At 41.7% G+C, this 112,067-nt stretch overlaps 1 protein-coding gene and 1 non-coding gene across 3 annotated transcripts; both read right to left on the reverse strand.

Annotated features, from left to right (window-relative positions):
* Positions 1-459: 459 nt before the first annotated feature.
* LOC141981141 (U6 spliceosomal RNA) lies at positions 460-561 on the reverse strand. Its single transcript, XR_012637683.1, has one exon. It is a non-coding gene; the product is annotated as a U6 spliceosomal RNA (small nuclear RNA).
* An 8,432-nt stretch (positions 562-8,993) lies between these two features.
* Positions 8,994-111,756, reverse strand: FBLN1 (fibulin 1). Of its 2 annotated transcripts, XM_074936434.1 has the most exons (17): positions 111,272-111,756; positions 98,809-98,908; positions 87,260-87,389; positions 78,866-79,034; positions 78,175-78,234; positions 73,686-73,787; positions 72,759-72,896; positions 70,667-70,804; positions 67,826-67,969; positions 63,939-64,067; positions 63,258-63,383; positions 62,440-62,559; positions 61,373-61,504; positions 59,547-59,670; positions 41,605-41,747; positions 38,989-39,120; positions 8,994-10,097 (listed from the first exon to the last, which is right to left on the reverse strand). In XM_074936434.1, exons 1-17 carry the CDS (start codon positions 111,345-111,347, stop codon positions 9,958-9,960), a joined length of 2,103 nt encoding a protein of 700 aa, XP_074792535.1. In that variant the 5' UTR covers positions 111,348-111,756; the 3' UTR covers positions 8,994-9,957. The 2 variants fall into 2 exon arrangements, with proteins under 2 accessions (XP_074792535.1, XP_074792544.1); XM_074936443.1 differs by lacking the exons at positions 8,994-10,097; positions 38,989-39,120; positions 41,605-41,747 and adding an exon at positions 46,897-47,284.
* Between the last annotated feature and the right edge of the window lie 311 nt (positions 111,757-112,067).

A 112,067-nucleotide genomic window follows, 5' to 3' on the forward strand; every position in this document is an offset into this window, starting at 1 on the left:
TAATTAAGTTATTGGAGACAAAGACATAAAATATGGATCTAATTTTCTATATAACATAGATACTTTAACTACACTATGGAACAGAGAAAAGTCAGAGATCAGAGCCACAATCAAAGCCATCTGTGGAAAAACTAATTCCAAGCTACTGAAATGTGAAGAGGGAAATGTTCAAGTCTTCACATTGACCAGTGTTTTCAAAAGCCCAAGCTCCCTTTTTGTCAGTCCAATTTGCACCCCCATTTTTGCATAAACCAAATTTGCATGTGCATCTTTTGCACCCACAGTGAACTGTAGACACACACATTAGTATAGAAACACCTGAAGCATTTATTTACAAGCCCAATATATTCTAGGCACTTATTGGAATAAATGGCCCATATGGGCCTTTTCAAATGCACTGTCGCTTGGGCACCGTCTTCTTATGTGCTGTGACAGGGTCGGGCCAGATGGCTACAGGAGAGTGATATGGAACGCTTCACAGATTTGCCATCCTTGCGCAGGGGCCATGCTAATCTTCTCTGTATCATTCCAATTTTAGTATATATATATATTTTTTAATACGAGAGTAATTTTTTATTTGCATAACACACTTACAAAACAAAACAACAGCATATGCAATGTGTAACACAGCAACCAATCACAACTGTTTTCTCATTAGCTTCAGGGGCGGGAAGTGTTCAAGCTTGCCTGGGCCCAGAGCGGGGGGCTTCCTCGACTCTCGTGGTCTTCCACCATTCTGAGTTACCTGGTGGCCCAGAGCGAGGGGGCTTCATCGACTCTCAAGGTCTGCCACCCCCTCAAGTTAGCTGGCACCACGCCCGAGTGTCACCAACAATTCCCTCCTCTGAAAGCACCCAACAAAAGGGGCAGGCTGTGGGGTGGACAATCCAGGGGGGGGGGCACATGCACCCACGTATGAAAGGACCCCTCTAAGGTGGTGGTGTCCGCAGCAGCAATGGCTGGGGCTGGGGTCCCTTACTCTCTCCCACAATCAAAGGGTCAAAACAAAGGGAGCCGGACAGGGACACCGAGCAGAGAGCCTCGGACAGCGCCCACCGCTCTTCAAAAGCATCAAGGAAGTCGGTGGACGCCGCCCAGAGGAACTCCGCCCGGATACGTGAACAGACCGAGGATCGGAAAACGGCCCCACAGTCACAGGAAACGCCATCGGCCAACCTCCTCTCTCTGGTTTTATAGATGGCCATTTTAGCCAGGGCCAGGAGGAGGTTAACTAGGAGATCCCGCGACTTTGTGAGGCCACGGATGGGGAGTGCATAAATAAAAAGATGAGGGGAAAAATGCAACCAAAAACGTAATAAAAGATTTGTGAGGAGCCAGAACAGGGACTGCAGCCTGGCGCACTCCAAATATACGTGCGCCAGGGTTTCCCTCACACCGCAAAAGGGACAGGTATCTGGGATGGGGTTGAACCGCGCCAAGTACGTGCCCGTGCGCACAGCTCCGTGAAGGAGCCGCCAACTGATGTCCCCGATGGGCCTCGGAACCAAGGTGGAATATAGGCTGGCCCACCGGGGCTGCTCACCCTCCAAAGGTGGCAGAAGGTCTCGCCACTTTGTGTCGGGGCGGGACACTAGGGTGAGGGCGTGAAGGGTGTGGAGCACAAGCGTGTATAGATGTTTCCTTGGTGCGGTTTGGAAGCATACCGGCTGCAGTTCATGCAGCCGGCTCGCCGTAAAGGGGTGAGGGGGTCGAATGGGTCTACCGGGCAGGGGTCCAACTAAAAGGTCCGGCGGGCCTGGGGTAGAGGGTGGGCGGGGTGTGCCCTCGAGCAGGACCTGATAGAGATACGCTCGAGCAGCAGCCGGCAAAGCGGCCTTCACCTCCTGAAGTACGTGCCGGGGGGTACGAGGTCTGGAGAGCCCCATGCGCCGAGCGAGCATCAGGGGATCCAGCCAATCTCCCCGGTCGTAGTCCAGGAGGTCTCCGACTCTCATGACTTCTGCCAGGATCAAGCTCTGGCGCACCGAGCGGGACTCCGCCACCTGCACATGGAGCTGGGGGTTGTGTAGCAGGGGCTCCGCGAGGAGATCTGCCCCCTCGGTGGCCGCCACGGACCTGGTCATTAAAAACCGTTTCCAAGTTCGGAGGAGGTCCTGGTAGAAGACCGGCAGCCTGGAGAGGTCTCGCGGAAGACCTCCTGGACAGAGATAAAAGAGCTGCCGGTCATATCAGAGCCTTCGGACGTGGCGGAGGATGGCGTGCGCCAGTATGCTCCACGCCAAACTGCCTGCACTATAAAGGAGCCTCTGTAGGTCCTGGAGGCGGAAGACGCAGACCGGAGTGTGCAGACAGAGGCCCAGTGCATTCCTGACCAAAAGAACCCCAGAATCGATGTCCGGAGGTTGGTCAGGAAACCCGGGGCCGGGACCAGGGTGTTGAGCAGGTACCAGAGCTTGGACAGGACTAGTTGATTAAGCACCAGTGCTCTCCCACGAAGGGAGAGACATCGGAGTAGTCCCGTCCATTTCCGGAGCCGCTCTATCACCCCGCCCTCTAAATTTTCCCAGTTCTCTGGCGGAGAGGGATGCATGGCAGAAAGGTGAGTGCCAAGGTAGAGCAGCGGACCCGCGCTACACTGGATGGTCTGAAGCGCAGGTGGGAGGGAGCTCACCTGCCGCCAGTCTCCTACCGCCAAGCCAGAGCTCTTGACTCAGTTGACCCGGGCGGAGGAGGCTGCCGAATAGATGGCCTGGCAAGCCTCCACCCGCGCGAAGTCACCTGAGTCCTGGACCACGAGGAGCATGTCATCGGCGTACGCCAACGGGCCAGCTGCAGCTCCGGCTCCCACAGCACCAACCCTGTCAACCTCCTGCAGAGGAGGCAGAGGAAGGGCTCGATTGCCAGAGCGTACAGCTGGCCCGAGAGGGGGCACCCCTGCCATACTCCTCGCCCGAAGCTGACCGGTTCAGTCAGGGTCCAGTAGAGCTTAACCAGACACTCTGCGGAGGCGTACAGCACCTGGAGAAAACCCACAAACTGGGGTCCGAAGCCAAATGCTCGCATAGTGTTCAGGAGGTACCCGTGGTCCACCCTATCGAACGCCTTCTCCTGATCTAGGATCAGGAAGGCGAACGACAGACCATCTCTACACCCAAGTTCCAAAAGGTCCCGAACCAGAAATAGGTTATCAAAGATACTGCGGTCCGAGACAGTGTAGGTCTGGTCTGGGTGGATCACGTCTGCCAGCACAGACCCTAGCTGCAGCGAGATTGCTTTCGCTACGATTTTGTAGTCCGTGCTGAGGAGCGAGACGGGACGCCAATTTTGTAAATCGCGGAGGTCCCCCTTCTTCGGCAATAAGGCGAGCACAGCTCGCCTGCACGAAAGAGGGAGGACCCCGCTCTGCAGAGACTCGGCCCAGACGGTGACTAGGCCTGGGCCGAGGACGTCCCAAAACACGCTGTAGAACTCCACGGTCAGCCCGTCCATGCATGGAGACTTATTAGCGGGCATACGACGGAGGGCTTCCGAGAACTCGGCCAGAGTGAGAGGCAACTCTAGCCAGTCTCGGTCGCTCGTGCTGATCTTAGGGAGCTCCTCCCAGAGCACTCTGCAAGTGCCAGGGTCGGTCGGATCTGGGGAGAAAAGACTTGCATAGACGGCTCGGGCCCTCCTGCACATCTCCACCGGTTCCGTGAGGGGGGTGCCGTCTTCTGCCAGGAGGCAGGTGACGTGTTTCTTGGCCCCCCTCGTTTTCTCCAGGGCATAGAAGAAGCGGGAGCCACAATCCATCTCTCGAGGAGGCGGATGCGGGATTGAACAAAGGCGCCCCGGGCCCGATGGTCCTCGAGGGCCCGGAGCTCCTCCCGCTTCTCCCGGCACGCTCCGCAGAGGAGCGGGTCCTCAGGGCTGGCAGCCAGACGCCTCTCCAGCTCTAAGACCTCCCGTTCCAACTGCTCTATCACCACATTTCTCCGTCGGCTGGTGCCCCAGGTGTAGTTGCGGCAGAAAAGCCTGGCGCACACCTTCCCCAAGTCCCACCATCGCCGCGCCGAGGGAAGGCACACCGCTGCCCTCACCAGGCCAGCCAGAATTCCCGGAAGGATGTCACGAAGCCCTCATCCTCCAACAGGCTGTTGTTAAAATGCCAATAGGCTGGCTCCGGCCTCTCCGCACAGAGGGAGGCTGTCACGGTGGTTAGATGATGGTCAGAAAATGGGGCCAGCCGAAGTTTGGAGGAGTGGGCTCGTGAGAGATGGACGCGTGATAAATAAATGTGGTCCAACTGGGAGTGGCTCGACCAATGGGCTTCCACCCGGACAAAGGTGAATGTGGAAGTGTCATCCGGGTGGTGGTCACGCCAGATGTCCACTAGGGAGTGATGTTCGACTATCTCCCGGAGGGTGTCCACGGCGACCAGGCTCTGCTCGGTCCCCGAGTGCTCCTGTTCCTTGAGGGTGGTGTTAAAGTCCCCTCCCAGGACCAGGCACTCATGAGAATCTAAGATGCCGAGGAAGGCGGACGCCCGCTGGTAGAATTGCAGCCGCTCCGGGCCCGATGTTGGGGCATAGACGTTAACGAGGTTAACCACGAGCCCCTCCATACGGACCCGGAGATGCAGCAGGCACGGCCTCAGCGACCCCTAGCACCTCGGGCCACAGGTTGGGGGAGAACAGGGTCGCCACTCCAGCCTGTCGAACCGTGGCATGGCTAAAGTAGACCCTGTCCCCCCACTCCAGCCGTCAACTGTCTTCGGCGGTCGGGTCCATATGGGTCTCCTGCAGGAAAACCACAGAGTACCCTCCCTCCTGAAAGAAGGAGAGCACCTGGGACCTGCAGAGAGCCATCCTACAACCCCGAGTGTTCAACGTTGCGATGGTGAGAGATGTCATGGGGGGTCATGAGAGGGTCGGGGGGGTCCTCACTGGCAGGGACGCTCGCATCTCCCAGCAGGCCACGCAGCAGTCTGTGACCCATCCCGTAGGTGACTAATTGTTCACGGAAGACGCGGACCAGCCAGTAGGCCGCGGCATCCTGCTTCCCCGTCCCTTTACCTTCCCCCATGAGGACCCTTGTGGCCGGAGGATTTGAGAAAAGTCCCCCCATCGCTGGAGAGCAAGTTGTACCTTGTTGTGGGAGCCACGGACATCCTCTAAAAACTTCCGCAGTTCTCCTCGCAGCTCATGAGGGGGTGGGGTTACGGTTTCCCGGTTGTTCCCCGGCAGGGCCCTTGGTGCAGCCCTGTGGTCTACTAAAACACACAAGCAGGGTGCGGACCCCCGACGGGGTGCCTGATGGGCTGGAGCTTCTAGGCTCGCCTCAAGCTCTGGAGTGATAGGGGGCGGTGGAGGGAAAATAGCAGCTCCTAATAGGTCGGGGCAGGAGAACACAAAGGCCGCTCCCTGGGGGTCATCAATTGGGAAAGGGAAGGAGACAGGCCCGGGGGCAGTAATGACATTGCAGGAGGCAAATTGGATAGGGGCAGGGGCAGGGGCAGAGGCAAGGTTCTGGCTTTCAGGAGGCAAGTAGCTGGATGGTGGCGCCTCCCGATCAGGCTCGAGGGTTAAGGGGATGGGGAGGGAGCTCTCAGTGACACTTGGTGCGTGCTCTGTGGTGGATTTAGCGGCCACAGCATCAGGAGGTGGATTATCTTCTGTAAGGCCCCCGCCCGGGAAGGAAGTCGATTGCTCCGCACCAACTGGGGGTGCCCCTGGCGACTCGTGCCCCGGCCGCGTGGCGCCGGCTGTCACCTGAGCAGGCTCGGTGGTCGTCAGCGGGGTGCCATCAGCAGCCAGGTCGGTGGAGGAGTCCAGGGGCTCCTCGGAGGTGGGAGCGGAAGCAGCAGTTAAGGGGAGGGAGCATGGGGAAAAGAGGGGTGGAGTGAGGTCACCCAGATCGAGATTTGCTGGCAAAAGGTCGTCCTCCCCCTGGGCGACCGGGGTCAGATCTAAGGCCTTGATCTCCTCGAACATGGAGGAGAGGACACTTTCCGCCACCCTGGGGTTCTCCCTGCCGGCACCCACCACGATGGTTGCCTCGGGGTTCACGGGGGCTTCGGGTAGTGTCAGGACAGAAGGGGCTTCTTCGAGGGTCTCGGAGGGGAGGGTCTCCCGTGGAGGGGAGACACTACCCTCCGGTGCTGCCACGTCTTTCCCGGCTGACACCGGTGAATGAGACGCACTCGCGGGCAAAGGAGAAGGTTCGGCATCGGTGCCCCCCTTCCTGGTCTTCGGGGGGGCCTCTGCCTCAGGTAGATGAGGCGGAGCTCGAGCCTTCCGCTTGCCTCACTTCCCCTGGACTAGGGCCCAGCCCTCCATGGCATCATCTAGGGGCTGGTTAGCAGGGGTAAAGGCGATGGCTCAGGGACTTGGAGGGGGAACGGTGGGGCAGCATAAGAGAGGGAGGATTCTCCCTGGGGCAGGCTCTCTCCCATGCCTGGTGGTATCTTTGCCACGCCCTCCTCCATAGGCCCCTCTAGATTGTCAGCAGCAAGGGCGGGGCTCTCCCGCTCATCTGGGCATTGTAGGGGAGGTGCCCCTTGGGCCTGAGCGGGAGTAGTGGTGGTCCGAAGAGGAGGGGGGGTGGGTCCGGGTACCAGGTGGCCAGGGGTGTTGGCAATGACGGGGCCAATGTCCTGACGGGTCTCGGGGATCCCAGGTGCCCCTCCTTGCCGGGCTAAGGGGCAGTCCCTCTGGACATGCCCCGACTTTCCCCTGTGGAAAAGTACACCCGGTAATGGGCCCCCTGGTGGGGGACTAGGAAGGACCCCTCGAGCGCCTCTCCGTCACGCGCTGCCAATGGCAGTAGAAGCTGCACTTGCCGGCGGAAGGAAAAGGTGTGACTAAGGGTGGGGTCCTTGCAGCCCAACGGGAGAGGGCTGATAACAGAAACAGGTTTCCCCAGGGTGGAAAGGGCGGGTAACAGGGCAGCATTGGGGAGAAAAGGAGGGACAGAGGTCAGGACCAGGCAGATGCCCAGGTCTTCTAGCGGCTCTAGGGGGACAAACACCCCCCCCACCGCCAGGCCCCTCTTCACCGCTTCCTGGGTGGCAGCCTCCGATGCTAAGAAGAAGACAACCTTCCTGTACATTTTGGAGGCCGCCACAATGGCCGAGGGCCCCACCACCCTCGCCAACGCCCGCACGTAGGTCTCCACGTGGGGCGAGGCGAGCACCAGGAGGCATCGGACATCGTGCTTCCTTGTCATGGTGGGAAAGGGGCCCCGGCTGCTATTGATGGTGGTGGAGGCGGTGGGCAGGAGAGATGACGAGGTGGCAGGTTGGGGGGCTGCCGCCGCCCGGGCATACATCCTGGGGGCTGAGAGAGAGACATCCGCATTGCTGGTGGAGGGGGCAGCGGGGGAGGATGCCGTGGTTTGTGGCGGGGCTGCAGCAGTGGGGGTGGCCCCTGCCATGGAGAGTCCGGTGGTTTTAGCGGGGCCCTTCCCCTTCTTCTTGCCCTGGCCTTTCCCGCCGGCTGGGGGGGCTTCCCTAGAGTCTGGGGAGCCGATGGGCATGGCAGTGGAGGAGGTCACCCTGGTGCCCTCCATTGCCGATGCCCCAGAGGGGGCGGTGGCAGGTGATTAACAGGAGTTGGGGTCAGGTAGAAAGGGACAAGCTGTGGGATGGACAATTCAGGGGGGGGTACATGAACCACCGTACACTTGTCCAGAGAGTCCTGTTTGGTTCGCTGGTGTTTCTGGCCTACGCGGTGGAATCAGGGCAAGCAGCTGAGTCCAGAGGCAGATGTTGGACAGCCAGCAAAGATGGTGGAGTGTGGGGGGGTGAAGATGGTAGTGTAGGGGTTGGGAGGACACAGATGGATCGGGGGTAAGCTCCGAGCCACACCCCCTGTGTCCCTACAGACACAGTGAAGACACAGTCAAGGCCTCCCCCCACACGAGAGCACAGTTCGAAAGTTACTCAGTCTTAGGCCCCCTCCATGGCGATTTGTAGATTCCCCAGCTGGTGTTCCTCCGGTGGATGGCTTTTTCTCTGTCTGTTCCAGGTTTTATCGTTTGCCATCCTCATTTTCAGTATTTTATCCAAAAAAGTGGACTGGATAGGAGTGGAGGTAGAGGAATAAGAGTAAAGGAGGTTGTAAATGAGTTTGTTCATTACTTTGAGCCTAAAAGTTATATTTTACTGAACTAAAGTTCTTTCTGATGCAACTAACTCTACAGGAAATGAGCAGTCACAAACTACAATCTAGAAAATCAGATGGAACCAGTTTTCCTGGTTTTTAATACTGATGCTATTTATTTTCCCTGCATTGGCTAGGAGGAGAATTAGATGACTCAATGGATCTTTCTCATCTCCATTTTCTCAGACACTATTAATTCAATATAATAAAGTGGGCGTTTTTTTGTTTTGTTTTTTAAAGAACAATTTAAAATGGCTGAAGACAAGGTGTTCCTTGTGATTTGGGGTTATCCAAAAATCTCCTTCAGTTGGTTGAATGATGAAAGGCACCTGCTCTGAATCCACTTGCTACCCCAACATCTTTCTATCTAAATATGGAAACTATTTAAGGAGACACTGAGTATTGTCCAGGGAGCCTTTGAGAACACTGGACATGTTTTAGATTATCACTGTTTCATGATGGCATCCTGAAAGCCAAATTATGTACAGTAATCCAGGAAGTGTTCAGTAAGTAAGGTGTAATTTAATACAACCAATCAAATATTCTTTAGTCAAAACTTATATGTGAGAATGTTTGTTTTTGTTATAAACTCCCAGTTTGTGCCTGAGGTAGACTGGCCTCCCATCGACTTCAGTGAGGTTTGGATAAAGAACCTATATGCTAGTTAAAAGGCAAGTGTTTCTGTCTAATAATGGGTGGATGAACTGGCAGGGTTGTGTGTTTGTTTGTGTGTGTGTTTCTCAGATAAGCAGGAAAAAGAAGAAACATGGGTATTTTCCCACTAAATCTTTTTTCTTCAGGATTCTCAATTACAGACCAAAACAAACATGGAGCTGTTTATTTTCACTTTTGTAATAAAAAGATACATTATTTTCATTACTTGGATGCCCCGAACATACATTCAACATTAATTTATTTAAGAGAGTTTCATTATATTATTGCATATGTTTTGGTCTGGTGCTCAGAAAAGTCTATAGCATAACATACTAGTTTCTTTACAAAGTTTAAAAAATATATATTGTACTGTGCTTTACTTTCTGGAGGTGTTTATCTAGAATTCCAATGTACTGGTGAGTATATGTTAGTTTGGAGTATAGGCAATATGCTGTAATTCTTGCAACAGATTATTTCAAATTAGAGGTATTTGGTTAAGTTGGATCCAACACATGCTTCATTTTATAATCAAATAAGAGGTACAAAGCATGAGTGTTTTGTCTGATATGTGCAAAGACTTGTTCCTCTTGCTAGCTTTACTTCCTTTTGCAACTCCTCTTAACTGTGGTCAAACAGTTTTTTTAAATCTTTAGGCCAAGATTTTAAAAATGACAATTGATTTTGGATGCGCATCTTGAATTAATTTAAAGGGGCCTGATTTTCAGAGGGTGGATATTTTGGCATTTTTTGAATATCAGGCCTTTTCAGATATTTCAAATTGGGCACTCAAAAATTTGAGGCAAAATGACTCATTACTTTTTGGACTTTCCTCCAGTGGTACCACATATTCATTACAATGGTCTATGGCTAGTCCATTTCTTCCATGTCCTTTATAGCGCTGGCTATCAGGTAAAGGAGCAATAGTTAAGATTTGCCTGAACATTTAGAAAAAAATTTAAATTCACTAAGCAGATGAGCACTTTTATACCGTACTTATTTATAAACACAATTAGATCAGGTTCATTTATTTCGCTCCATCCTACATCTAGTCAACATAGCTTGGTACTTGTCTTAATTAAACTATATTCCAAATATTAAAAAACAAAACACTATTGGGTTTTACAAACAGGCATATAACATAATAGTTTGTGGTAAGGATTTAGTCTGCAGTGGCTTGCTTGTTTCAGATTTTAAAGCTCTACTAAAACCAATATTCAGACACAAAGATGTGCACGTTGACAATATTACGATGAGAGACAATCCCTTTAATCACATAGTTCATCTCCAGTTTCAGAATGGCATGGAAAGGTCCAACAATGGGCTTCACCTGACGAACTACACCTGTGGGGGGAAAAAACAAAAATAAGCAATGAAGTTTAATGCAGTGAAATCAAATGGTTTCTGATTAATTGTAGACTATATGGGGTTTGTGAATACTTTTGATTAACAATTACATTTACAGAATGTCAGTCTGGTTTGCAAACGTACAAAAAGGGCTACATCTGCAATGATTATTCCCCTTTCATATTTTCCCCAGCTCCTGTTTTCAGTACCATTACTAAAACACTGATAATGGAAGAAACACTGAATACTCTGCAGTTACCAATATTTTCTTCCACCTTTTGCCCAATCTATGCAAACTATTTTTCTAAAAATAGAACATAAAACATTGATTTGTTTAAGTAAAGCAAGATGCAGATTATACTAGAGAATGTACAAAGAGATGGCTACATAGATCACCAAGAATGAACTTTCCACTCTATTTCAGACAGGAGAGATTACAAGGAACACTAATTGTTAATAAGCACTTCTCATATACACATCAATCACCACCAATTTGCATATTATAGTGGGCCAAATTATTATAAACAATCCCACTGAAGGCAGTAGGATGACAGCTGGAGGGAGGTAAGTATGCAAGGTGAGTAAGGAATGTGACTATCCGAATCTGGCCCAGTGTTATTTGAAACATGTTGTTTAATTTTAAAAACTAATCTCTGTTGTTACAGCTGATCACATTTTAAATACATCACTTTCACATTGTTCATCTGCAGTGGGACATATGATGAACAAATAAAATGATAGTGGAGCAATTAGTTATACTTTTTAAGGCCTAATCTTGCAATTTCTTCTGCATGGGCAGACCTCTGCGGCCAAACAGAATAGCTGCAGGAACTGGGGGCTAAGGCCCTGATCCTGCACCATTAAAGTCAGTGGGAGCTTTGCCCTAAGTCAAAATTACACAAGGGTTGATTCCGTGAACTATGTTATTCTCCATATTAAACATATCATGCAGCTACTGTATTATTCGTACTTGGAAGTTTAAAGTTTAAATCCAAAGCTAACTGATAGACATCAGGAATTTGGTATAGAATCCCCTTTTCAAATACTTGATTCTGACAGCTGGTGTGTTCCTGTGGCATTTCACTTGGTAGGAAATACAGTTGGAGTGGATTATTTTAGTCGTATTCCTTCTAGATCTTAGGGGTTATGTTTCAAAGCATATAGCACAGCGTCTTTATGGAATTCCAAAAGAATTCTTATAGCAGTTCCCTAGGAACACATTGGCTTAAGATCTGATGGTGGAGATAAACGTTTGCTTATGTAGGCTGTCAGCACCTTTTTTCTAGTGCAGTGATGACATTACAGCTCTGTCCTGTTTAAATACTGACTAATATCTTCAGCATGTAGTAAAATAGCAAACTTTTCACCACATTCATTTTGCTTGCCATATTTAATGAATACACTTCTTTTAAAGCATCCTTTTCCCCCTACATTTTTTTTTTTTTAAGCTTTCTTGGCCAGCATCCTGCACCTTGTAAAATTGACTTGTGGTGGCAAGCACTGTGTAGGGGGGAAAAAAAAATATCTCTGGAATTCCCCTTCCTGTATGGTAGGAAGTGTTTTAATAATATTACATGACGTTATTGTGGAAATCATCTTCCACCTCAATGATGTGAATTTGCACTATGGAATCCAATCAATAGCATCTAATATTTAATCCACTTAATTTCTTTCTTGTTCTTTAGTAATGTTCAGATGGTAAGGGCTAGTGTTCCTATTGAGTAATCCTTTAATATTTTTAGTCTCACCTCTCATTAATCTATTCACTCAAAGTCAGATTGCACACCACAATTTATGTAGTCATGCAATTGTGTCTAAGATGGTTGATGCTACAGTACAGAACTTCTGAGCATTATGGCTAGTGTCTGGCTATGCTGAAAGAAGGACAGGAGACATTAGATATGGGTTTAATCAGGCCACAACTTTATTATTGGATGTCTGGGATTAACCCAGCGGATAAAATGTGCAGTGCAGGTGAAAACCCCCACAATTCACTTGGGGTGGTGGTGGTGAGGGCTTTTTTTCAGCCCCTTCTCCCCCCCCCTTTCCGTTCATGTCCCTCCAGCAGATCCACTGCCAGGCACCTCTAATTCCAGCCAATGCCAAGGGAGGGGGCTTCCACCAGCTCCCCCCCTTTTCATCTAGGTCCCTCCAGCAATTCCCTTGCCAGGACCTTACCAACCACCCTCTCCCTCTCGTAGGAGGGCTTAAGGTGGACTATAATGATGGGGGGTTGGCTCCCTTCTGTACCAATCAGAGGAGTCCCCAACTGTCCCCGCTTGCTCAATTACCAAGCACGTCTCCTTAATTCCTTTTCCAAACCATTTATCCATTCTTTTTGCCTTAATATATGGAGTAGCTGCACTGAACATCCATTATACACTTAAATAAAGAGTTCCGATATATGGCCTACCACCCGTCATGCTATGCCTGAACAGAGCCCACCTGAACCTGCTGCGAGGAAGGCAAAAAACTCCCCACTGCACCTGGCCAATATGGTGGTAAGGGAAAAATTCCTTCCCAGCCCCCCATAGCGGGGCAGCTAGCGTAATGCCCACAGCAGATATAGCTAATCACCCGGCTTATTTGTGACCTTAATAGGGAGGAAGGGTGGGTGCTGCCCAGCCTGTTCCAAGTGAATGAGGGGAGGGGCCAGACCCAGGCCCCTCATTCCTAAGTGGTGAGTCATCCACCACACTGACTGCTTTTCCATCCCCCGCCTCCTCCTCCAAGCCAGAAAGCATTGCCCTCTTCTCCCAGCCAGCCAGCCAATCCCCTCCCAACCCTGCAACCCACTTAAAGTGCAGGGCGGTGATTGTAGCCAAATGCCATTACATTTCACCTTTATTGTCTCTTCTGATTCATTCAAATAAGTGCTTAGTAAAAGACAGGTGAAATTTAAGTTTGCTTTCAGAAGCAGCTGATAGAGGGAAAGAACAAAGGCACAGTGTACAATTTGACAGTTCCTGTATAGTTACTTTGCTGCTGCTTTAAAATCAAGACTAATCATGGGCCCGGGAGTAAATACTGCTCAAATGAAAGTTTTGTACAGAAAATTGAAGTGTGATGTTTTTGTTAAGACTCGCTGTGGTAAAAATATGTGGAATGTGGTGTATCTTATATTCTTTCAATACTTCTTTGTTTTAAAAAAGATATTTTTTATCTATTTAGATTTGTATACAAAATAAAAAGGGAGTGCCCCTGCAATAAATTGCAAAACAGAAATAAAATTAAAAAGCCAGTGGAACACAAAACTCCTCCTCCATCAAATATGTAGGACCTGCTTGGCCAGGCTTCCTTACAGGTGGTATAGATGAAGCTGAACCCTCTCTAAGTCTGATTTCTGGAGAAGCTTCCCTGCTGTGCCACATTAGGGTTTTATGATATGTGAAAGAAATTAACTGTAAAATGATCTGGTGGACAAACACATGCAGTAGGACCACCCAGTGTACAATAATCAGTAACATTTGCTCATCAAGAGTTTCCGTTTCTTCCTTTTGATAACAAGTGATACATGGAACAATTGATCCTTTTCCTCTTACAAGCACAGAAGAAAACCATACACCAGAACTGCTGAAAAGCTTGTAATGTGGCCGTATAGGACAAAGGCTATTCAGTTATCCAGATTCCGGTAAATCTGCTACAGTTGTCCTGGAAGCTGTTTTGAGACATTATTGTAGATCATGTGCCATAATTTGTCATCAGTTTTTAAGAAGGGTCTGATCCTCCAAGGCCTTGCATTTTCTTCAGTCATTTATGTGCACAAAGTGCTACCCCATCAGAATTCTCTCCTTGCCTTCACAATGACTGTGGTGCTTTACACCCACTTTGCACAGGGGCAGGTGACTACACAAGGGGCAAAGCGCTTGAGAATCAGGCCCAGTATATTTAATACACACATTTGGTTATTAGTATCAATCACTGTTTCAAAAGCTTTCATCTAAAATGCCACATGTAGTACTTATGACTGCTTTTACATGAAGCAGATTTATCAGTCACGGCAGCATTTGCACAAACATGTTGTTTCACGATGCATTTTGGCAGACCAAAGGTAGGGTTCAGCTTTGTGGTCTGGCTCCTTCCAGCATTTTTAGTTGAATATTAATATTAAGTATAAAAACATACTTTACAGTAACAGGAAGGTTACAATTTTGAACATACACAAGAGTCAAGAATTGCAGGAATAAAGCAGCCAGTTTCTTATCTCACTTACACCAGTAATAGAGTAGCTCTGGTGATTGCAATGGATGATCTACAGCCCCCTCCCCCGTCCCTGAAATACAGAAGCATGCCATGTAAATCAGAGTTAAACAGCTAGCTCAATACAACCTTAGGTTGTATTAACTCGAGTGCAAGTCAATTTACATAGCTCTGAGTATTACCTTTCTCACCCTTGTAAGGTTGAACCCCACGGGTTGCCATCCAGGATTGTCCTGGAGTTGCCAGGAATTATCAATCAATTTTTAATTAAAGATTGTCATTTGATGAAGCCTCCAATAATATGTCCAACCAAACTTGGCCATCCTAGCACCCCCATGTGGAATTGGGGCACACACATTCAAATATTACAGTCACCGTTTATTACATTCAAATATTACAGTCACTGCTGATTTTCCTTGGTTGTATACTGCTAATCTGACCTGGGGAAAAACCCCAAATATGGCAATCAATTAGACCCTGAGCATGTGGGCAAAACTCACATACACCTGGGAAAGAATTCTCTGAAGTAACTCAGAGCCCTCCCCACCAAGTGTCCCATTTCTGGCTATTGGAGATATTTGCTACTAGCAGCTGCAGATGTACTCAAATGTTGCACGTACAATATGACAGTGCCTACATCAGAAATCAAAGCAATACTAAAAGGTGGGTCATAAACAGGCTCCAGGTTGCACACCTATTGTGTCTTTTGCTTTTTAAACAAAGACAGTATGCGTATTTGGGTCCCAAATAACCATGTGTACTAAATGTAGGCAAGGGTTTCTCACCACTTTTGGTGTCTTCTCAAACTATGAACCTGATGCAGGAATTACTAGGTGAAATATTATGCTGGCCTGTCTTATGGAGTAGGTCAGAGTAGATGACCATAATGATTCTTTCTTGCCTTAGAGTCTATAAAAATCTATTAATCTTTATTAGGGCTTTCAATTAAAAGCAATTAACTCACGCGATTAACTAAAAAAAAATGAATCGCGATTAAAAAAAATAATTGAGATTAATCATAGTTTTAATCGCACTGTTAAACAATAGAATACCAGTTGAAATTTTTTGGATGTTTTCCTACATTTTCAAATATAATGATTTCAATTACAATACAGTATACAAAGCAGACAATGCTCACTTTATATTGTTATTTTTTATTACAAATATTTGCACTGTAAAAACAGCAAACAAAAGAAATAGTATTTTTCAGTTCACCTCATACAAGTACTGTTGTGAAATCTCTTTATCGTGAAAGTGCAACTTACACATGTAGATTTTTTTTGTTACCTAACTACACTCAAAAACAAAACAATGTACAACTTTAGAGCCTAGAAGTCCACTCAGTCCTACTTCTTGTTCAGCCAATCGATAATACAAACCAGTTTGTTTACATTTACAGTAGATAATGGTGCCCACTTCTTGTTCTCACTTTCTGGTGACATTGTGAACAGGCATTCGCATGGCACTTTTGTAGCCGGCATTGCAAGGTCTTTACGTGCCAGATATGCTAACCATTCATATGCCCCTTCATGCTTTGGCCATCATTCCAGAGGACATGCTTCCATGCTGATGATGCTCGTTAAAAAAAGTAATTAATTAAATTTGTGACTAAACTCCTTGGGGGGAGAACTGTACGTGTACTACTCTGTTTACCCACATTCTGCCATATATTTCATGTTATAGCAGTCTCGGATAATGACCCAGCACCTGTTGTTCGTTTTAAGAACACTTTCTCTGCAAATTTGACAAAACACAAAGAAGGTACCAATGTGAGATTTCTAAAGATTGCTACAGCACTCGACCCAAGGTTTAAGAATCTGAAGTGCCTTCCAAAACCTGAGAGGGACGAGGTGTAGTGTATGCTTTCAGAAGTTTTAAGAGTAACACTCCGAAGCGGAAACTACAGAACCCAAACCACCAAAAAAGAAAATCAACCTTCTGCTGGTGGCATCTGGCTGACTCAGATGATTAAAATGAACATGCGTCGGTCCGCACTGTTTTAGATAGTTATCAAGTAGAACCCATTATCAGCAAGGACGCATGTGGTTGAAGCATGAAGGGACACATGAATCTTTAGTGCATCTGGCATATAAATATCTTGCAACACCAGCTACAACAGTGTCATGTGAATGCCTGTTCTCACTTTCTGGTGATATTATAAACAAGAAGCAGGCAGCATTATCTCCTATAAATGTAAACAAACTTGTTTGTTTGAGCGATTTGCTGAACCAGAAGTAGGACTGAGTGGACTTAGTTTTATTTTTGAATGAAGTTTTTTTTGTACATAATTCTACATTTGCAAGTTCAACTTTCATGATAAAGAGACTGCACTACAGTACTTGTATTAGGTGAATTGAAAAATACTATTTCTTTAGTTTTTTACAGTGCAAATATTTGTAATCAAAAATAAATATAAATGAGCACTGTACACTTTGTATTCTGTGGTGTAAGTGAAATAAATATATTTGAAAATGTAGAAGACATCCAAAACTATTTAAATAAATGGCATCCTATTATTGTTTAACTGTGCAATTAATCGTGTGATTGATCACAATTAATTTTTTTTAATAGCGTGATTAATCGTGATTAATTTTTTTTAATCACTTGACAGCCCTAATCTTTATCTCTCATCTTCTCTGTTTTGAACACCCTGAGCGGTCTCTTTGATTCAAAACCCTCCCCATCTCCCCAACTGCATAGTTTCCTTATCCTTTGCCATCTTGTATCATTGCCTACCTCTTCTCTGGAACCTTTCCCCCACCTTCAAGGATGTAGATTAATAACAAGCATAATAGTGGTGTTGTCTCACCTGTCCTAAAGAAACTTTCTCTATACCACTTCAGACCTTAATCACAAAGCTCCCTGAGTTTGCTATTTGCTGGTATTCAGTTTGGAGTCATTTCTCTCTGTCCACTTTCCCTCCCAACTGGATTCCCACCAAATCTTGTCACTTCTTCTTTATCACCTGCAAAATCCACCTCTTCCTACCTGACCCCACTGTTAAAAGTCTGGTCCATGATCTCATTGTCTCTAACCTCAGTAACTTTTCTTCAACCTCCTGGCCTTTCATCTCTCCCCACTCCAGTTCACATAGATGCTGGAACTAGGGGTGCTCCTGCACCCCCTGGCTTGAAGTGGTTTCCATTATATACAGGGTTTACAGTTTGGTTCAGTGGCTCTCAGCACCCGCACTACACAAATTGTTCCAGCACCCCTGCCAGTTCATTCAATACACCGCAAAGTTATCTTCCTTTGTTCCTCCACACAAACACACACACACACACCCCTGCCTTCCTGATTCTTCCATGATCAAATTCATAGCCTCATCTCACTTTCAAGGCTTGGCACACTGATACCCATGCCTGCATCTTGGATCCTTGCTCCTGCTCTCCTAATACACCCTCATTCAGTCATTCCACTCTACAACCTGACTCTGCCTGTTGGAACTCTTAATCTCTTTCTGGCAACTCCATGTTACTCTTCATGCCATTTCCTATGTCTGGAACAGTCTCCTTCTTACATTATGCCAAGCAACCTTGCACTCTTCCATCAAGTCCCTTCTAAATTCTCACTTTTCATCTGGCCTTCCACCACTAACAATCCATTCTGCGCACCTATCTCATAGCTCAATCCTTTAGTTGAGAGCTTAGCTCATGTCAAAACTAAAACACACACATACACCTCCCTCCCATATGGAATTAACAAGATTTTTAATTGCTCAAGGACTTTGCTTTCATGTGTCTCTCTTCTCCTCCCCCTTTTTTTGAAACCTTGATTCAGTCTAGATTATAAACTCTTTGGGGGAAGGGAATTTGTCTTGTAAAGCAGCATGCACACAAAGGACATCTTAAAGAATAATATGTAATTTTCATTTTCAAGTGAGTTCTATTATTATTATAATAATAATTAATAAAAATAGCAAATTCATAAAAATCCTTAGAGAAATGAGTACTGATTTTTAAATCTAAATGACTGAGGTGTTACTTAAGAGAGAAGATTAGATAAATAAGACAGTAGTGTTAAACTTAATATTGTTAATCCTTTCATCAATATTTCTATTACTATAATCAGATGCTGCAGGTATTTCTTGGCTTGTCTATATCTCTAAGATATAATTACATTTTTCCCCTTTGAAATATGTAGGACCCTCAGGCAGTTCACCTCCATGTCTGGTTTCTGCTTGTATTTTTGTATTATGCAGTCGATTTGCTAATAAGCCTGAATCTTGAACTTGGGAGAACCACTTTACTACCACATTAACCCATTAGGGAGTACAATGCAGAGCGCCTGATCCTATTTTGCATTAGGATTTGGCTTCAGGAAATCCAGACTCTATCAGACAAGGGTTATTAAATGTAAGGCAACAAGATTATAAATGTAAACTAAAGAACTGCAATCAATTTTGATTAGCTCAACTCTTCAACAAATGTTTCAGTCATTCCCAACATACAGCACCTATTTATTACAGACATGTCACAATTATATCTGGGATAGTTTGGATATCACAATCCCTATCACCCCAACCTTCAGTAACTTGTGTCTCTGCGTAGGGAAGCTGTTTTTAATTAAACTTTCCCCATTAATTTTTAAGTATTAGTATTCCAGTGCAGCCCAGAAGCCCCAACCAAGATAAGGTTGTGCTAGACTCCACACAAACACAGAGTGAGAGACAGCCCCTACCCCGAAGATCTTAAATAAAAATATAGACAAAGGGTGGAAGATAGTATTTATTATCCCCATTTTACAGATGGAGAATTGAAGCACAAAGAGATGAAGTGACTTACCCAAAGGCACGTAGGAAGCCTGTTGTAGTGTCAGGAATTGAACCCAGATCTCCTGAGCTCAGGGCCTTAACTACAAGACTATCCTCATTCTCTTTAGCACCCTCACTTAACCCATGGAAAATTTGCGTCACAGAGATACCCATTTATCTGAACAAGCAAATGTTAGTAATGACCATTGTGTATGTGTATATCAAAGCTCCTATTGATTTTAATGGTGCAGAGTCAGAAGTGATAAACACCCATTTTTTCATGGTCTGTGTGTATAAAACATCCTTACTGCATTTTCCACTTTATGCATCCGATGAAGTGAGCTGTAGCTCACGAAAGCTTATGCTCAAATAAATTGGTTAGTCTCTAAGGTGCCACAAGTACTCCTTTTCTTTTTGCGAATACAGACTAACACGGCTGCTACTCTGAAACAATTACCATTGTTGCTCTTCTAAAAGTCATTTGCTGTGTCCTTATAGCACCAAAACATAAGAACAAAACTAATAAACAATTTTGTTTGTTTTCTTTTCCCGGTCTCCTCCTTGTGATTTCTCTTAGCTGGCAGCTTAACAGATAGAAGCACTTTTTGTCCTCAGCTAAATCCAATGACATGACTATTTTGAATAAAGTAAAATCTCACACTTGATTTTACATGGAAGTACTAAATGCAGTCTATCTTTGGTGAGGATAAAGGACTTGTCTTGAAAAAGATGCCAATAGATTGTATTAAATGGTTTAACTGTAAGATTCCTGGGTGCTCAGAAATCAACTTGGGATAAATAGTCATGGAATTATGGGAAGAGTAAAGGGTACATGGTACCTGTTATTGAGTCTAAATGAGGAATGAACCACATTCAGGAGTCTTAATCTGCAGTGTACATATTAATTCAGCTCTACTGAGAATAACGCACACTTTTTTGTCTGTTTTTTTGTTTGTTTATGTGATGTACTTTTAAAGACACACCCTGGAAAGGGTATTTGAAAAGGGAAAAAATTGGCTGCATATTTGAAATACCAAATGTAGCCAAACAAGTGTCAGCATATCTAGCTGTTCACTTTTCTTTAAAAATAAACAGGTAGAACTATTAAATAGTTGCTTATTTTTGGCTTGATCTGGCATCACTGAGGTCTGTGGGAATTTTTTTCATAGACTTTATTGGGAGTGGGACCCTCAGTGCAATTTAGAATATATGAAAATAATCAGCTAGAGTGCACCATAAAAATAGCATGTGGAATGTCACATTGAATATTGTACGACATACAGCTCCTTCAGTACATTTGTTAGTGTCATTTTCATTGTGAAATATAGTCACAGACTGCAAAGAGAGGGGGAAGATTGCAGTAGCTTTGCCTGTCAGTCAACTTCTAACAGCCATGCTATGGTGACAGCTACTCTCTGCAGAACCTGCTGTGGTTTGCCAGAGGAGGAGACTTCAGCTGCCAGTTCTGATCAGGCCTGTAGGAGCCTGGGGCAATGGGGAGCTGTTTAAGAAATAATGAGGGGAAATTGGCTGGCTTGGGATCTATGCCCCTGTTGCTTCTGCCACTGAAGCTGATGGCAACAGTTCTATTTACTTCAACAGGAGCAGGACTGGACACTAAACATGGCTGCCAAGTGTCATGCGTTTCATTTGACAGCTCTGTCATGCCTTCGTGCATTTCAGAGGTTGGGTCACACATTCAGTTGGTCCGTTCCTCCAGGCTGGCCCTACTGCCTAGCCAGCCTGCCTACCGATGGCCAGAAGCTGCCTGGAGACGTCAGGCTAGGTAGCCAAAGAGGCAAGCTGTGCAGCAGGTTCAGAGAAAGATCCATTTGTTTTCCTCAGTGTAAATAAAACGATGAGGAAGAAAAAGGGAAGTAGGGTTTTCCCTGTTTAATGCTGAAATTGCCCCAGGGTAGCTTATCTGACAGATTAATGATAATACCCGCGTATGAAGTTTGGAAACTGTGGTAGTTTAGCTGCAGGGAGCAGAAAAAAGTGAGACATTGAGGGACAACTTTGAAAACAGACTGATTTTAATGATTTTCTCTGGAAAAGTTAGTAACTACTTTATCCAAAAAAAGTAATTGAAAATTGGATCATCATCTGACCAATAACTGGGTTAAATTTAGAGACTAAATTCAATTCCTGGTATGTGAAATAGAGGGATGTGAGTCCTGCTTTAAGTGAAAAACTTAACTGTGGACCTGTGATTGACCCCTAAGAGGGGAGTTTTTCAAAGATATAACACATATCCTATTTTTTCCCTCTTGCCATTTCTCCATGAACCTTTACGTGGACACACTCAGCACAAATTGACTAATTTGAAAAAAATCAAGCATCTACTGGAACCCAGTTACTGAAGAGAGTTCCTTCCCTGTCCTCAACAGAGCTGCAGAGCCTGACCTAGTTGAAATGTAGCCACAAAAGCTAGCTGGAAACTAGAATTCCTGTTCTGTAGGAAATCTCAAAGTGTAACCTCCCTCTCCCCTTCCCACCCCCTCAAAAAAACATAAAAAGACCCTATCAAAAACACTGCTCTGAAATAGAACAAAAAATGAAATTACAAAATTTGCCCTGGAATAGGAATTCCAAAATTTTGTTTAGGAAAAAAAAAAAATCAAGACACTTCCTTTTGACCTTTTCAAAATGTTTCTGAGGCTCTCTGAGATGCCTAGAGCCCTTGCAGCCTGCCAGGTGGAAAACTGGACCGCTCGGGTTTCCTATTGGTTGGTGCTCCCAGGCCTTCTGGGATCCTGAGGAGCCAGGAACCCTGGAACTGTGTATTTCAAGGCAGACTGCCTGGTGGGCTACTCCAGAGTCAAGGACCCTAGGGGAATAAGTCTCAGAGCCCAGGTCATCAGACACAGGCTTGCGCTGCAGGGCTATAAAATTGAAGTATGGATGTTTTGGCCCCTCCCTGCTCATGGGGTCTCAGAACCCGGACTCCAGCCCAAGCCTGAAGGTCTACACTGCAATTTTATAGTCCCAGATTCCAAGCCCTATGAGCCTGGGTTAGCTGACCAGGGCCAGCCATTGCTGTGTCGCAAGTATTTTGTCACAGTGTAGACATACTCTGCGAGACCTGAATCTGAGGTATCCCATCCGGCAGGCTGCCCCAAAGCACGGGAGGCTAGGGATATATCTACACTGCAGCTGAGAGCCAGCCTCCCAACCCGGGTAGACTGGCTTGCACCAGCAGGGCTCAAGATAGCAGTGTGGAACTTGTGGCCTGGACTTTCAAGTGCACCGGGGCCGCTAGGCTTGAGATTCTGAGCTCCCGCCCGAGCCACAATGTCCAGCTGCCTAGCTCCCAGGGTACGTCTACGCTGAAGTGGGGAGCTTAGCACCTACCTGACACCGTAATTATCACCTTGAAAAGCATCGAGCTTTAAAAGCGTAGAGCTTTTAAAAGTAATGATTGGATTTTTTTAACAATTTCAAAACTATTTCTTTTCTCCTAAATGCAATATAAGAAACAGCTGACTTGTGCTGAAACTTTACCAAAAATTTAAAATTCATCCTAAAACAGAAACAAGCATGGGAAATTTCAGCCTGAATGTTTAAGTTTGGCAAAGTCATAAGCAACTGAAAACAGGGGTTTATAATGGTAAGTGTTGGGCAACTTTAACTATAGGCACCACTGGCAGCTCTGTCCATAATTCTATATTTTTGACCACGTTTATTTTTAAGTTTATTTACTTATGTACTCTCCCTTTCTCCTCCACATCTATTTCTGTATACTTTTATATACACATTGGCCAAAATTTTCAAAACTAGAGGTAACATATTCAGAGGGGCCTATGTGATTTAAGAGTTTAAGTTTCATAGATTCTCAATTAGATTTAAGCTACTAAGTGCCTAAGTCACTTTTGAAATTGGGACTTAGGCACTTTTGAAAATTATATCCTACATGCCTTAGGTTGGCTCCTAAATCCTTATTTATGCTTCTAAATAAGTTACCTGATTTGGGTGCTCCACACTTTTGAAAATTAGGGCACTTTTTAATGCACCAAAATAAGGATTTTAGAGTCTAACTTTAGGCACCCAGTTTTGAAAATCTTGGCCAGTACTTCAAAAGTGTACCTAACAATTACAGATATTTATGGCCCAGTTATATTCCTGTGAACAAATCCTACATTAGCATGGAATCCACGTTAATATATCCACCTATGTACCTAATCCTCTAAACCTGTTACACTCAGTGAAATATTCAAAATATACCATCAAACAAGAATGAAGGCCTAATTCACAATGCTGTAAGGGTATTATACTGCAAAGTAAATGGGAATCTATTTCAGTGTTTTGAATTTTGAGTCATGTAACCATATTTATGTTTGTCATGTGTGGCAGCTCAAGGATTAATGCTATCTTTGGAGATATTTTTGTGTGCATGGTTTGATGCCTGCAGTGGTGGTTACCAAGAAATAATTTGTTTTCTAAAGAAAAGTAATTTATTAATAAACCAGATTCTATCAGAAATTCCAGAAAAAACACACGACAGGAGCCTTTATCATTATTGTCACAAATAATTCAAGAGCAATGTAGATAAATTCCATTAAAATGGTGAGGAAAAATGAAAAGGATCATTTAACCTTTGAATGATGGAAAAACCTTAAGTAATGTGGTAGCTCTTTGGAGACAGCGGGCAGTATACGTATCTGGGAATTGCCTATAGTCTGACAGCTAGATTGTGCCTGTAGGCACAGTTGTGAGCAAGGAGTAGACTTGGGAAACAGAGACTTCCTTCTGAGGCACAATTCCCTCCCTGATTTCTACTTACTCTGGGGCACTAGCTGCCTCAAGGAAACCTTTCTGGGTGTGGTATGGATGGGGCCATAATACCACACCCTCTTCATGACAGGGTTACTATGTACGTAGGACCTCTGCATCTTTCTGTTAACCAAATACACTGAGATGTGCCATCCCACAGCATCTCTGGAAGCATTATAATACTTCCAGAAATTGTTAAGTAGTTAATGCACCCTCATTCCCATCCCAGCCTGGTTCAGGTCCCTAAGCACCATTAATGAACCCTAAGTAATTATGGTGACAAACAATTAAAGCACTCACAGTCATTACAGTGACATAATGAAACTTTACACACATACGTGCGCGCTCACGCGCACACACACACACACACACACACTAACTTACTTACTCACTCACTTACTGACCTTTGGGCAGAAACAATGTGGAAAAATTTAGCCAAGAATGTGCATTGTGTGCATATGTGAATGTTGTATACTTCCTGAAATACTGAATCAGATAAGAGAGAACTTTTTATTATATTACCTCAACATGGTCTCTTTCAGTCAAACTATACATATCTGAATGGACAGCTCACTCTTCATTATAAGCAATTAGGCAGCAACTAGTTTCAGCCCATAACTAGAAATATGTATGTAGGTTTTGTGGTGTGAGAGAGCCCAGCAATCAAGGGTAAGCTGCAGTTCATCATCGTTAGCTTGATCCAGAGAAGCTTCTATTTGGGGCTGTTCTTTCTCCTCAAACTCCCACTTACTGGAGTGATCCCATCAATTCTCTGCTTTTCTGATATAACCACCATTGCAGTTTATTTCCCTGGTCCTAAACATCTTGATCTGATATTTGTATAGTTTGATTAAAGTTCTGTTTGTAAAGAGTTTATAAATGATTAATCAATTGTAATAGATTGCTAAGGAGCCAAACTGGACAACAGGTTGCTTCTAACCATCTATAACGCCTTCCACTGATGTCTCTATGTATAACACACACTACTCCTGTAACATGCTTATGACTGTTAATAATTTATTAACCCTTTATAAATCATTTATAAATGAAACTTTATGTAAAGTCTGACCAAATAAACAATTATGTCTAAGCTCTTCAGATTGCAATGAAACAAGTCTATGAAGTTTTCAAAATGGGTTATAAATTCTTATAAATTTAGGATTAATGAGTCTCAGTTACAAGGAATTCACTTTCTTGATTCATAAGGAAACTACATTAGAAATGCCATGCTCAGGGATATTTTCATTTAAAAATGAATCTTACTTTACTAAATGACTATGTTCGATGGTTCAAAAATTTGGGATGCAACTTATTGTAAATGCAATACTTCAATTGTTCATCAAAAATTAATTTTATGAACACTTGTGAGCTTTAGAAAGTTTTTCATTGAATAGAAGGACCTGTAGTTCTTAACTATTAACAGGCTTCATGGAATTTATAAGCTTTTGGCCAGAAACGAATGATAAATATTTTCAAAGCTATTATCTGTCATGTTAAATCATATAGCTTAAGTATTGTGAAAGAGTTAAAAGTAACCTTGGCTTCTAGTGAGGTTTGGCTTGTTTATGAATACTGCGATCTTTATTAAGGGTACCCAATAAATTCAGAAAGATGTGCTCTTATCTTGGTTTTGGCAAACTCAAAGTGCTTTTAGATCTTGGGTTTGCCTTGGGGCCAAAACCTTGCAAAGGGTTTCCAAGCTGACAACACAGTGAGATTATGCATGCACTGACTGTACTTGCACTATCCGCAGAGAAACAAACTATTTTCCACCATTTTCATTTTTCATTTTTTCTGTCCTAAGCTTTTGAAAATTTTATCTGGGTTCAGTAGTTTTAGTTTTTCAGCTGTCACAAAAAGATGGGGAAAACATCAAGGCTGAATGTTAAAATAAGCAAACCTAAATGATATACACCAGATATGCCTGTGTGTAGGCAAAACAATCTCTTGTTTAACTCACAATGTCTATTTATTTATATCTATAGTTTATTAGTCCCAGTCATCATAGTCCTTAATGTGTGTGCAATTACCGTTTTATATATGTCATTTGGGTGCACATTTATTAACATTTGGATCCTCCCAGTCGCATTGACACACAATCCAGTTTCAGCCAACCTCCAATACAATAGCATATCCATGTCACCAAGGCAATTAATTATTGTAACCTTAAGCATTTCTTGGCTGTGAGCCACATTATGGCACACAGCAGGTCATGACTGTGTGATTCAATTTACCAAGAAAGATAAAGCACCTAATCCTGAGGATTTGGTGTGAGAGCCCTTACACAGCTAGTAAGTCATCACCTGGGGATGATGGCTGTGTTGTTATTGTTAGCAGAATTTCTGAAGAATGAAATTTTCTGAGTGATAATGCATGCTAATCCCTGACCAAATTCACAGAATAAGACTAAAGTAAGGGGTCAGTACACCACATTTAACCCCTTTAACGATAATGATTTCTTTTAAGTGAGCCATGGCATCCATGCATCATGTTGGGAAAGATTTATGATTTGGCTTGAGTCTATTATTTTCTCTGCGCAGCTCTCATGAAGAGCAGAAGCTGCTGCAGGAATCAGATCATAGGAGCAGATGTACAAACTCAGTAGTGGCAGCACTATCATTAATAATAAAAACTCTTTGCACTTTGAGATCCTGGGCTGAAAAGCAAAAGTGCTTTTGCAAACAGGACCAAAGTGCCTCACAATGCTGAATTCGCACAGTGAGTCAGTGGCAATGCTAGATTCTGATATCACTCACGCAGGTGTAATTCTATTGATTTATACAGGTATAAATAAGAGCAGAATCAACATTCTGCTGGTGTATATTTTTCTAATGTGTGAAGCTCCAGATATGGCCACGCTTCCTCATATACATAATCTGGAGGACCACACCTCAATACATTGTTTAAAAGTTAACAGAGCATATCATACTATTTGTCTACAGTATGTAATTTGATCCAGCGACCGACAGCAGTGGTGAAAGCTCCGATGCTAAGTATCAGTTCCCTGAGTCATTCAGTTTTCCCCAAGTAGGCAGGGTTTTGAATTCCCATTGCAATTCACAGATCTTCAACAGTAAGATTGATTTGTTTGTTGGTTTTATGAAAACTTAACAGAGGATGACATGTGTTAATGTTTTTGTGGTGTGTTACATCTTCTATATGAGGGCTAGAGAGGGATATAGATCAATGAAGAATGTTTCATTAACTAGCTACTGTACAATGCACTGGAGTGAAACTTGGCATCAGACAGATTATTTTGCTTGAGCAGGAAAATAATTCTTGCTAGAAAAGTGCACTCACCATTTTTCTTATAGACAATGAAAATTCAGCTCCTACTTGACTTTCTTGCTCGTTTTCAGAAGAGCCCTCCAACTTCACACATTTTGGGGGTGCAGGGGAAATGCTTCGACTACTGAAAGAACAGGAGTACTTGTGGCCCCTTAGAGACTAACAAATTTATTAGAGCATAAGCTTTCGTGGGCTACAGCCCACTTCATCGGATGCATAGAATGGAACATATAGTAAGAAGAAATATATATATGTACAGATAAGTTGGAAGTTGCCATACAAACTGTGAGAGGCTAATTAGTTAAAATGACCTATTATCAGCAGGAAAAAAAACTTTTGTAGTGATAATCAAGATGGCCCATTTAGACAGTTGACAAGAATTGTGACGATAGAACCAAAGCCCAATGCCAACTCTGTCCACATATTTATTCAAGTGACACCATCATAGGACCTAATCACATTAGCCATGCCATCAGAGGGTCGTTCACCTGCACATCTACCAATGTGATATATGCCATCATGTGCCAGCAATGCCCCTCTGCCATGTACATTGGCCAAACTGGACAGTCTCGATGCAAAAGAATAAATGGACACAAATCTGACATCAGGAATCATAGCATTCAAAAACCGGTAGGAGAACACTTCAACCTCTCTGGCCACTCAGTAAAAGATTTAAGGGTGGCAATTTTGCAACAGAAAAAACAGAGTCAAAAACAGACTCTAACGAGAAACTGCTGAGCTTGAATTAATATGCAAACTAGATACCATTAACTTGGGTTTGAATAGAGACTGGGAGTGGCTGGGTCATTACACATATTGAATCTATTTCCCTAAAGTTAAGTATCCTCACACCTTCTTGTCAACTGTCTAAATGGGCCATCTTGATTATCACTACAAAAGTTTTTTTCTCATGCTGATAATAGCTCATCTTAACCAATTAGCCTCTCTCAGTTTGTATGGCAACTTCCAACTTATCTGTATGTATATATATTTCTTCTTACTATATGTTCCATTCTATGCATCCGATGAAGTGGGCTGTAGCCCACGAAAGCTTATGCTCTAATGAATTTGTTAGTCTCTAAGGTGCCACAAGTCCTCCTGTTCTTTTTGCGGATACAGACTAACACGGCTGCTACTCTGAAACCTTTGACTACTGAGTAGGGCAGTCATCAATCGTCTGAAAGGACAGGTTCAGATAATGAATCTAGCATCCAGCCTACAAAATGGCTTCTAGGCAACCTCTTCTCAACAGCGCAGCTATTGATAAGACAGTCTGGCATACAAAAATGAGATTCTTTGCTGAGGAGCTGCTCCTGTGAAGGAAGGAAGCCTGGATGGAAATAGGCAAAACTAGGAGAACAGAGAAATACCACCTGAAAGGGTGAAAACTGGTCTGTATCTTCTTTCATATAGGGCTGAATAAGCCCTTCTAAAAATGTTGAATTACATCACTGCTTTATATGCTGGTTATAGATGGCTGGACTGCTGAAGTTTTGTATTGCAAGACATCATTCATTGTTGCATCACGCTAGTGACTCTATAGTCATGATGGAGATTTATTATTATTCATTAATTGTTTGTAATTGTGTCCAGAGAGAGAATGCCAAATTAATCTCCCAGTATATCTGGCCCAACTCTCCTTGATTTCAATGAGAGATGAACCTGCTTACACCTGGGCTCAATTTGGCCAAAGAAAAGGAGCTGAAGGAAGATGATTATTGTTTGTATTACAAGGGTGCCAAGCTGCCTGAATCAAGACTGGGGTCCCATTGTGCTACACAACACATATCTTATGAGACAGTCCCTGCCCCAAAGTGCTTACAATCCAAAGAGTCAAGAGAGAGAGAGGAACAGTCAGAGGGAAATAGAAATGCAGACAGTGAAGTGATTTGCCAAAGGGCACAGAGCAGGTCAGTGGCAGAGTTCAAAACAGATCCCAGGTTTTCTTTGCATTCAGTGCTCCATTCATTAGTCAACTCTAGTGATAGAACATAATTTAATTTTATACCACACACAGATTTGTGGGGCAGATATGAAAAGTTATAGCCACAAGTCTGGCAAGTGATAGAACTACAAGTGTATTAAGAAAGGGCTTCTCAACAAGTCACACAAAAAACAATATATTTTATGCCACTTATTCTGTTTAGTTTGTCTTTTTTTAAAAGTCTCTATCCCAATGAAGTATATTTAGCAATGGTGATAACGTGGGCGTAGTCATGACACTGGTATGTGCAGAGTTTAGTTATATCCATAAGTGCTGTACAATGTCACTCTTTATATTATGGTTCAAAAGACACAGCATGAAATACAGTAGTTTGCGAAAGAGCCAGTCAAGCCAAGATATGGATAGTGCTGTAAAGCAGGAGTAACTCCACTGAGGTCAATGGAGTGACATTGGTGTAACAGTGGTGTGAGAGGAGAATCAGACCTTTTGTGTATGAAACACAGGAGCTCATGTTATAGGTATCATGATATTCTCTATTCCTGGACTAATCAAGCATTAACATATCACAAGGTATACAGTTACATTGGATGCCCTTTCTCCTCTTAACCCTAGATCTATTGGTGACACCAGAGACCAATATTTTAACACAATTTTCAAGTTTGATCTGTTATATATTGATTTCTTGAGGCCCCTTCTGGCCCTACATTTCTATGATTCTGTAATTGTACAGCTTGAAAAAATTAATGCCTTTATATTAGGCCTATGTTTAGTGCCCCAGGCAATAGTACATATTTGCACAATGACAACCAATCAGCTTCCTACTGTGAGAATCCTTATTGAAATCTGTATATTCCAATACCACCCAACCTCCCCTAAAAATCTCTACTACTATACATGAGCAAATAACCAACTGAAATTCTGTTAGTGTATTGATTTCTGGAAAGCAGGACTGTCCAGCGATTAAACAAATTAATGGCAATTAATCACATAATTAATATTATTAAACAATAATAGAATATTTATTTAAATATTTTTGGATGTTTTTCTACATTTTCAAATATATTGATTTCAATTACAACACAGAATACAAAGTGTACAGTGCTCACTTTATATTTATTTTTATTAGAAATATTTACACTGTAAAAAACTAAAGAAATAGTATTTTTCAATTCACCTAATACCAGTACTGTAGTGCAATCTCTTTATCATGAAAGTTGAACTTGCAAATGTAGCATTATGTACAAAAAAAAACTTCATTCAAAAATAAAACAATGTAAAATTTTGGAGCCTGCAAGTCCACTCAGTCCTACTTCTTGTTCAGCCAGTTGCTCAGACAAGTTTGTTTACATTTGCAGGAGATAATGCTGCCCACTTCTTGTTTATAATGTCACCTGAAAGTGAGAACAGGCATTCTCATGGCACTATTGTAGCTGGCGTCGCAAGATATTTATGTGCCAGATGTGCGAAAGATTCATATGTCCTTTCATGCTTCAATCACCATTCCAGGGGTCATGCATCCATGCTGATGACGGGTTCTGCTCGATAACAATCCAAAGCAGTGCAGACCAACGCATGTTCATTTTCATCATCGGAGTCAGATGCCACCAGCAGAAGGTTGATTTTCTTTTTTGGTGGTTCGGGTTCTTTAGTTTCCACATTGGAGCGCTGCTCTTTTCAGACTTCTGAAAGCATGCTCCACACCTCGTCCCTCTCAGATTTTGGAAGGTACTTCTGATTCTTAAACCTTGGGTCAAGTGCTGCAGCTATCTTTCGAAATCTCACATTGGTAACTTTTTTGCATTTTGTCAAATCTACTGTAAAAGTGTTCTTAAAATGAACAACATGTGCTGGGTCATCATCCGAGACTGCTATAACATGAAATATATGACAGAATGCAGGTAAAACAGAGCAGGGGATATATAATTGTCCCCCAAGGAGTTCAGTCACAAATTGAATTAATGCATTATTTTTTTAACACGCATCATCAGCACGGAAGCATGTCCTCTGGAATGGTGGCCGAAGAATGAAGGGGCATATGAATGTTTAGCATATTTGGCATGTAAATACCTTGCAATGCCGGCTAAAAAAGTGCCATGCAAATGCCTGTTCTCACTTTCAGGTGACATTGTAAATGAGAAGAGGGCAGCATTACCTCCTGTAAATGTAAACAAACTTGTTTGTCTTAGCTATTGGCTGAACAAGAAGTAGGACTGAGTGGACTTGTAGGCTCTGAAGTTTTACATTGTTTTATTTTTGAGTGCAGTTATGTAATAAAAAAATCTACATTTGTAAGTTGCACTTTCACAACAAAGAGAATGCACTACAGTACTTGTCTGAGGTGAATTGAAAAATACTATTATTTTTACAGTGCAAATATTTGTAATCAAAAATAATATACATGTTGATTTCAATTACAACATAGAATACAATATATATGAAAATGTAAAAAACCATCCAAAATATTTAATACATTTCAATTGGTATTCTATTGTTTAATAGTGTGATTAAAACTGCAATTAATCGCGATTCATTTTTTTAATCACGATTATTTTTTTTTAGTTAATCACGTGAGTTAACTGCAATTAATCGAGAGCCCTCCTGGAAAGCTTTTGCAAACAGCAGTAACATTTTTAGTTTACATGCAAGAATATACTTGGTTTTGCATAAAATCTTACAGTACAAATATCAAACAGCATTATTCTTAACTACATTAAGGACTTTAAAAAACCTTCCTGAGATTTACCAGCCTTTCTGACTACAGGTGGTATTATATATAGCTAAGAAAATAAATGTGTAGCTGAGGAAAGAGCTTTATAGTACCTGATAAGACCTCAGGCATTAATAGGACATTAATGCATTCTTTATCTTTCACTGACAGCTGGTTAAAGAGGTATGCAGCAAAAAGTCTGTAAAAGGCTTTAAAAAAAACCCCAAGGTGGGTCTATACTTTCCCCTCCCCACTCTCTCTCGTTAAGAAATGATTTAGAATGGCTAGCACTCTCTTCAGAATGCCGTGCAAAACTGAGGTTCCCACTGTGCCTGGTGTTAGGAATCCCACCGCATTTTTCGTAAGAAAAATAGCATGCTTGGCATCTGTTTCAAATATAAATCGGAGTAATAATATTGGAAGCAACTATCTGCACGATATTGTCTTTCTGCTACTAGCCTGGAAGTCTATGCATATTGAGGAACCTATACCTCCAAACTGGCTTCCTTCCTTTCCACTCCATTGAAACCATTCTCAGCAGGGTCTGGATAACTTCCTCCTCGCCAATTTTCAGGGCCTGTGCTTCAAACTCACCCCCTTTGGCCTCTCCACTGCTTTTGATACTAGGGATTGTGGATTGCTGCTTGATGTCATCTCCTTCTTTGGCTTTTTCACCATTGTCCTCTCATCACTCTTACCCTACCTCTCTGGTTGTTCCTTCAGTGTCTCCTTAGGTAGACCCACCTCCTCCCTCTTTCATTCCTTGAGACATTCCTTGAGGTAGGTCCCTCAGGGCACTTTCCTCTCTAGTCTCCTTTTCTGTCTCTCTCTACATCCTGCCCCAGGCACTGTCATTCATTTGTACAGCTTAAGCTCTACATGCTGACAATTCACAAACCTACCCCCTAACTGGTGTCCTTCTGCCCAGTCCTGCATCTTACTAAATCTCACTGACATCTTCTCCTGGGTGTTTTATTGTCAACTTAAATTCACAATAGCTAAAACTGGACACCTGATCATTCTTCCCAAACCCTCTTCATTCCCCAGTTCTCTGCCATCACCATCCCCCCTGTAACTCTGGCTTTAACCTAGGCGTCAACATCAACTCCTCCCTGTCCCTATACAAAAACCAGTAGGCAGCAACATCTTCCTAAATAACATTTTTGAGATCCCTCCTTTTCGCTCTGTTTATACAGGCAGTACTCTCATGCAAGTCATCATCATCTCACATCTTGATTACTGTAACATTCTCTTCATAAACTAATAGGCTATAAGGCCAGAGAGGACTATCATGATCATCTAGTCTGACCTCCGGCACATTGCAGACCACAGAACTTGGCCCACCCACTCATGCAAGAGACCTATAAACTCTGACTGAGTTACTGAAGTCCTCAAATCTTGATTTAAAGACTTCAAGTTACAGAGAATCCACCATTTACACTAATTTAAATTTGCAAGTTACCCATGCCCCATGCAGCAGAGGAAGGAGAAAACCCCTTATAGTCTCTGCCAATCTGACTTGGGAGAAAATGCCTTCCTGACCCCAAATATGGCAATCAGTTATGCCATGAGCATGTGGGCAAGGCCCACCAGCCAGATACCCTGGAAAGAATTATCTGTAGTAACTCAGAACCCTCCCCATCTAATGTCCCATCATCGGCTGGTAGGGATACTTGCTGCTAGCTGTTGCAGATCAGCTACATGCCAATGATGCCCTTGTAGGTAGTCCCATCATACCATCCCCTCCATAAACTTATCAAGCTCAGTGTTGAAGCCAGTTAGGTTTTTTGCCCCCACTGCTCCCCTTGGAAGGCTGTTCCAGAACTTCACTCCTCTGATAGCTAGAAACCTTCATCTAATTTCAAGTCTAAACTTGCTGATGGCCAGTTTATCTCCATTTGTTCTTGTGTCCAAACTGGTGCTTCACTTAAATAACTCCTCTCCCTCCCTGGTATTTATCCCTCTGATGAATTTATAGAGAGCAATGCTATCTCCCCTCAGTCTTCTTTGGGTTAGGCTAAAAAAGTCAAGGCTCTTTGAGTCTGCTCTCATAAGGTAGATCATCCTAGGAGTCCTCTCTGCACCTGTTCCAGTTTGAGTTCATCTTTCGTAAACATGGGAGACCAGAACTGTAGTATTCCAGATGAGGTCTCACCAGTCCCTTGTACAAAGGTACTAACACGTCCCTGTCTCTATTGGAAATATCTTGCCTGATGCATCCCAGGGCCGCGTTTGCCTTTTTTTTTTTTTTTTTTAAAACAGCTGCATCACATTTGTGGCTCATAGTCATCCTGTGATCAACCAATACACCCAGGTCTTTCTCCTCCTCTGTCACGTCTAACTGACAAGCCCCCAGCTTATAGCAAAACTTCTTGTTGTTACTCCCTAAGTGCATGACCTTGCAGTTTGCACTATTAAATTTCATCCCGTTTCCATTACTCCAGTTTACAAGTTCATCCAGATCATCTTGTATGATATTCCAGTCCTCCTCCCTTCCCTATTGGCAATATCTCCCAGCTTTGTGTCATCTGCCAATTTTATTAACACACACCTACTTTTTGTGCCAAGGCTATTAATGAAAATGTTAAATAAGGTTGGTCCCTGGGGAACTCCACTGAAACCTCCCTACAGCCTGACAGCTCACCTTTCAGTATGACCTGTTGTCCTCTTCCCTTTAACCAGTTCCTTATCCACCTTTCAATTCTCATATTATTCCCCATTTTCTCCAATGTAACTAATAATTTCCCATGCAGATCTGTATCAAATGCCTTACTGAAATCCAGGTAGATTAGATCTACTGCATGTCCTTTGTCTAAAAAATCAGTTATCTTCTCAAAGAAGGAGATCAGGTTGGTCTGGCATGATCTACCTTTTGTAAAACCATGTTGTATTTTATCCCAATTACCATTTATCTCTGTGTCCTTAGCTACTTTCCCTTTCAAAATTTGTTCCAAGACCTTGCTTACAGTTGAGGTAAAACCAATGGTCTTATAGTTTCCTGGATCACGTTTTTTCCCCTTTCTTAAAAATTGGTATTATATTAGCAATTTTCCAGGCATAGGGTTTAATTCCCCAGTTTGCAGATTCATTAAAAATCTTTGCTATTGGGCTTGCAATTTCATGTGCTAGTTCCTTTAATATTCTTGGATGGAGATTATCTGAGCCCCTCCAATTTAGTCCCATTATAAACTGTTTGAATTTGACTTCCACCTTGGATGTGGTAGTTTCTACTTCCGTATCCTCATCACCATTGGCCACCCTGCCACTGTCCCTAAGCTCCTCGTTAGCCTTATTAAAAACTGAGGCAAAGTATTTGTTTAGGTGTTGGGTCATGCCTAGATTATCTTTAATCTCTACCCCATCCTCAGTGCTTAGTGGTCCCACTTCTTCTTTCCTTGTTTTCTTTTTATTTATATGGCTAAAGAACCTTTTACTATTGGTTTTAATTCCCTTTGCAAGGTCCAGTTCTGCTTGGCTTTTGGCAGTTCTCATTTTGTCCAGGCACTTTCTGACCTCCAAGAGGTAGTTTCCTTGCCAATCCATCCCATCTTCCATTCCTTGTAGGCTTTCTGCTTTCTCTTAATCACCTGTTTAAAATGCTTGCTTATCCAGCTTGGTCTGCAACCCTTCCCTACAAATTTTTTCCCCTTGCTTGGGATGCAGGCTTCAGATAGTTTCTGCAACTTTGACTTAAAGTAATTCCAAGCCTCCTCCACATTCAGATCCTTGAGTTCTTCAATCCAGTCCACTTCCCTAACTAATTCCCTTAATTGTTTAAAGTTTGCCCTTTTGAAATCAAGGATCCTAGTTGCAGATCTATTTGTGTTTATCCTTCCATTTAGTTTAAATTAAACTGAATTTGCTCATGATCACACAAACCAAGGTTGTCCCCTACAACCAGTTCTTCTATCAGGTCCTCACTATTCACCAATACCAAATCTAAAATGGCCTCACCTCTTGCTGGTTCAACCACTGTGATAGTTGTTGTCAGCTATCACATCCAGGAAAATCTGGGCCCTACTATTATTAGTAGCACTTGTCCTCCAATCTACATCTGGCAAGTTAAAGTCTCCTATAATCACACAATTTCCAGTAGTATTTATTTCATGAAAAACATTAAAAAGGTCTCTATCCATATCCAAATCAGACCCTGGGGGTCTGTAGCATACCCCAAGCACCATCCCCAAGCAAATATCTGGTAGCTTTCTTCTTCTGACCTATGTGACACCCACATCAGCCTCCATCCTGTTCATGCAAAACATTGCCACCAAGATAGTCTTCTTGGCCTGTCAACCTGATCAAATCCCCCCTCCCCCCACCCATCTTCTCCATGGCACCAAGTTCAGGTTTTGTCTCATTGCCTTCTTGGCTCTACATAAATCTTCTTTTCCCTACTTATCTGACTTTGTGTCTTATTGTATCACCCTCCCCACCAATCCACCCACAAGTCCAACCATCTTCATGCTTTCTTCCGCACCTTCCCTGAACTGGTCCATGAAGCTATTACCTTCTCCTCTTTTAAATGCTTCCTGTAGACCCACTTCTTCTGCAAAGCCTACAACAAACTGAAACTTGCCAACTAAGACTTCTGCTTATTCATGCAGTATATTTCTCTCCGAAAAATTAAATTCTTTGCACCATCACGAGCACTAGCCTTTGCTGAATAACTACATAATTTTACAGATGTTGTCCCTATCCTTCTTCCTCTTGTATATACATGCAAACCATCCCCTCCCTTGTTGTGTCATGTCTGAAATTGGTTTGTAAACTCCTTGGAGTTAGGGGTCATGTTTTTTTCTGGGTCTTGGAAGGTTCCTAGCACCCTTTTGGGAGCTATTAAAATAAACAAATATAATAATACAAGAGTTGTAAGAGCAGCAGAGTTGCTGCTAGCAGCACCAGTCTGTGTTCCTGATTTCACCCACACAAACTACTGGCCTGAATCCCGACCCCTCCATGTACGATCAGTTGGCTTTTCCCTCTAAGCTACAGGCAGGTTGCTTTTCATCATTTTTTTTCTAGAACGAGAGTTCTGATCATCTCTCATTTTCACTTGAGACCTATGAAAAATGTTTGAAGGAAGCACAGATAGATCAGACACCACAAGAGGTATTTTAGTTCACTGTTGTTTTTAAGTAGGATTTTGCAAAACGAGGCCCTGCTCCTGCTGTTCAGGCCCTGATTTGCCATTCAGCAATGGAAACCTAATCTATCCAGAAAATTAAATACATGACGACAATATTTGCACTCCTGTAGCACTGTCTGCATTAATCTCGAAGTGCTTTTACATACAGGAATTCATTGAGCCTCAGCACCTCTGCAAGGTACTGTCAGTAGATATTATTGTCCCCATATTGCACATGGGGATTTGAGATGCAGAGAAGTTAAATGTCAGTCAGGAATTCTCCTGTACAGCTGGGTATGTAAATTAGATCAACCGATTCTTATATTTGTGTGCAAGACCATCCTTCTTCTCCTGTACATTACAAAACATATATCTGGCTTATTTAGTTAAGTGCCATTTGCTTTATGTCCTATTGTTCAAAACTGGACAGTTTCCCTCAGGCAAGTGCCATGGCCAGTCATACTTCTATATATGGCATTATTTTTTCAGACAAGAACAAATGTGGGGAAAGAAAACTACGGTAGCTACAGAATATCAGAGGGGTAGCCATGTTAGTCTGTATCCACAAAAACAACGAGGAGTCCGGTGGCACCTTAAAGACACACAGATGTATTTGGGCATAAGCTTTCGTGGGTAAAAAACCACTTCTTCTGATTCATGGAGTGAAAATTACAGATACAGGCATAAATATACTGGCACATGAAGAGAAGGGAGTTACCTAACAAGTGGAGAACCAGTGATGACAAGACCAATTCAATCAGGGTAGATGTGGTCCACTCCCAATAATTGATGAGGAAGTGTCAATACCAAGAGAGGGAAAATTGCTTTTGTAGTGAGCAGCCACTCCCAATCCCTAGCTACAGAGTGATCTTGATCATGTTTGTGTATTTTTTAAAGAATCAAACCAATGCCTGAAATCTGTAATCCTATAAGCCTCTCAGCATTCAGCTGCACATTTCTGTTTGATAAAGAATGAGACAGAAACCTAATGACTGTTTGTTTTATCTGCAGTAATATAAACTTAGACATTGTTGTTACTGTATTGTCACATTTCTGAAATACAGCAGTGCCACCTACAGACCAGGCTAAATACAGTGCCCCATAAAAACATTTTACTTCACATCAACATTTCAATACGTAAAAAATACAGAAAGGATTTTACCCACAATCCAGAAGGAGAATCCTTTCACAAGCATAAAAGCACATACATAAATCTGGGCTCTGAGAGAGTATAAAATATACATGTTAAACACAAATAACTGTGGGGAAATATTCCTTGGTTTTCATATATATATGCTAAGACAAAGCAAAGCAAATCTCATGCTTCAAATCCCATGCTTCAGGGAGTAACCTGATCCTGTGTGTTTCTTTGTGTCCTATGTACAAGTCCTTTCTACACCAAATGATTCTATGGACCCCTCTAAGATAGGCCAGAAAATTGCAACAGATGCAGGAATTTACGTACATATGCCTAACTGACAGAACCTCGAAAGACAGCAGCACAATCTGCCAGCAAGGAATCCCTGCCTACTTATATGTTTTACAATTACGAAGTTGGAAAAAAACAATAAATTTAACCTGCCAATCAATGTTGAAACAGTTACAGCTTCAGGGAAGTACCCCGTAGTTACAATGTAAATGAATTATTCACCAAAAATTGTTACCATGCTATTTAAACTGTAGAGTCAGTAAGAAGAAGAAGAAGAAGAAGAAGAAGAAGAAGAAAAAAAGCAGCAGTAGCAACTGGAGAAATGTTACCATTAAAATCTTCTATGGTGTACTTCTAACTGCTTGAATTATAATGAGGGAAGGACAATTTTAAAGATGAAAATTTACATTTGTAATTAGATTCATTTCTCAATTGATTTATATTTAAAATCTCCCCCAAATTTATGCTGAGGCCAAATGAAAGTCTGTAAAATCAGATCAGATGAACCATGTGTGACCAGACAGGGTGAATATTAAACTGATATAGACTTGAAAGTCAAGTTAGAAAGCTACCCTGAGTTATACTCCTTTGCCCCTTTCGATCTACATCTTCTGATATTACTGACAGGAAAAGGAACACATGCTGTGCATAGAAAATACTGTACTCACCCACTGTCATGCCATCCATGTAACGCTTGACGATATCAAAGGAATCCCTTAGATTTCCTTCTGTTATGTCAAATATGATATCTGCCTGGTTGTCTGGTAACACAGGTGTTATGGCACGAAGAAAAATAATCTCTGTGAATAAAAGCATCACAAAACGTGTTAAAGGGTTTGAAGTCAATTTAATGTGCTAAGCTCAATACTCAGTCTACAAAATAAATTGTGTTGAGCAATAGATAATGTGCCATTTTATTTCAAAACTGGTAAAATATTCTTTTTGAATTTGCACGTTTAAAAATAGTCAAGGTACCTTTTTTTTGGTGGGGGCGGGCTGGAGGAGTGCTTAAGGAGATCCCTATTTCTCCCTAGCTTACTATCCCAAGCCACCACAGTCAAAAGCCCTGCAGTCAAAGTCATGAGTTCTTTCAGAGTCTCAGAAGACCACTCCAAATATCAATCAGCACTTCAACATGGTGTCTCAAGACAACCACGAACTGTTCCCTTCACTAGGGACTGAGGATAGTGCAATGCCTCCAGGACCCTCTAAACTGATGACGTGTGCTGAGAAGAAATGGAGATCACCCCCTGAACTGATTCCCTTTGGTGGCAACACAGCAGCCTTTAGTATGGCCTAAGAAGTTATGGTGGCTGCAGCAGTCCCATGAGGACCACTGTGCTAGCCAAGGATCAGGCAGGTCATGTAGTCTGCCCCACCCCCTCTCACTCCGGACACATTCCCTCCTATCTCCTAAACGGAAGGGTTGGGGAGTGGGTAGCACAGAATTTCTGTGAGGGTGAACCCACAGCTTCCCCTTTAAGGCAGCTCTTGATACTTTCCCCTGAGGCAGCAGTACCAGGGCTGAGATTCTGGCTCGCTGATCTCAAATGAAGGCATGAAGATTAATTTAAAAAAAAAATCCCATCTTTGAGAGCTGTGACTGCCAATTTTGTTTTATGATTCTTCAGTTTTTCCAGAATCTTTTCCTGTGACTGAATCTGGTCTAAAGTCCCTCAGTGCAAGACAGTGAGAAACCCCAGAAGGCTCTGCACCTCCTAGGGATGACACCTGTGTAACCGAGGTTCTGAAAACAAGTGAGAAAACGGACATGGAGAAATAGCGATCTTCCATAGTGATTAAATCTGCTACAGAGGTCTAAGAGAAACTCCAACAACTGTGTACAGGTCTTCTATGGAGATCAGACATACGGGCACATTTGGAGAAAAACCTCATCTGGCAGGAAGTGAGCGAGGAGCCCTGAAGTTTCCTATATAGATTAGTGCAGTGAAAGCCCTGATCTCACCAAATGTTACTGAATGTGCATCCCGCACATGAATGGCACTAATGGCAGAATCCCACCACGGCGTTGTAGGTACCCCCCAGTGAAAGCAACAGGCGTTGTACTCAAAGATCAAAATTTGGCCTTTAGTCTGTAATATTATTTTTAAAGGCTGGAAGTGAATGTTCTGCTCAGAAAGCTGAAGGACTGATAATCCACAGGCACCACACAAGCAACAGCAGCACAAGCTTTCTCATAGGCCCCACCAAAGTGCAAAGACTGGCTTGCAGGGAACACCCTCTTCAGGCGTTCATTCATTTTTGATGAATTGGCCTCTCCGACAAGAAAGCCAGCAAAGATGCCAGTCTGTGGTGATTTTCACAATGTAGAACATTTTACAATAGAAACAATACAGAGACCATCAATTCATTTCACATAATTCACCAAACAGCCATCAGATACTAACACGACTTGGTCATTACTGACTTACTTTCAAATCCAGCCTATGGCCTAAAGATGGAAGGCAGGATTTTTCAAAAGGGTCCAAATGACTGGGGTGCACAAAGCCCCCTGGCTTTCAATGAGGCTTTGATCCTAATCACATAGGTGATTTTGAAAATACTCCCCAACAAGCTCTGAATCCCATGCCATTCTCTTGCAGACCTCCTTAGTTTATTTAATGTTAAAAATCTCAACTGGAATTTAAAACATTTTTCCAACAGGTCAATAATCATCAATTTAGACTGAAAAAGTGCCAGTCAGATTTGCTCTTATAAAACTCAGGGTGAAATCCAAGCCCCATTGAAGTCAATATAGTTTTCCATTGACTTAAATGGGGTGAAGATTTTACCATTGGAAAGTGGGTAAGATCGCTTTCCTTTTACATCTAACCCCCACTCACCCAATCTTGTAATTTGAACAAAGAAAAAGGGGGCCGGAGTCTCATTTATATTATGCCCACTTTGAACTGCTCTGGCAGAGTAATATGAATTTCATTTACAACCACCTCCATGCCCCTTTTCATAGCTAGAACAGTGCACAGTGGACATAGTGCACATGAAAATTCAGGATCAAATATTCTAGATAAGAACCTGTGTGTGCTTGAGCTCAGAATGATTTTTTGCCCCACAAAGGTATAAACTTCTGATCCATGACTAGAGCTCCCAGGCTCTCTGGTAATACAAAGAGTAATAAATAATTATGAAGGAATACATGATAGAATTTGGGACTTTCAGTGCAGTAAAATGCTTGCACAGTTATTCTGGCTTTAAGCAGGGATTTCCAGGTGGTTTTTTTTTTTTTTAAATGTTATAGGCTATTAACTGGAACAAGGAACACTTACCTTCAGGCTTAGTAAATTCTTTGAATGTGGGTAGTGAAATGACTGTGTGGGAAATTGTGTGGACTGGATCTACCATACACTTGATATCATTTGGTCGGCAAGACTTAATGCAGCGAATAGTATCTGTCTTTTCAAGTCCGACTCTATGAGGGAAAACAAAAAGATTAAATATTAATCATGAAAATGAATTACTTTGTTTTGCAAGATGGGGAACCAAAAGCTACAATGGATACAAGTATTCATTATTCCCCTCAAACTCTTAGTCAGGTGAAAATCATCCAAACTACAGTACTCTGGAATAATTTGGCTTGACTGAGAGTTGCAGTCATGAAATCCTCAAGACTGGATCTCTAAACCTCAGGACCTAGTAATTGCAATGTGAGAAATCCAGTATAAGAGATACCCATGAAAGACAGCTATCCAAACACAAAAGGACCATCAGTTCAGGGCTAGATTCTCACTTGGTGTAAATCAGCTTCATTGACTTTAGTAGAACTACAGTGAATTACATGATCTTAACGTCTGGTACACAGTGCTCACTTTGGTATTAGACATTCATCCAAAGCTTAGACAAACTTCTCTGGTCTAGAAATCTGGCAGGAAATATCATCAGGGCAGGTTTTCTCACATATAGCTATAGTTATAGCACAAGAGCCAAAGGAGCCTTTCTTTCAGCCTTTTCTGTACCTCCGCTCTCCATCCAAATTGAGGAAAACAGAGAGGAATGGAAATTGGGTGAGGGAGGGGAAAGGTTAATTAAATTATTCCAAATCCCAAAGGTTTCATTTTGAGTTTGGGGAAATGGTAAGGGTCAGTTCATATTATATCACCACCAGCTGCTCATTCCTACATGCAAGTCTATTACAAATTAAACTACTTCTCACTTTTGTCCAACTAGATTGAATTTAAAGTCACTTATAGTACAAGAACTTCACACAATACCCCATCTGTGTTCCCTGAAGATAAAAGGATTGTGCCGAGACTTGCAATGTGACTTTCCCTAAGCCCTACAAACGATCTCAGCTTTGACCTGCCCATTTCTTCACATTTCCAAGCAGAAAAGAAAAGTTTGTAGTCTCAGGATTTATAGTTGGAGGGAGGGAGATTAAAAGATGTAAAGGGAAAACTTCACACAGAAGAGAAAAAAAAATAAAAATTGAATCTTTACTTTGTCTGATACCATCAAAAACAAAATATGCCTGTTCTTTTCAAATTCTTCCCATGCTTACTCATTAAAGCAAACAACGTTGCACATGATGATTGTGTGTAAAGCAAAAAACACTCATAAAAGAAAATAATATGCAATATTAAGGAAACTATATGCTCTACAGATATAAATTGATACAGCCCAACTATAGTCAGCGGAGTTACGTTGATTTACACCAGTTGATGATCCAGCCCATTATTCTTAATTAAGATTCATGCTTTAGGATTATCGCTACACTGGTTAAGAAGGAATTCCCATTTCCCATCTCCTACCCACGTTCAACATGGAAGATTTTGATATGATATGGATATGTGATAGGGAAGGGTGGAGGTTCCATCTGCTTGAAACGTTGGCCCACTTTTGAATGTTAATTCTGGACGTGATGAAACAGTGGTCTGACCCAATATGACAAATCCTATATCCCTACTCTTGAACTTGTCACAAACTGTTTATCTTCTACATTGAAAAGAAGGAACTTCCAGTTATTCAACACTGTTGATTTCAGAATAAGGGTCTGCTAAATTATACAATTTGGTCCCCAAATTAAATCAGCCCATTTTAGCAAACATCACAAATGGAACAAGGAGTAGGGCAACCCCCCCCCCCCCCACACACACACACACACACTAGGAACTTTTTTTCCCTCTCTTTTTAGGGAAATTTTTCCTCTCTTTTTAGGGAAATTTAAGAATATGAAAAATGAAAAATATATTATATTCAGAAATTAGTGCACATGGATCCACAACTCACTCCCTCTCACATGCACACACACATAACATGATATCATGTGATCAGATAAGAAAAATAGTTAACTACCAGAAAAATGCTTACTTCTTTTTCCCCTCTCAAAATTACACTGATCATACAGGATTAGACCAATGCCAATTTTAAAATAAGATAGTGTTCACCAGGGCTAGTTATCACACGTGGTTAGAACAAGAGAGGAATAATTCCCAGACTTCCAAGGAGGCACAACAGTTGTATCTAGGCTTGGAAAAGGAGATATCGGATCTTAAATCATGATAGTGGGTGAAAAGGCTATATCAGGTAATTTTTAGAGGTTTCTATTACATAATATATATAGATGGTCTTTTCCCTCAGAGACCTGCATGGTTGGAATCACGGTAACTAAGTCAGTTTGGCTTTACTTCCAACAACACAAGGAGTAAATTTTTCACAATGAAGGTAATTAACCAATGGAACAATTTACCAAAGGTTGTGTTGGATTCTCAATCACTGGCAATTTTTAAATCAAAATTGACTAATTTTCCCCAAAAGATATACTCTGGTTCAAACACAAATTAGTTTGGGGAAATTTTATGGACTGTGTTATGCAGGAAGTAATATTATAAGAACACTAGGACATATTATAAGAACACTAGGACAATGGAACAGATTGCCTAGGGTGGTCATGGAATCTCCTGTTCTGCAGGTTTTCAAAAGGTGGCTGGATGGTTTAGACACAACAAATCCTGCACCTTGGCAAAGGATTGGACTAGATGACCTTTGCGGTCCCTTCTAACCCTATTGTTCTGTGGCTCTAAGTGGCTGCTTCCCCCTTTTCTCTGTCCCCCTTGCTAAAACTCAGGTTCATACTTTAGTTCTCTCACACCTTGGCTACCTTAACATTCCCTTCTCTGACCTCCATTCTTCTGATGGCTCTGCTAACTTCCATAGCATATCCCAACTACAGCTGCCAACACCACCATCCTCTTCTATTGATCCAACCACACCATCTCTGTCCTCAGGTCCCTTTTGGGATAACTTCTTTCGGGACCTAGTTCAGACTCCTTATCTTCACCTTCAAAGCTGCACATGGCTCCAACTACCTTCAGTTTATTTCCTTCTGATACTCCTCCTGCACTCAATCTTAGACTTTGCTAAACGCTGTGTGTGTTCCTCTCCTACTTGTGCCTCTTTCCACAATGGCCACTAAGTCTGGAACAGACTCCATCCTGTGTGCCAAGATGTTTGCTCCTTCAAATCGTTTCCTTCCTTTTGGATTGCCTTTATCACAAATTTCAGCTCCAGAGCTATCTGCTACTTCCTTAATGCTTGCTCAAATATAAAGGAAAAATAAAGAAAAATCCAGTTGCTCTGATTATTTTGTAAATAATGCTCCCTTGAATATTTTCCTTTTTTTTTGGGTTGTCATTTTTCTTTACATTGTTTAATTGTCTTATCTAGAAAGACAATGGTGCTATATAATTATATATACTTAAAAGTCTCAAAGAAACTTAAGAAGGAAAGCTTTTGTTTAATATCATAAGATGTGGGCTCTGTGTTCTTAAATTACTTGCTCAATATGCACACACAATAAAATGATAGCGTTTTAGAGTACTTTGGGCCAGATTCTTGCACTGTTCTGATTTCCCTCCCAAATGAGTATACATTAATGCTGCAGAACCAATCTTATTTTTGTGTCTCTAGTCAAGTTGACACTGGCCTCACGGGGAGCAGCCCAGGTAATGAACTTGTAACCACATACACGTAGATGCCATATATTGTCAGTGGGATTAGAAACTCCTTTAGCTTAAGTAATACAGGCTAGTGCTTTCAGTATGTAATGTTTTGATTCTATCCCCACTGGTAGCCCCTGGTACCTTTATAAGTATGTGGTGACAGGCTCATTACAAATTGGCTCGCCCGATGGAACTTGATCATCTGTGAGCCGCTTGGGATAAGCTTTACTTAAGGAAGCATGCAATACACTGGCTAAATGTTGTGATCATGCACTCACCTAGTCACTGGCTCACATTGGGGATATAAAAGTCTATAACTTACATGTAATAGTTACTTCTTCAGCTCAGTTGGTCAAGGCTTGTGACACTGGTACTGGGGGTTCCAAGTTCTTTTCCTACTGCTGATCTGTGGTGTGTGTATTTACGTGACAATGGGTTATTTTATGCTCACACAGATTATTCCTGGCAGGAGCAATCTAGATAGGACAGGGATAATGCGAGGCCATGACTGAGCATTCATGTTAATGTATGTGGACAATGCCTCCAGGTCTGTACGTTTAATGTTTTATTCTGGCTAGCTCTGCAGAGTCAGTACAATGACTGGAGAATGAACTAGCGTCCCTGCTGGTTCATGCACTAGTAGAATTGCTAAATGAGTTCCAGTTGCATCCTCTTCATTATTGGTGATCATACAGAACTGAACAGGAACCAGATTTGACCTTCAGAATCCAGGTTTGCTTTTCAGGCTTGCTAGCAAGGGAAAAAAAAAAACCTCTTTACACTTGTAATGTTATCAGCTTTGATCTGGAAGCCAGAGAGAGAGAAAATTGATATGGAACCCAACAAAACATCTTTTCATTTTTTTCTCTAGAGAAACTTCAGAATATTACCACTTGAGTAGGGAGGTGCTCACTGTTTGCTACTAACGAAATGCACTTATGAGATTGTTGCTGTTTTCCCACCACTAGTTTTGACTTGAATGGACGTTCCATGTGTGAAAGGATGAAACAGCCTTGAAAACTTTCATTTAGGGGGGTTCACTTTTGTATTATACTTAAAAACTAAGGGTCAGAGTCTCAGCTGGTGTAAATCAGACTCATTGGCTTCAACAGAGCTATGCTGATTTATATCAGCTGGGAATGAAGTCCTAAATTTTCAAAAGCGACTCCGTTTTTGAGAGCATAACTTGAGACACCTTAAAGGGTTTTGAGTTTCAAAACATGTTAGCCACCTACTCTCTGAAAATCAGATGCCTTAAAGATGTTCCAGTTTGGGCAGCCTTAACACAGATGCACCCCAAATCACCGGTGAGTTCTGAAACCAGATGTATCAGTCTGTGCATCTTCAGAAAGGTTCTAGTTGCACTGCTGTACAAAAGCTATCTATGTCCTCAATCCTTTGTGGGTAGAAATTGCACTGAAGGTCCCCTAGGAACCTCTACTTTGCCCCTTATATAATGATATATGCCATATATAAGAAACACTGCCCACATTGAGAAGTGATGGAGAAAAGTGGAGAACTGTAACAATGATAAATAAATTGTACGTGCAGCATGCAATAGATGAATTGACATTAAAACTTTATTAAAATTGAAGAAAAAAATAAAAAGCCACTGCCAGAGGGAAAAAATAGCCACCGATGCCTGCATGTTAGGGATCAAAGCTGTGCAGAAACAAAGACAAAAAGTTTGGCAATAAATGTGCTGACAGTTCCATGGCGGAAAAGTTGCATTTGAATGGTCAGAAGAAGGTCTCTGGGCTCTGTGATTTGCTGCTTCATGACCACAATACCACTGTAGTTGTTCACTTTTTTTGTGGTGAAAAAACCCTCCTCGTTCCCGCTGATGATGGACAGCAGAATTTTATCCCCAGGGACAGCATTGGAAGGGCCCATGCGGAAAATGTCGGTAGGTACTTGAATGTTGGTAGGAAAAGAGAGGTGATAGGAGGTTATTCTCAAAGGCAGGCTCTGGCACTCCTTATTTTCATTACAAGGCAAGCGCTCACAGCGACTGCAAGAAAAGTGAGAACACAAGACAAGAGGAGGATTAACGTACATTTAGCAAGCGTGGTAGCAAAAGGGGGGGGCAGTGGGGGTGAGAAATGATATGCTGACTTGCGCACTGTATCCATTCTCCAGTATGACTGGCTCAATCATAATGCAGACATTCATTAAATAAGTATTCACTTGTTTGTAGCTTGTGTTTTTAGGAGAGAGTTATACCACTTCTAGAAGAGTTGCCCTTTCCACACACCCGCTGATATGCTAAACTAGAATGGAGTCTGAGATACCTTACCATGGGTGAAATGTTATCAGAACTTAGCATCCAATTGTCTAGAATCCTCTTTAACAGAGTTTAGCTTCTTTCAAAAACAGTAGATTTTGTTTTGTGGTCTCATGTCTAGCAAACAAAGGCCTATATTTTCTCAAGTGACTAGTGAATTCGGGGTGCCCAAGTTCTTGAGATACCTTCTAGATCCCTGTTTTTATGAAAATATCCACTCTCTAAAAATCAGACTCCTTTAAGGTTTCCCCATATTAAAAGAAAATCCGAAAGTCTCAAAAGTTGGAAGCACCCAAGATCACGTCTGTTAACCCATGGTAGTGCAGAGGAAGACTCCTGACCCTAACCATGACAATTAGGCCAATTTCCTTTGAAGAGGAACTTCTTCCAGAGCCTAGCAGGGTGATCACTGCTAACCTGTGTAACCAAGAGAACCAACTCAACTCAATGTAGAACACTTCTAAACAGGCACTGAAAACCAGACCTAATAGCCTCATTTCTCCAGCCCATGCCCTGGACCAATAAACCTCACACTTACAGACCTGACTCAAAAGGAAATATCAATGGGAAAAATCTCAATACGTTGGTAGTAGTCTTCCAGCCCCTTGCTGACTGCTTTTTTTCTTCCCCCCCAACTCCCAGCCTCCATAACACACCACATCCACAAATCCATCTGACTGTGAATCTGCCAATCATGCCCACAACAAAATGCTGGCCAGTCAGAGTGGCAATGGATTGGCAGCCCTAGTCCCACCAGAGGCACTGTAAGTCATGCTCCCCGCAAAGGCAGCACTCTCTTTCCTTTCAGCTACTGAAATAAGTGAAGCTTCTCCTGTAAAATATGACAGACGGGTATGCACATTAACATTCATAGCTAATGGAGAACATTATCGTATGCTAACATGATTAATCAGAATCTGCATATGTCATCTGGTGGGTTTGGGAACTGTATTTTTACCATTAGAGATTCACCTAAAATGAAGGCTGGTTTTGAAATTCAGACTAAAAATAGACCCAAACCACCAAGTTCAGTTCTGGATCTGAACTTCTCCATGTCCAGGATCTTAGGATCCACGGTTTTGTTCCAGACCGCAATAGAGTGAGGGGAAAGACATGATATTCTGTTCTGGATATTTAACTTCCACAGCGTTTGCGGTTGTTCAGATACATCAGTAAAGTTCAGGCTCATCTTATACACAGCCATTCATCAAGTAAAATTATATGTGACATTTGCTAAACTCAATGAGAAAATGAAATCCAGGTTTTGGGGTTTTTTGTTTTTAAGTAAGTTAACCCAGTGCGTTGCCATCAAAACATGCAAGTCATGTCCTGTCTATGCTTCCAAAGCTGATAAGAACTACATTAATTATTTGCAAAAAAAAATGTTGTTTGCAAGGGCTGCTCTCCACTGAAGATTTGCTCAGGCACAAAAACATTACTTGCTTCCTGCCACGTCCCACTTGGTAAGAGATGTGACTCCATTTCCTCCACCATGATGCAACAAATAGGCCCCTTACAGGCTCATAATGTGTCCAGATTATGTAAATCATAAGTCTCTGAGCAAGCCACACTATGCTTTTTTGCACATCACCAATGTGAGGTGGCCTTGTGCATTTTAGGGCCCTTTGAGTGTACCCAGATTGAATACCATTGGCAGACTAATCATTTTTAAAAAGCAAGATCAAGAGCACTCTGGGTTCCTGTCAGAACACACAGTATAGTCATGTTCACAACAGGCCACTAACCTGTTGAACAAAGTGTGTTTAATTGTCTAAGACCTGAATCCTCAAAGACTTAATAATGATAAAGAATAATAATACCTAGCTCTTATGTACAGCTTTTCATCTTTGGAGCTCAAAAGGTGGTCAGTATCATTATCCCCATTTTGCGGGATTCCTCAGTTTATGGGGAAACTAAGGCAGAGAGGGGAAAGTGTCTTGGCCAAGATCACCCAATAGGCTAGCGGTAGAACTTGTACGTGCTTAATTTTATTCATGTATGTAAAGAACAGGCGTAAGCTGAGGCCTAATTGTGCTTGACTGCTCTGATGATATTTAAGCTATATATTGGTTTTTGCATTTTTTCCATAGCATACAATTAATTTTACTTAAGAAAATTCATGGCATTTGTGTTTTTGTTTTTTGGAAATGTTGTTGTTAGAAAGATAAGATGCTGAGTATGAAATAATACCACTCTCTCACCACACAAGGGAGTTCTGAAGATATATTAATGTTTGTGAAGCACTCAGATATTATAAAGAGAACAAGAGTACTTGTTTCACCTTAGAGACTAACAAATTTATTTGAGTATAAGCTTTCATGGGCTACAGCCCACTTCATCGGATGCATAGAATGGAACATATAGTAAGAAGATTATATATATATATATATATATACACACACACACACACACACACACAAACATACAGAGAACATGAAAAGGTGGAAGTTGCCATACCAACTGTAAGAGGCTAATTAATTAAGATGAGCTATTATCAGCAGGAGGAAAAAAGACTTTTGTAGTGATGATCAAGATGGCCCATTGAGACAGTTGACAAGAAGGTGTGAGGATACTTAACATGGGGAAATGGAAGTGGGCTGTAGCCCACAAAAGCTTACGCTTAAATACATTTGTTAGTCTCTAAGGTGCCACAAGTACTCCTGTTCTTTTTGCGGGTACAGACTAACATGGCTGCTACTCTGAAACCTGTCAGATATTATAGCGATGAGTGCTATAGAAAAACCCCATGAGGGAATTAATAATTCTGTCTTCAGAGCAGGGTTTGAATAGCGTGCAGTAAATAAGGCCTAAGGCCACACACTGAACAGTGGGGAGAAAACAAAATATTGAATAGCTGATCATTCTGTGAGCACCGTCTAGCCCGTGCACTGAATGAGGCAGGCAGGTGACAGTTATTTTTTTAAAGTTTATGAAATTTTGGAAACAATTTATTGTAACATCACAAGAATCAGGAAGCTGAAAGCTGAGCAAGTGAGATGGAAGGGCTTTTTTAATCAGACTGTTGAGAAGTTTTTGGTTTTCTGTTTGCTTTTGTAAAAACCTATTTGCTTCCAAAGACTAACAGACATTTTGGAGAAAGGACATCCTTGTTAAAGACTCAGTAACTCACACCTTTCATTAGGTGGAAGAGCTGACCATACGCATGTTCTGAGACACACACAACTTCCCCATCCCAAGGTCTTGCATCAAAATCAGGGCAAGCCAGATTTGATATGACTGATGCTTTAAAGGCACAAAGCAAGCAGGGAAAAATCTTTGTTTAAATGTCTTGCACAAGGTCAAACAAGCCCTTGGCATAGCTGAAAATAGAACTCAAGTGTTCTGATGCTTTGCCCTGCGTTCTAATTACATTACAAGCTTTTCCAGTCTGCATTTGGCTCTCTAATATACCTGGCTATTATGTATGTATGAAATGTATCTGGCTCTAATGTATCTGGCTATTATGAAACAACTCACCTAATGAGTTATTTAGCAACTCAGTGTTAGTAAATGCAAAATAATGCACATAACCCTATGATCCCAACTACACATACAAAATAATGGGGTCTAAATTAGCAGTTACCACTCAAGGAAGAGATCTGGGAATCACTGAGCAGATGTTTTCAGAGAACTATCCACAATGTGCAGGGGCAGTCCAAAAAAAACCCCTTGTCAATGTTAGGAACTGTTTGGAAAGGGCTAGATAAGAAAATGCCATAATGCTACTTTATAAATCCATGGTATGCCCACACCTTGGATATTGCACGTAGTTCTGGTCACCCCATCTCCATAAAGAGATATTAGAATTGAAAAAAGACAGAATTGCAACAAAAATTATTAGGAATATGGAACAGCTTCCATAGGAGGAGAGATTAAAAAGACTGGGACTGTTCATCATAGAAAAGAGATGACAAAGGGGGGATATGATAGAGATCTATAAAATCATGAATGGTGTGGAGAAAGTGAATAAGAAAGTGTTTTTTACCCCTTTACATAACACAAGAACCAGGCGTCACCCACTGAAATTACAGTGCACTCCTTTATTAAGAATCACATCTGTCCTGAATTATTTTATTCTTATACATGGTTGATTCTTACAAGTGGAGTATTTTAGTTAGTATAGAAATGATTTCGTCCCAGTGGTTTCAATCACTATATGCAGTTGATTCTTATATCACTGATTCTTATAAATGGAGTGCACTTTAATAGGCTGTAGGTTTACAAACAAACATAAGGAAGTACTACTTCATACCACACACAGTCAACCTGAAGAACTCATTGCCAGAGGATGTTGTGAAGGCCAAAAGTATAAATGGGTTCAGAAAAGAATTAGCTAAATTCATCAAGGATAGGTTCATCAATGGCTATTAACCAAGCTTGTCAGAGACGCAGCCCCATGCTCTGTGTCCCTAAATCTTTGCTTGTCAGAAGCTAGGACTGGATGACAGGGGATAGACCATTCAATAAATTGCCCCATTCCCTTCATTCCCTTTGAAGGTCCTGACACCTGCCACTGTTGGAAGTCGGGATACTGGGCTAGATGGACCATTGGTCTGACCCAATATGTCCATTCTTTTGTTCTTAAATAAGCTCTCTAGTGAACACAGAGTGGCAGATAGTAAGAACCCAAGTTATTTTAACTAAGGTTGGCATAAACACCCTTTCAAACTCTCCACCCAAACAAACAAGCAAAAGTTTTTTTGATGTTATGCTCCTTAGTATTGTTCTGAGCTGAGTCTACCCACTTGGTCAAACCATGCCCAATGTCTGGTGACTCTTCCAACTCAAATAGTGAAGACATGAGGATATAGCAATATGCTTGTGTAGAGGACTCTAACATGCCTCTATTGAGTGCAGAGATTGATATGCACCCTATAAACACACAAACACAGAGCCAAATTTCAGCACTGGCTGTATCACTAGGTCCTTCATTCAGTGTATTGATATGGGTTCTATTTGTGGAATAAATTCCAGAGCCGTAGATCCATTGCTGAGTACAAAGCCTTACATCAAAAGGATCTGGATACTCTCTCATCAGTGCATGAGGACTTTGTGTACTTAACTCTTTTCATCATAATTGTATAAGTAGCCTATGTATCAAGGGAAAGCCAGACTCAGAAACTAAGAACATCACAACAATGGACAGAGCAGGTCCATTCTGTGCACTTAATGAGGCAAGGGTCCTGTGGAAAAAACAGTATGTGATCATGTAATTAAAGACATAATTAGGGCTACATTTTAGTCACGGATATTTTTAGTAGGGCTGTCAAGCGATTAAAAAAATTAATCATGATTAATAGTGCGATTAATCACTCTGTTAATAATAGAATACCATTTATTTAAATATGTTTGGATGCTTTCTATATTTTCAAATATAATGATTTTGATTACAACACAGAATACAAAGTGTAGAGTGCTTATTTATATTTATTTTTTATTACAGATATTTGCACTGTAGAAAACAAAAGAAATGGTATATTTCAATTCACCTAATACAAGTAGTGTAGTGCAATCTCTTTATCATGAAAGTTGAACTTCTGTACAAAAAATAACCGCATTCAAAAATAAAACAATGAAAAAACTTTAGAACCTATAAGTCCACTCAGTCCTACTTCAGCCAATCGCTCAGACAAACAAGTTTGGTTACAATTTGCAGGAGATAATGCTGCCCATGTCTTGCTTACAATGTCACCTGAAAGGGAGAACAGGCGTTCGCATTTACGTGCCAGATGCGCTAAAGATTCGTATGTCCCTTAATGCTTCAACCACCATTCCAGAATATATGCATCCATGCTGATGACGGGTTCTGCTCGATAATGATCCAAAGCAGAGTGGACCGACACATGTTTATTTTCATCATCTGAGTCAGTTGCCACCAGGAGAAAGTTGATTTTCTTTTTTGGTGGTTTGGGTTCTTTAGTTTCCGCATCGGAGTGTTGCTTTTTTAAGACATCTGAAAGAATGCTCCACACCTCGTCCCTCTCAGATTTTGGAAGGCACTTCAGATTCTTAAACCTTGGGTCGAGTGCTGTAGCTATCCTTCAAAAATCTCACATTGGGACCTTCTTTGCGTTTTGTCAAATCTGCTGTGAAAGTGTTCTTAAAACAAACATGTGCTGGGTCATCATCTGAGACTGCTATAACATGAAATATATGGCAGAATGCGGGTAAAACAGAGCAGGAGACAAGGAGTTCCGTCACAAATTTAATTAACGCATTTTTTTTTAATTGAGCATAATCAGCATGGAAGCATGTCCTCTGCAATCGTGGCCAAAGCATGAAGGGGCACATGAATGTTTAGCATATCTGCCACGTAAATACCTTGCAATGCCGGCTACAAAGGTGCCATGCGAAAGCCTGTTCTCACTTTCAGGTGATATTGTAAATAAAAAGCAGTCGGCAGTATTTCCCGTAAATGTAAACAAACTTCTTTGTCTTAGCGATTGGCTGAACAAGAAGTAGGACTAAGTGGACTTGTAGGCTCTGAAGTCTTATGTTGTTTTATTTTTGAGTGCAGTTATGTAATAAAAAAAAAATCTACATTTGTAAGTTACAGTTTCACGATAAAGAGACTGCACTACAGTACTTGTATGAGGTGGATTGAAAAATATTATTATTTTTCATTTTTACAGTGCAAATATTTGTAATAAAAAATAATATAAAGTGAGCACTGTACACTTTGTACTGTGTTGTAATAGAATTCAATATATTTGAAAATGTAGAAAAACATCCATAAATATTTAATAAATTTCAATTGGTATTCTATTGTTTAACAGTGCGATTAATCGCATTTAATTTTTTAAATCGCAGTTAATTTTTTTTGAGATAATCGCGTGAGTTAACTGCAATAAATTGACAGCCCTAATTTTCAGTAAAATTCATGGACAGGTCACAGGCAGTAAAAAAAAAAAAAAAAAAAAAAAATCACGGCCCATGACCAATCCATGACTTTTACTATATACCCCTGACTAAAACTTGGGAGGTGGAGCCTGAGGGAGGGCAGCCTGGGTGCTGGGGGGAGGGGGCGAGCAGCAGCATGCGGCCCAGGATTTCCGCTGGTGCAGGGGTTGAAGGAGGGGTTGGTGGGGCCGGCAGGCTTCCTATCTGGTTCCGCGCCTCCCTCCCCAACAGCAGCAGAGTTTGGGTGTGGGAGGGGGCAGGGGCCCAGGACGGTGGGCTCTGGGTCATGCTTACCTGGGGGCTCCCTGGAAGCGGCGACATCCCCCTCACTCAGCTGCTAGGCGGAGGCATGGCCACCTCTGCCTGCAGGCACCGCCCCTGCAGCTCCCAATTGGCTGCAGTTCCTGGCCAATGGGAGCTGCGAAGCCAGCGCTCTGGGCGGAGGCAGCGCGCAGAGCTGCCTGGCCATGCCTCCGCCTAGCAGCTGAGCGAGGGGGATGTCGCTGCTTCTGGGGAACCCCCCAGGTAAGCGCTGCCCAGGACCCGCCTCATCCCGTCCTGGGCCCCAACCTCCTGCTCCCTCCCAACCTCTGCTGCTTCTAGGGGGAGGGGCGCAGTGGCCCGAGACTGCCCCAGCAGCAGCCAGTGCGACTGGTGCAGAGGCTGCCTGAGCTGCGCCAAGCCAAGCGCGTCAGCCCTGCAGAAGTCATGGAGGTCACAGAATCCGTGACTTCCATGACAAACCTGCAGCCTTACTCATAATGCCTATGCAACTTTCTTTCTGGCATTTCCTGATTTTTGGAATGCTTGACTTTGCAACCTTAATAATGGTCTTTTAATGAGGTTTTTTGTGGCAATTTCCTAGGTTTTTAGAAAAGCAAATTGAAAAAATAAATTCCATCGTGTGGTATCATACTGACACCCGCATGGTTCATCTGCAAGTTGGGACCCTTTATATCCACCCCACAGACCTCTGTCACTTCAGCTTATAGAGTAACTGATGGCAGTAATACATTGTCATACTCTCTGGGGCCCAGCACTAGAGGGGGACAACACACAGACACTGGGTTTCACATACATTTGCTGACAGCAGGGGAATAAGACAAGACTCAGGGAACTTGGGTTCCATGCCAGACTTTGTAAAGGGGTTTGCTTTAGCGGGCTCAGATTCTTCTGCCTGTTTCCCACAAGTGTGACCCCCCTCTGCCCTGTCCTTTCCAGCCTGTCCCAGCCCTGTCTATTCTCCACCCCCAGCTCTTTGCTCCAGTTCCATTCTTCTTTCCTGCCCAGTCTCAGTCTCCAGTCTTGAAGGCTTCTCATCTCAGTCCCAATCTCCTCAGTACTGGTGTTCCCTCTCTGGGCTTTTTGTCTGAATTTCACTCTCCCCCTCTGCATACCTAGTCCCAGTCTCATTGTTCAGCCAGCCCCATTCCCCCCCACCCAGTGGCTCGCAGTCCTAGTCTCTCTCCCTGGGTTCCTCATCCAACCGTAGTCTGTTAGTCCTAGTTCTTTCCCAGTGATACTGGTTGCTCAATCCTGTAAACTCCTCATCTGATCCCAGGGCACCCCTGCCCACAGCCAACTGGATCCCAGTCCCACTCCTCCTCTACCCCTCTATTTCCCTCACCAGCTTCCACTCCCAGTCTACACTCCACCTCCCTCACAGTTTTCTTGCCTAACCAGTTCCAATCTCTTCCCCTCAGCTCCCAATCCCAGCCTCCCCTACTCTGCTCCCAGTCCGGTACAGTTTCTCTCCCTACACCTCTCCAGACTCCTTGTCCCAATCTGCTCTTTTGCCACCCCCCTCGATGAAGTTCCCCCCCCCCCCGCATTAGAATCAGATAGCTTCCTTCTCCGTGCCACCTTGGCATGAATGTGTGTGCAGGGGGTGTGTGTGCAAGGGGTCATTGAGAGCACAGCAGATACAAGCTCCTTGCTCTCAGTTCAAGTCCCACCTCACCCCAGAGCAGTTGGGAACAGCCATTACAGGGTAAGACCTTCTGAGCCTCCAGCTGTAGCCCTGGGCTGGAGCATGCTCAGCCATCTGTAGGGATAGCGCAAGCAGAGTCTGGTCAGCACTAACTGCTCAGAGGGGATGGAGCATGCTCAGTGAGGATGGAATCTTCAGAGATTTTAGCTGCTAAAAATCAAAGACAACACTACTGAGCACATGTGAACTGCAAATTTTCAAAGGCTTATAACTTGGCCAAATTCGGGTGGATTCTCATGGGGATAGTAAAAGGCACATCCCTGACACATTTCAAGTCCCTGCTCCAAAGCATGGCAGTGCTAGAGCTGTTCAAAGAAAAGGTTGGACTTTTTTTTTTTTTAAACGCAGTCAAACAATGATTTCTCCCCCTCTCCTTATACATGGAAACAGCTGAACCATTTTGACTAAAATTGCCTCACACTGAAGGTTTTGGAAAGATGCCTGGCATGGAAAATTTTAGCCCAAAGAGTTAAAGTGTGACAAAGTTATAAGCAACTGAAAAAAAGTTCTGAATAATGGGAAATGATGGTTAATAATTAATAAATATATAATATATATATAGTCCTAGCTTGATTTAGCATAAACGTCTGGTAAACAGCCATAACCATTTCTTTCCCTTAGCTTTGCGATTACCAATGTTTGAATTAATTGTCACACAGAGACCCTAACTGTTATGCAATTCAGAAACAAAAAGTTTGTTAAGGGAGGTTCAGTAAGTTCACTCTCAGTATGAAGTACCCAAGCAAAAGCAATATCAAGATCATGGGCTGTTCAGAAAGAGGAGTCAGTAAGAGTGAAATGTGGGCTGGAGTGAGAACACGTTCACATGTTTCTCACAATTGACAGCCCATAAATGGGTGTGCCAGGAAGTGTGCAAGGAACATCTCTTTCCTTGTACAACCCATTCAAGGGTCTGTTACATTTGCAGACCCCAAAGCATCACTCCAAATGGGATTTAGAGATTTCAAATAAACTTCTTGCCATTATACCCTACGTGCTGTTCTGTGGTATCTTGTGTTTCTCTTGGTAGTAAGATATAAACACCTTAGGACAGGAAACAGGTCTTAATCTGTGCTTGTGAAGCACTGAATAATTTTATGGAATTACATAACTTAGGTTTATTAACAAACAACAATGAGCACTACCACCATTACATAGCCCCGTTCCATAACCCAGGCCTGAAAGCTATTAGCTAGGGAAGTTTTTGGACCACTAACTCTTTATGCTGGTTTCTGGCTAACTGATCTAGCTGGTTTCTGGCCATGTCAGGATACACTGGAATCTCTCTCCATGAGTCCATTTGAGGTGGGCAAAACAACAGACTCGCTGCCTCCAAAAGGGATCAGCCATAGAGAGGCTATTCTGACCTACTACTGCCACTGAAAAAAGGGTGTGTTTTTTCCTATAGCTTAGATACTAAGAGGTTTGCTGGTTGCCACAGGTGAGCAGACACAGAGACTATTTAACAGGGACTCATTCTTTAAGTCACAAATTGTTGTGTGCTTTATTGCAAGCATAGGCAAAAAGAGAGAAGAAAGCAAGTGAGTTAGCCAAAAGTCAACAAACTAATAAGAGTATTTTTTGGAAGGGAAAGACAAATGGAGAAAGACTAAAAGAAGAATGCAATGTGCGTTTGTGTGTCATGTTTATTTTTAAATTAATCTTGACACCTCAAGAATTTTCATAACCATAGAACTTTGCTAAATCACTTTAGTAACCTATTACAAATGAGTGAATTTTACAAATTAGGATGTAATTAAACAAAAAAAGAAATAAGGAATCTGTATCACAAAGCATTCTTTCTTCATTTATTTAGCAAGTGTTGCTTACTGATATTTGTTTATTGTTGTTAAGTGTTGTTTATTGACATAAATGTAATTATTGACATTTCACAAAACACTAGTAAACTTTCTGTTGTGTATATTTTATAAATAAAGGTCTTAATATGAAACTCCCTCAACAGCATCCTGGTCATGATAAAATTAATACCCACCATGTCACTTATATAGCGCTTTGCATCTTTAGACTTTGATGCAAACACTAACAAACTAATCCTCACAACACTCCTGTGAGGTAGATAAGTGTTAGCCTCATTCCACAGATGGGACATAGAATATTAAATCTTAGCTGAGACATGGTATGTGATGGAATCATGTCTTCTCATTGATTGGGAAGGCAATAACAGATTTATGACCACTGTGGCATGTCAGCCTCTCTCTCTAGCTGATAGAATAGAAACTTACCTGGGCAAATGCACTTGGGAAGGTTATGGAACAACCACATGGCCTTCAGAAGGAACCTCTTGATTGTTGAGCTGCCATAAAGCAGATGGGAAGGAGGAGGAGGAAGCCAGAATGAGTCCGGCCCTGGAGCAGCCATAAGCTTTGTCTACACTAGAGAAATTTTGCAAAGACTTCTTCTTATCATTAGCACCATTACAGCTAGTGTCGATGGGTTGCCAGCTGCCTGTGGCATTTTATACACCATGCTGATCAGACCTTTTCTGAGCAACACGAACTGAAACAAATACTGGTAGCAGCCAACCGGTCTTCTATACCTGGGCTCCCAATCTTGCTAACAGTGGTGGAGATGAAAGGGTGTTAGCAGGGAGGGAAATTTTTGCAAAATGTCCGTACTATAGACAAGGCTTTAGAGGGGGAGCTGCAAGGAAAATGAACCTTTCACTGAAATATAAAAGCAGGTAAAAGGTTTGACTTAGCCAATCTGAGGGAAGAAAGGAGCTCCCGAGTCCAGTTGTGGGAGTGTTGGAATCTTGAGGCTAAACGTGACCTCCACCACCAGGCTGTCCATCAGAAGCCTACGCTGATAACATCACCTTGTGCATCCAACTTGGTGTCAATGAGTATGTTTCTCTCTCTCCATTTGGTGTTATTTGTGACTTAAAGACTTTTAATCCAAGAACCATAAGCCTGTCTCACATGTGGGAGAAAGACCATAATTTTTTGTGTGCCACTCATGGGGTTGGCAGATTGGAGAATTACAAATTTGGGAGGATCCACAATATGCTTAATTGATGGTGGCGTTAGGCCTGGGGAGATGCCCATCAAGCCAGCCTACTAGAAAATGGAATGTACTTACGTATCTCCCGATTTGCGATAATTTTCCGGGCATTCCAGAGAGAGACAGCGAAAACTGCCTTGGATGTTAAAGCAGGTCTCATTGAATAAACAGTTATGTGTTTCTGCAACACACTCATTGATATCTGTCAAGTGGAAAAGATAAAGGGGATAAAAACACAAGCCCTTCCTCTGCTTGTAGGCCCCAGATGAAGAAGCTCACATGTTAGCTACTATGCAATACAGGGGAGCAACATGATTTTACTACTGGCTAGAAAAAAAAAACTCCACAAGCGGGTATTCCTCAGGGGTGGTGGATAAATGATGGGTGGATTTATTGAAGGGATGTTGGAACATGTGGTTTTCAGATTGTAAAACATGGCAGGACTGTTGGGTTTTTTGTATTTTCTATAAGCAAATGGCAGGGTTAATAAATGACAAATTCTGGTCAACAACCAAAATGTAAGGTATTTGGAGCCCCAATGGCCCCTCCCACAGTCTTCTACTGAGTGCAAGAGTTGTGTCATCAATGGCAGGGATAGGAACAATAGCACTGGGGCTAGCAACTGCTGCTGGAGGCGGATGCTGGCCTCAGAGGCCAGATAAGAGAGGCTGACGAAAACTCTTGCTCCCCAAAATAAAAACCGCTAGGCAATCAGGGGGCAATAGAGAGGCTGCAGGCCTGCAAAGAGATATTCAGCAGCCTTTGAGGGAGGGAAGTGGGTTGGCAGGCCTGTTGCCATGCAGAGGTAACAGGCGGTGCTCGGACACTATGATGATGGAAGCTACAAACATCTGGATAGGTAGAAAAGCTGCTTTGCTTTTTTAGATTAAAAGTTGAAACAAAATTGTCTGACATTTACCCTTCCTTTGACTCCAGCCCTATGTGTGTGTGTGCTGTAAGTGTCCTGATCCATGCATTTATCTCCGATTATCATTACTACTTAATATTGGTTCATCAGAGCATCTGTAACATGCCAAATTTTTTATACAAGGAAGGTAAGTCCCTTCCCCAAAGGGCTCATGGTTAAAGGCCAGACAGACAAGTAGATGTCAGAGGAAAGGGAAGAACAAATATACAAGTCAGCTTGATCCACTGTAGGCAGCATGGCAAAAGTTGGTCTTTTAATTTAGAGGAATTTAAATATGGACAGGGTGAGGCCTTGCAGATGAACGCACTACACTGCAGCAGGAAGAGGGGAGTATGTCAAGTGAACTAAATGCTTTGTTTTGTGCGTGGGGACAGTATGGCAGCCAAATGTATTAGTCCTTGGGACTAAGTGCAAGCACCACTCTCTGAAGAATCCATGCACTCTTCTCGCTGGCTAGAAGGAACAGATAAGGGGAAACAGGCGAAAGGTCTGGGTTTATCAACATGAAAAGCTGTGCTTACCTTCGCTCTGGTGCCTACCCATAAAACTGAATAATATTTTGTTGTAAAGATTTAGCTATTTCTCCCACATAGTCCCTAAATGGAAAAAACCCTGTACATTTTACAGAGCGTGATTATATTTTTATTAAATACTTAAACCAACCCATTTCATTCTGTAGCATTAGCTGGGATGTAGTTCTCTACTGAGTTTGATGGACTGGTTTAAAAATTCTGTAGAAAGAGTATTCTGTTACATTCTTTGGGGTCTTAGAGTAATTTCTATAGGATCCAATTTAATTATTATAGAACTATTAGTTTTGCCCCTACTGAATTCTAGTAGACATAGGATATCTACTAAATTGCCTGTAAGGCTATATGACAGACACATTTATGTTTCCCACCGATTAAAAAAGTAATTAGATTTTTCCACAAGCTAACAATCTGGTTAGATATTCCTGCACAGTTACTGAACATACCTTGGCAGTTCCGTGCATTGGGTGCCAATCTGTAACCAGGAGAGGGACAGGTGCACTGAAAGCTTCCAGGAACATTACTACATCGATAAGAACAGATGTGTCCTCCAGTAGGTAAAGCACATTCATCAATGTCTGAAAAAGAAATCCCCACCAATTTTTTTAAACTCCTGTGAAGCTTGACCTAGTTTGCAGCAGCTGTACTGCTTCATGATAGTGTTGGGTTCAACAAGCCACTAGCTTGTGACTCAGATTAGCGGGCTGGGACAAAAACCACTGCATAAAGGTAACAAGGGAAGTCTGGGGAAAATCAAAGGCAATATAGAGAACAAGAAGCCAAAAACATTGTATTATCTATTTTTTTACAAAGAAAAAAACTTAGTGCTTTTCATCCACAAATCTCAAAGCACTTTTCAAGGGAGGTAAATAGAATTACCCCCCAATTTACAGATGGGCAATTGAGGCACAGGGACCTGAAGTGATTTGCCTGAGGTCACCCAGCAAGCCAGCAGCAGAACTGGGAACAGAACCCAGTGAAGAGAGTCCCCGTCCAGTGCTCTATCCACTAGGCAACACTTCCTCCCTATGATAAATATTTGGGCAAGACTTATTTACGTGTGTTTAACTTGTCAGAAAAAGGGTTATGAATAAAATACTAAACTAGAATTTTTAGACATTTATTAAATGTTCTCCAGGATTCTCCAATGATGAAAATGTGCAAACAACTTAGTTCCACAGCTGAAACCACTTCAATGTGTACAAAAAGCCTCAAACTAAATTTCAGCAAAAAAACAAAAAAAAACTCTCTCTGGCCTTCACATCATGAAAGCCAAGATATCTCCAGAGGCTGGGTGGGCTTATATGAGAACTCAGGTAGCGTTTAATTGCCTATGAAGAGCTACGAGAACCAAATGTTGAAATATTATTTTGTAGTGGCATAAACTTAAGATACGTGGAGTTGTTTCTTTTTGTTATAACGTCTCTGTTGTCATGGCAAGAATAAGAAAGGAATGCTCTTCTCCCATCTTAGGAGATGCCTTTTTTGCATCCTTTGATTAAGTATTTCTTACCTTCACACGTGATTCCATCTATATCACTAAGTTGATAGCCCCGACGACAATAACATTGATAGGAACCATACACATTGGCACATTCTTGGCTACACGGGTTGTTCTCACATTCATTTAAGTCTGAAAGACATAAAATTATCTATATTTACCACTGTAGGTGTCTGCCTTTGTGGCTCCTAGTCCTGCAGGATTGGGGCCTAAATTTCAAAAAACCTTCATACTGGACTAATCAAATGTCTTTATTAAATAAGACTCACAAAAATATGTATTAGTATTTGTGTCACTGAGCAAGCTGGCAATAAGGGGTAGGACGAAGCGATAGCCCCCAATCCTCTCTGTACTGCCTGTGGTGTGGCAGTGACATGGGAGGCAACCTGCAATGTACTACTACCTCCTAGAAAGTTGCTGCCCATCATCACGTAATGTGCCAACACTGGGTGCATGATCAGCAGCGAGAATCAAACCTACAGCTTGTGGATCTAAAAGCATGAGCCTCTTCTGCCTGAGCTAAAAAGCCCAGGCCTATTAGTTGAAAGGCGGTAGTAGGCTCAAGCCTCTATGTGATCCAGTCACTAGAGGAGAGAGCGCCACACAGTGGAAGTGTGAGTTACAATGGTATTGTTTAATCACAACACTTGTATTCCACCTTGAAAATGACTACAGTGGACCCATTTCTTATGCCAGTTTAATTTAGTCTATGACAAAACAAAGGAATCAGCCAAACAAGAATAGTAAACAAACTGAATATCTTTCTTCATCATTTTCTGCTTCTCTCTCTCTCTCTCTGTCTACTCAGCCTACATAAATTGCATCCTTACCGTCGCATAACCTGCCATCAGTGGAAAGTTTGAAGCCCATAGTACAGCTGCAGTAGTAGGATCCAGGAGTATTCTCACATTTGTGAGCACAGAGACGACCTGGGTAGCGTCTACATTCATTAATATCTACAATGATAAATATGCATAAAAACCAATGTATAGACTAGCTTTAGAGCAGCAGCCTAACAAATCACCATTTGATCATTGGAGTTTGATTTTCAACCTCTGCATCGAAGTTTTACACTGATGAGTGAATGAATTCTCAGAATGTTAGTCTGGAAACAGAGCTGGTTTTATTTATCATATCTGGTGCGTATCTAAATGTGATAAGCAAAAGAAGGCTGTTCTGTGATCTTTTAAAAGAATTTTTTCACTTTCGGTGCACATCATAAATATCATAAAACCAATTATGCATGCCCTCTCATGATCTTACCTCTCATGTTATTACATTTTAACAATACAAATGCACTTTTCTTCAAAATGTCAATAGCTCTTTAATACATTTTTGGACTTATACAAATCATGAAATACTCTAATGCATTTTCAGATGAAAGAGTTTGTGACCAACTAATAAAATTACCCTTTTCATTAAATAAAATAATAATAAAAAAACCAAATAAAATGCCACAGTACAATGTTTAAGAAGAGCTTATATAGTTTGAGTCAGTAGGTGGAACTTACCAATACAAGTTCGACTGATAGCATCAAAATAATAGCCAAGTCTGCAGTCACAACGGTAACTGCCAGGAGAATTTACACAAACATGACCATCTCCACATAGCTGGTTAGGTGACGAACACTCATCCACATCTAGAAGGAGAGAGAAATGAATGAAAGGAGGGTCTTGAGGTTAAAGATCAGGAGTGGAGGTAAAGCAGTAAATTCTGCTGCCAGTTCTGTCCCACACCCTTTAGTAACGCTCCCTGCCTCAGTTTACCCATCTGTAAAACAAGAATAAAATACTTACCTCAGTGTTTGTAAAGTGTTTGAGATGGAAGGCACTACTGCATACAGGCATGATCCAGCTCCCACTGAAGTCAATACCAAGGCTCTCTTTGACGTCAATGAGAGCTGGAGTAGGACCTACAAGTGCAAATTATTATTACAGAGCAAATATCCCTTGGATCCCATGTTGTGTGGTGTAGGGAACGTGGGCCGGATTTGAGTTTGGGCCAGCATAACTGTATTTGATCAAATGCTAAGCTAAAGGGACTTTGATTTTAGGTGATATGGCACTGGAGTAGGTCATGTACTTACCCTGGGCTTGTCCCCCACCTTCTTGCCCCCGAGTCCCTTTTCCCTTGTCATGCTTACTAACTGTCACAAGGAACAAGTGGAGATGCACGAGTGTGATTGATGATGAACAACCATTAATTATATTTAGCAAAGTGAGAATGGGCCCTATTCTGTTAGACAGAAGTCTATTGCCAAATCCTCCCCACATGTCCTGCTTACAAAGAGGACATCCGCTTGTGGTCATGAATGGATTTTGCAAGAAAATGTCCGCCTCAAACTGGAATTTTCTACTATGACCTCAGTTCAAGATTCCAAATTACTGGCCCATAATGAGCTATAGCCAACATGCTGGAATCTCTAATTGGACAAGGATGATCCCTGAGGCAGAGCAAGGGGATACTGAACCAAACAAAAGGAAAAGGGGGCCTCTCTTGCACCAACACCACCTGAAGTTGTAGCAAGCTCTCTTCTTTGGACCAGCCTCCAGAAAAGGAGAAGTGAAAGACTCCAAGCCTGAAGTCTGTCACTCAGGGTTTGTCTTCACTACCGGGGTAAGTCGACCTAAGTTACACTACTCCAGCTACAGGAATAACGTAACTTAGGTTGACTTACCCCAGTCTCTTCACTGTGCTGCATCAATGGGAGACGCTCCCCGGTTGACTTACCTTACTTTTCTCAGATAGCTGGAGTACCGGAATCGACCGGAGAGTTCTCTACCATTGATTTAGTGGGTCTTCAGTAGACCCATTAAATCAACACCTACTGCATCAATTGCAGCAGGGTCAATCTCCCCGGTAGTGAAGACAAGCCCTAAGAGAAAAAAATAGACTGACCACCTCCTTGCAGATGAAAAAAAGCTCAAGTTATCTGCGACACGAGAACTAGTTCTCAATTAAGACTAGTCACGTGAATTAGACACTCTAAAAAAAGGTGAGAGAGTGCTTTTCTATAGAATTCAGAGACATTTGAATTGTCCAGTATTCCATTACAGAGACAGTCACTAACCTTTTCCCTAGGTAGACCCTAAAAAAACCCACAAGCCTGTTATCTAATTACAAGGATATTATTTTGGATTAAAAGTATGTTATTCCAAAACTTCTAAGTGCCTGATTTAAGAATCACTTCTGCATTTGTGTAAGAGTGTCAGAAAGATGCAGACATTGCAGTCATATGGGGAGGGAAATAAGCTAATTAAACAGAGTCTAATCTAGGGTGTATATGCAGAGAAACTTAAGGCAGAACACCAAAGTAGGAAGCTAGGAAGAAATCATTCCAAGAGTTATACTTCCTTAAAACAAAGGCAAAAGTCAACTTCTGCTTTTAGCAGATTCTTAATGCAATTGATTATATTAAAAGAAAGGTGTTCTTCCTTAACTTTTCTGTGAAGCATTGAGGCAATTCTTGTATTACCTTATAAATCGATGTAATTACTGTGATTCAGGGACTTCTTGGTACCAACTGGCAGAGGGCACAGGATTTTACAGGAATCCTAAGAGTCAGATATAGGCATAATAGTTCACCAAAGGGTGGCATGTGAGGTATCTACCAAAAGCCAGTAGCCCACGGTCATCATAATCATTGCAGAATGTATGTACAGATAATATTTAAGGAGTTATGTAACTATACTAAAAATTATGTTCTTAAGGTCTTGGTGTTTAAGTGGGTCACCAGAAGGTGACATACTTTGCAAATGCTCCTTTTGGGTAAGAGGCAGCAGACTCTTATCTCCCATCTAGTCATTTGTCTATTGTATGAGGCCTATTTGCATACTGAGCCACAGGCAAAAGTAGTGACTGAAGTCTACAAGAGAAGAAATTCACAGGATGAAGCAAACAAGAGAGGACATCCTATTTATGAACAAGAACAAAGGATGGGGCAGATATATCTTGTGGGGCAAAGAAACACATTGGATCCTTCACCTAGGAGGCATGGATGTCTCATGAAAAGAGTCACAGTCAATCTCATTGTGACGAGCTGCAAGGATTTTGGATGAGCAACATTCTACAAGACATGAGAGTATCTTGTTAATTAAGTCAAATCCCTAGAATGGATGTTATGATCTTATTTTATATACAACCATTTGTTTCTAACACTTCTACTTGCTATCACTTGAATCTCTGAGCCTTGTTAAATAAACGTAGGCTTGATTTCACCGTGAACATCTCTAAGTGCTGTACGTCAAGCAAAGTGGTGAGCTGAGGTGTAGCTGGTAAGCTGGGATGACTGTTCCTCTGGAGCACTGAATACTGCGAGCGTCCCGTGGACCAGGGGCTGGACAGGCCATAGAGATGCTCGGAAGGCTCAAGGGTTGGAGTGCACCTATCACTAGCCTGTAGAAAACGAGCTGGATCTGCAGGGCTTAGAGAGAAAGGCTTGTGTTGCCCATGGCCAGCGGAGTTGGGGAGTTGCCTCAGCAGGCACAGACAAGGCTTCCTCACAGTAAGGGCAGGTGCCAGCGAGGTGTCTGACAAGCCTGGGAAGTCAGGTAGTTTGAACCACTGATCAAATTTCAATTGTAACTTTAATTTGATCATTGCATTGTGTTCTATTTGATTAGCTTTAGGGAAATCAGAAGTAAATTAATTAGTGACATATCTACTAAGCTTCATATTAGTTTGCTTTTTCTTTTAATAAATACATAAAAGCTACATTGAAGTTTTGAGAGAGGAACCAATGTAGGAAAACAACCTATTTAGAGGTATATACATTGACTGAGTAGCTCCTGGACTTCAATTCCTGGGTTTCAATTATTTGATTAAAATCCCATTACCACTATGGTGGGTCTCAAAAGAAAAAGCGAAGATGACACTATGTAAGAACTGTGCAAAGTAATTTTTATATAGCACTGTAGATATATATTGGGGCAGATCCTCAACTGGTATAAAATTGTCACAACTTCACTGAAGAAGTCAACAGAGCTGTGACAATTTATAATCATTTAAAGATTTTAAAACCTGTTATGATGCTTTATGTTGGACATAAGTGGCTCAGAGGCCTCTTGCTGGTCTTCTGCACCAGAGTGAATATCACCCTTGCTACACTATTTCAGTACATTAATACAAGTAGCAGACAATGCCATTCTGCATGGTCATTATCACACAAACTGCACAGAATATGGAGGTTCAGGAGTGATTTGAAGGAGGAGAGAGAGGGGTTGTTTGCAATCCATCGCTTGTAAGGGGGAGCAAGAAAAGAGAGTCAAGAGTAGGCTTTGGAAGTAGTTATGAGAATGGCTTTGGTTGAGTGCAGGGAAAAGACAAGTTAGGTTAAAAAGTAGATGTGTGCACATTCATGTGTTCATTTAACAGTTTTACTCCATTTCTGTTACTCACCTACACATCTTGTTCCCTCTTCATTGAGATGATAACCTCGTCCACAGTTTGGTACATTTCTTTGGCAAGAATATGAGCCATCTGTGTTAATGCACATCTGTCCAACTGGGCATGGCATGCTAATGCTTAGGCACTCATTGATATCTACGATGACATACAAATTCAATAAAAGAAAATCGTTCTCAGTTTACAGACATTTTAAGGTAAGATACTGTCATTACACCCTTAAAAGCTTGGGAACCAGCCCTTGAGAGCAGACACACATTTGCACAATTTAGTATATCAAAGGGGGAGATTTGAAAAGGCATAAAGGGCAGGTAATGCCCAAACAGTGAAAGTCAATGGGAGATGGGTGCAGAACTCCTATTTGTGCCTTTGGAAATCTCCCCAATATGCAGAAAATAAAAACATGAGCAAAGATGTAACCGACCACTTATGCACAGAGACTGAAGAGTAGAAGTGCTTATCTGCAAACTAGCCATCTCTCTGTCACCCATGTAATGCCTTACTATTCTCCACAAATGGGCATTTGATCACTTTAGGACAGGGAGGAGCATATATCATATACATTCACAAACATGTTATAAACTTAAGAGACCCTTAAAATGTAATTACATGAGACCAAAGCACCTCAGATTGCCATATCACCAGCTAAGCAGAGTAAGGACTTGCCAAGTATTTAAAGAGGAAATCTCCAAGGAAAGCCCAGCACATAGTGATGGCTGAAGTTAGAATTTCAGTAGTAGTCTAGTAATCAGTGCTCCAGCATGCTGGTACAGGGGGCAGTGTGCTGTGAGAAAAGGGAAATGGTATAAAGACCGGACAGCATGTGGGCATAGCACTTTCTATAAGTGTACAGCATCCTAGCCAAATTCCAATTCAGTTTAGATAATTGCCTGCCTAAAATTCCCCCTCTAGTTTCAGGCGAACACCTTCTTCACTCTGTATCCTACATTCTTATACAGTGTTATGGTTTTATGGTTTACTGTCAAAGAGCTGATGGCTTCCATCCCAGAGTTAGTGTGGAATAGAGCAGAGTATCCACCTGGCTTAGGGCTGGATGACTCTGGACAGCCAGGGCAGGAGTGGGATTGGTGAATCTGTCCCAGAGTACACTTTACTCCCCATCCTTGTAGCTCATGCTGCTGAGCCATGCACCCACCTACCAGACCTCATTCCCTTGGACACAGAGCACCAGCAGACGCTTCAACCAGCTCTGAAGAGTGCAAGGAGAGTGTCCTACTTTGAAGCTGTCGGTTGGAAAGGTAGGAAAGTTCCTGTTCTCCTTCCTGCTCATCACAACACAGGGCAGCATTTGATGAATAGTTTTTGCAACCACCATGTGAAGTGTTTGGGGAATTCTTCTGGATGGACTGTGGAAGGCATTATAAGTGCCAGATTCACAGCTGGTGTAAACTGGTTTAGTACACTGAAGCCAACAGATCCACACCAATTTACACCAGCTGCGAATCTGTCCCCTATAAATGTCAGAGATTAGTCTTTAAGGGATAAGTTATCTGACCATACAGAACTGGCTTCATTTTATCAAGTGTAATTTTACACATGGATAATTTTGTTTTCAGCCTTGTGTTTTTCAAATGTCAGTTTTCAGCAAAGGAAGGGAGGTTGAAAGGAAAATGGAAAGTTGATCGCATGCTACCTAATTGGCAAATCCTGTTGCTCAGCAGATTTCACGAGTCCAAAACAGGCTATGCTGCTAAGGGAATTTAAAGTTAAGTTGGGACTTGAAGTACTACTATAATGAGAAGAGCGGATAGATTTGTAGGACACACCAGGCAAATCTATTTAAAGTCTGTTGAAAGCCAATTATTCTAACATCTATAGAATTCTAGTTTGTCAGGTTAGATCCTACAAGTCCTAGAATGCAAAGTATTAATACCCTAAAACTTAACAGTTTTTATTCTGTCCTTCAAATTAAACCCCACTCCCATTATAATTGGCCCTAATTATCATTCCGACAGGTCGTTACATTCTTTTCCTGAGGTGGTAAAAATTCTGAAGGTGAAAAATTCTTTCCTCTGAACTATGGGAGCTGGCTTGGGAAAGCAATATCTGTTCTATGTAGCTGAACAAACCAGCAAAAGCAAATTCCATTGTAGAGGATACTCTTATGCTAAAGTAATGCCAAGCATTGGACTTTCAGTTCTAAACAATGTTCTCGATGTCCACTGAAGGATGGACAAGAAGTAATGGTTTAATCTGCAGCAAGGGAGATTTAAGTTATATATTAGGAAAATCTGTCTAACTACAAGGGTTGTTAAACTCTGGAATAGGCTTCCAAAGGAGGTTGTGGAATCCCCACCATTGGAGGTTTTTAACAACAGGTTGGACAAACACCTTTCCAGAATGGTCTAGTTTACTTGGTCCCACCTCACTGCAGAGGGCTGGACTTGATGACTTCTCAAGATCCCTTCCAGCCCTACATGTCTATGGTTATTTAAAATCATTTGAATAAAGGGAGAGAAAGTATGTCAAAACGAATTAATATTTTTACAAATCCTATGTTAGACGCACATGATAAACAAAAAAAGACTTACGTGCTTTTGAATATTTTACCCTAAGTGACTGGGTGTCTAAGTCTCATTGAAAGTCAACAGGTCTTAGATTTCTACTGCCTAAGTTTCTATTGAAAAATCAGACTTAGAATTCTAAATCCCTTATAATCAAATCCTACTTTTAATGGGAGCAGGAAGATGATGTAATATATAAAGATGAACATCAGATTAGGATTGACGTGGGAGACTCAGACCTGACCCCGTACAGCAATAACTTGGCCTTCGCACAACTCTAAGAATTTATTTAAGTGATAATATGTCTTACCAATACAGTTGCCTAGCGCATCTTGTATAAACCCATTCATGCACTGTAGCTTGGGTCGGCAACGGAAAGATCCCGGAGTATTCTGACAGATAAAATCGGGGAGGCAGTTATGAGTACCAGTCTCACATTCGTCAATATCTGGTACATCACAAAAAAAAATAGTTAGCAAGAGTTTTACAGAAGTTTTTTTATTACACTTAAGACAGAAGACAGAGTTCAGAAACATAGGCCAAATTCATCCTGGCTGTAACTTCATTCATCATTTCTATGTAGTTACACTGGAGATTAATTTGGCCCATTGTCTTTACCAAAATCTCACAGAAATAGGCAGCAGGCTGGTTCTCTTTATCATCTTATTAAACAGCCAAATGACTTGCAATATTTTCACAGTGTCTGAAGCAGTATTTTCTAAGGCCCTGATTCAACAAGGCACTCAGGAATGTGCTTAAATCCCACTGAAATCAATGAGAGTTAAGCATGTGCTTAAATGCTTTGCTGAATAAAGGCCTAAATCCTGAAGTCCTTAATTTTATTAAGTCCTTTCTCAGGTAAGCTCATCAGGCTTCATTCTCATTTTCCACTAAGGCCCCTCTACATCAGTAAGGCTTAACATGAAATGAAGTGTAATTTATGCTCACTTTAAGGCCCCCTTCCACTGTCAGAGTGGTGTAGAAGATTCTGAGTGTAAATGAGAATTTAGATAATTGATTCTAAAAAGATCTTTGCCTATGTAAAAACAGAGTAAAGACTTCAGGTTTGAGCCTTATATTTGTCATGGGATAAAAATTCTTTGGAGTGATAAAAGATGTAGGTATGTTTTAGCAAATTTTTGTGGGAAAGTAGCTCAGTGGGAAAAAAAAATGAATGTAAATGTCATGAACATTGAAAATGTTTCCTGTAGGCTTAATAACCCTTATAGAAAAGCCTTGTAGTATTTAATAGGGATAAAACTGATAGACCTCTGTAATAAGGCAAAAGTTTTCCATTTGATTTTACATGATGGTTAAAAACAACAAATGAAGGTTATCATTCTGTGTTAATTTTTTTTAAAACTTTATATTTTTATCAACAACATATATGAACATTCCATGCAAGTATTAACAAATCTTATTCATAACCTGTATTTGTTATCTTTGGTATAAATTTGTTATATTTGGTCAACCTCTTATCTTTATCCGTGTATTTATTTTATTCAAACTCCAAAAAATGATAACCAGACATTATAACATCTATTTAATCCTGATATAAAGTGTCTGTCATTTTTTCCATTGAAAAGGATTTCATATTTCCCCATGCCATTAATGTTGAAGGATCTGTCCTTTTTCAAGTATCAGCTATCATACATCTGGCTGCTAGGTATTTTCCTTAAGGGAAACCATAATTTTTCAAAAGCTGTCAAAGCAATAGTAGAAATTTCTGTCCTGATAGTTAATATAATTCCAAGATGATAATTTGGGAACTCCTAGTAAGAGTTTCCAAAGCTATGTGAATAGGTAAGCACTGACTAAAGGCTGACTCCCCTTATTCCTTTGGGAAAAGATTATTAATGCTTATAGGTGGAATTTTCCATGGCCTTAAAACTGCTCTCTCATTTAAGTCAATGGGAGTTTTACCTTTGACTTCAAAGGGAGCCAAGTTAGGTCAACTGAGCACTTTGAAAAAAAACAAACACTAAATTTTTTTTAAAAATTAAATTGTAACACCCACTATCTATCAATCTCTACAATATAATCTTACCCAAAATTTAGGCCCAAGTAGCTGGCCTACATCCTTCAGGGGAGTGAAAATACTGTGCAAAAAATCATCAAGACCATTCTCAGCTGCAAAGAGATGGATTGTTTTCCAGTGGAAGCCAAGTCAAATTGGGTTTGCGGCTCATTTACATTTCCATGAAGAAAGCACCTCAGGCAGAAGTGTTAGATGCTCATATTAGACTATACAACACATCTGGTATGGAATTACAACTTACACATGTATTTCCAAAAAAAACCCAAAAAAACCAAGACACAATAATTTATTTAGCATTTTTGGGCATCATAAATGTTGGTAAACATCAATCTCATATATGCCCAATTTGCAGCCTGGGACATACCTTTGCAATGGTTGTCTTCAGTGAGTTCATAACCAGTCCCACAGCTCGTTTCACGCTGACAACGGAAGGATCCTGCTGTATTGACACAAGTTTGTCCAATCCCACAGTTGTGCATCCCAGTGATACACTCATTAGTATCTAGAAGTAACCGAAGTGGACAGAGAATTAAACAGTTCATATAAAAGACTTGAAATCCTTGGGAAGAGAAAGGGACAAGGGTCAGGCTTGGGGCAACTGAAACTTTGAACACCCACATGTAGGGTGCACTGTGAATTCCATATCCCACAAAAAAGTAACTGCTCTTTTCTGTTCTCAATTTTTAGATATTCACTGTGTTTTCAACTATAAGGATTCAACAACTCAGGTCTAAGACATACTGTATTTTATATAAAAAGAAAAGGAGTACTTGTGGCACCTTAGAGACTAACCAATTTATTTGAGCATAAGCTTTCGTTGAAGTGAGCTGTAGCATCCGATGAAGTGAGCTGTAGCTCACGAAAGCTTATGCTCAAATAAATTGGTTAGTCTCTAAGGTGCCACAAGTCCTCCTTTTCTTTTTGCGAATACAGACTAACACAGCTGTTACTCTGAAACCTGTATTTTATATAAATATTCATTTACTACTGCAAATGGAAAGGCATGCTTTTATTGCTATCTTCACTCCCAACACCAGACTTGAGATTTCTCCTGCTTCCTATCCATCTGCAAACCCTCCACCTGCCCCACTGAACCGGTCTCTTCCCAGCTCCTTACCTCTATTGTCCCCATGCTCACACCCTACCTAACTCAGCCTTTCATTGTCCAATGTCTCCTTCCACTCCCAATATAAGTATGTCCTATTCTCTATCCTGAAAAAAAAAATCCACAAAAACCAAAATACTTTTACCTTTAAGCAACAGACAGAGGCAACCATTTCATTTATTTTACCTTCACAGGTGACACCATCAGACAGAAGCTGATACCCAACAAAGCAGGAGCAGACAACACTGGAGCCTGTGTCCCTACACTGCTGTGTGCAGGGACCACCTCCTAAAAACAGATGTGATTTTTTGAGAACAAAGTTCACAATTCAGTTCATCACACAAAACTGGAAAGATGTCAACTACTTAAACTTGAGTGCCCAGCAAAATACAGAATGTTTGACTAGTATGCTCGAAGAATACACTAAGAAAAAATGGGAAATATGGAGGAATATTGAAAGAAATATTCACACATCAGATTATTTTATCTTACAAAATTAGCAGAAAGAAACCAGCACTTAAAAAAGTCAACCTTAATCAACCAACATCACAAATATATCCTATTCAGAGTTCAGAAGGAAAGCTCAGATACCACTGTGGGCAACTGTTGGCAAAACGTGACTTTTTAATATCAACTATTATCCCATAAGGAAGGCTAGAAGGGTCATAATAGTCAAATCAGACATTTGCCTAACATAGGTACCCTCAGACTGTGAAATGGACTCCCAAAGAATTGCTGGAAGTTCCATTGCCTGACACATTTGAACTCATCTTTGGAAAAAAGTGATAGAAATGATTCTTTAGAGGCTTTCAAACTTGTTTATAGCATAGCCCTTAATAGAAAGGATGTCTAATGGATAACAACTCCCATTTGCAATTGGATAGACCAATTCCCCTCCCTCTGGCAAACGAATAACTTCCATCTGGCTACTACAGCAATTGCTTACATGGAAAAGCAATATTAGGAAAATATAACATTAACACCTTTTAATGTGATTTATCATCCTGAGTCAAGGAGGAGAGCCAGCTTTTGCTTTGGCAGGATAATGGACCTGATGACTCAACAGGCGTTTTCTGTTTCTAACACCTATGCAGTATAGCAGCCAAACAGGCAATATGGTAAATCATCGCTTAACGGGCACAGTATCTGTGGCTACCTCTTATGGGATACAGATGCCCTGGACACTGAAACGGTACATTTTCAAAACATTGTGTCCTACAGAAACACCTGCATAAGCAAAGCATTTGTAGCACTGTGTCTACTACGACGTGCTGAAAGCTTATACTGGAATATCAGTCTATTAACTCAAACTTTTTTTTAATCCAAAATGTATTACTTTATTCAGAAATGTTTGCCAAAAATAAAACATCTCTGATGTTTTAAGCTTTTAGATACATGAAACACATGTGACAGGCAGTAAATCAAAATAAACAGATTATCCAAATCAAATATTCCATCCAAGAGGCACCACGCACTTGCCACACAAAAAAAATCAATGCATAAGTCATTATTTATCTTTCTTTCATTTTCCTTCCAATTTTCATGTGGATTGTGCAGGTCAAACAGAAATTAGTTATGTCATTTCAGATCTAATCATCTCAACCACGAACAAGGATAGGAATAGAATACACATGTTCTTCAAGCTCTAAAAGTGGAATGCCTGATGCCATTGCGCTCATTGTAACTTGTCTGGACATTTTCAAATAAAAGGTCAAATATGTTTGGAATCAATTTCGGTTCTAGATACAACTGAATAGACGGGAATGCTATTCAAAATCCATATCAAACTGCAAACCATTAAGATTGGAGGCTGGGATTTTCAAAGGGGCCTAAGGAAGTTTGAAAATCCCAGTGAGTACTTCTAATATATCGTCACATTTTTAGTGGCTGTAAGTCAGCATAGCTCCACTGAAATCAGTAGACCTATGCTGATTAACAGCAGCTGAGGATCTAGCCCATCATTTAAAAAAAATATCTCCTTTGAAATTGTTTTTGTTAATGAGTTAGTAAAATAAATGTTATGAACAAATAAAAGACAGCCCAGGCAAAGGGAAACAGTAGCAGATGTAAAATTCTCTACTTCTTAAGGGCAAAAATGCCTATTTCCCTACATGCCCACCCAGCAAACAAGGGAGTATAAGCTGTCCCGTTATTCCCCTCTGTGGGCCACCCATATCGCCTGCCAGAGCACCGGGGTCAGCACAAGTAACCTGGGTCTGCTACACACCCTCTCAGACAGGTAGGTAGAGATGGGCAATGGGCACAGCTGGTACAGAGGAGAAAGTTATTTGCATCTCATAAGGTGCTGGTACAGATTTCGTCCCTGCTCTACCAGGAAAGGGAAACTGGACTACTCCTGAGCAGTACAGTATTGTGTTACCCAATACACAAGATTAGAAGGAAGTCGCAGTTTTAGCTCTAAAGTGGTTGGTCTAAGGTTTTTGTCTGACTTTTAAAAGAAAGCTATTTTTCCTCAGACCAGCAGACAAATAGCAAGAGGTAAAAAGTTATTTTTGCCATGATTAAATTGTAGCCTATATTTGAAATAAAAAGTTTTACAATATAATTGACATTTCTGAGCCTACTACAGAGGACAGCTATCTTGTTGGAGAAAGTGACAATAATGGAGGGCCAAATTCTGCCTTTAGCCATGTGTGAATAACTCTCAGTGAGCTCACTGGGAGCTCTATAAAATACATTTAAGATCCGCAAAGTATGCACTTCCATAAAACTCAGAGGGCATGTACAAAATTTAATACGTAAGACATTAAACTCCACAACTCTTAGAGATGACCCAACATCCACACAGCCAACCAACTCTGCCTCACCTCTCCCTCCCAGCTCCTTGGCAAATATGAAAAGAAGTAGGCCTTGAAATTTGGTGAGATTATGAGCCTCAAAAGAGGACTTCCAGAATAAGGGCCAAACAAGTTCTTGCCTAATTGTTATTGGCAGTAGCACCTTACCCTTCCATAGGGAGGGGTCAACAGTCTTCATCAAAACAGACCCACTATCTTCCCATCTGCGTTCATTAGAGCCCACAAGCCAACTCACATCTTGACTGAAGCTCCCCGAGGATTTCCAAATTTGCTCATGCATGTAGTACTGAAGGACAGAATATGGCCCAGTGTAACAACTTAATCTTATAAGGGGCTTTTTACTACAAAGCCCTGAGCACTCTCAACTACCCCTGAAGTTAAAAGGAGTTGATGTGCCTGTGACACTTGGTACCTCAAAACAGCATCCTGGAACCCCCATATTCACCACTGTCATATGATTATGATATATTTTGTACAATGCGTGCCTTGTGTGGTATCACTGAAAAAGTCTTGATCTGCTGAACCTTAATATCCTCTTGGATTGTGTGCATAACCATTGTATATGAAGTATTGCTATAGGTGTTATTGAAATATGTTGTGAGGTTGGGAAATGCCCACAGCCAGACTCTCTGTTGCAACAAAGGAGGACCCAGACAGCGTTAACGGCCCATCAAGCAGAATCAACTATCCCGGAGACTTCTCCAAGAAGGGCACGTACACCACAGGGGCAGACTAACCCTTGCAACAGCAAGGATCTTTCTAGCAGCTGGAAGAAAGTATACAAGAGTGGCAGTGACATCATCACTTGGCCTCTCTTCCCTGCCATCTCAACACCTGGAAGAACATCTGGAAGACAGAGACTTTGAACTGGGAAAGATTGATCTCAGGCTGGAAAGGGAATCCAGCTTTTGTATTGAGAAATGGTTTGCTGCTTGTACCATCTATTAGGGTGAGAGACTGTTTGATTCAAATCTTGCTTAAATTGTTTAAGTTAGCATTTAGACAGAGAATTTATTTTTATTTCTAAGGTAACCAACTCTGATTTCCATGCCGGCTACTTATAATCACTTAAAATCTTTCTGATGTTAATAAATCTGTTTTATATTTTATCTAAAACAGTGTGTCTTTGGTTCAAGTGCTTGGTGAATCTCAGCTCAAATTACAAAGGCTAGCATATGTCCATTCCACATTGAGGGAGGGGTGAACTAAGTACTGAGCTTACACTTGTCAGGCTTCTGACCAGTGCAAGATGTCACAGTTCTGGTGTACAAGCCTGGGGAGCTGGGGTGGGGATTGGCTGACGCCTCCCAATTGATGGTTCATGAGTGGCTGGGAGATCATTCATTAACTAAACTGGGCATGTCCCTGCATGTGGATGGCTGTGTAAGTGCAGCACCTGTCAGAAGCTTGTAGCTTGACATTTGCATCACAATGTCAAGGACAACCCAGGCTGGTGGATTTGGATGGCTCAGCAGTCCCATAGTCCAGTTTATGCCCCAGGGACCCTGTCACAGTGCCTTAAAAAAAGTCTTCATTTACTGGTCCCTCAGAGACTACAAATGAGTTCTCATCTTACTCGGACATTGGTTTAACAAATCCAAAAGAATCTCATATTTTGCAAGATTTTCCTTCCAATAATCAAAATAGCATTAAAAGAGGGTAGAAACAGCCTACCATTTCAGAGAGGATTCCCATGCCATTTGTATCTGCAAATTGCTGGGCTAAGCAAAATGGTTTGGGTGAACCTCGGATTTAAGTTTGCCTAGTTTTTCACATTTACTGAAATGATCACACACACACACACACACACACACACACACACAAAGTCACTACATAGGAACAGTCAGTTAACTCACCTCTGCAGCGGTCATGAAGGTAAGGATCCTCTTGGTCTACTTCCTCGTCAGAAATTTTAACTATTAAGAAGGTTAAGGAGACATTAGAAGGGAAAGCAGTTTTCCTCTCATAATAAAATGCTATCTACCTGGGAAAAGATGAGGAGCAAGTATCTGTGGGTACTTCTACCACAGGATAATACTGAAGAATTATTTATTCATTTTATAAACACACAAAATAGTTTTTATTTGACACTTGATTCAAACACACGTGCACACAGAATATACTTGCCAAATGAATGATAGATCATAAGATAGCTTGTATAATTGCCAATTACACATGAACCAAGAGTTTCAAATAAGAGTTCCTAACATTAGGCTTCTACGTAAAAGTTTAACCTGATTTTCATCAAATGTGCTGAGCATCCTCAGCTTCCATTGACTTTGGTTGCAACTGAGCGTGCTTAGCAGTTATGACGGAAGTTAGGCTAACCTTATTTATTCATTTAGATTTTATTCTAAAAAGCAACTTCACATCTCAAGGTGCCCAGCCAAATCTCTGGCTGCTCTGGGTGTACATTTTAAAACAGCACAAGAAGAGCTGCAACATAAATCATCCAAAAGTACAAGCCCATCTCCTTCCCTGCATCCTACTATGACTTGAAGTTGTGCTCTGCTGTCTCAGCTTAATTTTAATGCTGGTATAATATACCTTGATCTTTGTTAGGAACATCGCTAATTGACCCTTCAGTGCCTTCTTGACCCTTGACACAGCAAGCTCTGAACACCTGCCCACACTGGTATCCTATCAGCTGGCTCTGCTCACAGCTCTGTCCTTGAACTTGGGCTGTCTTTCCCAGCAAGCAACAATAACAGCATTTCTGTCAAAACAAAGAACAGATAGTAAGTGAAATCCCAGCCCTAAAGAAATCAATGAGTTTCACCACTGACTTCAATGGGACCAGAATTTCACCCAGTGTGTTTATAGAAAACTGTCAGCCAAAGCTTTCAGACCCTGATGTTCAAAAGCCCTGCTGTGCTTAATTAGTTAGATCTCAGAACATTTGTATGGGTCTGGATCAGGCCCTCAAAAAGAAGACGGAAGCCAAACCCAGGCCCTTGATTCAATCCCCACTGTCCTTGATGGGAAGGCAAGAATGGTTCATGTACAACAGTTGTGGTGGGTTCCCCTCCCACAAATGAGCAGATCCAAACCTCCAGTTCTGACTACCACCAAACTGGCGGACTCCTCAAAACCCTGAATCACATTTTATGACTTGAGCTCCACTTCTAATTTAAAACAAATTTTATTTGTCACAGTGAGGATGAGGGGCACTGCTCAGTTTATAAATAAACTCGCACCTGCCTGCCCTCCCAACCTTCCCCCAAATCCTCACTTTAAAAAAAAGCACCTGGGCTTAAAATTAACAGACCATAAAGACATGAAAGATGACTCTCCTCTGTACAGACCAACCATGATTTAAAAGGTGCTAAAAAGAAAAAAAATCCCTCATATTGGAGCCTAACATTTTTAACTTTAATATTAATTACTTGTATTATGGTATCACCCAGATGCCTCAGCTGAGATTGGGGCCCCATTAGCCTAGGCACTATACAAGCACATGCTTCCTGTCCCAAAGAGTTTACAGTCTAAACGAACAAGAGACAAAGGATGAGGGGGAAACAGAGGCACAGAGAGGTAAAGTGATGCAGCAGGTCAGTGGTAGAAACGAGAACAAAGTCTGCAAAGTCTCATCCAGTGTCCTAAACGCTGGTCCACACATCTCTATAGTAATTATTTAAGGATGTCACCTCTTAAGAACCCAGTCCTGAAATGGGATCTGTTAGTGCCCAGTCCTTCTAGGCATGAGGGTGTGCATTGGAAGAACAGGGGCTTCAGAATCCATTGCAGAACAAAGGTTGATTCTGAACAAACGGCTGTGTTGATTTTGTTTTAGCCCGAGTTGAAAACACATTCCCAGATTGTTCCCTTTTCTCCCCTGCTGCTATAAAGCTAGGGTGAAATTTGGTTCACTGAAAGCAGCGTCTGCCTACTACTGCTGTGAAGTAAAAGGCAGATTAAAATTTTTATTTTAGAAATTACTTTTATAATTGTTTTTTGGCTCAAAGGAAACAGCCTGCAGCATTTAAAAAAGTTAAAAACACACCTGGAACATAAAATAACTACTCATTACGGAAGTTAATGACCTAAATTCCTTGTATCGGTTCAGAAGCCATTTCCAACAAAAAACTAAGAACAGTACACTTCTCCCAACACCTCTGAGATACGTGCCTGCCCGCCTTCTCTACTTACCCATATAAATAACTGTGCACGTGTTTTCTCTTCTGTACTGTAATGAAGAATTCCTTTACAGCCTGGAGCAGCACGAGGATAAAATAAAGAGATCAGCTTTTCCTTTTCCCTCCTCCTCACACTCTTTAGCTTTAGAAGAGCAAGCTAGTCATAAGCATTGTAACTTGTACTTCATCTTTTTATGGCAAATGTCCTGGCCTCATTCTCAACACATCCCACATATTTCCATCTTTTTTTCTGGATAACTTTAGGCATAAGGAGTTGTTGAAATTTCTGATGAGTCTCAGCATTTGTTACAGATTCACTCCATTTAATACCTTGTATCATAGACGCCATCTCCATGGATGCTTCAGTCCCAGAGCACCCAAGGGAAAAAAAAAAAACCCAAAAAGTGGATGCTCAGCACCCACCGGCAGGCACCTCCTCCACTCCCCCCCACCGCCTCCTGCCTGCGGAGGATCAGCTGTTCAGTAGCAGGCAGGAGGCATTGTGGGGGGAGAGGAGGGAAGGAGTGGGGGCAGGAAGAGTCGGAGCAAGGGTGGGGCTGGGTGATGTGTCAGGGGCACATGGTGGCAGTGTGGTGGGCTGGCAGCTGCCTGAGAGAGCTTGTCTGGGGAGGAGGCGGCTTCCACTCCCCACCCAGGCTCGGGTGCCAGGGACTGGGGGTGAGTGAGTCGGCGCCCCTCTCCCACCTGGCATATTTCCAGCTCACTCAGACGCCGTCCCCGGCAGCCAAGCCCACAGGGAGAGCGGAAGCCGCCTCCTCCCCAGCCAGGTTCTCTCAGGCAGCTGCCAGGCTGCCTAGCAGTGACTGGGAGGGGCTGGCGTTAGAAGCAGCTCCCTCCCACTATGGAGGGCAGTGGAACGTACCATGGTGGCCTGGCACAGCGGGAGGACAGAGCACCCTCCTGCAGGTAATGTGGGGCGGAGAGAGTGCGGTGGCCCCGGGCTGAGTGCAGGGGGCAGGATGGCGGGAGGGACACATGTGACCTCCCCTTTAGATCGTGCTCCCCCCCCCCAGTATGGGGAGGCTCCAGTCATCTATCGTGGGGTGCCCTCAGGGGAGGGGGCAGAACAGGGTAGGAGCAAATAAGAAACTTGGCGCCTGTGCCTTGTATTTTCCTGAAGTATTCGCTTTCAAAAGCATTTAGACCTCTGTCTATATTTGGTGGATTTCCAGCCTTCACATCCATATATTAAGGTGCAAATTACATTTAAGTTGAAGATTCACAGTTTAGTCTTTAAATTGTAGATTTTTTAGGACCAAATGTCTTGTTGAAGTTGGTGATTGCAGCTGCCACCATGCCAATTCACGACACTATTTCCTTATGGAGATTCTCATTGACTTTCACGTCACTGCCAAGTTATGTGAATTGGCTCACCCCTTGCATTCCTTTGCATTCAGAAGTAAATTTTTGCGTTGGGAGTTGCTGGGGTTCTCATTAGATTTGTTTCATATTTGATTAATCCCACCTTTCTTGCAATGCTGGACAATCTTTCAGTTTCTGTTTGCATGTTGGTTGAGCAAAATCTAAATCTTCTAGTATGCTGTTGCTGAACTACGTGATGCCTGTGCTATATCCATCTACACTTTTTCTCATAATGAAATCAATGGCCATCCAAACAGGAGAGGGAAGAGAATGCTCCCTTGTTTGATGCCAGCGTTTATCTTAAACCATTTGCTCATGCCTGTGTTTAACTGTGCATTCTGCGCCTTGCTAGAAGGCTTTGATGTTATGTTTTTTGTTGATATTCCTTAACACTTCAAGATTTCCAGTGTCAAGCATGATGGAGGCTGTCAAGTGCTTTCTTAAAATCTATTAAATTTATTATAAAAGTGTTTTTTCCCCATTTGATGTACTCTTCAAAGAGTATCCTTAGGATAAAAATCTGGTTGACTCCTGATCTTCCAAATCAAAATCCAGATTGCCTTCCATTAGTTTTGCCTGATCTGCTTCCTTTATTCTGCTTAAGATGATACTGCAGAAGACTGTCACTGAAAGAAGTGTAACATCTCACCATTTATTGCAGTTGCTTCAAATCAATCATAGAAATCTAAGACTGGAAGGGCCTCAGTTTAGTCCATCCCTGCATGATGAAGCAGGATTAGGTATAGCTTGACCATCTAGGTCACCTTTCTTTGGAATTTTGACTTGAATGCCATTTTCCCACTGTTCCAGAAGCTATTCCTGGTCCCATGCTTTGTTGAAAAGTTTGGTGATTTTATTGATAGTCTCATCACAAGCTTTCAACATTTCCCCCATGACTGTCTTCACTTGCAAGGTTTCCCATGTTTCAACTTTTTAACGCATCATTCACTTCGGTTTTAATGTTAGATGTTACAATGTCTATTTCTGGGTGTTTAATGTCCTTGTCAAAGTCAATAGTTTCTTGTGGCATTGTTCTATTTAGCACTCCTTAAAAGTATTCTGCCTATCACTCTCTTTCTGTTACTAGGTCTTTCCTTGTTTACCTTAACAGGCCCCCAACTGGTGTAAACTTGCTAGTTAGAATCTTGCTGAGCTGACAGAAGTGTTTTATTATTATCTCTTTTATCAACCACTTCAACTTCTTTGGTGATGTTATCCATGTATTTCCTCTTGCCCCTTTTTGTGCTGCATTTTACAGCATTATCCTTTGTTTTATACAGAGCTTTTGCTGCTTCTTTTTCAGGAAGAGTTGACAATAGCTTTGGCTTGCTTCCTTTCCTTAGAAGAGCAATTTACACAAGTATTCTACTTCATGCTTCATCTTTTATGTATATAATTTGACCATATTACAGTAGAATCCCTATTTTACTAACTAATTTGGGATTGAGGAGTTCATAAAATTGAACATCTCAATATTCCATTATTAGATGTTGTTCATCTAAAGTACAGTGCACTGCTTCACTTTCTTCTTGTCCTTCAAACCACTACAAAGCAATTTCAAATGCACTCAAGGCATCAGAATGTGAAGTTATAACAATTTGTTCTACATCAATATCATTTTTGTAGTTTGATTCCCTTCTAGCTCTCCATATCATGAAAAAAATGGTTTATATAACCGCTGGTCATTCCTAAAATTAGTATTTGTAAAAACCAAGGTTCTATTGTATTTTGTTTGACCTGCAGGAATGATTGTACCATGGAGAACTGAAAAATGTCATTAAAAAAAGAAAGACAGACATTTCCAGCAGCCGCTACAACAGGTTCTCTCGCTAAGACCAGAAGATAGCTTGCCATTCCAGCTTTAGGTTACTTCAGGATCATTGTTCATTCTGAGAGAAAAATGCTTTAAAATTTAAATATTGAGACCTTAATTTCAGATATGCACATATTTCCAAACGAAGGTGTCTGGGCAGGGGCAGGGAATAACTTCACTATTATTCAGAATGACTCTTTAGCCATATTGCCACTACCATCATGACACCTGCACACTAACAGAATTATCCAATGTAAAGAACGGAAGTCTCGAAGATTAACAATAAATGCATACTTCTAGGTCAAATATCACCGTGTCAATTCTTGCTTATTTTGTTTGGCTGGTTTACAATTTTTTTAAATTAAATTTAGTACTGATGGAAGATGCTGGACTGAGGCGGAGATCTTCCACTCAATTAAAGAAGAAGTACAGGTGAAAATAAAAGATGGTCTTGTGGTTACAGCACAAGACTGGGAGCCTGGAGACCTGGTTCTGCTCTTGGCTCTGCCACATACCTCACTTGTGACTTTGTCCTAATCATTTATCCTCTCTATGTCTCAGTCCATCTATCCATCCATAAAATGGAGATAACTCACAGAGGCTAGTGAGGCTAATTTAATTAGTGTTCATAAAACACTCTAGGGTCCTCAAATTCAAGGCACTAAATAAGTATAATCTGAAGAAGATGAAACGTGCCAGTACAAACTTTCCCATACTATTTTGTCCAAGTGCTTCCATCCTATTTTGAAGTAAGCTTGAACATCTATTTGTTTGAAAGTGAAGTTCAGACTCCCTGTCTGTTCAGTTCTTGATCTCTTTGAAGACACTGCCTACAAGGGTGCCAACTGTGCCAGAGATTTGTTGTAATGTGGACAACCCCTAGGAACTGGGTTGAGACTACCTCTTCATTTAATGTAGACTGCAAAATAACCATCCAGTTGTAATACTCCCAGTCATTGCCTCTAGGTCATTGTTAAGCACGTGATCCAGCTACCAACCTGGATCATATGCGCACCTATGACCTCGAGGTTAAAGGATCCATTATTTCACCTCTAGTCTCATGAACAATCAAGTTGTCACACACCTTAATTTCTCATGGAAAGGAGTAAATAAATATAGGAAGACAAACATGCATACCATATACTTGCTTCAAAATTAGAGACCTATCCAGTAATAGCCTGGTAGTCAGAGGTAATGAGCATCCGAAGCCTCCCACTGACTTCAGTGGGAAGTCAGAGGTGCTCAGCACCTTTGAAAATCAGGCCATACACATATATATATTTTCAATTCAGCCCATAGTTACAAGTCCGTAGTTTTAAAATATTTCTTAGTATGACTAGGAATCACCTGATAGTGCTTAGCCAATAAAACCACTGAATTAACTAAACATTATAATACCTCCATGTTATTTATATCATTAGTTAAATATAAAACAGTTGAATAGCAAATGCTGCATTAATGATGTTTTTGTAGGTTCCTCTACAAGAGGTCTCATCTACTGAAGTACACACTTCTGTCAGCAGTCGAAAAATAGACTGGACAAAATAAGAATCCAGTGGAAATTTTCACAACTTCTGAAGATGTGAACAAAGATACAAATTATGTCCAGCAGTTCAGAATAAAAAAAATGATGTATTCAATAATATAGACAAATAAAAGCTTCTTTAGAAAATGGGAGAATAAGGGCTAAATACTGTCCCTTTGGGAAAGAGAAAGTGCTATGATTTGGGCAGACCTCGGAGCATTTTAAGGACTATCAAAATTTCTACCAGATTCTCCCCTTTAATTTGTGGATCTAGCTTTCGGAAACACTTGCTGATCTGTACTTTTCATTACAGCCCTGTTTTCACGTGTTCATAATTCTTCAAAACATTTACCTCCAGGGCTGAAATTTGTCATGCTTAATCTCTCTCTGATGGTGAATTTTTTAAACACTTTGCGTAAAACTCCTTCAGCCATTACTGAGTTGTGAACAAAGAACGGGGGTTGGGGGGAGAGAGGCATCTGTCACTGTAAAAAAAATCCCTGATTTTTTTTTAAAAGCAGAACTATGTCAAAAATGGCTGACGTGTAAAAGGTGCCTTCGATGTACTCTGCTTGTTTAGTCAAAAAAAAAAAATTACTTTGATTTTACAAAAAACATCTGAAGGTTGCACAGTGAGCAAGTTCAGAGTAATTTTGTTGGGTTAGGAGCATTTTAAAAGTGGATATAATGCACATGCAGATCAGATTTTAAACTTCTTAAAAATTGGTTAACATATGGCTAAGACTTCTGATTGGTTTTAAGCTGCTTCCTCCACTTAAAGGGAGGTAAAAAACTGCCTCTCCACAAAAAAATGAATGAATGAATAAATAAATAAATCACATGCTCAAGAAACAAGTGGCTAGGAGGAAAAAAAAAAAAGGGAGTAGGAGGGCTCAGCAGAGGGTAGTAGGCACTTATGCTGCTGTCATCAGGGGTGAGGGTGGAGGGCGTCGCTGCACCCCTACTCCATACATGCGCTCACGCCCAGTCCCAGTCCAGGAGGTTTAGTCTTTTATAACAAGATTTAAAACAAAACAAACAGAACAGTCTTAAATCAATACGTGGCCCTAGGTTTAAGGGCCACCCCTCCAGGGTCTCTGACTCTTCAGCTCCTGGCAACTTCCGAGCATCTGCCAGCTCGGCTCCCACCTTGGAGCAGCAGCCACAGGCTTGCTTCCCTGAGTCCCTGCCCCCCTCCCCCCCTTGTTCCAGGGACTCAACAAAGGAGTTAGGTCCGCTTTATGTGGCCTGTGCTGCCCAGGGCTCAGCCTGCCTCAGGCCTTCCTCCCCCCTAGCTGCCTACTAGCAGCCTTTTATAGGCCCAGGAGCAACCCAGCCCTCTTAAATTAGCTGGACTGGGCTCACCGGCTTTTGGTACAGGGGAGCTGGGTTCAGTTGATCCACAGGGACAAGCTACCCTGTGACAACTGCCTAATGAATGTTTAAACTATACTTTAATGTATGTACACATGCTTTGCTACCACAGACATGGAAGACAAAACAAATCTGTAGATCCGCCCTTATTTGCGGAAGCCATCAACAACACCATAAACACCTCAGTGTAACAAAATACTGACAACCCATGAGGTGTTGTTATTGCCTGCCATAAGACCTGCAACCCCCTGGCCCCTGATTCCACCTCCCTCAGCTCCTGGATCTCACTTCTTCCCACAGCGAAGGAGAAAAAACAGGGGGGCAGGCAGCTCAGAGGAGCAGCAGAGGCCATGTTGTTGAGGGCATGAGAAAAAGTGGTGACTGAACCCAGAGCAAGTCCATGCTGTGAAGCAAGCCAGAGCTGGTGGCTAGGGTCATCTCCCACTGGTGAAAACCCTCTTTAGAGAACACTTGTAGTAGTTATAGGAGAGGGTTCATTTTGAAGAAAGAAGAGAACTAGATTGTAAACAGGGTAGTGGCAACTAGTCAATCCAAGGTGTCGAAGATAAGCATTTTCATCCTGGGTACAGAATGATGAAGACACTTACTTGTCCTCAAAATCCTGGAGATGCTTCAGTTTAAGAGTAAATCAAACTCACGTTAGCTATAATAAACAACAACAACAGTTAACAGCAGTTCTGAAGTCTCACCTTAGTGAATTTGGCTTCACAAGTGGAAATATCATGTGAATCACATTCTTCATGTTCATTGGCAATATTAATGCCAATGGAACAGTAGTGTTCCTCCAGCTTATTACTGCAGCACTGCTCCTGGACTATGCTGGCAATTCAAATGAAGTGAGAGCAAAAGGAAAAAAAAAAAAAAAGCATGCTTAGAACAAAAGTAATGATGCACCAATTAGTATTTGTACTGAGTTTCAGTGGGAAAATGTTTACTTGGAACAAACATCTTAGTTTTAAAAAAAGCCACTAAAAAGAATCTTTAGGTACAATCAGAACGAATGTCTATGAGATACTAAGTGTGTCCATCAGTGGACTATCACGTAATGGTGGCCTGCAAAGCTTTTCAAGTTTGTGCACTTTTTCAGCTCTGAGACACATGGTCCATAAATGCTTTATTTACATTTATCACAACCCTGTTTATATAATTTTGTAAATCAAAATAGTTCCTTCAACTCCTTCCCATGGATAAAACTGAATAAGGACAAACTTCTCCCTCTCCCAACATCACTGATATTTGCATGCCCAGCACATCCAAACAGCCTCCTCCCCTTTACACATTGCTACATCATCTTGGAGAATGCTGTTACCTTGTTTAGGTTAAAGCAGTCACATTGCTGCAACCCAGTAGAGAGTGGGGAAGAGGGGAAATTTCACAGACTAGGAACAGATCAGTTTACATCAATTAATTAATATATTCATGAGTTGATTGTGATGTTACTATCTGACAGAAGACAAAGTTACATAAGATGCTGAAGACAAAAGAGAGCATCCAAAGGGCAAATTTAGACTGTAAAACTTTTCTTTATTTATATGTAATAGGGGAAGTTAAAAAAGTATTCTCTTACATAGGTGCCGACACGGAAAAAAAATTAGTGGGTGCTTAGCACCCACTGGCAGCCAGCTCCCCTCACCCCCAATAACCTCCCATCCACCAGCAGCCTTGCTGATCAACTCCTCCCCCTTCCTCCCAGTACCTCCCGCCCACCGCGTGCAGGAGGCGCTGGGGGGGAGGGGGGAAGGAGGAGCGGGGACAGGGCACGCTCGCGGGAGGGGGCAGAACTAGGCGGGAAGAGGGGGTGGCAGCAAAGCGGGGGCAGGAAGAGGCAGGGCGGGGCCTGGAGCAGAGCGGGGGATTGAGCACCCTTGGGCTGGAGGAAGCCGGCACCTGTGTTTTCTTACATATAAGGGGATGAAAGAAAAAGGTCAGAAAAAGCACTGCAGGTCACCTTTAAAGATATTTATTTAGAAATATATATTTTGCATCCATCAACAAGTCACCTGAGTCCCTTACATCTATTAAAAATCTTAGATGATAACAGATTTACCCTCATTGTTAACTGTAAAAAGCACTCTATTTTTTTTTTAATTAACTTATTACAGTACTAGAATAGGTCAGTAAAATGCTTGCAGGCATAATCTAGTAGCACCCACAATTCTGAAAAGGAATTCAGCAACAACATCCTGCAAAGAAACTTTACAAAAATAAAAAACAAAAAACAAAACAAAAAACACCTGTGTCTACACTATTTGCAATTGTGATGATGGGGCTAGGCCATCGAACATATTTTCGGAAGGAAGGGATTAACTCCTTAGGCAAGTAGCATATATGTGATCCTCTCCATTTAGTACAGCTCTGGGCAGACTGATGATACTCAAAGCTGCTGGACTAAATTCATAACGAATCAATTTTGTTTGTTTATTTAGCTATATAAAGGTCTCATCTTACAATGTTTACTTAGGCAAAACACCCACAAGATTTCAAAGTATTATTAGTATACAAATTGGCCAATGTAAATGAATCAGTATTAGTTATTCTCCTGTTTAAAATGTTTCTCTCATCCATTCATTAAGATTAACAGGTTTCAGAGTAGCAGCCGTGTTCGTCTGTGTTCGCAAAAAGAAAAGGAGTACTTGTGGCACCTTAGAGACTAACAAATTTATTTGAGCATAAGCTTTTGTGAAAGCTTTTTTGTGAAAGCTTATGCTCAAATAAATTTGTTAGTCTCTAAGGTGCCACAAGTACTCCTTTTCTTTTTAAGATGTAACAGTCAGCCAGTCAGTGATCAGCAACAATACCATGCCACTTAGGTGGCTTTAAACTGATGGGCTCACTCCCCAGTCCAGGAAAGCGTAAGTGCCATACTTAAGTCCGTTTCAGGCCCTTGCCTCAGGGCCCAATTTATTGGCTGCAGTCCCCAGGTGCTTTTCCTCTTGCTTCTCCCAGCCCCCAGAAAGAGGGCAAGATCTTTTTTTAAATCCTCTGCTGAGCCACGTGACAGGCCCTTAACTCTTTTTTGGCCATTTCCTCCTGCCACAGCGACCAACCACAAAACAGGCCTGACTCAAAGCCCACTGAAGTCAATGGAGTCTTTTCATTGATTTCAATGGGCTTTTTGATCAGGCCCAGTAGCAACAGTGAACAGTGAAATCCAATCATTCAGAGTCTGAAAATTGTTTGTCCAAACTATTTGGTGAGTATTTATAAATGACAGTTGCAGAGAAGGATAATCAGGATCACTTCAAAAACAAATCATTATAAAGGAGGGGCTAAATTCATAACTGGAGCTAGGCAGAGACTGGTAATTCCTTTTCATGGAGCATGTGACTTTGTTTCAACATGAGACAGACTCACTAATTTCAAAATTCTCTGGGAAAGGAGACTATCATTTTCTGCCAAAAACTCTACTGGGAGGCCCAGCTCTGGGGCAGTATACTTGGCAGCCTGTCCCGCAGCCAGTGACCCTGAAAGCTCAGGGAGCCTGGGTGCTGGGAAGCCAAGTATTTGCAAGTTAGGAGCCAGGACCCCCAGAGCTTCCAAACTCCTGGCTGTCTATCAACCTGCCAGGTGGGTGAGTTTCTGGTGGAATTTTGTCTAAATTGAATAATCTTCACAAAGTATTTCACAATGAACTGGCAAATTCTGACAAAAAATGTTTTTCGTCTATTTTTCCCCCCACCAGTTCTATTCATACTAAGCAGTTCAACTAACTTTAAATGTAACTAGGAATTAAAATTCAATAGAATGGAAATAGTTGAATAAAAATACTATTTGTTATTTATGAGGCAAATTCTCATCCCAAAGCCCAACCAAAGCAGCTGGGCTCGGTGCTGTAGAGAAGGCTGTACAGAAGGCTGTAAAATAGCTATACATCTCCTCTACAAAGGCAACATCAGAATGAGCCCTTATGCAATGGTGGATGAAGACAATTGGAAAATCTCCACGGTGCTGATCCTCTGACTTCAACTTAGTCTGCCTATGCCTCATCCTCTCCCACTTTCTGTGCACTACCACTCAGAGAGAGAGAGAGAGAGAGAGAGATCACCTATGGGAGGTCTTCACACTATATAGGAAAGTCAATAGATCTTTAGACTTTTGGGGCTGAGACTGTCTCTTCTTATGTCTATACAATACCCAGCCCCTATGAGCAAAACCTGCAAATACTCCATATTCAGCACTCTTATTGATTCAATAGCATATGGATGGCTTACAAGATCAGGCCTGAAAAATTAAGATAAATAGTTTTCCGTTATTCTTTAGCTGAATTGAGCATACTACTTCAACCAATCACCAAAACAGTCACCTCTTCAACTTCATCAGAAATGTTCTGTTTTTCAGTAACCACATTGTACGAGAACGTTGTTAAGTTCAATTTATAGTTTTGTTGTACATGCTGAAATTTCACTAGGATCCCAAACCTTAAATGTGGAAATTCTAAGAGTACATAGCTACAGAATTGACTTTCACTGAGGATACATCAGAGTCACATAAGTGTTCTGATCTCTGATTTATGGTGGATTTTATCACATTTCATCGGTGTATCACCAATGAAACAAACTTATGTTTTAGACTTTTTTTAAAAACTGTATTTTTGAGACAGATATTTCAGAAAACATGAAATAAACTTTTTAATAACTCATTAATCAGAATATAATCAATTAAAGGGCAACAGTTGTTTAACCCTGAAATCCCTCTTTATCCTTATGCACACAGACAAATTTGCTGAAAATGTAAAGTAATTTGGGGAGTAGATTTAGATAAATTTCAACAATATTTAGAACAGCATAGAACACCCAACTCATGAAAGCCTAAACAGCTGAAAAATCTTAAATTAGTTAAGTAAGTACTGGACGTTAGATTAATAGATCTGTGAGGAACCAGAGTCATGTGGTTTTACTTTATGTTAAAATTTAACCTGCTTACTGATTTTCACAGAACAACTTTATAGTGAAAAACTTGCAGGTTCGTTTACTAAACAGCTATACCCCCAGAATCCTTTCATCTTCTTTATTATCCTCCCCAGAGGGTGCACTCTTAAACCAGCATGGATTTTCTAATTACCTCTGGTGAGCTCTTATTTCCTTTCATTTCTTTCCATAAAAGCATTAACATTTAACGCTGGTCGTAATACAATTTCTTCATCTGGTGCCAGTCTAGTTTAACCCAGAAAAAAAAAACCCTCATTACCTTACTCCCCTCTCCCTTGACTTATTAGTGTGTCTTGAAACCACTTTTGTGCTATTCATGTGAAGAATTGGAGGTTTTATCTTTGAGTCAATCATTAAGACTAGAATTAAAATGATTCCGCTCAAAGAAGTGCTTTGCAGAGACAAGCTATGTTCTCAAATTAAACAGACTTTTGAAACAAAAACACTTCTCTGGCTTTAGTCCTTCTGTCATCCCTCTTATCAGTTCAAAGACTATTGTGTAACATGCATGATTGTAGAAAGATTGGTATATATGTTGAATAAAAATTATTACAGGTCTTGCTCTGTACATTCATAATGTAAAATGTCTCAGCAAAGAGAGTGTAATGATGAGGTGGAATGGCCTCATTCTCGCACAAAGGGGGTTAACTCACCATGTTGGGCTCAGTTAACCCTTCCCCTTCCCCCTTGCAGGAAGTGTGGTGGCCAGGCAGGAAGCATAAGAGTAGAACCCTGCAGCTCAGTTGCAGCCAGACCAACGAAGGATCCAGATGTCCTTCCCAGGGAGACAAACTGCCAAGAGAGCCCATGACTGGCTGTGATGCCCAGTGATGACTCCCCTAAGCCAGCCTGGAGAGCAGGCCAGCCACTGCCTCAGACGATGGAGAGACCCAAAGAGGAAGTGGAGAATGAGCCAACAACGATAGGAAGTAGCCCAGGGAACCGAGACATTGACTCAGCTGTGTTCCTAAGAGACAAGGCAGCGACCCCACAATTCCCCGCCAACCTTGTTGTGGGATCACCCTTCGCTTCTAGGGCCCTGAGCTGGGACCTGGTGGCGCAGGGTGGGCTTGGGCCCCCACTACCCTGCACTCACAGCTGGATGAACCACAGACTGCTTGCATGTTCAGCCCTAACCGAGAAGGCCTGACCCATTAACTGCTTATTTTCTTAGCCCTCAGGCAAGAGGCCTGAGCCACAGATGGCTTTCAGCTTTTAGCCTAAAGCCAGAAGGCCTGATCCACTGGCTGTTCATCTCCTCTGCACCCCACCTCACCTCTAATCAAGGAGACCTGAGCTACCATTTGCTTAGTGACTCGGCTGCAAGCCAGGACACCTGACAGGCCAACCCACTGTGAACACCGATTCCATGCTGCCACCAAAAAGGGTGTCCCAGAGAGATACATGCTTCTTGATCACCTGTCCAAAAAAATATATATTTGAGATGGACCCAAACCTAAATCCTAGATCCAAACAGCATCAAACTTCATCAATTTTGATCCAGACCTGAACTTAGTGGCTTGGGATCATCTGCTTATTAAGAAGATGTTTTATGAGCGTTAAAAGGAAAACTATGAGCATACCATTTATTAGAGAGAGAAAATCTTGATGGCATGGTGGGATATAAATGTTTTATCAGCCTGAGTTTGGGATGGGTACATTACTCACAAGATAGGAAGCCATGAGTGAATTACACCGGTCACCCCAAATGAGTACTGAAAATCTTTACAGCATGGCACACGATCATGCATGCTGAATATACCACATGTTAATGAAAAACTAGCCAAGGAATTTTTTTTTAGAGTTTTAAACATTTCTTTGAGACTTGTTTTTTTAAAATCCTTTAGACTCCAACGCCACAAGCCTGAGGGGCCCTGAGTTTCATGAGCAGGCACAGAAGAAAAGTTAAAACATGGAACATCTTCAAAAATGACCCAAAACGTTCTAAACATAAAAAAGTGTCACGACTTTAAAGTATGGCATGTCAGACCCTTCCAGTACTAGAATGATGTAAAATTATAAAGTGTTATATAAAATAGTTAGGCATCTGATGTGCTGTGACCACTACCCATCATGCTGACTTCTTTGTGTTTCACTGTTCCCTTGTGTTCTTCAGTCTGTATCTACCTGTTGTCTCTTGTCTTATATTATAAGCTCTTTGGGGCAGGGACTGTCTTTTTGTTCAACACCTAGCACAACGGTCCTGATCTGTGATTGGCATTCCTAGGTGCTATCATAATACAAATAAATAATAGTATTATTTCCCAATTCTATCTCCAAAGGGGCATTATATTCCATTATCTAAAGTAATGAAGGTTTTTTTTAAATACACAAACTACTACTGGTCCAGAACTGACTCTCACCTCTAATGCCCTTTGCGCAGGAAGGAGGAGACATTTCTTGGGCAGGCCAATTTTCAAAAATAAATGGCACCTGTGTGAAGCTAGTGTGGGTTTGCAATGTTAGAAAACATCCTGGGAAAAAGGATCAGTGGGCAGAGGGAAGGTGGTCAAAAAGCCTGCTCACCCAAACTCTAGGCCTATTATCCGTTTGTACTGTCAGCACAGGTAGAATTTTTGTCCAAAACTTTTTTCCCCGCCTCCACCAAATAAATGCAGATTTGGGTTGACCAAAATCAAGTTGCAAATTCATGTCAAATTCGTCAAATTGTTTCAATAAAAAAACAAAAACAAAACCCTTTATAATAATTCCATAAATATTGAAAATATTAGATCATTTTGATATTGCCTAACACACATTTTTTGTTCTGATAATTCATTTAAATTTTATTTTAAAATATTAGAAATGTGTTAGAAAGCCCAAAAACTAAACAAAATGTGTTGTTTCAGGTTGAACAAAATGTTTGCTCTAAGCTAAACAATTTTTTTTGTTTTGTTTTTGGAATGACCTGAGAACCAAAAAAAAAAAAAAAAGTTATTTGCATAGCTCTAGTCACAGGGGACATACGCAAAAATCTTGTGGCTTTGGGAATTATTATGACACACTGAAATGTAGTATTTTGTGGGGGAAAATGGTGGCCATTCTAGTGGCATCACTGTATGCAGGAGACTTGGAACATCCTGACTACAACTGGGCAGCAGAGGCCAAATAGGTTACCTGCATCCATGAGGATTCCAAATCTATCCTGAGATAGAATTCTTCTACAAGTAGAGAGATCAGAAAGACAAGCTCTGAGGTAAGGTGGCCTACTTGCTGCCCAGGCTAGTTATTGTGGAGCAAGACTGAGTACCTTTTCAATCTAACCTGGGCTCCAGCTCATGACAGGTGCTCAGACCCATGGAAAAGGAGTTAGTATGGATGGCAAATCCTCTGGCAACCAGAGGCATCTTTTGGAGTTAGATCTCTTTTGGAGTTAGATCCCAAAGGGTGTTGCATAGACTAGAAATGAATCCAGAGAGCATTCCCTGGGGCTGGCTCTAGGAAGCAAGATACATAATAGGCTGGCAAAATGTGCCTGGAATATCTCCCTCCATCTCCTATTAGTAAGTGTTGGCCTGCAGCAAAAGGGTTAAGATGATTCGGCTGCCACACCAGATTCAGATAAAGGGAGATGGGAGCAGAAAAAGAGGACCACCTAGGGTGTGCGCTGAGCAGTCCTAAGGCAGGAACTCCAGGGGTAATCCATCTAGGAGGAGGACTGAGCTTGAGCCTTTGTTATATTGTTATTAGTTTCTTTGTTAATCAAGCCACAGCCCAGGAAGGGACACTAAAAACAATATACTGAATAAAATAGATTGGGAAAGGCACCTGCTCACATCCAGACTTTTCAATACTAAAAAGAGTCCTTGTAGCATAGTTCTACTTTGTGACTGTAAAAGTGGCAGATTGAGTCCATTGTTATGTTGTCTCTAGGACTTCCTGATCAAATCTGCTCACCTTACAAGGCGTTTTATTCTTGTCGAACTGCCTGCCCTGCAAACTCAACCTGTAATATGGAAGTCAAGCAGAGTTCCTTCGGCATGAAAAGAGCTCAGTTGTCTTTAAGTCACATAATTTATGGCCAGTTTTTCAAAAGTGCTCAGCACCCAGCAGCTCCAACTGTGACATGTATTTAGGTGCCTAAATAGGAGCTGAGCTCTTTTGAAAATCTGGTGCCATTTTGTGGGTCCTGAACCATTCTGAAAATTCCTTTCTAAATTCTATCGCCATTTAGTCTTAAGCTAAACCACCGGACCTGATTTTGTTCTCATTCACACCTGTGCATATCAGGAGTCACTGCACTGAAGTCAGTAGACTTACACTGGTATAAATGAGAGACAAATTAGGCTCCCTGACTTCACATTTTGGCCCCAATTACATTTGTGTAACCCAACTGTTTAGACTAGGGTTGCACAGATGTAATGAAGAGCAGATTTTGGCCCTTGACATTTTGCTTATGAAGTGACATCAGAAAACAATCCAGCTGAGTGTCTTGCTACTGTATTAGTGATGGAGTTGTAACTGGAATAAAAAGTAATATAATTTATTATTGCTAATAAAATATAGGGGTAAGGATGCCATTTTTACACAGTGACTTTTCAGTAGGACTGCACTTCAAAAGTTAGTGTGTTATTTATTGAGACTGCAATATACGGTGTCTGTTTATCATAATATAGTATTTTAGATGCTTAGACTCTTTCTGTATATACACAAGTCAGATATACTTATAGTTAAGTACACTTTTAAGCTTTCCTATGAAGTTAAGGTTCTCCCTCTAAAATTACAATATTCAAAAGATAAATTACTATTCATGAGACTCTCAGCTCACATCAATCAAATGATCCTTAAATCAGAAACACTCTTGCTTCCAAGTTGTTCAATCAACTTGGTTTCCTGTTTTTCCTGTCTATGTTTTGTCTATAATTCTTTTCACTCTTCAAGTATTTCCTAAATTGGGATTTAAGTCCTATCTGTCAATTCTTGTGCGTAAGAGACTGCTTTCTATGCCAATATAAACGAAAAAAGTCAGAAACAACAAACAGACATGACTGCAAAAGACATTCTTTCCCTAACAAAGGTCAATCCAACACTTCTACAATTACATAAGTTTAAAGCACTAAGCAATTCATATGAAATGAGAGAAGAAGGCAGGGTGATGTGCTTTAAATGGAGAAATATAAAATCTTTTTAGAAGCTGCCTTTCAAACTACCAACCCTATTATTCTCAGATCCACAATTTAAGTGTTACACATTGGTTTAATGGCAAAACTAACATAAAATATTGGTGCCAGAGAAAATATAACACCTCTAATATCTACAAGGTTCAGTATAAACACCACATTCGTTAAATGTTGATAGTATTTTTAAAGTTCATTGCTTCATTTCTTTGGATCACATAATAGGAAATAGTGCACTCTTAATATCAATAGAATTAGCAGATCTATTCATCCTTACGCTCAAAGGCTATTTTTATACCTACAAAACCATAGCCAAAACAAGTCAGACCTCCTTATTCTCATGAATTTTAGCTTTTCTTATACTATTATTAGTACCCTCTTACTTATGCATATAACCAAATATATAACTAAATAGGAAATACAGAAGTCTCCTTGCGCTGACTACACTGGAGAAATTGGGTAAAAGATACTAATTATATATATTGGCTACTGTCCCTGCCTGACTGGTATCCAAGAATTTCTACTGTCATTGGGCCAGATCCTCAGCTGGCATAAATCAGTATAGCTACACTGAAGCCAATGACGCAACACAATTTACATCAGCTGAGGCTCTGGCCCATATATGTTTCATTATTTAAAAGATATTAACAAAAATCTTACTCAAAAAATTGCCATGAAACTAAAAGCTTGCTGCTCAGATGGACTGCTGCATACTAGGAGCTTTAAGTTTTCTTCTTCTCTATGTATCGGGCCTTCATACTTTAAATGAGACTAGCTGTGGGCTGCATAGAAGAACTCCGTGGGCCATAAATGGCCAGAGTCTACCCTTACCTGCTGTAGGGCTTTGCTTCACAAATAGCTCCTACCTGAAGAGGACAATGCTACTTAACATGAATAATGGCAACAGCAACTGGTTCAAAGAGTTTAAAGAGGTTTGTACATGACACATCAAGAACAGACAGTGCAGGTGCTGAATTCCTATCTCTTACTTTCTCTCTGGTCGGGACATGGTGCAGGCCGTCTACTTACATTTGCTATTCTTTTTGTAAAAGTGAACACATTCATAGGTAGCATCCTCCAGCTAATTGTACTAGGACTGGAATGGCCATATTTGCTGTGAGAAAGTGAACAGTGAGTTTAAATGGTATCAGCAAACCAGAGTGCAGGAATTTGTATACTGTAGTTACAGAAGACTACCATAATGTGATTAACTGCACATATCCATGTTCTCTGATTAGCTGAGTGCATTCCATTTTAGCAAAGTGTTAAATATACTTCTTGTATACCAATACAGCCAGAAAGATTTTCTCCATATTACAAGATACAATTCCAGAACAAGCTATACATCAAGAATTCTGCAAACTTCCCAGCCTCCTGTTGACATACAGATTTCAATCTACCTAGACATTTGCCCTCCTCTCTCCATCACCAGTGTCTGTGCACCTCACAGACTCTAATAGATGTATCTCCAGGCGCAGAGAGACTAAGTAACTAGCAAAAATCGGGTTCAGTTCCTGGCTGCACCAAAGTTTTCCTGAGTCCTAATCCAATGTTTTATCAACAAAATCTCTTTCCTGGTTTGCCTTTTCTCTCATTATGACACCTGCTAGAACTGGTTGATTTTTTTTTAAACCCGAAATTTTTTTCCACAGGAAAATGAAGTTTCAGTTCCCTGTTTGGCTGACAGGAAAATTCAAAACAATTTTTTTAAATTTCAATTTTAAAAATGTCATTTCCTCCTCGGTTTTTGGAAGCCAAAAGAATTTAAATTTTCCATTTAAAGTTTCTGGATTATCAGAGGTTTGTTTCTCTTTTTCCTCCCTTTAAAAACAAAAAACAAAACCACTCTGTTCCCTCCTCCTCTCCCCACTTTTTTTTTTTTTAAACCCACTGGAAAAAGTGGGGGGGGGGGATTAAAAATGTGAGAGTGTCTGTGTGGGAACCTTATTTCCATTTTTTTTTAATATTTTCCAATTAGAAAAAGTTGGAAGACAATAAGGAAATGTTTAAAAGTAGGTTTTTGAAATATTATTTCAAAATAATATTATTGAAATATTATTATTTACATTGAAAATTCCCCTTGGAAACCAAAACTTTATGGTCAAAAACTTTCAAAAGCAATTTTTCATTTTCCAACTAGCTCTAATGCCAGTCACCATCATTTTTCACAATCAACATTAAGTAATAACATACCTGCATTCTTTGGATTCAGAAATAAATGGCAGAGAACTGCAGTGTCTTTTTTGACTTGCCCATTCATTACCACTGTTGCAGCATTTTTCCACTGAATTTTCTATAGAAATGAACAAAAAAAAAAATCAGAATATTTCATAGGACCTTAACAAACAGTGTCAAGTCTGCTAGTAATTACTACAGTTGACAGCCAATTACTTATTCCCTGTGCACCCTGGGTAAGGTTGAAATGGCACACATATGCAGTAGATAGGGATGCCCAAATGAGGGGTTGTATTTTAATTATATTTAACATGTTTATTATGGTAGCGCCAGCCAAGAGTGGGGCCTCATTGTGCCAGGTGCGGGACAGACAGTTGTAGATGGTTTCTGTCACAAAGAGCTGATCATCTAAGTAGACAAGAAAGGCAGAGGGTGGGGAAGGAGGAGAACACGCAACCTGAGTGGACAATGTGATGGTAGCAAATGTCATGTTAGTTCCATGATTATTTGGGGCTGGGGGGAGTGAAGTGGACAGGATAGGTGGGGCTAAGAGGGGCAACTGTGAAATGAAGCTGAGGTGAAGAGAATGTGAGGAAGGGCAAGGATTGGAGCCAATTAACAAAGGGCAGAAAAAGTCCAATCAAAATTGAAAAAAGTTCTCTGAATGTCCAGAGATCCATTGCTTCCGCTTTGGTTGTTTTTGCCCCCTACCACCTGAAGTCTCTTGCTGGCTCCTCTCTGCAGCCCACATGGTAGGATATATTAGCAGCTTGTCCTGAGCCCAACTGCTGCACCTAATTATCCTTAAACAGAGCAGACTGTAGATACCCTTATCCTTTAATATGAAGATGTAGGACAGCGACTGCAGCTCCCAGCATGCCGTGGGCCATTTCCCACCAAAAGCAAGATGGAGCACTGAATACTGGATGGAACGGTCATCTCCCTGAATTGCACACTTTAATGTTGAAGGTGAAGGCAGCCATGAGCCATACTGTATAACACAGAGGAAACATTTGACATCCCTCCTTCAGCAATAAAAGGACAATATTAATTATAAGTGAATTTACATAACTTCCTTATTTCCTGAACATCTAAAACGTTGATTCTTTAAGAGTGTCTACAATCAATCATATATGCATAACTATCTTCAGAGAAAGCTAAAGGCAAATGTATATAACATTTTGGCCACTCAATAAATAAATAAATATATATATACAGTTGATATAAATAGCGGAAGTCAGAGGGAAACTGATAAAAAATAAAAACAAATTAAGCTAATGGAGATGGTTATTTAATTTTAATAGTATTTGTGCAGAATTACCTTATTTAGGAAACCTAAATACTGTTAATGAGTCGACAAGGGTCACAGGTCTGTTTCATGTGCAAAAGTTCACAACACAGCAGGTATGTTAAAACTTGGACTAAAGCAAGAGTCACATTTTCTTATTATTCAAATCCAGTCACAGAACAGTTCACTGCACATGCACCAGGCAGAAATATACACTCTGGAGGAAGAGGCTTGTGATTAGAGCGACTTCTAATGTAAAGTTCCTGTTAATTTATCTTTGTTTTATACAGATTCTGGTTGTTGATTTTTTTAAATTATATAATAAATAAGATATTTTTATTCCTGGGTCATGCAGTGATTTACAAAGGAAGGCAAATATCACCCACATTTTATAGATGGGGGAACTGTGGTGCAGAAGGATGAAGTGATTGCTCAAAGTCACACATCGCATCAGTGGCAGAATAGGAAATAGAACTCACATCACCTGATTCCTAGCCCAGCACTCTGGCCACAGGACCACATTGACTCCCCATATAATTGTTTCCTGGCAGCGACCATTTCCTTCTCCTCCTGTAATGCACCAAGAACATCTGGTGCTATACACAACTCAAAAACAAAGGGTCAAATTCCGGCCCCCTTGAAGTCAATGGTAAAATTACCATTGATTTCAGTAGGTCCAGGATTTCCTGCAACTATCTGAAAGACAGATATGGCTTACAGTACTACAAAGAAAATCAAAATCTGGTAAAGATCTGCCTGTGATGGGAGACATGGAAATGATATATGGAGTCTGGTCTCCTGCCTGGTGTGAGTGACCCATGTATATGAAGTCTGCTGCTCTTCTCCTGCAAGTGTACTGTTAGCAAACACTGAGTGCTTTGGGCTTAATGAAATTTGTTATGAATGACCACATTTTACTGCTGCTGTTTGCAATTAATTTTACCCAGATTGAAAAATGATTCACGTGAAGTGCAGAGCTGGCCCAAGGTTTTTGCAGGGATCTGTACAAAGTAACATCAGGGTCCTCAGCCAAGTTCCTCCTGAAAAGGACAACCCTTGCTTCTACCTCCGGCAATACACCCCTACTCCAACCAAGTAACTAGAATTTAAAACAGGCCCAGCAATGCCATATAAAATGCAGACATATGTCCACACAGGGGAGATCTGGATTGTGGAAGGAAAACTGCAGTTCACGCTACGGTTCATACCATCCAAAGAACCTGCCACAGCCCTCTTGAGAGGAAAGGGAAGTTAAAAAACAAGCAATAAAAAAACACGTACCTTGAGGCCATTCTTCTAAAACATAATGAAATAATAAAATGTGGAGAAACATTTTTGGTGTTTTTGCTTTGCTGTTTGCCTTTACCATTGGCGTTTATAGACAAGTCTACTTTTTTCAAGATTCCAGAATCTGTTTGCATCTGAATTACTCTCCTGAAGTGAAATCCTGGCCTCACTGAAGTCAATGAGAGCTTGTCAGTGATTTCAATGAGATTTCTGTCCAGGTGCCAGGATTTCAATCCTGTACTTTGGAACCAAGAGGTTCTAATGACTACTTAGAACAGGGGTGCTCAAACTGAAGGTCGGGACCCCTCAGGGGGTCGCGAGACGTCAGCCTCCACCCTAAAGCCCGCTTTGCCTCCAGCATGTATAATATAGTGTTAAGTATATTTTAAAAAGTGTTTTTAATTTATAAGGGGGGGGGGTCGCACTCAGAGGCTTCCTATGTGAAAGGAGTCACCAGTACAAAAGGGGGGAGGGAGATGGGGAAGAAAAGGGGGGAAAAATGGATTAGAACATGTGTTGGTTTTTCCAAAGATACTGAGACTGAATTTCTTCTTCCCTCTCTCCTCCATGGATGTTATGGTGTTTTAGACAAAGAAAGATTTACCCAAGCAGTGAAAGAAATGGCTTCAAAGGATGTCGACATCTAAGTCACTTTCCACCTCTCAATTAAAAACAAAAGATTGATTTCTCCTTTCTAAACTTGAGAGGTATTCTGATTAACAGGCTTTGCAAGATGCTATTATGCAATCATCTGTTATCAGTTCTGCTCGTGTGGATTAAGGCCATGATCCAAATTGACTTCAATGGACTTTGGATCAGGCACAAAGAGACGTTTTTAGTTAGAGGAAGTAACTATGTTTTGTGTTATATAGAGATTAAGTAACATTGTAAAAATTGTTTAGGCAAGAATCTTGTTGAAGTGAGAGATAAGGAATGAGTGATCTACGGTTTTGTTATTCTATGGCTGCCATGTTAAAAAAATTGGATGGAAACATTCTGTGGATCGGTTAAAGTTCACGGGATACCACATCAGGATTCAAGTAACTAGTAAGCATGTGGGCTAGGAAGTGCCAGTGAGATTTATAAAACAGGAGCATAACATGGATTATATTTTATTTATGTTCCAATGATCTATGGATGGTTCTTTTTGTGGAGAAAAATATTACTTTGGCTGCCTCTTAACTGCAACTTTTACATCCCTCTCTATTTCAAGTTATGTCTGCCCCACAGTAAATTTGATGTCCAATTCTCATAACTATTCTGCCAAGGAATGGGATGTGAAAATACCCCATGAACCTGAATTTGGACTCTCGTCTGTGATCAGAGTCTGAACTTTGGAAAGTCCATGATGTTTGTATTTTATACAGCTGTATTACTTATAATAGTTCTACAGCTTGTCACTGTAGTGTTGAATGACTCCAAGTAAGCTTCATAGAAAGATATATATTTTTAAAATATATAATTTTAAATATATTTTTTAACATGGCAGTCAGAGAGAGAGAGAGAGAGTGAGTGTGTGTGTATATATATATTAGTTATTTGGGTGCTGATATAAAAACACCCTTGCTGAGTCAGGTCCTCGTCTTTATTACTAAGTTCAAGTAAGCAGCAGCAATAAACTTGTCATTTCCTTCACACTGCTAGCACTGCGATTTAGTATTCAGTATTCTGTGAAGAGGCAATAGGGAGATTTGGGTTAAATAAGAGGATATAATAAGGGCAATTTCCACATATACTTAAGGTACTTTGTATGTGACACTAATATGTGGCTCTAGCTGAATTTTTCAAATTATTAGGATTTTCCCCCTTATCTGAGGCTGTACCATTCAATTCAGTTATATTATAATCACATTGTTACTCTGCCATTATCTTGCTCTGATCTATCTCCCCACTTTTATTTTGCTGAATGATACCAGATAACATGAAATTTAAAGTTTCATTGTCTGTGACATCTTTGAATGTTTTAAGACATTTAGCTCAGAACTCAATAGCATCTCCCAAAGTTATATAGACAAATTATCAGGTTCTCAGAGAATAGTCAATGACTCAGGCCAGTGGATCAAAATGAGCTTTTTCTCTCAGTAGACATGGATAATTTGAAGAATAAATGTGTTAACTCCCCTCCCCCCCCCCGCCCCAATTGAAGAAATGTAGAATTTGGATCTCCTTTAACTCAATAAAAGAAATCAGCACATTAATTTGTCTTTTTTTAGAGTGTAACAATGCACTCCTGATTATGACAATGAATTAAGAATTATAGAGTACCTTAAACGCTATACAAACGCTAACGTAATATCACCTCAATCAGGCTTAGATATGATGCCCAGCTTCCAGTGAAACTAGCCCAAAGGAGAGGAGCAAAGACCAGACCAGTCACACCCAGAGGCGTTCTTGTCCATTAGGTCACCTCCTTGACTAGGAAACAGTAAATTGATTGTGAAGTAAGGAAAAGACCTGTGCAAAAGCCAAAACAACAGTTGGATACACTAGTTTTTACTTAGATTGTAAGGTCATTGGGGCAGGGACTATCTGTGTGTTCTGTATTTGTACACTGCCTAGCACAATAGGGATCCTAATCCATGATTAAGGGCACATCTACAGTGCAATAAAACACCCATGGCTGGCCCATGTCAGCTGAGTCAGACTTGTAGAGTCCAGGCCGTGGAGCTATTAAATTGCAGTGTAGACGATTGGGCTTGGGCTGGAGCCCGAGCTCTGAGGGTATGTCAACACAGCAAAGAAAAACACGCAGTTGGCTTGAGCCCTGACTTGGGCTCATGGGGCTGTTTCACTGCTGTGTAAACTTCCAGGCTCGGGCTGGAGCCTGGGCTCTCGGACTCTCCCACCCTGCAGGGTCCTAAAGCCCAGGCTCCAGCCCGAGCCCGGAAGTCTACATCACAATGAAACAGTCCCACAATCCTAGCCCGAGTTGGCGGCACAGGCCAGTTGTGGGTGGCTGTGTAGACATAACCTGAGATCCCGTGAGGCGGGGGGGGTGGGGGGGGGGAAGGGGGAGAGAGAATCCCCAAGCCTGAATGTCTACACTGCAATTTTATAGCCTTGCAGCACAAGTCAGTGGACACGGACCAGCCATGGGTGTTTTACTGCAGCGTAGACATACCCCAAGGATATATCTACACTGCAAAAAAAACCAAAACACTATCTGGGGCAGAGAGGCTCAGAGCCCAGGTCAACTGGCTCAGATTCACAGGGATCAGGCTACGCAGGTAAAAATAGCTATTTAGACAGTCTCACTCAGGCTGGAGCCTGAGCTCAGAGACCTGGCAATCAGGGTGGGTCTCAGAGCCCAGGCTCCAGTCTGAATGGGAATGTCTACACTGCTATTTTTAGCCGTGTAGCACAAGCCCCATAAGTTCAAGTCAGTTGCTATTGCAGGGTGAGGGGGGAAAGGGTTCAGTGTAAATGTACCTATAGGCTCCTTGGTAACACAAATAAACAAAAAATAATAGATTCTCCTATAGACCCTATATTTGCAAAGTAAGTACCAAGAACTTTGTAAACGATGCTTGTCCAATGATTTGTTGTTGAGACCCAACAACAGCTCTTTGGAATCCATAGAAGAATTTCACTGGAAATAAAAATAATATATGGAGAACTTTTAAAGATTCTAAAGTAACCTCTGTAAAGCACAAAGAATAGACAGATCTCTCAAGTGAAAGCAAGGCAAGGGGGTTACATTTTGTAAATGTCTGAATCTATGAAAGTCCTGCTAAGTTCTGACAGGTTTCAGAGTAACAGCCGTGTTAGTCTGTATTCGCAAAAAGAAAAGGAGTACTTGTGGCACCTTAGAGACTAACCAATTTATTTGAGCATGAGCTTTCATGAGCTACAGCTCACTTCATCGGATGCATACTGTGGAAACTGCAGAAGACATTATATACACAGAGACCATGAAACAATACCTCCTCCCACCCCACTCTCCTGCTGGTAATAGCTTACCTAAAGTGATCATCAAGTTGGGCCATTTCCAGCACAAATCCAGGTTTTCTCACCCTCCGCTCCCCCACACACAAACTCACTCTCCTGCTGGTAATAGCCCATCCAAAGTGACCACTCTCTTCACAATATGTAGGATAATCAAGGTGGGCCATTTCCTGCACAAATCCAGGTTCTCTCACCCCCTCACCCCCCTCCAAAAACCACACACACAAACTCACTCTCCTGCTGGTAGTAGCCTATCCAAAGTGACCACTCTCCTTACAACGTGCATGAAAATCAAGGTGAGCTACATCAATACGGGACATAAACCCTTTTCTGGATGAGCAAATTTATTAGACACTAGAGTTGAATTCAAAATGCTTCCCATATTACTATGTTGCATTGACTAAAGACAACTCTTAACATAGCTGTCCTTGAAGTGTGTTGGTGTATTGTTCAAGTGGATTCATTGCCCTGTGTGGCAGATGAGTATGCCGCCGGTGCACATTTCCCCTTATATTTAGGGTCCTACCAAATTCACGGCCATGAATAATGCATCACAGATTGTGAAATCTGGTCTCCCCCTGTGAAATCTGGTCTTGTGTGTGCTTTTACCCTATACTATACAGATTTCAAGGGGGAGACCAGCATTTCTCAAATTGGGGGTCCTGACCCAAAGGATTTGCAGGGATGTCAAGATTATTTTGGGGTGTCACGATATTGCCACCCTTACTTCTGGACTACCTTCAGAGCTGGGATGGTCAGAGTGGCGGATGTTGGCCAGGCACCCACCTCTGAAGGCAGCACCCCACCAACAGCAGTGCAGAAATAAGGGTGGCAACACCATACCATGCCACCCTTACTTCTGCGCTGCTGCCTTCAGAGATGGGCAGCTGGAGAGTGGCAGCTGCTGACTGAGGGCCCAGCTCTGAAGGTAGCAGCGCAGAAGTAAGGGTGGCAATACCATACCATGCCATTCTTACTTCTGTGCTGCTGCTGGCTGTGGCTCTGCCTTCAGAGCTGGGCTCCCAGCCAGCAGCCGCCACTCCCCGGCTGCCCAGCCCCAAAGGCAGTGTCGCTGCCAGCAGCAGCGCAGAAATAAAAGTAGAAGAACCACAACCCCCCCTCCCACCCCCATACACACACACCTTGCGACCCGCCCCCCAGAACTCCTTTTTGGGTCAGGACCCCTACAATTACAACACCGTGACATTTCAGATTTAAATATGAGTACATTTCAAGATTTATTTTTAAAAACTTACGACCGTGAAATTGACCAAAATGTACCGTGAATTTGGTAGGGCCCTACTTATATTCCTTCTTCCCTTCTCCCATAAATACACAGAACATGACATTTACAAATGCTGCCTTGACCACCTCCTCTCTTCTTCACTGAAATTGCTCTGAAAAAAGTTTCTAAGCCATTTTTTTTCTAGCAAAAACTTACAACCTATAATCCTTTCCCATCCTTCTTGATCTCTTTGCTGCTTTCAGCACTGTTGGCCACTCCCATCCCTTCCTTCAGTTTTCATGGCACCAACCTCCTCTGTTTTTCCTACTGCCTCTGATCACTCTTTCAGAGTTTGCTTTTGTGGATCCTTCTCTCCCCCCCCCCCCCCCGCCTTTTATTTTTGTCCTTTGGGTGGTTTCCAAAGGGTTCTGGCCCCCTCCTCTTTTCTCCATATATTTTATCCCTGAGCTACTTTATTCAGTCACATGATTGCAAATATATCCATGGTGATTATTTTACTTCACATCTTCTTCCACCCATCTATATTTCAGTCTGGGTGTCTGACATTTCCTCCTGGATGCCTCACTGACAGCTTACACTTAGCACAGCAAAAATAAAGGCACTTATTTTTCCTCCTAAACCTTCTCTGCTTGTCCCAATTTCCATTACTTTCAGCAACACAACCTTAAACCAGGATTCATCTTTCTTTTAGCATATCCAGACCATGTGCACATCCCACAGTTCATTCCTCCATATCTTGAAGATATGAACTTTCCATTTTATCCCCACAGCTAAAACTCTTGCTCATGTCCTGACTGTTTTTCATTTTGATTACAACTTCCTCCTCTGACCTCCTCTATACCTACTTTATTCCCCTTTGGTCCGTACATAGCATGGATTTTAAAACTGTGTTCCTCATCTAGGATCTGACCACGTCACCTTCCTCTTTGAATCCCTCTATTGAGATCACATATCCACTGTATCAAGTTTAAATTTCTTGTTGACTCTTCATACTGCCCACAGCCTAGTTTTCTATGTAAAGCAAAGACCCATATTTTATTTTAGAAACTATTAATACAGATGTTGTAGAACAGGTAGATTTTTAACAGGAGTATTTATTAAAAACACCTAATACGAAACTTGCAGTTACTGGCTAAAGCAAATAAATAAATATCCACCAACCTGTTATCAAATTATGCCTAAAATCTAACAAAGTACAAATATACTGCAGTAACTCGATATGGATTTTCATCTTGGATTTCACAACCATGTTGGATTTCAATTATACATATGAAAAACAAGAGTTTACCATGTTGCTATTCCCCTGATTACAATAAGATGTCAGGTTTGATTTAAAAAAAGCTAATAAAAATTGGAAATTCATTTGAAAACTGTACTTTGGAGACTGCAATCATTTTAGAATTACAGTGTTTATAAAATAACTTTTAGGGATTTGTAAGAGCACCATTTCACCCCCAAATTAAGATAAGAAAACACCGATTTAGGGCTGTCTACACTACCCTGCTCTTCAGACTATGGGGTCATGAATAGCGATGCACACCAAAGTGCCGCACTGTAACACCTCCATGTGGATGCTTTGAGCATGAAGTAAAAGGTTCCTAGTTTGCATTAACATTGTCCTCTTCGAACAGGACTCTGTTAATGTGCTCTAGGAACCTTTTAGTTCATGCCCACAGTAACCACATGGGGGCGTTACAGCACAACACTTTGGTGCACACTGTTATTCGTGCCCCCATAGTCTGAACTGCAGGGCAGTATAGACATAGCCCTCCTCAATCCTTTACAAGTTCTACTTCCCTCAAACAACTCTTATAAGATTTACTACTGAAAAAAGCACATGTAAAAATCGTAATCTTAAAATAAAGAACTCAATCCACAAAAAGTCAGTGGAATTTCTTTTATTACAAACTATAAGCTCACACTGACTAGACATTTCCAGATGTTGAGTTATGCTACATTATCTGTGTGTAATACCAAGACATACCAAAGACCCAGCCTGATGAACTGCTCATTCACGGACTTGACACAATCATGTAAGCACATAATCCATTTTATTCAGTGAGCAGTGGTTTCAAACAGAGTTAGTTGTAAGTTACAAATAATATATGATACTTTCTGTAAAAATCTTAGTTGCGATTATAGAGTTTCTAAACTTTATACAGTCTCCAGTTTTGCAAAGATTTATGCACATGCTTACACGCGAAGAACAAGTCGTGCTGAAGTGGGTGCCTTCTTGTCTTTGCAGGATGGGAGCCTTAGTTATGAGAAGTTGCATTACATTTGATAGTGCACACACTAACACCAACAAAGAATAACAATTAAGAGAAGTGACAGTAACAGTAACAGGTCCTTGCTCTTGATGGTGACTGCACATATCTACAGAAGATGCAGTTGTATTAATAACATAATTATTAGCGTACATTAAAGCTATTTATGTAAAAAAAACACCCTAATTGGTACATTGGCCTGCGGAAACAGATATTGCTACAAAGAAATTCATAAAAAGGACCTTATTTAATGTTTATATTTATTAAGTTTTAGAACAATCTCTTAGCTGAATTAAGATCAAGATTTCCAAAATGGGTGTTCAATGGAAGGACCTTCAGTCCCTGTTTAGGCACCTAAATCCCATGTTGTGATTTTCAGAAGTGTTTAGCACCCAGGAGCTGTCAATGAAGTCAAAGCATTTTTTAAAATCAGATGATGGAAGCCAAATATGAGGGACCCATTTCTGATAATCTTGAGCATACACTGTACTCACAGAAACACTTAGGAAAATATACCAGTAATCAGAAATATAAATTCAGTAGTTGAGGTAAAGTGTGCAATGAAGTCATAATGTGAAATTAGTAAACATTTTATAACAGTTGTGCATAATATTTTTAATTATCCTCAATAGCCAGTAGAATACATCAAAAGCATGTTTTTAAAAAATTGTGTTCTGTTGTCAGAACAAACGGAAAAAGTAACTGCTATGTTTGGATTTTTGCAGTAGATATTGCTTTCCTAACTCCCCCCACACACACACACTTCCTGAGGAGCGGGGAGGAGAGAAGAACTGGCTAATTACCTGTCTTTTTAAAAAGTAAAATCTGTATGAATCGCTGACTGTGACAAGTGCTGTGCTACAAGAGAATTTGCAAACCCAATATATTGTGATAGTAACTGATAATTTGCTTCATTGGTTTTTATCTATCATTATTTAATTATACATTTTGTTGGCCAAGGACCACATCTTTGCATGTGTTTGTACAGCACCTATCATAATGAAACTCCAATTCTGAATAGGGCCTCTTGGTGTTGCTTGTAATATAAATACTCATATCATTTCTTTGGATTGTTGTGAAGAACTGGCTATTATTACATATAAAGTAACCACTTCGCCACCTTCACACACCTTCGGAATTCTCCATTGAACTGAACCAAATTAGAGCCCTTCTTCTGTAAGGAATTGACTTGAAGTCATTCATCTTTTGTAATTCAGTTTTCAGTTAATTCAATCAGTTATCTTTCATGAGAATTAATTTTAAAATGCAACATTTTTGTATTAAATCAAACCACTCATTTACTGAATGTCAATGTATATTTGTTCCCTTTTCAGAGGGTGCTGATCTCAGTGTAAGTAAAACCTATGATGTTTCAGGCTTTGAATATTCAAGAAGTTGCTGTGCCTGACCTTTACCGGAGAAAACTAGAGTTTAAAACAGTTCAAGCAAGAAAGCCTTGATTCTAACCAAGACACAATTTCACAATTCATTGTAATGCTGATTTTCAATGTAGGTGGGCCCAGACATCAGTGACCACCCAACATACCTAAATAGCAATGCCAAGTCATTCATTTAGGGCAGTGGTTCTCAACCTGGGGTCATGAGCCCCCAGGGGGGAGGGGGGGTATCGCAGGACAAGTTTAGGAGGGTCACAAGTCTAGGGCCAGCGTCAGAGGGTGGCAAACAGGGCAATTGCCTAGGGCCCCATGCCACACCTAAGTTAGGTGCTTCAGCCCCCAGGGTGGGCAGGCAGCCCTCAGCTCCTGAAAGGGGTACAGTAGTCGGGACAGGTTGAGAACCACTGATTTAGGGCACAGTATTGCAAGGCACTGAATGCCCTTGAAACTCACCTTCCCCCGGAATTGAAATTAGAGGGGATATTGGAATTTACGGGGGGGGGGGGAGTGGTGGAAAACAACTAAATTCGCCACACTGGGTGGCAACATGAGATGTAACTGTTGGTCAATGGTGGGGGGCGGGGGGGAGGTTGTAGGGAAATCCCTCAGTCTCCAGGAGCTGTGGGTGCTCAGCGCTTCTCAGTTGCGTTTCCACGGGCAGGGCAGGGCAGGAGGAACTCCACAGCTGTTTCACTGCCCCCTTTAAATACCCCAAACAAATGTAGCCACATTCCTTCTTAAAAAAAGAAAACCCCTCGAGTCCGTCCCACTCTTTGGGGCGAAGGGCTCGGAACAGGAGCCAGGGTTACATGGCCTGAAACAGAACCGCGCCTCCTTTAAGCCTCCCGTCGCCCAGTTACCTTTCCCCGGGGGCCGCCAGGACGTGCCCTGGGGCCAAGGTTTCCCGCCTCCCAGGGCAACCCGCGTCCAGGCCGGGCACTGCAAGGACCAGCTTCCCCGTGCCCCCACTGGTGCGGACTCCCGGGCCCAGGCTACCCAGGGAGCAGGCTCCTCACGCCCCGGCTCGGGTGTCCGGCCGGCTCGGACCTACCTTGCCCCGCCAGCAAAGGGACCAAGCTGAGGGGTAGGAGCAGCTGCAGCAGCCGGGTCCCACGCAGATTCTCCATCAGCAGCTCCGGGAAGGGCAGCGAACGCGGAGCAAAGCGGGGCTCGGCTCTCCTGCAGCGCCCAGCCGGCTCCCCCTTTTCGCTGCTGCTGCTGCTGCTTCTCCTCGTGTTAGCCCAGCAGCCGCCTGAGACCGGTTGGGAAGGACCCCCCTCCTCACACACGCACTCAGCGGGCTTCCCGGCGAGGGAATTCACTGCCTGCCCTTCTAACGAGCCCGCCTGCAAGCGCTGAGCGGAACAGAGCCGCCGCGGTCGCCTGGAGGCAGAGCCCCTGCTGTTGCTGGGACCCGCTTCTCTTCTGCCCCAGCTTCGCAAGCTCGGGAAACTTTGCAGACACGGAGTGGGACCCTAGTGGCCAATTGTTTGGTTGGAAGGCATGCAGCAAATTCTCTGGATGCCAAGTGCAGGCGAAACCCGCAAACAAAACGAAATGCAGACAAATCCAAGAAAACCACCTGGGCCGGCGGAGGGGGAAGGCGGAGGGTTAACCCTCCGAAGACTTTTTTTTTTTCTCTTGTTTCTACAGATTTTCCTCCAATCACAATGTTGTGAACAAGGAGGATTTAAAAAAGCAAAGCAGCAGTGATGTTTTCCAAAGTTTCAGTGAAACTCATTAGAAACAAACAATCAATCAAGGTGACCGTCTTATTTACAATAACACTGGTCAGTGCTGTGACATACCGCTGCTATCTGTAAAAGGTCTCCTTATCTTGTTTAAAC

The sequence above is a fragment of the Natator depressus genome, chromosome 1 (assembly GCF_965152275.1).
Source record: "Natator depressus isolate rNatDep1 chromosome 1, rNatDep2.hap1, whole genome shotgun sequence".
In the NCBI taxonomy this organism is placed as follows: Eukaryota; Metazoa; Chordata; order Testudines; family Cheloniidae; genus Natator; species Natator depressus.

Excerpts from the sequence above, each read along its gene's own strand:
- FBLN1 (XM_074936434.1), bottom strand. The coding sequence starts at position 111,347 with ATGGAGAATCTGCGTGGGACCCGGCTGCTGCAGCTGCTCCTACCCCTC. Across the intron at positions 79,035-87,259 it reads GTGAAGCCAAATTCACTAAG|AAATGCTGTTATTGTTGCTT; the intron begins GTGAGACTTCAG and ends TTGTTTTGACAG. Across the intron at positions 39,121-41,604 it reads AGAATTTACTAAGCCTGAAG|AGATTATTTTTCTTCGTGCC; the intron begins GTAAGTGTTCCT and ends TTTTATTCACAG.